This window comes from Musca vetustissima, unplaced genomic scaffold (assembly GCF_032173495.1).
Source record: "Musca vetustissima isolate MV318-11 ecotype Yass unplaced genomic scaffold, APGP_CSIRO_Mvet_v1 utg31085, whole genome shotgun sequence".
NCBI classification, from domain to species: domain Eukaryota; kingdom Metazoa; phylum Arthropoda; class Insecta; order Diptera; family Muscidae; genus Musca; species Musca vetustissima.
Genome location: NW_026874748.1, coordinates 2,017 through 146,195, shown reverse-complemented (window position 1 = coordinate 146,195; position 144,179 = coordinate 2,017). Strand labels below are relative to the sequence as shown.

General features: G+C 34.7%; 7 protein-coding genes and 1 long non-coding RNA gene across 9 annotated transcripts; 2 read left to right on the top strand and 6 right to left on the bottom strand.

Moving 5' to 3' along the window:
• The first annotated feature begins 690 nt into the window (after window positions 1-690).
• LOC133336402 (uncharacterized) lies at window positions 691-8,891 on the top strand. Its single transcript, XM_061544701.1, has 4 exons — window positions 691-810; window positions 916-1,043; window positions 1,117-1,786; window positions 8,388-8,891. The coding sequence occupies exons 1-4, from the start codon at window positions 709-711 to the stop codon at window positions 8,889-8,891; spliced, it is 1,404 nt and encodes a 467-aa protein (XP_061400685.1). The 5' UTR covers window positions 691-708.
• Window positions 8,892-16,275: 7,384 nt separating this feature from the next.
• Window positions 16,276-28,193, bottom strand: LOC133336391 (microtubule-associated protein futsch). Its single transcript, XM_061544690.1, has 4 exons — window positions 28,063-28,193; window positions 18,504-25,506; window positions 18,271-18,429; window positions 16,276-16,624 (listed from the first exon to the last, which is right to left on the bottom strand). The coding sequence occupies exons 1-4, from the start codon at window positions 28,176-28,178 to the stop codon at window positions 16,307-16,309; spliced, it is 7,596 nt and encodes a 2,531-aa protein (XP_061400674.1). The 5' UTR covers window positions 28,179-28,193; the 3' UTR covers window positions 16,276-16,306.
• A 12,052-nt stretch (window positions 28,194-40,245) lies between these two features.
• On the bottom strand, window positions 40,246-44,443 carry LOC133336443 (uncharacterized). Of its 2 annotated transcripts, none has more exons than XM_061544742.1 (2): window positions 40,499-44,443; window positions 40,246-40,385 (listed from the first exon to the last, which is right to left on the bottom strand). In XM_061544742.1, exons 1-2 carry the CDS (start codon window positions 44,406-44,408, stop codon window positions 40,375-40,377), a joined length of 3,921 nt encoding a protein of 1,306 aa, XP_061400726.1. In that variant the 5' UTR covers window positions 44,409-44,443; the 3' UTR covers window positions 40,246-40,374. The 2 variants fall into 2 exon arrangements, with proteins under 2 accessions (XP_061400726.1, XP_061400735.1); XM_061544751.1 differs by lacking the exon at window positions 40,246-40,385 and having other exon boundaries at window positions 40,552-40,627; window positions 40,765-44,443.
• LOC133336380 (uncharacterized) lies at window positions 44,423-47,270 on the bottom strand. Its single transcript, XM_061544679.1, has 2 exons — window positions 44,484-47,270; window positions 44,423-44,434 (listed from the first exon to the last, which is right to left on the bottom strand). Exons 1-2 carry the CDS (start codon window positions 47,268-47,270, stop codon window positions 44,423-44,425), a joined length of 2,799 nt encoding a protein of 932 aa, XP_061400663.1.
• Window positions 47,271-52,715: 5,445 nt separating this feature from the next.
• On the top strand, window positions 52,716-53,760 carry LOC133336434 (ubiquitin carboxyl-terminal hydrolase isozyme L5). The gene is made up of 2 exons (XM_061544731.1): window positions 52,716-52,792; window positions 52,865-53,760. The coding sequence occupies exons 1-2, from the start codon at window positions 52,720-52,722 to the stop codon at window positions 53,758-53,760; spliced, it is 969 nt and encodes a 322-aa protein (XP_061400715.1). The 5' UTR covers window positions 52,716-52,719.
• Window positions 53,761-58,575: 4,815 nt separating this feature from the next.
• LOC133336370 (myb-like protein Q) lies at window positions 58,576-99,441 on the bottom strand (the record flags this gene model as incomplete). Its single annotated transcript, XM_061544668.1, has 8 exons — window positions 98,150-99,441; window positions 69,904-70,073; window positions 66,629-66,702; window positions 65,079-66,220; window positions 59,383-59,892; window positions 59,055-59,224; window positions 58,897-58,979; window positions 58,576-58,652 (listed from the first exon to the last, which is right to left on the bottom strand). Coding segments are annotated over exons 1-8 (3,504 nt in total), but the record flags the coding sequence as incomplete, so codon positions are not given.
• Window positions 87,266-87,802, bottom strand: LOC133336460 (uncharacterized). Its single transcript, XR_009754545.1, has 2 exons — window positions 87,743-87,802; window positions 87,266-87,604 (listed from the first exon to the last, which is right to left on the bottom strand). It is a non-coding gene; the product is annotated as an uncharacterized LOC133336460 (long non-coding RNA).
• Window positions 94,233-94,668, bottom strand: LOC133336467 (uncharacterized; the record flags this gene model as incomplete). The annotated part of the gene is made up of 2 exons (XM_061544769.1): window positions 94,233-94,436; window positions 94,509-94,668. Coding segments are annotated over 2 exons (360 nt in total), but the record flags the coding sequence as incomplete, so codon positions are not given.
• Window positions 99,442-144,179: the final 44,738 nt, after the last annotated feature.

Sequence of the window (144,179 nt, the reverse complement as noted above, 5' to 3'; positions counted from 1 at the left end):
AACTCGCAATTCCCTGCATTTTCATATGTATTACACATATAAGTGGCAATAGATCAATTATAGGAAAGTTGTGGAAGCGATAGAAATATGAATTTGATAGATTTTCATTCATGTTTTTCAAAATTTATTTTGAGGATTCGAAAATATTTTATTTTCAAAATAAATATAATTTATTTGTTTGTTTACATTTTTCTGTCAAACGACATTGACACCAGTATAACTTACAAAAACAAATTTCCATGTGGTTGTTGTATCGTTTGTTGTACAACAACACTTGCTGTTACCTTCTATTATTATACCGTGGATCGTATCGATGAAATGAGTCTGCGATTCATTTTTTTCTGAACGGTTTTAATCGTCTCGTTTCATAAGAAGAAATAAAATCTAGTGAAAGTAAAGAAATCGTCGTGTTTAAACAATGCTATTTTATATTCATTTCATTTATAATTCAGCGGTACTGAGCATACACATCCACATTACGTTGTTGTATAATTACAATGTCTATTATCTTCGTACGCAATCAGCTGTTATCTTGCTACATCACGTTACGTCAATGCCTCCACTAAGCAGCATTTTTCGTTCAGTTTGCAAATTTTAGCTTCTTTGCCTTCGTTAAATATATCGTTTGAAAACATTCTAGACTAAATAGCGAATCGGATTATTGTTTTTATTAAATTGGTGCGGAAAATTTATTTTTCCACATTAAAAATGTGTGGAAAAAATCCACTCAATATATTGGACTTGCCCAACGTGGTGTTAATGGAGATATTTGAATATCTCAGTTACGATGAAGTTTCAAAGAAAAGACTGGTAAGATGAAGTTCGTCAGTGTTTTTGATGTAAACAAACAAACACATAATACTGTGGCGTGCATTCATACAAATGCATCCACGCTTTCATTTGTGTATTCCCTAGGTTTGCCGACGTTTTGACCACATATGCCAGCAAGTATTAAACGGAGGGTTTAATAAAGTCATAAAACAACATTCGATTAACTTTAAACGAATAAAAGCTCTTCTGCCCCGCAGAGAATCGGAGCGACGGTAAGAAGATTCCTGTACAAAATTTTGACAAGGTCATTTCTATGTATATATACGTTATTGTTGCTGCGTTTAGAAATCACTGCCTGGCTCGGCATGCAGATATTCTTACTTCCATAGAGACGCGCATATCGATGCTCTCAATGACCTATTCCAAATATATGGACTTGAATTTGTGCTGCTTTATTCCTGGAAAAGTTCTGGATGAAATATTTCGTATATTGCGTTTGATAGCCAAAAGCAACAAACCGCTTAGGCCCCATGAGGTGCTTCAAGAATTGCGAGATATTTCATCGATGGCCATAGAACATTTCGATGAAAAAATTGTGCATCAATTGAAGAAAACTTTTGCAGACAACAGCAGCAATAGCGGAAGTAGTAATAAAATGTGCTGTCCCGAGATCAGACGTTTGACTCCCAGCAATACCGGTCTGGGTAATATTTCGTTCAGTGGTATGGGAGCTTCATCCCCGCCGTTTGTAACACCTTACATCTATGGTAGTAATGAATATGTTTTGGAACCTCTTCCTCATCGTTTAGGAAGTACATTAAAGCCCGCAGCCAGCAATAGTGGTGCTGGCATTAATGCCGACCAGCAGTCACCATCAACGTCGTCAGCATATTATGGTGGTGGTGGTGAACGCCATCACGCTGTAACACATCCTCCAGGCGATTGTCCAGAGGCTCGATCAGCAATGATGTATTGCAAGAAACTTGAAGCCGATTATAAAAAGGGTGTGGTTAAGGTAATTTTGCCTTTGTACATATATTTCAAGTTGAAAGTAGTTATTTTCGTAGATACAAGTAATGTGGGAATGTGAAGTCTAGTCGTATATGTAGGGTGCAATTTTGACCCTTTATCTAGTAATATCATGTGTATGCACATACATATGTCCGAAGTCGGCTCAAAAATGTTTAATATTTTGGTCTACGTACCACAGATTACCTTGAGGTTAAACAGATTTGTGCATACGTATGCGCACGGAATACATAACTGTATTACAATTATTTTCAAATTGGCATTTCTACAAGCACTCTTTTTTTAAAATAACCTACCAGTGATTTTAAATACGATTTCAATTTTTAAACTATATTACACCGATCATCCATACTTTAAAATTAAAGTGATTGAAACTTATCAGCTGTGGTCACTTAATTCATGTCAACTTAAATGCTACACTGAATGTCAAATGAACACTAGCCTTCAAATGGTCTCAATAATTGTTATTCGCTTTATTATTTTTAGTAAAATAATAAGCAAATATTATCAAATTTCTATATCCAATTTTTTTTCATAGTAAAACATTTTGTTTTTATTTTCGTTAGATATAGTTTCATTGGTTAGCTTGTATTATTTGTGATAATTCATCAATTGATTTAGGGATTTCGATGCAGATACTTCATTTCTTTGAATTTTTATTCATAAAACGTGGCCAGAAATAAACAAATGTTTATATCCGAATAAGAGCGAGGGCGCCGTCTTTTCTGTCTTTATCGACATGCAGTTTTATTATTTCACAAATTTTCAGAACAGCATCTGGTTTGTTGAGTTGCCATATGTGTAAATTAAAAAAGAAATATATTTTATACACGAGGCGAACAAAAATGTATAATTGGTAAACACAAATTTTTACGAACGATGCTATTGGATATGGTAAAGATTTTATGACCTAACTTCGGAATAATATATCAACTGTTAATCATCACATGGATGGTTTCGAAAAAATGATATGACACGAAAAGCATCGTATTGAGCAAATATTGAAATATTTACCTGAAATAATACTTTTAATTCCCTCCACCATGGATAGCATTAATATGGGATATATGAAAAAGTAAATCCCTTGATCGATACACATCACGACAAACTTAAGCGATATGGGTTTTATTTGTACTCTAATCTGTCATAGAAACGAAATGGAGCTCCTGTTGTACGGCGGCGAACATCAAATAAGAAATGTTATGGGGCAAATCTTCAATGGCCTCAATACTAAACCTGAAAAAATAAACTCAGGTTAAGAACTGCACTATAACATGTCTAATATTTCAAATGGAGCTCCTGCAATACGGCGAAGTTAAATACAAGGACACCTATTTTTTGATAAATTAAATTATTTTTTTAGCAAAACTTATTAATAAAGAATAATTGTTTTGAATTTGTGTACGTCTACACAAATTGTTTTGATTTTTTAATTAAATTTAATATGGAATTGCTAAGCAGGTACAGTCCTGGACAATGAGATGTGTTAATTGTGGTAATGAAAATTGCTTGAGTTTGGAAATACCGATAAAGGCTAACGATATAATTGCGATTATAATGACAACTATTTCTTTTAGATTTCAATAAATCCCTTATTTTCTATAAAATACGAATTTTGTAAAGGTTTAATGTATTTGTTATAAACCTGCGATTTTAAATAATCAATTAATTTCAAATACCCAAACAATTGAGAAATTGTTTTGATTGTATTTTTGGTGGAGGTCTAATTAAATATTTCAATAATACACTCCTATGAATGTCTTGTCCATTTTTTTGTTCAACAAAACATTTTTTCTAGAACATTTTAAAAATATCCAATATTGACATACCTATATTCTTATATAAATGTCATTAACAACACAGGTATACAATTCCGAAAATATTTTGTAGTCATTTTTAAACTGAAAGCAAATAGGCAACAATTTCGAATGTAAATTATATAAATTTGTCATTGAGCAAGACAACATCGATGACTCATCGTTAGCAAAACATGATTACATATCTATCAAAATGTATATTCAACATAACCATACTTTCAATACAAGTAACACCTATTCCAAATATATAACATTGTAGGCTAGTGTAATTTTGACAATTTATGAAAACATTTGAATGGAAACTAGTAGTTTAGCTGACAGCGATACGATATCACGCTTTCAGTGCTACGCCAACCTTATAACTGAAATACATAAATATTTCATTTGTAATTTTTTCCTGCTGAAATGAAAAACTTGACATTGAAGAAACGGAGATTTAATAAACTGGTTTACAATTAGTCCTGATTTATATTAGGCGAGTTTACTTGCGGCAATTTTTATCGTTCTCTTTTGAACTTGCTCCATGCGTCTATACAAGGCAATTCGGTTTCCAAAAATTTTTTTTATTTGTTGTTTTTTCACATTTAAATATATATAAAATGTCAACAAATACGAAATACACAAAACGAATTGCCAGAAAATTGTCGGTACGAGCAATTTTTTCCATTTCTATTCCCCTTGCTCCTCTCTCCTTCAAACAAAGACTTGCCGCAAGTAAACTCGCCTAATCTAAATCAAGACTTATATAAGAAAGAAAATAGTTTACTTAACATAATTATTATAAAGATTTATTGCTGCGAACATTTTTCGAATATAAATCCTAACCTAACCTTTTACAATCACATATGCACATGCACATAGAATACTACATTACACAACTAGAAAATATCCTTTCCCCTAAAACTATTGGGATTAACTAAATACGTATGAGTATGGTTTGATTGATATATGCATTGAATATACATAAATATAAATATTTACTACACGTGTATTAAAAAAATACGCAATATTTGTATACGCAAATATTGTATATAAATGTATATTGGAAGAAAATATTCAGGGAATTATATATAGAAAAAATTATGAAAATACTATTTAATGCCACTTTGATCTCATATTCGTAAACTTAAGCTAGAATTTCAATATATTGGTTATAATAAGTGTGTGTTCCCGTAAAAAAACTGGCAAAACTTTTCGAATTTGTAAGGAAAAATCAAATTAAATTTCGATAAATTATTGATTCTAACTGTAACAGCGCAAAAGTCAGAGTTTTGTAAAAGGTAGAGTATAGTCCATTACTACTGCAGTTGAGTCTTATTAGTTAAGGCGTCCAGGTTATTCAACTATGTCGTGTTCGATTACACTCCTTAGCTTGATTGCTATCTTGATGAAAACGACCATATACTTGGCGTATATGATATTAAAAAAAAAAAATGATTTACTAAATCCAGTACAATGTAAATGTACTATTAGACATTCTATTCTAAGATCTGCGAATCATTTTGTTAGAGATGAGAATACAAATTATTGAAATCAAGCTGAGTTTGTATTTTTGAACCTGAAATACAATCATTGGATGGACGAAGGAATATGTACATCATCGGTGTACTTACATTATGCGTGTACGATAACTTTTTACTTAAAATAACTCAATAACATTGCTGATTGAGTTTGCTCTCTCAAATAAATATTAGATTGGGGGACATTTCTCATTTTTCCGATGTTATTGACATTTTCGACGTCTGACCTACCAGTGCGAGATTCTGAACGGAATCTACGAAACTAAAATTGCACACAATTGGCTGTTATAGTATTGGAACCATAAAAACCATTTACAAAGAAAAACTCTAAATTGTACCGAATTTTTTCTTTGTCCACTTCCATTTTTAACATTCTGTAAGGCAAAAAAAAAAAAAAAACAGCAAAATATTTTTTACTGCGAAATGTCACCCTTCCAACGAGCATAAATCGCAATTGTTTGGTCGATACTTAACAAAAAATCTTTCAGTACAGCCATCTGCCGAAAAAATAATGGATTTCTATTTCCCCAACCTAATATATTGCAATATTAAAAAAAAAAACAATATAATAATTCCAGTGGAGTAAACATCATGTATAACAATGCTGTATAAATGCGGTGATAAAATAGATCCTTGGGGAACACCACAACTAACGTTATCTAGCTCAGATAAAATGCGGTTAAATTCTATACAAACTTTCTATTTGAAAATTAACTTTGGAAGAGTTTAATAACGAACGGATCAAATTGCTGTTGAGCCATTTTGTAGAGGACACCTAAATGTGATGCACGATCAAAAGCTTTTTCAACATCAAGTGAGATCGCTACCGTACATTTTCGTTCTCGTAAATTCTTAACAAAATGAAGTTCTGGGACATACGATGTTTCCATCCCGTAATCCATCTTTATGCGCATTAATAGAACACAAAACAAAATGACGTTCTCTTTGTAAACTTTTAACTCGAAAATTTGGGCGAGTAAAAATAATAAACAGATTTTTAAATAATGTCAACTAATTCTGAAATATTTTACTAGGAACTTCCGTTCCCGAACTTTTCGATTTTTTTTGTACTCTGAGAGTGATTGTGACATTATTCTCATATACAAGCTTTACTATTAAAAAAGGTACTGGAACAGAACATATATCAGCAAAATTGCCACCACGAGTACGCAGTACGTACGTAGCGCCGTCTTGTTGAAAATTAACGTTGTACAGATCAATACCATCGAAAACCGAAAAATCGCAATGTGGCTATGACCTCGATAGACCTCTCATGGTAGACCTCGTGGTCTTGATTAAAATCTGTCGTATATCTTATTTTTCACGTAGCCATAAAGGAACAAATCGCACGTTGTTAAATCAGAAGATCTCGGTGAAAACGTTTTGGATAAACTAGCTATGGTTTCGTTGCTTGTGTGACAGGTAGCGCCGTCTTGTAGAAACTTAACGTATAGATCAATACCATCAACAACCGATCATAACAAGTCATTTATTATCAGGTTTTTATTACATTTATATGTTCTGGTTCCATTTAACACGTTGACGGACAGTTGCGTCTATAGCCGTCAAGTTCAAGTTCACTATGTGTTATTCACTTGTTTCTACTGTCCGTCAACGTGTTAAGAATTTAATTTAATGTACGATTTGCAAAGTAACGTATAAATCAAACATCCGATTATAATTAGGCAATGGGTCCCATATTTAAGCTTGATCTATATAAGGTATATATATTACCATGTGCAAAGTTTGAATGAAATTGGATATTTCCTTCGTTCCATATGACATTTATAAAGTTTTAAAATTTTGACCCTTTGGAGGTAGGGAGGTACCAAATAAGTTGACCGATAAGTCCTATCTTCAGGGGCCGTAACGGTTATAACTTATATCAAATCAGGTAAAAAATAACAGTTATTATGTGACCTAAATAAAAAAAATCCACTTTAATTAATTATTTTTTAACGGAAAAAATAAACGTTGATTTTTAACTGTTAAAAATGATTTTTTTTTTCCGTCAAAAATAAAAGTCTTTTTGGGATTTTTATTTTTTCCGTCAAAAATAAAAGTCTTTTTGGGACTTTTATTTTTTCCGTCAAAAATAACAGTCTTTTTGGGACTTTTATTTTTTCCGTCAAAAATTAAAGTCTTTTTGGGACTTTTATTTTTTCCGTCAAAAATAAAAGTCTTTTTGTGATTTTTATTTTTTTCGTCAGAAAATAAAAGTCTTTTTACGTAAATAAACATATAGAGTTTGGTACCAGTTATATAACCTTTGACCTAATAGTCAGGGGAATGATTCTTTAATTTATATTCATGATTTGGTACAATAGACTATTTTTTAAAAATTTATAACAAATATTTTTTACCTTTGATCCTGATTACTTATGTTTACACTTATTGTAATAAGGACAGAGATTTATAAATTGTAATTTTATAACTGATTACAAGTTGTATAAACTTCTTTACATAAAAAGAGTTTTATTTCCTGACGGAAAAAATAAAAATCCCAAAAGGACTTTTATTTTCTGACGGAAAAAATAAAAATCCCAAAAAGACTTTTATTTTTGACGGAAAAAATAAAAGTCCCAAAAATACTGTTATTTTTGACGGAAAAAATAAAAGTCCCAAAAAGACTTCTATTTTTGACGGAAAAAATAAAAATCGCAAAAAGGCTTTTATTTTTGACGGAAAAAATAAAAATCATTTTTAACAGTTAAAAATCAACGTTTATTTTTTCCGTTAAAAAATAATCCTTAACATGGGAACTGAGAGTGTTTTCTCAAGATCACTCAATATCCTCAATGGGCTCCCCAGTACGAATCTATTGGTATATGACACTATTAGTGTCCCATGTCTCTAACATGAAGGTTTTTTTGTTCGCATTTTAAAAAAATAACTGTTATTTTCGGTCCCTTTCTTCCAACAATATACAGTAATGGTTAAAATATGAGGTTGTGCCAAATTTTTTAGTTTGAATTGGATGTTCTGTTCGCATGATATTATAAAATGTTTTTTCAGCACAATGTTGACCATATTGTGGGGGAGGTGCCAGAAGCAGTGTACCGATTTTCCCCCTTCAAAATTAGTATTTATCGGTTGTCATCGTTAATCAGTGACAAAACCGCACCAATTATTTTATAGGTTCATATATTTTTATAGGACACTGTTTTATAGAGCATATTTAGTCTTGTATTTAAAAAAATTAACTTTCTCATTAAAAATAAATAATTATTTCCAACAAATAATTTTATAGATGCACCGTATGCAGCAAATACAAAATTTGCAATATAAACGTTTGCAACAGGCTTTAAGTTCCGTCGCTGAATTGAATGTACAGATTGTTGAATTGAAAAAACGCCTAGAGGATGTTGATGCCAAAAATCGTGAAATATCGGCAAATATAAGGCACATCAATGGTGGTGCCTCGCCAGATGCTGCCAAGACGACAGCATCAGTGTGTAATAACGACGCTGCCATCACAACCGATTCCAATACTGAAAATGCCACAACTAATACAACCACAACCCCATTGACAACTGAAACTGTAACTCCCTCGGCCACAAGTACTCAAGCTCAATTTAGTGAAGAAACTGAAAATAAAGCTGTGAAAAGGCGATGTGACGATGATGGTGGCGGTACTGAAGACCCTGGTCCATCAACAACGAATAAGTTGGCCGAAGACAATGTTGTAAATGAAGAACAAGAACAATGTAATACATCGTGTATAGCTATTAAAAAAGTTAAGTTAGACCAATAATTTTCGTAAAGTATTGTCCGACATACATACATACACTAACATGTACGTTTAAGCATAGATTCATTGTTAAACAACAACTACATCTTTCTAAATCTTTCAATGATATTATGTACAATATATACTATTTGATTTTCAATCTTTTTAAATACATACATATGTACATATATATTTTTTTAAATGCCTTTACTAATTTACAATATTGTTTGTAAAGACATGACAAAAATCATGTTCGAGATCTAGAAGAAATTCTATGAACTTCTTTTCGAAACGTAACAAAATTTGCTAAGAATATTATGATGAAACAAATAAAAATATTTTTTTTAAATCATCCTTGCGTTACGTAAAATATCGTTTGATTACAATAAAATAAAAATTGAATATGCAATATTGAGATTGCTATGTAAAACCTCAAGGTAACTGAATGCTATTCGAAAAGTAAACCCCACAATCATGGAAAGGATTTATTATATACGGAGGCCTTCGGAATTACACATAGGTTTTATTTTACTTATCTAGGCTTGGTAACGGTAATAAGTTGTGCAAAGTTTGATTCAAATCAAGCATTCCTTTCGCCTAATATTGATAAATATGAAAATTTTGACAATATTTTTGGGGAGGCACCAGAAGGAGTCCTTAAGATAAAAGATTATTTAAAGTTTGGTTCAAATCGGACATTACTTTTGCTTAATATAGGATTTATAAATATTGAAAATTTTGACCCATTGTGGGGGAGGGCACGAGAAGGAGTGGACCAATGGGCCCGATCTTCAGACTACATCTACATTTGGCAAAAGTATTAGGTTGTACAAAATTTGGTTGAAATCGCTAGGGAGATATTTCGCATGTAAAAAATTTTCGCTTTCACATTCTCGCCTTATTCAGAATGAATAGGGAGACGCAAAAAATGCGAGATGCGGATTCGAGTTTTCCAAAATGGTGGTTGAAAAAAGATTCGTTTTGCCATATTGTAATTTAAGTAGTATTGTGTGTTGCCCTATTGTAATTTAATTGTGTAATATTTTTTAATATTTTATTTATTGATTTTTGTATACAAAATTTTTACTTTTTTGTTATTTAAACTTTATAACAATAAAAATGTGAAATATCAAAAATCTGCTGTATAAATGCTTTGTAATTAAAAGAAAATAAATTAAAGTTTGAAAATATGACAACCTACAATATGGCATGTGAAACAGCTGTTCAAAGTTTTGATGTAATTTGGTGCAACAACTACAATAGATTACAAATAAAAGAACAATTTTTATGATGGCAAAAACACAACGAATAATAGGAAGAAATCTGCGATTGAATTAATTCACAGTTTATTTTTTACCACATAATTGTGTGCCTTTTTATTTAATTTCGATATTTTATCTCCCCAAATTCTTAAATTGGCCAATTGTGGTATGATTTGCTCCTACTCCTTTATTTCTTCCTTCAAATCATGCAAACGATAATTAAAAACAATATTTTTTTGTAGCTTTACTTTTGTTCTTTCATAATTTTTATTTAAGTTTTCACTGTTAAGCGGCTCGTAAGGCAAATTTGGTTTTTCCATAATTTTTACATTTTTGTTTTCTTGAGAGACAGATCTTCACCCAAAATGTCTGTATTTCGCATCCAAAATGCATCAAACTCGACTTATTCTTTATTACCTTTATACATTCCTTGGCAATATTTGGTTCAGCATGCATCGTTATCAATAGAATTTCCAATGGCATTTTATTTGTTGTTTTCCAGTTAAAAATTTTCTTACTATCATTTATAATATTCTAAATCGTCATAGATAAGTATTGTGTAAATATTTTTCATAAAAATATTAAAACGTATGTTTTTTAGTCATCTCCCTTTGAATTTATTTCGCACAGAACATAATCCAGAATACCTAATTTTTCCCCAAAGCGGATTTTTTAGAACTTCAATCAGAATAAGGCGAAAGCGAGAATGCGAAAACAATCACAGGAAAATGTTGTTCAGAATAAGTCGAAGGGGAAGGCCGAGTAAATTCATGTCAATTTGAAATCCAGAATAAGGCTGATTATAAAATTATTTTTTTTTTTTGAGGGGGAGGTGCCCGAAGTATTGGACCAATGGTTCCCATCTTTGGACATAATAAAGATAATAGGTTATTATCCGCTTTCGGGGAGCAGAGTTGAATGCTAACGGACGCGTCCACAGGTCGCGGATAGTGGAAGCCCAATACTATTCATTGGGTAGCTGTGAATAACAAATAAACAGTCGCGGACAATCAGCTGCTATTTCATTGTCAGAATCCGCTCGTTCTACTGCGAGGTAGTCGGCAACTGATGGCTAGACCTCGGATTTTTGCATATTTTTTATGCTTTATCCGATTGGACTCAAATTTTGTATTTAGGCGTTTCATGCTTTAATTGATCGATATTTGGGGTCATGTCAAAAATATGCAAAAAATATGCAAAAAATATGCAAAATATATGCAAAAAATATGCAAAATATATGCAAAAAATATGCAAAATATGCAAAAAATATGCAAAATATGCAAAAAATATGCAAAATATGCAAAAAATATGCAAAATATGCAAAAAATATGCAAAAAATATGCAAAATATGCAAAAAATATGCAAAATATGCAAAATATGCAAAAAATATGCACGGTATGCTAGGTCGATATGCGATAAATATATGCAAAAAATATACAAAATATGCATTGTCGATATGCAAAATATGCAAAAATATGCAAAATATGCAAAATATGCAAAAATATGCAAAAATATGCAAAATATACAAAAATATGCAAAATATATGCAAAATATGCAAAAATATGCAAAATATGCAAAAATATGCAAAATATGCAAAATATGCAAAATATGCAAACATATGCAAAATATGCAAAATATGCAAAATATGCAAAAATATGCAAAATATGCAAAAATATGCAAACATATGCAAAATATGCAAAAATATGCAAGCATATGCAAAATATGCAAAAATATGCAAAATATGCAAAAATATGCAAAATATGCAAAAATATATGCAAACATATGCAAAATATATGCAAAATATGCAAACATATGCAAAATATGCAAAGATATGCAAACATATGCAAAAATATGCAAAATATGCAAAAATATGCAAAATATATGCAAAATTATGCAAAATATGCAAAATATATGCAAAATATGCAAACATATGCAAAATATGCAAAAATATGCAAACATATGCAAAATATGCAAAATATGCAGAAATATGCAAAATATATGCAAAATATGCAAACATATGCAAAATATGCAAAAATATGCAAAATATATGCACGGTATGCTAGGTCGCAATATTAAAGATAGAACTTTGAAATTTTGCACATATATTATTATTACTCCTAGGATGTTTGGTATTGGAAATGGGATATATCGGTCCACGTTTTAGTATATCGCCATATAACGGTTATATATGTTTGCATGTTTTATACATATATTTAGCAAATTTTTCATAATGCCCCAAAAATCTAACAGTTGAACCATGAAACGCATACATACACAATTAGATTTCTATAGGTTAAAAATAAAGAAAGCACACTAATTCGAAAACTACCCTGATTTTTTTTTTTTTTTTTTGATTAAAATGATTGCATATGTGAAATATGTTGCTCATATTTGCACATATTTTGCATATTTTTGCCTATATTTTTCATATTTTTGCATATTTTGCATATGTTTGCATATGTTTGCATATTTTTGCATATTTTGCATATTTTTGCATATTTTGCATATGTTTGCATATTTTTGCATATTTTGCATATGTTTGCATATTTTGCATATTTTTTGCATATTTTGCATATTTTGCATATTTTTGCATATTTTGCATATGTTTGCATATTTTGCATATATTTTGCATATTTTTGCATATTTTGCATATGTTTGAATATTTTTGCATATTTTGCATATGTTTGCATATTTTGCATATATTTTGCATATTTTGCATATTTTTGCATATTTTGCATATGTTTGCATATTTTGCATATATTTTGCATATATTTTGCATATGTTTGCATATTTTGCATATATTTTGCATATATTTTGCATATTTTTGCATATTTTGCATATTTTTGCATATTTTGCATATGTTTGCATATTTTTGCATATTTTGCATATGTTTGCATATTTTGCATATTTTTGCATATTTTGCATATGTTTGCATATTTTGCATATATTTTGCATATGTTTGCATATTTTGCATATATTTTGCATATTTTGCATATATTTTGCATATTTTTGCATATTTTGCATATTTTGCATATATTTTGCATATTTTGCATATATTTTGCATATTTTTGCATATTTTGCATATTTTTGCATATATTGCATATGTTTGCATATTTTTGCATATTTTTGCATATTTGTTTGCATATTTTTGCATATTTTGCATATTTTTGCATATTTTGCATATGTTTGCATATTTTGCATATGTTTGCATATTTTGCATATGTTTGCATATTTTGCATATTTTTGCATATTTTGCATATTTTTGCATATTTTGCATATTTTTGCATATGTTTGCATATGTTTGCATATTTTGCATATATTTTGCATATTTTTGCAAATTTTGCATATTGCAAATTTTGCATATATTTTGCATATTTTTGCAAATTTTGCATATTTTTGCATATTTTGCATATTTTTGCATATTTTGCATATGTTTGCATATGTTTGCATATTTTTTGCATATTTTGCATATTTTTGCATATATTTTGCATATTTTATGCATATATTTTGCATATTTATTGCATATCGACCTAGCATATTTTGCATATTTTTTGCATATTTTGCATATATTTTGCATATTTTTTGCATATGTTGCATATATTTTGCATATTTTGCATATTTTTTGCATATTTTGCATATTTTTTGCATATTTTGCATATTTTTTGCATATCTCGTGCATATGCAAAATATGCAAAAAATTAAAAAATATGAACCCTTCAAATAATTCTAAATCCTTTGAAACGAATTTGTGTCCAATCAGAATTTCGATATCTTCATTATTAAAAAATATGCAAATATGCAAAATCCGAGGTCTACTGATGGCTGAGCAGAATCTCAAAATATATATCGCAAAAAAGTCTTCGCTGCTGACACGCAATAAGAGGGAGATCACAATCGTTGTGGGGATAATAAAAGGTCACTGCAAGATTAGATCTTTCACTTCGAAGTGGAACTCCAGAGAGGTTTACTGTCGTCTATGAGAGGACGAAGAAGAACTAGAAACAATTGAATATATCCTCTGTAAATGTCCATCGCTGATTTGCAGAATACACAAACAGTTTAGAATATATGAAATTGATAATCTAGTCTAGACCCAAACCAGATCCTAGGTTTTGTTAAAAATTTGACATGGCTAAAAAAACCTTTTCTAGCTCTTCTTCTCTCGCTCCTTCTTTCTCTCCACTCCCTTTTTCTTTTCTTTGCAGGTAAAAAAAGATGATCACAATGGACATAGTCTCCGAGTGGACGGTCGTTACTAACAACCGTACATCCCTAAACTAATCTAATAGTTTGTGCAAAGTTTGGTTTAAATAAGATATTCCATTCGCCTGATATTGGATTTATAAATAAATGTAAATTTTACCATTTGTGGGGGAGGTTCCAGAAGGAATGGACCAATGGATCCCATCTTTGGACTTGATCTAGTCTTAGTAAAGATGATAGGTTGTGCAATGTTTGATTCAAAAAGGATAGCCCGCTCGCATGATATAAAATGCATTTTTAGCACAATTTTGACCATTTTGTGTGGGAGGAAGGAGAAGGAGTGGACCGATTTTCCCCATCTTCGAACTTAAACTAAGTTTGAAAGAAATATGATGTGCAAATTTGGACGAAATTGGTTGCTCACTTCGAGAGTTATCGTGAGCAGCAGCCGGATATTTGTAATTCTACTCCAAGATACAGGACATTAAGTGGGTACAATATTGTAAAATATTAAAAAAAACGTTGATTTATATATATATATATATATATGGTACACCCAGAAAAAGTAATGAATAAGTTGAGACGTAGTCATGCCGATTTAATTTATAAACAAAACGCAATATCATATTATACAACCTCTCAATTTTTCTCAAATTAAAGAGTCTAGTGCCGGAGTCTATTACTATTAATTCTATTATCCAGTGAATTCATGACACAAGAAACACTGCCTCAAAAGGGCACCGTATTAAACAAGAATGTACTCGATCGAGAGTTTTACTCAAACCCATTCGTTTACCTTTGACAAAATGATGCCCCCTGAATGTCAGTAGTTTAGTACAGATATTTCCATTCCTAATACATGAATATAACAATATTAAATATATTTTTTTCTTTTTTGATTTTTATTATTGTTGCACATTTGTTAATATCTACAAATCTATAATAATACATCGATATATATAGATAAAAAAAGACAGAGAGAACATAACTTCAGGATGAACTAAAAAAAACAACCTAAAACATTCATTATTTTGTATTAGAAATAAAATAGAATTGGTAAAACACAAGGAGATTTTTCAATGAAAATAAAATCTTTGAATCGTAGAAAATTAAAAAAAATATTAAGGAATTCAGGCCCACAGGAAAATACTTTTTGTTATAATTGGTAGGAATGAATGTTAAAGCAAAAAAGGAAATTACTAAAGTACCATTTTTAGATTTCGGAAAAAACGAAACTTAATTATGATTATGACATACTTGTAAGGATAAATACAAATCTGTAGTGTTTTTTATCATCTAACAAATCAATATAGTTGATTATTTTCTTATTTTTTTCGTTTTTCATTTGTCTTAATGCAATGTAAATTTTTTTAAACATTGAATATAGAAAATGTAAACGCTGCATTAATCGTATGTTTAAAAAAGAAGCTTAACTACTACGTTACTATTATTTATTTCTTTTTACTTTTTTTCAGAAATTAAAATGTTAATCGATTTATAGCAAAAATAAAAAAAATACATTTATATTTCATCGTATAAAAAGAAAATATTAAGAAATTAAAATGCCTACTTTTCAATATTTTATTACACTCCATTAATTGTTTTGCATGAAATTATTGCATTTGTAATGTATTATTTCATACCATTGCAAAATTATACATTATTTCTTCGATTAGGTTTGTGTATCTGTACGTGTAAATGTAAAGGTATATGCATGTATTTTGTGTTCCACTGTATTCATAGCAATACAAAAGGTAGGGGGTTGTTTTTCTATATACAATATCAATATGCATTCGTACTTATTTCCATGTGATCGTATGTAGTTGGTACTTATGTACATATTCTGAGGAAATCTATGTGATTAACTTTATTTCGAAATAGAAATAAATCATATAAAGCTGATTACTTGTAACATTTTCTAGTGATGGGATGTTTCCTTTTCTTTTTATTGGAGTATCGTTGTTTGTTACAAGACTATTTTTGCTTTTTCCCAATTGCACGCTTCTGCTGTATTCGTTCTTTAAGATTTTTGATAAGTGCCTCAATATCATCGATGTTGTAGGCGTATATGAGTTTACATTGTTTGGCTTGTATGTTGCCATTGTTGAGATTTTTCAGTGCATGCTGCAGACAATAAATATTGCCTTCATCGGTTCGAACCATTGAAATGTAGAGATTTGCACGGCAAAAATCACATTCACTTTCAATGGATTTATAGGGGGGCTGTTGCTGTTTTTTACCTTTGCCACTTTTTTCGTTGGTGACTTTTTCGGTTGACGTTACACCAGTTGCCTTTAAAGAAAATAGAAAGGAATACAGATTTCATTAAGATTTATTATTATGTATATTAATTAAAAATTAAATGTTGAATATAAACAAAATAAATAAAAAGGGGTCAGCACATGTTGCTGACAGATAAAGTGCCATCCCTCAGCCTATGACAAGTTGGCTTTTTTATTGGCTGAGACGGAATTGGAGTTTTCCTTATCCCATAAAAAATTCACCCTTGTTCCTAATCAAGCACTGTTCAGACTCCTGCAGACTCCTTAGTCTAGGCTTGGTAAAAATAATAGGTTGTGCAAAGTTTGGTTCAAAAAGGACATTCCATTCCATTGATATTGGTATTATAAATATTTAAAATTTTGACCCTCTGTGGTGGTGGTACCAGAAAGAATGGACCAATGGGTCTCATCTTAAACATCGAACTTAAACGAATTTTGGAAGAAATATTAAGATGTGCAAAGTTTGAATGAAATCTGTTGGTGCTTTCGAGAGTTATCGTGCCCAGCAGTAAATCGACTCCAATTTTTTTGAAACGGATTTGGTCCAAAGAAACATGGGGTCTAAAAAAACAATATTTCAATGAGGCCATTTTCACCGTATCAAAGTGTATATACCCTCATTAACAATAAGTATGAGGTTTCATTTATTTCATCCAATGTAATATAAAAAAGCCAGCATGGCCAATAAGTTATATACTTATATAACAAAAAAATCAAAACAAAGAATAAACTAAATAAATTAAATTAAAAAATGCAAACAACTAATATAACAGATTAAAAAAAAAGAAAAGAACCCCAATCCACTGCACTTTACTTAACTTTCGCTAAGAAAAGTAGAGGGGAAAGGAAGCATAAGGAATCATACATAAAAATAAACTATATATCCCTCTCGAGCCCAAGAGCAATACTAGAACCACACACATTAAATTTCATATGTACCAGCGCCAGGGACGTACGCAGGGGGGGGTGCCCGGGGGGCCCGGAATGATGTTTTTTCACAGTAAATTTATGTTTGCAACAGCGATTTTTTTCATTTTGTACTACCGGGCCCCCACTTCTTCAAATACGAGACAAATGCACAAACAATACGCAAAAGGGGAAGAGGTAAACTTACGAAGGCTCAAAGTTTACCTCTTTCTGATCTTTCACAAATTACAGACGAAAACCTCCAAACAATAGTGTACCTGAGACATCCACAACGACATAGCCACCTTCACCCTAACAATTATTAGCAGTAACAGAATCCATTATGTCATTAATGAACATATTAAAAAGTAATGGGCCCAGCACAGAACCCTGCGGGACTCCAAACCGGATTAGATCTGTGATCTGGCCAAATCGTAGGTTCCGTCGATCAACTTCGTTGGTTAGGAAAAGGTCTTTCAGATAACTGTCGACCAGCAACCATTCATCGTCACTACAGTCCCTTACCCTCAGTTTTCGTGGATGGTGGGGTTTCAGGGGTTTCTCCGCGCTCAGTTTACCCTTGGGGCGTACTGAGGGCTCAGACGTCCCTTTATCGAGTCTATGTCCCGTCCGATAAACATAAAATATTACGATGGTAAATTACGTTCGTTCTATACCATATTTAAAATTAAGTGGACAGTTATTCCCTATCTTCGAATCACAAACAATTGATTTTTTGTTGTGCCTTACCTTTAGTTGCTCCCGTGCTGCTGCTTCTTTCTCGTAGACTTCTTGCAGCATAGGTAACATCTGTTGCATAGTATCAGGCGAAACACGCTGATCATAGCCCAAGGCGAAAAGTAGTTGCTCTAATGAAAACATAGCGGGTTCACAACTGTCGTGGATATCCTGTTTATAATAATAACAATAAAAAATGAAACTATTAAGAAAAATACACAAGGGATATATTGCTGATTGCTTACCCTAAAATCATCTTTAGCCAAATCTAACCAGGATGTGGTTGCAAAGTAAACACTTTCTGAGACCACATATCCTGTCGCTAGACTTGATGTATAAGCGCGTGGAAAAACGACTATAAATTCACCAGGTTTTTGTTCGATACGACACAAAGATACACCACGATCGGTGAGCATGTGCGGAGGTACCATAACAGTATCACAGGGTAGCCAAATTGTTTTGTTTTGACAGTGCGTGGGAATGAGTGATGTTAGAGCTGCTCTAAAATTGGCACTTTGATCATCGGGTATACCGTACCACAGTTTAGATGCCCCAGTGTGAAGGTATTCAATCCACGACAAACCGTGTGGATCGCGATACCAACAGCAGGCGGAAAACAGCATACCAACGTGTAAGGTTGGTACTGTTACACCCATTACAGGACCCAATGATCTCAACACTGAACCCGGATTATTGGTTAATACTTTCAGATTCCAGGGATGACGAGCATAATTTGATCCTTTTCCTTTGGGTCCCGGACTGGGAAAACCAAAGCCCCAACCGGAGGAATCAATGGAGCCGGAATGTACACATACGTGGCTGTCTCTCACAGCCACATGTCGCCAAAACTCCGCCTCCACTTCGTTCACTGTGGGTTCGGTATTCTTAAACCACAAGGCCATTGTGTTGCGGGCAATACGATAAAATTGACTTAAAGGCATACTTCTTCCCTTGACAATACACTCCATTGAGACACCGTCGACTTCTTCCTCGGACTCTTCTTCATCGTTCTCGGATGACACATCATCATCTTCATTCGAAACACTTTCTGTATTCACAAATCGATCGGCATTTCGCCGGGCACGAGCTTCACGTTTTGCCCAATCAGCTTCGACTTCATCGAAAAGCTTCTGACGTTCGGCCGGCGACAGAGTGTCGTACGGCAGCAGGTATTTACAATATATGTCGTCCAATTTCGTTACACGATCTTGAGCTAGTTTCGGTATACACATTTCCTCAGCAACGCGAGCCCACTTCTTCTTTTCAATTACTTCTTTCAAGCCGCCGAGTTCTTGTACGGTGTGATAAAGGCGTGGCAAATCCACTTCCATACCACCAATCCAGGGTGGATGATTCATGACAATGCTCTGGGTAGCCAAGTACTTTTTAATTGCACTCAATTCCTTTGCGCTGGGACCCCAACGATGCAACAACTTATGAACGTATTGATTGTAGGCGGTGAATCGCATTTCATCGGCGATTCGGCATTCAGGCTTGAATGATGCTGGCGGTATAATTTTGCAAATTCCAAAGCGTGCAGCAATGGGTGTAATTCGTTCAATAAATTCGATGGGGTCGGCAAATTCCTTTTCAGTTGGTCGGAAAATGGGTGCTTCTACCATTTGTGTGGGGTCATCGTGGCGTGGGAATGCTGTATTATTCGACATTTTTATAGGTGCATCGTCTTTAAACTTCTTACTTGTCGAATGCGCTCCACCCGAACCAATAGCTGCATTAGAGGCAGCGGCATTTCGTGATTTCACAGAACCGGAGAATAACGAAGAATTCGAATTGACACGTTGCAAGCTGGCACCAGCACCACCGCCTGCGGTAGAAGTTGATGGTCCTGCTTGGCTAGCCAGAGAATCTCCTTTAAAGCGGGGTTGTACAGTACCAATAGGTACACTTTTTAGACTGTTTGGTGTGGATGTGGCTGTCGCAGTTGCTGCCGCTGCAGCCGTCGACGTCCCTGCTGTTTGATTGCCCTTTTTATCGCCCGACATCAAATTTTTAACAATGTCCGAAACATTCATGGTTTCTGGTATGGGTTTTGTATTTGACCTCATTTGGGCTTTAGTCACTAAGGTAGCATGCATTATTACTTTCTGGTTCGGACCGTCCGGTCCTTCACGGCCCAGTTTAACTGCCACGCCCTGAATTCCACCCTCGCCATCACCTCCACTTGCTATACCTTGTAATGGGATGTAGAATGTATGACCATCGCCGGAATCAGAATCGTTGTCATTCACAATTTTTTTCGCAGCTTCGGCTGCTTTCTTTGCGCCTTTGCCTCCTTTCGCGCCAGCAGTCTTACCCGACGTCTTACCATCCGCATCCAAACTAACCTTAACGAGTTTATTTTTCTCCGATGGACTTAAAGTTAATGAAACTGAACTGGTTTGGGAGTTACCACCCGCTAATTCTTTGTTGGCAATTTCGGCCACCGCTGCTGCATTTCTTTTCGGTTTTGTGGAAAGACTACGCTGTGCTATTGCGGATGTGGTGTCGATATTAGATTCACGACGATTTTGGCGTCTATATGTAGATGGTTTTTCTGTTTTAACTGGGGCTGGCGCCGCTTCATCGTCGTCATCCTTATCGAAGGAGTATATGGACTTTTCATTTTCCGCAGAAAAAGCGGCATTGCAATTTCCGGCCCGTTTATGAGTGGAAGTTGTAGGAGTTTTTGAATCACTGCTAATGGAATGCTGCTGTTTTGGTGTTTGTTTTTGTTGGTAGACTGGAGTTCGTTTGGGCGTACGGTTGCTAGCTGAATTGGCAGATGGTGTAGTTGCCGCTTCCACTGTAGTCCCCATATCAACGTTTGTATTGGTGGTAGTTGCATCTTTGGGTTTTGGGCACAAGGGTTTATCATCCGAATCCTCGGATACATGTTTTCTACGACCTGGCTTGCTGGATGCTGTTGTCGACTGTATCGGTGACGAAGTAACTCTTTTTTGGGATGCTGTTTTTTGACCGGTTTGCTGTTTTTGAGCAACGACAGGGGAGGTCTCTGTTGTGGTTTCATCGTTTACCGCTGTCGCAATTGCTAATTTTCCCTTCTCGGTCGCTTTATTCTGTTTCGCTTCATTTGTTATTGATTTTGTCGAGGCAGCTGTCTTTTCTTCTTTGCCCATAGCTTTTTCGTTTTCTGTTTTTTTATCCGTCTTATCTGACTGTGTATTTTTGTCATCGACACTACAAGGCGCTGGTGATGATTTATTTACAGCGATTTTATCACATTGCTGGTTAAGTGGTGGTGAGTTTTTGTCAATTTCGTCGTCTTGGAGAGGACTGGTTGGCTCTATTAATTTAAGTTCATCTTTGCGGTTATTGGCGGCATTGCTACTTGAAGCAACAACAGGCGTTGCCTTCAGTGATGGACCCTTAGCTGACCAAGCGCTTTCGCTTTTTCCCAAATCTCTGGTAGCCTTCGACGAAGAACTAAATGATGTGCTCTCTTTGTCATCACGCGTGGGGGGTGGTGTCGTACTAAAATTATTGGGTCTTAGGTCGGAATCGAAGTCGTCATCAAGATCATCTTGAATCTCGTCGGGGTTGGAAGAGCATTCAATTAGCCACTTGTGTATTTGCTCGTGCGTCATATTAACTTTGGCCTTTCTTCGTTCCTTGCCGGACAATTGATCTCCGATATAGCTTTCAGTAGGCACCACTGGCCCCAGCACAGGCTTATGAATAGATCCACATTTGCCCAAAGTACATTTCGTATTGTCGGGACCAGAACTTTGAGCCAAGCTTACACTGGCAATTCCAAAAATTTTACCGGATTCTTCTTTGCTAGGCATTAGATTGGCTGCAAGTATACTGCTGATTTCGTCTTTCATGGGATCATTGCTTGTGCCTCCACCACCTCCTGCTGCCGCCGTTGAAGTTGTTGCACCGATATTATTACTTAAATAGTTTGAATTGCTAGACAGCAAGGTTTTGGGACTCATGGAAATGTTGGGTGCCGAGAGTGATGAATTTTTTAGCAATCCACTACTCGATGCTGACATGTCGTACTTTACTGGAGAAGGCGAAGGAAAACTATTATTATTTCCTGTCGGTGGATGACCTCCAGGCCTTGACAGGGTATTTCGATCGAATTTGGGCGTTAAAAAATTAGGATTGATTTTAGGTGAAGGGTATGCCTCTATTGGTGGAGGATATGTGGTGGGTGGGGTTTGATATTTCAAGGGCGTTTGAGGAGGCATTGGCATTGACGATGTGGTTATATGTGGCCCTGCCACTGACGAATTAGGTCCGACTAATGGTGATGTCTTCACTGGAGACTGTATGGGAAATTGCGGCCGAACGTGTTGTGGCGGTGGTGTCGACTGTTGTTGCTGCTGCTGTTGTTGTGATGTATGGGCTGTGGAATGGTAATGGGCCGGCGATTGTGGTACATACATTGGAGATTTCCCAAAACTTGAATTCAAACCACAATTAAGACCACTGTTGGCAGTAGGGGAAGCCGAGGGTATACCATATGTCGCCGGTATATTCAAAATTTTCGATGTAGGTACAGGAGATTTCTTTTCAACAGCTTTAAAGGGTGATTGTGATGTGCTGATGTGAGTTAATGGAGCTGGTGATTGGATGGCAAAGGTATTGTTGGAAACGGGCCCGTGTGGAGGTGATGTTGGTACTGTACCTGAATTTATTGTAGTTCCAACTGATACGGAGATATTTGCTGCGCTTGAAACAATGGGAATCACCCCACTCATGTTTCCGACGGGAGGTGTTTCTGGTGTGGCGATATTGCTACAGTTAGTTGTAATAGGCTTTGCATTAGTTAACGACAGAACTGTTAGAGTTGTGGGTGGTGTGCCTGTGCTAGTTGGGGCTATAGCATTTGGTATAACATTAGATGGTACATTGCTAGGTGGCATTACCAAAGCGTCGGGGGCATTACTAGCAGATTTTTGAGAATTCTCTAAACCTTCTTTTTCATTTGGTTTTACATGAGCTTTGATGGCCAACGGTTCGTCATCGGAGTCGCTGAAACTTCTCTCCAATTTTCGTTTGGTTTCATTGAGTTCTTCATTTAGCAAAAAGTCCTCATCGTCCTCGGTATCAGCCTTTGAATTGGGCTCGGTTTTATTGTCTTTGACTACATCGCATAGGTTCTCGGTCGACTGCGTCATTTTGGCAATAACACCTTTCTTAACGAGCATACCTTCGATTTCCCGTTTCGCAAGAGGTTGTGGACCTCCCGCAGATTTTGCATTTTTCGGTGGCCGGCCTCTTCGCCCTGTTGTTGTTGGCTTATCTGTAGATCCAACCGAAGTGGCCGTTTGATGAGGCGACTCGTCATCATGCTTAACATCTTTAGGTGTAGGTGAAGTATTTAGTTTTTCAGCAGAAGTGCGTTTTATTTCATTTTCAATTTTTTCCATTTCCTTCACATTTGGACGATCAAAGCTACTTAACGAAACGTCGTCCTCCTCATCTTCTGCCAATTGCAAGCGATGGCCTATTATGCCCATATAAATGGTGGCTGCTTCCTTAGTTTTACGTGACGGTCTTTGGCTGCGAGTTGGACTATCGTCGACAGAAACGGTCTCTGATACAGTGTTTTTTTCTGTGTTATCAACGGCTTTAGCTTTTTTGCGTCCAACGCGTGCACTCGGCGCTTTCTTTGGTGAAGGTGGTGCCAATTCCTTTTCATTCTCCTTTTTTTCTTGGTTATTCAATTTCCCTTCATCTTCTTCAAGCTCCACTTCTTTTGCTGACTTTAGGTTTGCGTTCATGTTGGCATTAGAATTTGAACGTTTTCCTTTACCCTTAGTCGGTATCTTATCCACGGACGATTTCTCCTCACTGACAGGCATTTCAGTAGGAACAGCATTTTCTTGTATCTTCGCAACATCGATATTCGTAGATTTATCAACGTCATCTTTATCCTCTGTCACGGAGTTCTGATTTTTCATTGAGGTCTTTTTAACAGACCGTTGATTTGTTTTCTTCTGGCTTGCCTTTGCACTAGCTGCCTTTTTCAGCTTAATGGTTTTAGCTAAAGGCTGTTCATCGTCGGACGAGAAATCAAACACATTTATTTGAGGTTTATTTTTTTCCGGATCTGTTGATTCTAACAAATCACCATCATTGTTTGTCTTCCCTTCGTCGAATGTGTTTCCAATAACTTCTGGCCGTTGATTGTCATTTGGCGTATTCTTTGTTTCGAGATCATTGTCATCTTCAGCTTTATTGTCTTCATCTCGTGGCGGAACTTTAACAGGTTCAAAAAAGGCTCTTTGTCGAGTCATGCGACCGGATGGTTCGGGTGATGGTATAAAAATTGGCGATTCCTTCTGTCTTGGACGCTTAACTGGGACTTTTTCTTTGGCTTCTGTTTTTATCGTATCTTTATCTTCGTTCTCTTTTTTCTTTAGGGGTGCTGAGGACCGACCCTTGCGAGATTTTGACGTTGTTTCACTTTCTTTTGAAGGAGATTCGGACTTTCGCTCACTTTGAGAGGGAGTTTTAAGGTATCTTCTATCTTTCCCATCAGAGTGTATGTTTTTACTATTGTCGTCGATATTAGAAACGTATTCTTCATCCTCATCATCTGATTGGTGATCAATCATTAATTTTGAGCCCTTTGTTGATCTGTTTGATCTACGTTTTCCAGCGTCTGTAGTATTATTGCACTTGTCGTCGATGTTACGGTTGCTACGTCGATTACCATCTGCTACAACTTCGGCTCGTTTTCGTACTGGGAATGAAGGAAGCTCTTCCTCGTCTTCATCATCATCTTCAGCAACATCAATGTCTGTTTTATTTTTATCGCGTAATTTGGAACTGTCATCATCTTGAATTCTCTTAATGGATTCTTCCTTGCTGTTAGGATTATTTGAACTTGCCGAAGGTCCTACTTCGATTTCATCCTTTTTGTTTTCTTCGGTTTTTGTTTTGCCACTCTTTTGGGGTCTCCCCTTTTTCCCTTTCTTTTTATTTGTAGCTTTGACAGGCTTCTTTGTTGGTCTTTCTGGTTCTTTCGATTTACCTTGGTTCAGGAAATCCAAATGAGGCGGCAATGCTGAAGATCCTCGAAAACATAGAAATGTTAAGAAATCCTCAGTTTTTGGTCGCTTATTTGGCAATATTTCGGTTGGTGGTTCACGACTCTCCGACGATGTACTTGGTCCAGTATTAGAGGATGATGATGCAGCAATAATTGCACTATACGATGATTGGGGAGCACTCTGTCCTTGGGCAAATTTTCGTTGAGCTTGAACTTTTGTCCTGTTTAAAAGAGAAAAAATATGCATATTTGATTAAGAGCTGGTTAATTTACAAATTCATTTTTGTTTTGTGCGTTAAAATATCGTTCAGCTATTTATTCGTATTTGTAATATTTACAATTTGTTAAATCGGTATTTACATACATAGGTGGGGGTGTACATGGTAATGAATTCAGCAGAGGTGATAAATTAAATATAACCCATATATAGTTTTGCATTTGTGTTAACATTACCGCTTTTGTTTTTTCGAGTATGAAAAAAATGTAGTGAAGCCAATACAATTGAAATGAATTACTTAAGATTTTACTTTTAACATTAAAAAAAGAAATGGGTATTGTAAATTTTTAATAATATTTAATTAATTATTTGGACATATTTTGAAATTGGCAATTTTGTTCTAATTGTTTATGTTGCAATTGTAAGACCAATTCATTAATAATTTCAATTATTTTTGTTGTGAATCATGGTAAGGTTTTCTACACAAACATGGCACTAGGGATAAGTAAATCTCTTTAGATCGTTTTTTTAATTTTCTTGATTTTTTAATTAATGTTTAATTTTAGAACTTAAATATTTTGTTATTAATTTATAATTTTTGAGTATTATACTTGTTCATCATGATGTTATAATATATAAAAGAAGGCACAACAATATACCACATTCTTATATTATTTCCCATTAAAATGGCTGTAATTTAAAAATTATATGCCGAGTATATAACGTACAGTACTTTTATTATTTTTTAGTTACTGTGTTGAATGTTTGTTAAATATTCTAATTTTTCTAGGTATATATATATATATATACCTAAAGGTACATAGCCCTATATGGACCCATTTTGGAAGCAGCATCCACATAGGCTCCCCCAATTACGAGGGCAGTTTGGAAACTTCTTAGGTGAAAGTGCTCCTTCATATGCAACAGTAAAAAATTGGGTTGCTGAATTTAAACGAGATCGTACAAGCATTGAACGTGAACCACGTAGTGGACGCTCAAAAACAGCAACAACATCAGAAATTGTAGCGAAAGTGCATGATATGGTTTGAAATGATCGACGAATAAAAGTGCGTGAAAATACTAATATCATGGACATATCAAATTATCGAGTCGATTTAATTTTCCATGAAGAACAACAGATGAAAAAGCTTTCTGCTAGATGGGTGCCACATTTATTAACAGTCGATCAAAAAGGCTTAAGAATGAACATGTCTCAAGCTTGTTTGGAACTTTTAAAGCGAAATAAAATGGATTTTAAGCATCGGTTTTTTGAGACTTCAAAGGTATTTTCTTGATTGACTATCTGCAAAAGGGTAAAGAAATAAATTCAGAGTACTCTTGAAAGCTTTTGGATTACAACACATATTTTTTTCATCAAGACAAAATCAACGAATTAAAGTACAAGTTGCTTGACCACACATCTTATTCTCCTTATTTAGCTCCCAGTGACGTTTACTTGTTCCTTGCTGGTAAGCGTTTTACTCAAATGAAGATGCAATTACAGTTGCAAACCACTATTTTGAAGACCTCGAGGAAAGCTATTTTAATATAATTGATAGAAAAGCATTGGACTAAGTGTATTGAAGTTTCAGAAGATTATATTGAAAAATAAAAATATTTTTGAAAAACTACCTATTCTCTTTCATGGATAGGCTGGCTAAGAAGTTTCCGAACCGCCCCGTATTGTTATGCGGCAATTTGGTAAAATGTTGGCTGCAATTAAGGTATCTTCTAGGAAATAATTCTCCGTGTAGGTCCACCTATTTTTGAATACCCTATAGATCCTGTCCGTTTTTCTTTACAGTGCAGTTGCAAGTGGGAGTGAGAACATCAATGCAAAAAGACCTACCTTTGGTAAAATATTTATACCACCGTTTTTGAATATTAATATAGGGTAAGTGCCCCCAATGTCGGCATGTACCAAAAGCCAGTCTGCATCTGTTCAAATATCTAAAAACTCCTATAAACAATTTTAAAAATACCATGTATAATTTTCAATTATTTCAATTCAATTATTCAGCTAACATTTTATCATATGTTATATACATATGTATATTAAGTGCAACATACATATGTATATAATTTGTGGTTTAAGTTAATTAAATATTAACTGATATCTAGTTCCACACGTAACATAATGCGTTGCAATTTTCATTTATTAACATTTAAACAAATAATGCAACTTTCGAAATTAAAAGATTTTGTTTGTTTTACAAATGTACAGTTTACCGTTTGAATGTATGTAATGATTTTTGTACTTAATATTTTGAAAATACTTTTTTACATATGATCCCATTAGGTTCCCCAAAAAAAACATACATGGACTTGTTCAACACGCCACCCTCCTTAATTTTGTTGTGTTCTGTTGCATGGCACAATCACCTCTTCTCAAACAATTAAAATATACACACAACGTTTAATGAGAAAAAAAGAGCAAAAAATTATCGAGGAAAATAAATAGAATAAATTACAATAAAAATAAAAAAGAAAACAAAAAAGATAAAATAAAGCGCGCACACCCATACACACGTATACGAATATATAGACAAAATATTCATACCTTTTGGGCATTTCTGGTGATGACTCTATAGCAGTAGACGACTGTTGTTGTTGTGGTGTTGGTGGCGGCGGCGATGACTCCTTACGCTTACGCTTGGAGTCTTTTGAGACCACCATGTTGATGGCAAATATGTTGAACTTTACTTTCTATTCCGATATCGCGTACACACAAATTGTCAAAATAATGTTCTGTTTAGTTAACCATAAAGTTGTTAGCTTTTCCATAAGAAAACTGCAGCAAAATATATATTTGCTTTCTGTTTGTGCCGTTGGCTCTAAGAACACGTCAAAAGAAATCGAGAAGCGAGAAGAAAAAACAATTACACACAAAACCACCACTTCCCAATGAAATTTTTCTTCATTTGCAAAAAACGATTGTTCCCACAGCGAACGTAATTTCTTCTCGTCATATTTCCCGCGTTTCGTGTTTATATTTTTGTTATTTCAAATTGCAAACGAATATACACTGCCTATTTTCGGTTATTGGGCATTTTCACAGAATTTTTATTGTATATTTTTAATGGAAAATGTATGCAATTTTGGAATTGAGAAAATTTTCTCAACGCGACCAGAGAACCGAGCTACAATAGAATGTTTGACGGCGGCAAGGCGAAATAGATGCGCAATGGCGTCGGAGGCCCTAGATTGGTTTTGTAACGTCGTTAGTTGTTTACTCTAGGTTTACAAAAGACACAAAACAGTTGATATCATGGCATATTGACAAGGTGTCACAGGTGAATAAATTAAAAGTACATTTACATATACGATTTTAAATCGACTCGATTAACGAAATCCAGAAATACACACTACTTGTTTACACATACCATTAATCATGATCTAAGTACCGATCAGCTAATGTTTGTTAGTATACACACAAAATTATAGATTGGCTGCAAAAATATTTGTTTGCAATTTGAACACGAAACGAAGAATTAAAATTAAAAAAATCACTTAAAACACACTAAAATACAACAAATAATTTCATTTTCCTTTGATTTTTAAATTCTGTATTTGGCAACGGTTAAATTTAAAAACAAACAACAGTTGACAATTTTTGTACATTGTGCGATAGTTGTATTTTTTCGTACAAAAACCGCATTGCATCTCAGTTGTATCATGATTTAAAATAAACCCTGTCGCTCCATGATTTAATTTTGTACGGTAAATCATGGTAAATTTAGCCAGATTAAAAAGATAATCCCTGACATGTCCTTCAATCATGATCAAATGTTATATGTAAATCCGTTTTAAGTATTATTTGTTGGAGGACGCGCACATTTTTGACATCTTTGGATATTTTCTCATTTGTTGTGAAGTTTTGTGAAGTGCGGATCAGCGGACAATGTCAAGCGAATGTGTGTATTGTATTGATGTGTGAAAGCTAATAGGTTTTCCCGGAAAAAAATAAAATTAAATAGCTGGTGTTTGTTAGTATACATACAAAACACAAAAATTCTATAAATAATTTTTATTTATGTTGAGTGTTTTTTCGACCTTTTTTGTTGATATTCCAATAATGAGATTCTTAGACCTCAAGCTCAAAGAATCTCATTACTGGAATAAATAATTTTTATTTACCTTTGATTTTTCATTTTTGTATTTGGCAACCGTTAAATGTAAAAAAACAAACAACATGTGAAAACAATTGCAAATTTTGGAACATTGTAGTTGTATTTTTCATACGAAAACCGCATAGCACCACAGTAGTATGATGATTTCGATCATGATCTAAAATAAACACTGCCACACGATGATTTAAATGTATATGATAAATTGTCTGATTAAGAAAATAAACTTTGATTCAGCAGTAAATCATAATTACATATTATATGTAAATCCGCTTTTAATGGGTAAGCAGAATAGATTCCATGAGTCATCCGCGCGTTATGAAAATATTGATTCCAAATTTGCACAGTAATTATTTTGGTACAGAAACAGGCCAATAATCCAAAGTGTTTTAGATTTTCCTCATGGTATAATAATAGAAGGTAACAGCAAGTGTTGTTGTACAAAAAACGATACAACAACCACATGGAAATTTGTTGTTGTAAGTTCTACTAGTGTCAACTCATTTGACAGAAAAATGTAAACAAACAAACAAATTATCATCAAATTATTTTTATTTTGAAAATGAAATATTTTCGAATCCTCAAAATAAAAATTGAAAAACTGTTACGTTCTAGACCTAATGCGGCGTTATGGCGGGGTTCGCACTAGCTCAGTTGGGAACACTTTTCGATCAGGGGAGTTCTCAACCCTTGCCACCATCAACCCTAGGGAACGAACAACTAGAAATTTTTGGATCATACAAAACACAAAAACATAAACAAACACAACATACACCTATGACGAAGGAGCTTGGTTTAGTGCTCCTCCACTATGCCCGCCCATCCTTGACCCTTTAGTCCATTTAACGAATTTTTATATTTAAAAGGGCCCCAAATTCCACACACACTTACCTCACGAAAACTTACACCTAATTCCCTCTCTCACAAAGAAAACTTAACACAACATAATTTCTAATAACATAAAATCAAACATAAAAATCATTTATTGACATTTTTTTGGACCTTAATCTAACATAAAACATGAAAAAAAATTATGTCAATTCATGAACTCCTAACTCCTTTTCTCTCAGTGTGAATCAATTCGTAGATTACCAACACTTAGCGTTGGGCATGTTACTCTGCCAAATTTAGGCTACCTTAGACAACTACACCTACCTAAGAGAGCTCTATTAGTGGTGACGTCTGCGGTTAAATTGCGTCCGCAAAATTACTAAATTCTTGCTCCACGTAGAAATGTGGTAATCTAGCTCACCAGTAATTAAAAGGGGTTAAAAATCCTCACAAAATATAAATCATTTAAATTCTTAATTCTAAACTAACTACTAACATTCACAACTTAATACTAACATATATTCTTTTCTTTTTTTTAATTATATTTTTTTATCTTTTTTATAGTTTTTTGTGTCTTATTTTTTTGTAAAATTTATATTAACGTTTTTTCATCTTTTTTTATCATTTCAGGTTTTCTCATTTGCATAGGGAAACGGGCACTTTCATTATTCCAGCATTATCTTCAATCGGTACGTATTATATTAATATTCTTTTACCTGGTTTCCAACGATTAAATATATTCTTTACTGGTTTCTTTATTTTAGGTGTTTATTACCAGCGACAGAGCAAATCACCAAGGATCACCAGGATTTTCTGTTCCCTCTCCATACGGAATTTAATGGGGATTTTTGGCAATGTATAAAGGCTGTTTTATGGCCGTTTTCGAGGCTTTTTCCAGCTGTCTTCAAAACGTCTTCAAAAATATCTTCCGAATATTCTTCAAAATCTGTCTGACCTCCTCCTCGTAGATATTTGGGAGGGGTCAGTTTCTTCGTGGTTTGGAGTTTTCTTGATGGCGTTAAACTTTAATAAGACAAAAAAAACAGGACATTGTAGCGACAAAAAAAAACAAACACATTGAGCAACATTCTTACATTTTTGCATACGCACAACATATGTTTGTACACGCAACACCACAATAAACGTTGAAGAAAAAAATATATATTTTTTTATTTCCAATTAGTTTTTTTTTTTTGGATTTTGATTTCCTTTTTTTTTCTTTTTTGGGCAAAAATCCAATTGGATTTTAAATGGACACAAATAACTATGGCGAATTTTCTCTCATTCGCTCCTTTTATATGCCCGAAACCCAAGCATGATTTTCCCTCCTTTTCATTTTTCGCACAATTTTCCGACATTTATTTATGTCTGTTTTATCCTACATCCAAACCTATTACTCTCACGCAGTGTTGCATTTCATGTACGTTACATGACCGCATCCACTAACTACAATTCATGATTCATTTCATTATTACATCTTAGCAACACTGTTTATATGCAGCCAACTTCATAGCCTACCGCATCCGGCTTATTTCTCCTAGACCGGCAGCCACGAAACACATCGATAACAAAATTGCTGCCGGTTTTTTATTAAATAAAAAAAGTAATAAAGTCACATGCAACAAAACTTCGCCATAGCCATTGATTTCAATGGATATGGTGATGTGCATGACTTTGATAATAAAAAAACTACCTGGAGGATTGTCATGAAAATGGATGGCTGACCGATCAGCCCTCAAGTTCCTGGTGGCCACGAGGTTCAATGGGAGTGTTAAGTGGAGGCATTGCAACGCAATACAGGTAAGCATACATATCATAATTACCCAAAAAACAATGAATATTAAATTTTCATTTTTTTGTTTCAGGTAAAACGCAAAATGTGTGAATGGAAAATTTTCATTATGGGGTATGTGTGTTTGCGAGTACGCAAAAACTAGCGGTGACCATGTATATATGTACGTGTGTGTGTATTTGCACGCCAAAATTTTAGCGTCGGTCGCATACATATGTATGACTTGGTGTGTGCTAACACACACATACCTGTCATTCACACCCTTCATATTTCAATGAGCTGCGTATGGTGTGTATTCATTCTTGCAGTCAGCACATTGTACATTGTCCATATTCCAATAAGAAGCTTGGGACAATACATAGCAGGTTTGTGTGGTGATATCCAAATACAAAACAGAAAAAAGAGGTAACAGATTTATTTTTTCTTATTGGATACCTGATTATTAACATTTTTGTTTTCTTTTTACAGAAATTGTGGCTGGTGAAATTGGTGTTGATTATTGTATGTAATTGCTACAGCCATATAACCACATAAATTTTATTAATGGTGGCTGTTGGAAAATACTATTTTATGTTGCCCATGAGATTATAAACATTCCTGGCACCTTTGAAACTAAGAGCATTAGGTGAGTGGTTTCTCATTGCTGATTGTTTTCAGCTGTGGAAGATGGTGTTTTTTTGTGGGTTAACCACTGAATATGTGAATTTTAATATGGAAGAAGTGATTTTAATTTGTGATTATGTGGCTGACCCGCAGCATAATTTTACTGATAAATTCAGTGGAAAAAGACATCGTTTAAATGGAACATAAATGGCTATTTGTGTGTACATATATATAAGAATTGTTTATTGGATTGTTCCATTTAATGCATATTTTCGAAAGGACACCATACCCAATCAAAGGCATATTCATTGCAAAACACTGGACGAGTGATTTAGAATTTTATATTTTAGAATGAATATCAATTAATAATAATGTTTGTTGGATAGTATGTGTGTGACCTCTTCAAATTGACTGCATTGATATTTATATATATAGAGAGAACATTTTCTTTACTTCATATTTCATTATTATTCAAAGGACTGCTAATATAACCTTTTTTTCCATTTATAATAGTTTCAGGTTCATCTTACATTGATGTTGTTATTATTTACTAATGTTATTGTTTTCTATTCCTATAGGTACTCAATTTTTCTTAAAAAGGACAACAGACCCCAGGAAAGCAGGCAATCTATACCCGCGACAACGATGGACATTTTACAAAATACACCAACATCATTTGCATGCTGAATTATTTACGACAAAAAACATAATTTGCCTATGGATGAAATGTTCGTTTGGAGTGCAACTCCTATTCAGGTAAGTTGATCGTTGTACATTTTCTTTGGTGCGGACGGACAAATAATTTTCTAGTGCGGACGGACAATATAATTTTCTTGTGCGGACGGACAATATAATATGTTTTGAAATTATTTATAATGGTGAAATTGTGGTTTGAGGATAGGTATAAAAAATAATATAAAATCGTAAAAGTTTGGTTAGATTGCTAAAAATTTGTGTGTGCGCCATCATCATATACCTGGAGCGTAATTTCGTCGTTAAATATCTAACAGGTCTTCTCATGCGATTTACAATTTGTTTCTCCAGACAATCTGGTACATAAGTCGGCGCAAGGATATGAGTGAACAATATGTTGGTTGTGTATTAAATATTGTTTTACTAGCTTGCTCTAAAGCTATATGCAACAAAAATAGATAAATTGTTGGTGGATATTTTTGAACTGTGGTATTAATGGAAGCTTTTTTTAAAAGTATGTGTAGTATGTGGTATATGAAACTATTCCAACTATGATTTGGCTTAATTTCAGCATATAAATAAAAAAGGAACAAATTTTAAAGCGGAAAATTTTTATAAGAAAATTTAATTCATTTATATGGATTATTTGATGTGGGTTTTTTTGAAGAACATTGTGTTATCACATTTTATAGTTAATGATTGTAGTATCAACAAACAAATGCTCTGTTTTCTTGGGCTGTATAGCCAGCTCAGGTAGAAGAATATGGATGATGGTATATAAATTTTTATGGAAGACATTTTTGTGTGTATCATACTCTTGGTTGCTAATTTATAATGTTGGTTTGGAGATGTAATTTTATTATGTTTCCTTGGTATTTTTCAAACAGATTTTTTTGGTTTTGTTGCATTCTAGGAACATATGAGATGGTGGCAATAATAATTGAATTTGTGTGGTCTAAGCCCAACGTGGGGAACCCCCACGCCCTGTAGTCTCATTCAGCCGGGCTATTGAGAAAATTTCCATGCTTCAGTCATAACATTACAACTAAGTGAATAACATTATTTGGGACAAAAGTCCATTGTAACATAGATTAATAAATTGGGACATTCACGAACTAATTTAATTAACCTATATTGCACTAAGGATTTTTGGTATCACAGATGTTGTTATTGCACTTTGTTATATATGTTTATGTCTATTGCACGATCTTCTCAATATATTGCCTCTGAATATTATACTACTTAGATATAAATGAAAAAAAATTAGAAAATAATCTTTTGATATAATTACAACAAATACAACATTGATTAAAAAAATGGACTACATTACAGACATTTTATTAATAATTATTGCACTTATGTTGTTATATCCCAGATTTATTTTTAATTCTTTTATTATGCTTTTATATCCTTCGTGTGAAAATTGCCAAGGGGTTTTCCCTGAAGAGTCTCCAGTTCATACATATTGTTGCCGATAGGTCGTACAATTCTACACTTCAAGAATTTTTTGCAAAACTTTGCATTAATATTGTTCTTGAAATTGGACAAAATGTGGTTCCTACGGTATACTTCCTGACCAGGCTTAAAATTGACATTTCTTGACCTTTGATTATATCTTTTAGAACTGGACTCATATGATTGATGCAACTTGTTTCTGATCTGTTCCCTCAATAATTCTAATCTATCGTTTTTATTTAATTGCACTATTTGATGGTCTGTAAGTGATCTCAGTTTTTTCGCTAATTTATAATCGGTTCCGTTAGTGAACATGTTGTATCCAAATAATGCGAAGAACGGATTGACCCCTGTGGCAGAATGTACCGATGTTCGGAGAGCCTTCTCAATTTCGCCCAGGTACAAATCCCAGTCGCGGTGATCATTCTCGACGTAAGTCCTTATCGCCGCCAGCACAGACTGGTTCACTCTCTCTGCTGCATTCGATTGTGGAGAGTAATATGCGGTTGTCATGTGATTTATTTTATAACTTTTGACCATTTCTTCAAACATATTAGATGCAAATTGCTTGCCATTGTCACTGTGTATTATTTCTGGAACTCCGAATATTTGGAACACTTGCTTTTCCAAAAATTGTACCACGTTTTTCGCTGTAGCTTCTCTCATCGCTTTTAAGAATATAAATTTCGTGAAATGGTCCATCACTATGAAGATATAAGCATTTCCTCCCTTTGACCTAGGGTATTTCCCAAGAAAATCTATATAGATTTTCTGGAACGGTCGTTCCGTCACCACTTCGTTTCCCATGGTAGGTCGCATTGTTTGGTTGGTGGACTTCGTTTCTTTGCAAATTTGGCACTTATTTATATATTGTTTGACTTGAGAAGTCATTTTAGGCCAATAATAATAAGTTTTCAGCCGATTTAGGGTTTTGTGGATACCATCATGCACAGATTGTGTAAAATTATGTGCTTTTTCGATTATTGCGTGAGTAATATCCTCTGGTATCCATAATTTCCACTCAAATTCCATTGTGGTTTCATCAAAATGGTTCAGTCGGATGTAGACTTTACCATTGTCCACCTTCAAATCGGGAAGTCGTTCTTGGTTAGTTTGGATTGTGTTTATTAACTCCATATACTCGTCGCTTTCAAATGCTGTGGTTTCAAAGTCAAGCAGATTATCCTCTGAAATCTCTTCTATAGTTATATTTGAGTCAATTGGGAGTCGAGACAGGGTATCGGCTACAATGTTCTCCGAGCCTTTACGGTGTTCAATTGAGAAGTCAAAAGCTTGTAGCTGCAGCGACCATCTGGCGAGTCTCCCACTCAAATCTTTTAGAGACATCAGCCACTTGAGACTTGCATGGTCTGTTATTATTGAAAATTTCATGAGCTCCACGTATGGTCGGAATCTTTTAACAGCTAATACCGCAGCTAAGCACTCTTTTTCTGTGACCGAGTAGTTCCTCTGACTGTCGTTCAGTTTTTGAGAATAAAATGCTACTGGGTATTCACCTCCATCATCATCCTTTTGGAAAAGTACTGCTCCAATCCCATATTCAGAGGCATCGCACTGAATGAAGAACTCTCTTCTAAAATCGGGATGGCGCAAAACAGGTGCGGAGGTTAGTGCCTTTTTCAATTTTGTGAACGATTCTGCTGCTTTCGGAGTTATGTTGAACTTCTGTCCTTTTTTGAGTGTGTCAGTAAGGGGAGAGGATAAGGTCGCGAAGTCTTGGATGAAACGTCGGTACCAACCGGCGGTTCCCAAGAAGCTCCTTACTTCACGTGGACTCTTTGGTACAGGAATTTTCAGAATTGCGCTCACCTTTTCTGGATCAGTTTTTAAACATCCGTTTCCAATTATAAATCCAAGATATCGCAATTCACGGAAACAAAATAAGGATTTTTTTAGGCCAATAGTTAAGTTGGCTTTTTGTAAGCACTCCGCTACTTCGTTTAAGAGATTTAGATGCGTCTCAAATTCATCAGAAATAATAAGTAGGTCGTCTAGATAGATGAACACATTAGATTTTAATCGGCCGGGGATTACACGATCCATTAGACGACACAGTCTCTGTGCAGCGTTGCATAGACCGAATGGCATTACCCTGAATTGGTATAGCGGTCGACCTGGTACAGTGAAGGCTGTGTATGGTTTGGCTTCATCTTCTAATTCAATTTGCCAAAATGCATACTTCAGGTCGACGCTGCTAATATAATGCGTTTGGTCTATGCGGCTCAAGATACCATCTATATTCTGCAACGGATAAGCATCCTTGATGGTCAATGCGTTTAATTTCCTTGCATCTAAGCAGAATCGGTTTTTGCCAGGTTTTCTTACGACTGTGGTCCTGTTGCTCCACGGCGAGTCGCTCTCTTCTATAACATTTAATTTTAGCATATTATCAATTTCCTTGTAAACAATGTCTTGTACTGCCGGCGAAAGAGGATAATGTCGATCCTTGACTGGGTTTGCTCCTTCGACTAATTTTATGGAATGCTTCTCCAAATGGGTACATCCTAATCCATTCTTTTCAAACGATGGAAATTTGTTGACGATTTCGTTTAATCTTTCCTGCTGGTCTTCAGTTAACACATGCATGTTACTGTTTTCATTAGTTGTTGAGCCATGAATTTGCTTCTGGATATCTAAGCTTATTTCCTCTACAGGGAAGAGTTCGGGTGCAATTCCGAAGATTTTCCAAAAGTCGATCCCTAGATATAACTCTTGCTCCAAATCAGGACACAAGAAAAATTTCATTTTGCCTATTTTATTCTGGTACTCTACATCTACTTCGATTACTCCTAATATACGGTGTCTTTGACCAGATGCGGTAGTTACATTAGAGATATAGTTTTTTATTTGGATTCCCAAATCTTCAACCGTTTCTCTACATGATTTTCCCAATAGGCTGACTGTAGCACCAGAGTCTAGTAAGCCTTTAATCTCCTTACCTTCTATTTTAATATTGGCATAAGGTCTTAAATCGGTACTATGCTGGGATCTTACGACCGCCTCAGACAGTGATTTTTTTAATATTTTGTTTTGTTTTTGCTTCTGCCTTAACTTCAAAATTCTATTTGTATTATTGAATGATTTTGCTGATTTGTTGTTGGCATGTGAATTTTGGTCTTGACTTTTATCTGTTTCGGGTTGTTCGGAGAAAATTCTAGCCCTAACTTTGTCATAATTTTGTTCCCTTTCTTTCAGTGGCAAATAATGACGTAGTTTGTTATATTCTCTCTCCTGGTTTAGTTGACATTCTGAGTTAGTTGAGGGTTCGGGTCTGCGGGCTGTTCGACAGAACGGTGGTTTCCCGCTGCAACCAGGTTCTTCTTCGGGTTTCCCGACCTACAATTTGTACATTTTGGGGTTATGGTGTTCGGTTTGCCACATTTGAAACAGAATAGGTTTCTCTGAGAAGAAAGGCAATCTCTGAACCCATGCCCAGGAGTTAGACAGTTCCAACATATTAATTGTGCCTTAATTGCAGAAACGTCTACCACTTCTTCGGGATCTGGCATCACCTCATAAGTTTCTACATCGCTTATTTCTTGCATAGCATTAACGCGTACTGGTCTATTATTTATAGGAGTAGGTGTAGGAGTGAATTCACGTCGGAAAAACGTCTTTTCTACTTCTAAACATTGTATCCTCAACTGCTCTAGAGAAGATACTTGCATTGAATAAACTATTCCTGCTAAATTTTTTCTCAAATTCTTTTTTGCGAGGGAAATCATCTCGTATTCGGATACTGGTCTTTCCAATTTCGACCTCATCGAGTTCAAGTCATGAAAAAATGAGTCAATTGACTCTCCAGGCATTTGTTTGCGTTCTAGTAAATCACGCATTTCTTCAAAGCATGTTCTTTTTACTTTGAAACGTTCGCATAAGGCGTGTTTCAGCGATTCCCAACTGGATATATTGTGGTTCATCTGTTCTAACCAAAACCATTCGTTTGCTGGCCCTGAAACTATCATATGGAATTCGTTAAGGATATCTTTCCAATCCAAATTATATAGTTTTTGAAAGTGCTCTAGTCTATATATAAAATCTTCTACAGACAATGTATTGGGTCTACCAGAGAAGTTTAGGCCAAACCTTTCTATTTTTATACCTTGGCAACTATGGGTGCTCACGAAAGATGGCGTAATGGTGTGGCTTCTACCTAACCTCGGTTCATTTTCCCTACTTGGAGTTGGAGATGGACGCATTGGATTTTGGGTAGGCTGTGTTGTTGGAGGTTGCGATTCATGGTGTGTATTTAGTGACAATCTGGCCACAGTATCGTTCAACTTATCAAGGACAGTGTAGACTTTTTCCATTTCTTTGGTCACACTTTGCTGAACCATAGATTGTAGGTTAGCCTGCGCGTGGTTTAAACTATCCTGGACCAAACTTCTTACCAGTTGGTCAACTTCGATTGGATGAGTAGGTTGTGGATTATGATGTTGTATATTAGATTTTGGAATATTAGGATTTGGGACATTTGGATGCAAAACGCCAGAGGCAGCGCTAGTGCTAGGTTTAGGGTTGTTTATAGAACCCGATAAATCCCTTATTGCTGGTGTTTACGCGCGTATTAATAAAAGATGTTGCCGGCTTGGATGTTGGTTGAGTACTGATTTTATTTAAAAAATATTGTCCTTAAGAGCTACATATGTTATTCGAGCTTAGCCTAATGCAACCTAATAATAATTCTTATCTCTTCCTTCTTAATCCAGTGACCTTCTCTACCTACTGTGTGCATAGATAAGTGCGTGCGTGGGTCACAACCTTTATTATCATAAAACTTATCGTATGCACCAGTGTACATGATCAATGAAGATTACACATATGGATTTAATGGCTGGGAAACTCACATATGGATTTAATGGCTGGGAAAACCACATATGGATTTAATGACTTCTTGGAAATTGATAACATTGAAAATTCTATCTTAAAATTCATAGCAAATAAGCAATAACATTTATGACAGATCTACATTACAATTTATTATCTAAGACACTTAATTATTTTATTACTTCTTCTAAGCTAGACAAGATAAAAGAAAGATTCATGTTCATATTTTTATGAACATTCTCCCGGCCGGCAGATACTTTATTAAACATTCGGCCTTCCTTGGAACTGAATTGCTGCTATCCGTCTCCTTATTATAATTTTCCTTATAAACTGAGTTAGCAACATTATAACTACTATGGTAACTAAAATAAATGACATGTGACCAGACCAATTATGAAATTCTAAACCTCTTAAATTTAGTTTCTGCTTCTTCAAATCGTCCACGAGCGTCTTTAGCTGGCTGATCTCATTGTGATGTTTCACCAATACGTTTCCAAGGGGTTTTATGGCTTCTTTGTCGGCTTCACTGACGTCCTTTAAAAGAATAGAGTGAAATTGAGTTGACATTTCATTTCTTACCTGATGGACCGCCACTAGAGTCACTTTGTCAATTCTAGCCGTGCAATCTGTATCAAGGGCTAGAATACCTTGTTGTGGAAGTTCTATGATGGATTGCTGCTTTTCGGAACACTTAATATGAGCCGTTGCATTCTTAAACGTCTTAAAAAGCCAATTTCCCTTTTGCCTCAGCTGTATCCAATAGGGACTGTTTTCAACTTCATCGTACGTGCAGTTTATCTCGATGCGCGGCCTCAGGGGTGACAGTTCGCAATTGTTGGTCGACGCATCTCGCCAGGGAAAATTTTCTTCGCATACAATTTCATCTCCCAATGTGTTTTTACATTCGTTCAACATGACTTGTGTCAGATAGTGGAACGAATCCAATTCAAAATTGTACACGATGTATGGCGACCTTATCCTTGCTATCAATACCGCACCGTCATGTTCAAATGGAATCGGGATTACTCTATAGAACTGCGACGACTGTCTGTTGAAAAGAGGTATCTTCAAGTCGATCACCAATTGTGTGCCGATGTACATTCCACGTCCCCTCATCAAATGTAAAACCTCCTTAAGTTCTGTACCAGAAGATTTTCCGGGTAAAACATATTTCGTGGGTAGCTCATTTCGAATTTTAAATATTTCCGACTGCAATTTCTCCGGACTGATGAGCACAGGGTGTATATGACCATTATTAATGTCCAGTAACAGGTTAATGACTTCCTTTAGCACATCGTCACATTCGTCTATGTATTCATGGATTTCTTTAGTTATAATAAAGAAACGAATAGATTCTCTATAAACGAAGTAAGTTTCGTTCATGGTGGCGGTTATGTTATCAATTTTGCACTTTATCTCCACAAAGTGCGAATTGACTTCCTCCGTTGTTCTTTTTAGCAGATTGACCGTGGAATCAACTATCGATGTCTGCTTTTTTGACAATTCTTTTAAGTCGTACTGGTTGGCTAACAGATTTCTCATATTATTTTCCATCGCCACACGATCATCGTCGTCCATCACACCAAATGCCCAATGTTGAAAAGACCCTATGAACTTCAATGGGGCTCCTCTTCTTTGCCGTTTATCATCCCTCATGAAAAGCCGATTATTCGCCTTGATTTTGTTTACTTTATATTCCATATTGTTTATTACCGACCAGCACTGGTCTTCAAATGTTTGGAGCCTTGGACATATTTCTTTAGAGGCGTTGAGCAATGTGGATGCAAGATCCAGTGTTTCTAAGTACGTTTTCATTTCAAAATATACAACCATGTTCCATGAAGACGAGGCCATGTGGATTTGAGAGATTGGATCAAGATATATTGCCGTCGAACTATTTAATTCTTTTACTGATGAGGCCTTAGTCGTCATAATCAGACAAAGATTTATCATCATAGTCCATATCATAAAGGAATTTGCTGTTAATCTTGGTAACTTCTTTGTTGAGTTCACTTCGACCTCCTTTTTCAGCGTATCTTCTACCTTCTCCTCTTCAGGTCTCTCATCTTCGTGCTCTAATGGACATAATTTATGTACTGGTCTTTTTATTTCTCCATTTTGTGTTTTCAACGTAACTACTCTCACTATTCCATCTTTGCCCGGTTGTACCTCAGTCACTCTCGCCAATGGCCAACGAGCTGGGTGAGTCTCTTCATTTCTGATCAGCACGATCTGTCCCACTTCCAGATTGCGATCTTCTTTTCTCCATTTTGGGCGATTTTGCAAAGTAGTCAAATATTCTTCTTTCCACTTTCTCCAAAAGTGGTTTTTTATTCGTAGCAGCAGTTTCCACCTGCTCACACATGCTAAACTTCCTTCATCGATCTTCGCCGGAGCTTCTAATAACGGGCGTCCAACTATGAAATGCCCTGGCGTTAAGGTGTCGATATAGTCTGTGCCGCTTCCAAGATCATGCAACGGCCTTGAGTTTAAAACTGCTTCAATTTGAGCTAGAACCGTGCTTATCTCTTCATACGTTAATTTTATCTCGCCAATGATTCTTTTAAGATGGTATTTCATTGACTTAACTGCAGCTTCCCAAATTCCTCCGAAGTGAGGAGCTGCCGGGGGGATAAAATGCCATTTTATTTGTTCATTCTCCAGAATTGGCGCTAACGTATTGTTGCTTTTTATCGCCTCTATATAATCTTTATCTAGCTGCCTTGATGCCCCGACAAAGTTCGTTCCGTTGTCGGAATATAAATCGGTTGATTTTCCTCTCCTTGCGATGAATCTTCTCAGCGCTGCTAAAAATGCTTCTGCCGTAAGCTCGCTAACTGCCTCTAAATGCACCGCTTTCGTCACCATGCACACAAATACTGCTACGTAACCCTTCATAGACTTGGTTCCTCTCGTTTTCGAACATCGTATTTGAAACGGACCCGCGTAGTCTATTCCGCAATGTTGAAAGGGTTGACTTATATTCACTCTACTCCTTGGTAGATTTCCCATTAACTGATTTCGTACTTCTCCCCTATAGCGCGTACATCGTGGACAGCACCTGACGCAGAGTTTTATTCTATTTTTGGCTCCGATTATCCAATATTTGCGCCTTAAAACATTTTCCATCAGCCGATTTCCTCCATGCAATGTTTCCATATGAGCTCTCCTTATAATATTCGCAGCTAATCGTGATTTTTGAATCAGTATTGGATGCTTTTCGTTATAGGTTAGCTCTGACCAACCCAGTCTTCCTCCTACTCGCATAACCCCATATTCGTCGAGCTGCGGATGCAATGATGCTATATTGCTTCGATGATTTATTGCTCCTGAAGTTTTTAGCTGACTAATTTCCGCCGGCCATTCAATTTCTTGGTGCATTTTGATTAAAGCAATTTCGGCCTCTTCTATTTCTTCCGCAGTTAAGTGCTCACCTTTTACCTTATTTCCTCTCAGTTTTTTAATAAATCGTAGAATATAAGCCATGACTCGTAACTGCTTTTTAAATGATGACAACTTCATAAGTTGCTCATAGACGCTTTTTTCTACTGCCGCAATTTTTGTCGTTGCTGCCACTACTGACGGATTTAACTTGGGCCATTCATTTTCATTTTTTATCAGCCATTCCGGCCCTTTCCACCATAATTGACAGTTGGCCAAAATCTCAGGAGCAACGCCTCTGGAGCCTAAGTCAGCTGGATTTTCTTTTGATCTAACGTAAGCCCATTTCGCTTTAGGGATTCGTTCCATAATTTCCACTACTCTGTTTCTAATAAATTTATCTTTATTTTTTGGGTTGTTTATCCATGCCAACGTAATCATGGAATCACTCCAAGCATAAATTGCCGCCGCTGATGATAATACTTTTTTTATTTTTTGTAGCAGTTTCGCCAAGAGGTGGGCAGCACTTAGTTCCAATTTTGGGAGGGTCTTGGTATTTTTAATAGGATTAACTTTGCTCTTCGCAGCCACGATTGCAATTTGAGAATCCACTTTTAGATAAACTACTGCCGCATATGCCTTTTCGGACGCATCAGCAAACCCGTGTAGCTCTACTCCACTGACTGGTGCTATTTGAAACCATCTTGGTATCTTCACGTTCTTAATTACGTGGAGACTATACGCAAATTTCTTCCAGTCATCACTCAATTTTCCATTCAACGGTATATCCCAATCTAATTGCTGGATCCATAACTGCTGAATAAATAGTTTTGCTGTTATGGTTACTGGTGTCAGCCAACCCAGTGGATCAAATATTTTCGCTAGACTTGATAACGCCATTCGTTTGGTCACCTTGTCTTCCTGTTTTACTTCCATACTGAATGTAAAGCAATCCATCAGTGGACTCCATTGCAATCCTAGCGTTTTCAAGCAGTTATCTTCTTGAATTTGCAATACTTCATTTTCTTCAGCCCGATTTACAGCTCTCAATATATCCGAAGAATTTGCTATCCATTTTCTTAAATGGAACCCATACATTTCCAGTTGTTGAGCTATATTCTCTTGTACTTCCATACATTCTAGTTTTGAATTCGCTCCTGTAAGTAAATCGTCCATGTAGAAATCTTCTTTTATTCTTTTGGCTATATCTTGATTCTCACATCGATTTGCAATTTCTATCAGCGTCCTTACTGCCAAAAACGGTGCTGATGCGGTGCCATATGTCACTGTGGTGAGTTTGAATTGTTGCACTGGCTCGCTCTTGTTATTTCTCCACAGGACATATTGGTATTCTTGATCTTCTTTGTCTATGTTTATTTGTCTAAACATTTTTTCTACATCGGCTGATATGACAAATCTCCAAGTTCTCCATTTGGTAATAATATCAAATATGTCCTTTTGCAACTTTGGACCTGTATGCATAATGTCATTCAGCGACTTTCCATTTGATGTTTTCGACGATGCATCAAACACCACTCTTACTTTTGTGGTTAAGCTGGTTTCACGTATCACTGCTTGATGCGGCATATAATATTTTCCTTGTTTTCTCTTTTCTACTTTCACCATGTGTTTAGTTGTAATTAGATTATCTATTGTTTTTATGTATTCTGCTTTCAATTTCGGACATCCTTCTAATCTTTTCTCTAGACTTAAAAATCTCGCCATTGCTCTTTTATATGATTCTCCCAAACGTCTGTCTTCAGCAAATGGCAATCGCACTACAAATCTTCCAGCTTGATCGACTCGTGTTGTTTCCTCATATAGTTTTAGACAGTAATCATCTTCTGCTATCGTTTCTTCATCTTCAATCTCTTCTATTTCCCAAAACCGTTCTATTGTCGTCGTCGCAGCTGATCTCACGTTATTTCCTCCGAATTTCATCTGAATTATTCCGGAAAGAATCCATCCTAGTTTTGTATTTTGTGCCACTATCTTCTCTTCATGGCGAACACCTTCTTCCAATATTTGTTGGAAAAGGTCCGCTCCAATTACCAGATCGATTCTTTCAGAATTATAAAAATTTGGATCTGCTAGAGTTATGTTTTTCCATTTCTCCAAGTCGTAATGGAAATTGTTGTCAGGATGAGCTGATGCTAATTTCGGCAAGACTAGTGCTTCCGTTATAATTTTATTGTTGCTGAAAAATCTCGGCCTTATCTTCAGCAATACTTTAGATTTCGCAACGCCCACCATGGTATCTCCTAGACCTCGTAATCTCACCTCAGTCCTTGATCTTGGTAATTGTAGCAACTGCGCCGCATCTTCGGATACAGAAGTTATCTGTGATCCTTGATCTATCAAGGCTCTTAAAGTGATATATTCTCCATACCAAGATTTGACTCGAACTTGAGCTGTAGCAAGAAGAACATTTGTTGTTGCATGTGTGGTCATGGATTTTGTGTTGCTTGTTTTTTCCAAGTGGACTAATGTGTTATGCTGTAATCCACACTTCTGGCATTTGGAATCACTCAGGCATCTTTTGTCTTTTGAGTGCTTAATACATCTGAGGCACATTTGGGCCGCTTTCACCCAACTAAATCTATCGTTTGCCGGTTGTGCCGCAAATTTTCTACAAGCCACAACTTCATGTCCAATCAGCTTACAAAACCTGCATTGCCTCTTTTCCAACCCTCCGGATTTATCTTGATTTTTATACGTTGCTGAAACAGCATATTTTTTGCTCGTTGATGCTTCCAAGGCCTGGTATTGCTGTTCTAAGAAGTCCATTACATCTTCAAGTTTTTGGATCTCCTTTGATTTTTTGACGTTCTGCTCATATTGAATGAGTCCATCTTTATCCAATTTCCTTATTATTATTCTGGCTATTATAGGGTCCGCATGTTCCAACGGTATACCCATTGCTCTCAACGCATGTATGCTTTCGTTAACGCTATCTACCAAATTTCGTATGCTTGCTGCAGATAGGCTGTTTATATTCGGGTGATCCAAAATTTTATCAATCAATTTCGTGAATAAAATTCGTTTGTTGTCATAGCGTTTTTCTAATAGTTCCCACGCTGCTTTGTAGTTTGCGTCTGTCACTTGCAAATGTTGCACCAAACGAAACGCCTCTCCTCTCAGATTAGTTTTGAGGTAGTATAACTTTTGTACCTCGGATAGTTGAGCGTTCCTATCAACCAATTTCTTAAATAAATCGTGGAAGGAACTCCATTCCTCCATATTTCCATTGAAACATGGAATCTGTATTCTTTTTAACTCCACTGCCTGAGATTCTTCTTTTAGGCCACCTATCTTTAAAATAATATTATTTATTTTCGTATTCATTTTCCTTTCAATATCTTCCAATTCATCATCCACTTCTTCCATTCCATGTTCTGTTGTTAATTCTAAATGCAGTCGTTTTATGTCGTCGAATTGCTTTTCCCATGAAACCTTCATATTTTCCAGAGCATATTTACTTACTCCTGAAATATCTTCTTCTATGGAGCCTGAAAGCTTCAGGATCTTTCTTCTGAATTGGGAAAGCACTGCATTTTTCTTATCACTGCTAGCATAAGTGGTTACAATGGTTAGTTTTCCATCTCCTTCTTCGCCTTCTTTATTCTTTCCATATGGATGTTGAAACTGCAGCATCTGCCTCATTTGCTCTTGTATAGATTTCTGCATTTGTTCCTGTTGTATCTTCATTTGCTCTTGTTGTTTTTGCCATTGTTCCTGCTGCAATTTGAACTGGCTTAGCATACTCTCCTGTAACGCTCGAAATTGTTGCTCCATTGCCTCATTGTTATTCTCGATGTTCTTTACTGCCCCAAGATTTTCGAGCGCTTCTACTTTCCGACGGCCCTGTTCCACTATTCCCATCTCTGGCTTTTCGGGTTCATCTTTAATTTTTTGTATTAGCTCCTTGCATTCTTTGTAATAGCTCTCAATTCTGCCCCATATGTTCTCTTTAAAATATGGCTCATCTTTTTGTACATATAATTCTAATTTCGCTTGATTTGTCCTGGCTTCCTGCATTTTGTTCTCCAGCGACTTTGAATTTGCTTCTAAAGCAACCTTCCTAGTCGTTCCCGATTTCAGCTTCTCTGAAATCTCTAATATTTCCTTGAGGATTTGATTTTGGGTTTTATATAAGGTATATCTTTCTGCTGACATTTTTATTTGCTTCTTTGGATTAATAATTGGTTTACTTTAATATTTGCCTTTAGGCCTCTCGGTTTTCTTAAATTTATTTCGTCTTAAAGTCTTGTTGACTAATTTCTCTTTCTACAGTTTATTATTCTTTAATAGTTTTACCTTTCCAATTTTCCGCTATATTCTGTATATATTCTAATTTCTTAGCCTCTTTGGCTTTTTAATTTTATGAATTTTTTTTTCACTATAATATTTTTTTTCTATTGGATAATATCCTTGTTTCTTAATTCGTCACTATTTTCTGTTTTTTTTTTTTTGTATAATATTCTTTTCACTGTAACTTTCACAATTATTTTTTCAAATAGAATTCTTTCTTAAATTATATATATATATATTTTTTTTGGTAATATTCTTTTCAATGTGGCTTTCACAATTATTTTTTCAAATAGAATTCTTTCTTAAATTAGATTTTTTTTTTTTTTTTTTTTTTATGTGCACACTTTTCCGGTCACTGATTCTTTTTTTCTCTTTCGAAGGACCACTGTTTACGCGCGTATTAATAAAAGATGTTGCCGGCTTGGATGTTGGTTGAGTACTGATTTTATTTAAAAAATATTGTCCTTAAGAGCTACATATGTTATTCGAGCTTAGCCTAATGCAACCTAATAATAATTCTTATCTCTTCCTTCTTAATCCAGTGACCTTCTCTACCTACTGTGTGCATAGATAAGTGCGTGCGTGGGTCACAACCTTTATTATCATAAAACTTATCGTATGCACCAGTGTACATGATCAATGAAGATTACACATATGGATTTAATGGCTGGGAAACTCACATATGGATTTAATGGCTGGGAAAACCACATATGGATTTAATGACTTCTTGGAAATTGATAACATTGAAAATTCTATCTTAAAATTCATAGCAAATAAGCAATAACATTTATGACAGATCTACATTACAATTTATTATCTAAGACACTTAATTATTTTATTACTTCTTCTAAGCTAGACAAGATAAAAGAAAGATTCATGTTCATATTTTTATGAACAGCTGGGTCGGCGCTATTTTTGACATTAGACATTTTTGTAGCTTTTTCTTTTTTCTTAGTTTTGGGCTTTGGAGAAGAAATAGACGTTCTACTAAGATCGAACACAAGCGATCTATTTCTCTTTCTTCGACTTTTACCGGCGTTACTTGTGCTCATTAGATAGCAATATTAAAATTTGTGATATTTTTATATATATTTTTTTTTTTGATAGTAAAAACAATAAAAAAACATAAAGAGATAAACACTTAATCTACGTAATCGTTAAAGAATAATTAAATTTAAATTATAAAGGTTAAACAAAATTTAAAATATATAGGTTACACAAAAAATAAAAAAAAATATAAGGGTAAAAACAATTAGACAACACAAAAGAGATAAACAAATATTTTTAAACAAAACGAGAGGTCCTAGGAGTATTTTCAGCTAACGTGAGATTGTGTGTGGGGTATTGTTTATTTGTAAACAAAAAACATTTTCATCATAAAGTGGCCTTATTAGGTCGTCATGATGTATTGATTAAATATATTGGACATTTACAAACATTTAAATGGACATAATTTCCGTTTTGGGTAGCAGTATGGCAGTTTTCTAACGCATCGAAGAAAAGAGATCTCATTTACGGACTAGATCGTCAATACAGTCTATGGCTCTCATAGTCATAGCAGATATTGCAATTTCGTCCACTGCTAACCTAAATCCTATTGCTGCTACTTTAAAAACAAACAGAAACACATAAAACACAGGTCATAAGACAATACAATCTTTGTTACACTTAACGAACAAAAAGCTATTGCACTTGACCCTAATGATGGAATGAAATATCCTAATTTTTAATTCTCTAAACTAAATATTGCACATTTATCACAGTTTATTCTAAATCTAAAAAGTGGATGCAATATCCGTTAGCTAATTAAAAATGCGATCTTTCATTTTAATCTATTGCCCCCTATAGGCTATTGCACAGTGCTTAGGTTTTATTGCACATATTTGAGTTGTCATCCTAGGCGCCATATTGAGGTACGGTGCTTCGGATGCTGATTTTTTTTGAATTATTTTGGGCGCCATATTGTTACGTTCTAGACCTAATGCGGCGTTATGGCGGGGTTCGCACTAGCTCAGTTGGGAACACTTTTCGATCAGGGGAGTTCTCAACCCTTGCCACCATCAACCCTAGGGAACGAACAACTAGAAATTTTTGGATCATACAAAACACAAAAACATAAACAAACACAACATACACCTATGACGAAGGAGCTTGGTTTAGTGCTCCTCCACTATGCCCGCCCATCCTTGACCCTTTAGTCCATTTAACGAATTTTTATATTTAAAAGGGCCCCAAATTCCACACACACTTACCTCACGAAAACTTACACCTAATTCCCTCTCTCACAAAGAAAACTTAACACAACATAATTTCTAATAACATAAAATCAAACATAAAAATCATTTATTGACATTTTTTTGGACCTTAATCTAACATAAAACATGAAAAAAAATTATGTCAATTCATGAACTCCTAACTCCTTTTCTCTCAGTGTGAATCAATTCGTAGATTACCAACACTTAGCGTTGGGCATGTTACTCTGCCAAATTTAGGCTACCTTAGACAACTACACCTACCTAAGAGAGCTCTATTAGTGGTGACGTCTGCGGTTAAATTGCGTCCGCAAAATTACTAAATTCTTGCTCCACGTAGAAATGTGGTAATCTAGCTCACCAGTAATTAAAAGGGGTTAAAAATCCTCACAAAATATAAATCATTTAAATTCTTAATTCTAAACTAACTACTAACATTCACAACTTAATACTAACATATATTCTTTTCTTTTTTTTAATTATATTTTTTTATCTTTTTTATAGTTTTTTGTGTCTTATTTTTTTGTAAAATTTATATTAACGTTTTTTCATCTTTTTTTATCATTTCAGGTTTTCTCATTTGCATAGGGAAACGGGCACTTTCATTATTCCAGCATTATCTTCAATCGGTACGTATTATATTAATATTCTTTTACCTGGTTTCCAACGATTAAATATATTCTTTACTGGTTTCTTTATTTTAGGTGTTTATTACCAGCGACAGAGCAAATCACCAAGGATCACCAGAATTTATATTTCCATCGCTTCCACATCATTCCTATAGTTGAGCCATTGCCATATATATGTGTAACACATATGAAAATGCAGGGAATAACGAGTTGTTCCTTGAAGAAAGATTTGCTTCCTCAAACTTTCCCAGCAGGCAAATTGAGTAAGTTGAATACGGGAGCACATTTAATAAAGAACAATTACAAATTGTATGCGTTAGCAATTTTCCTGTTGGGTGATTTTTAAAAACATAATTTGTCAAATTCATATTGACACTAGTATTACGTTGGAATCAAATCAGCTAGGACTTGCTGTTACCTTTTATAATTGTACCATGGATTTTCCTTTGCAAAAATTTAAAAGGTTTTATAACTATTTGAGTACAAGACCATACCAATGCACAATTAAAGGGCTAAGCAGAAAGGACGCGTGGTTTTATGTTAAGCATTGTAATGAAACGTGCGTTAGCTAATCGTTCACAAACAAGGGGTTAGTTTCACATAGCTAATTAATTTTCTATTTTATTTGAGTTTTTGACTGATTTTTTAATATTGCCCGAATAATTGCAGGCATTTTTTTGTACACCAACATACAAAGGTCATAAGTCTGCTTTTCCACAGGCAAATTTTTATTTGGCAAACACTGTATTTGTTGGCGAGAGGGGTGCGAGGAAGAAAAACAAAACTTTGCCTGTTCAGAATTTGCGGTACACGCAAATTCTGCTTTGCTCTGTTCGTTGAATACAATTTTGTTGATATTTCCTTTTTAACCTATTCGTTTTACTGACACATAGCCGGCTTTTGTTTACAAACCTGTTGTGCAAGTTTTAATTTTTAATTTTTGCAATAATTTGTGCTTTAATTTAAGATTAATTTAGATAAATTCCGTCAATTTAAGAATTTGAATTGTAACGTAAATTTCTACTACGCAGTTTATTCGAATAACTTCACAACAACAACTACTGTATAGATTTTTCTAAATTGTTTACTCAATGTAAGTTGTGTGTTGCAATTTTTAATTTTTAAAGTGCAAAGTAAAGTTATATAAATAATCGTAATATATAAAAAATAAAATATTAAAAAATTCTTTAAAAAGCAAACGCTTTTGACGTTTTTCTCTTTCTTTTGTAGTTTGATTCGCAAATTTGGCAAAGAAAAATTTACTAATGGAAAAGCAAGCAAAAATTTCAAAGGAGAAAACAAAAAATTTTCTAAATAAAAATCTGCCTGTGGAAAAGCGGACTTTTTTGACGCGAGTCAATGCGCGTTATGGAGTTCAGCCAAAAGATGTTTCACATTAGTTCCGTTCCAGAATCTAAAATAATATACTAATTTTACACAATTTTTCAACTTTTTACTCCTTCAACCACAAAACTGATAAAACATTGAATCAAATTTAAGAGAGCACAAAAAAAGAAAAATTGCGTTCTCATTGTAAACTTTTTACTCGAGAAATTTGGCCGAGTAAAATTTGTAAACAGGAATGCCTACTTCTGATTGGTTGGTTTGTTGATATTGAAGTATTGCCATAAAATGTTGGCATATTTACTAGATTTGCGTTTCGAACTTTTCAAATTATTTTGTACTCTGAGAGCGATTTTGAAATGTCTCCTTTTACTATCTTTACTATTAAAAAAGTACTGGAACAGACCAATTGTTTAACATTTGAAGTGTTAACGCATGACAGAGTTGCCAAACAAAATTACTTTGGTTTTCGAGCAGATTTTCACCGAGAATATTATATTAAAATCAACATCTCCTTTAGCTACTCGATTTGCAAATCGAATCGATTTAAAAATAGTTGATCTGTTCCCGTACTGCAGGAATCTACTAATTTTTATTACGATAACGAATTTTCCTTTGTGATATCGAAGAAATTAGTAAAATCTAGTTGATTCTTGCTTTACGGGAACAGACCAAGTGTCTGAACTCATGAAAAGCAGCGAAACAAACGAATGAAAATCTACCTTGTACAAAATTGAAGTGAACTAGGTGAACTAAAGCAGCGAAACAAACGAATTCAGTGTGAATTGTTCCGATCATTCATTTCACGAAGTCATTACTTTGAACTAGTTCGTTCCGGAACGACACAACTCTAGTGCAATTGTGATTTTGCAAATTTTTGAAAGGGAAGGTGATTTGTATTCGCTTTATTGTTCAAACTATTCTGAGTATCACATACGCTGTGTAGAAACAATGGAAGGCGCTGGCAATTGGTGTTTAATCGAAAGTGATCCTGGTGTATTTACCGAACTCATTAAGGAATTTGGTAAGATGCAGTGCATTGTTGCCGGTTTGGCGTCCTTCCGTTGATAGTTAATTATGTTTCTTGTGTTCGTAGGGGTGGAGGGCGCTCAAGTTGAGGAAATTTGGTCTTTAGATGCCGAATCATTTAAAAGCTTGGAACCCATCCATGGTCTTATATTTCTCTTCAAGTGGGTGCAGGACGATGAACCGGCAGGAAGCATCGTCAAGGACGATCGCTTGCAAAACATTTTCTTTGCCAAGCAAGTTATTAACAACGCTTGTGCTACACAAGCTATCCTTAGTGTCCTACTTAACTGTAAACATGATGATATCAAGCTTGGAGAGACGTTAACCAACTTCAAAGAATTTTGCCAGTTTTTTGATCCATATAATAAGGGATTGACTTTGAGCAATGCCTCGCAAATTAGAACCGTACATAACAGCTTCGCCCGCCAAACCCTCTTCGAATTGGATTCAAAGAATCAAAACAAAGATGAGGATGTCTATCATTTTATTGGTTATGTGCCTATCGAAGGACGTCTTTATGAATTGGACGGTTTAAAGGAGGGGCCCATTGATTTAGGTGCCATTGCTGATGGACAAAACTGGATTGATGTTGTTCGGCCAATTATTGAAAAGAGAATGAATAAATATAGCGAAGGAGAAATTCACTTCAATCTCATGGCTATAGTATCTGATCGGCAAAAAATCTATCAACAACAAATTGATAAATTATTGAGCGGTGGAAGTGGCGAAGCCATGGAGACTGATGACCGTGAGACTGAAATTGCAAAACTACGTTCGTTGATCGACAATGAGGTGGAGAAACGCAAACGTTATCGTATAGAGAATATTAGGCGGAAACACAATTATCTACCATTTATAGTAGAGCTATTGAAAATGTTGGGCGAACGTGGTCAATTAATGCCAATCTATGAGAAAGCAAAACAAAGAGCACTGGAACGCGAAGCTGCTAAAACTAAATCCTAAATCTCATACCATGGCTCATAAATTTAACTCATGCCACTAAGCTCTCCTCGTATTTCGTTATCCTTGTTAAATAGGGATCACTATTTTTTCTGTTGTTTATTTAATTTTTTTACATTGTGTATTAATGGAGATTTCAATGCATTTATGAAAGCCAAAATGTTACATTTGGGAAATAACAGTTGGATGTACACACATGAATATGCGTTAAAAAAAATAAACTGCCTTCTTACAATTATTTCAAAGAAAAGTTGTTATTATTACGCTGCTAGCTTCATGCTAAAACTTTTTTCAAAAATAAATATTTAATAATAAAATATTTATGATTTAAAGATTTTGAAGAAAAAATCTCTGGCGCTATCAGAATAAAGTAGGGCTTATCTGAAAAATGGTTTTATTGAATCATATTTATTTAAAAAATTTAACAAATGAGAGTGTATTGAAAGAGATATTTAAAGCAAATTACTCAGTAAGAAGTAATGTCCCTATCGGATTTATGGAAAGGAACATAAAGGACCAAATTTTAGATTCGAGGTTGTGATTTCTGGTTATATACGAAATCCTTGTGATAATTGATTAACTCAAAATAAAAGCTATGTGTTTTATTTTATTTGGTAATGGTATTTATAAATATAGATTTTACTAGTAATCACATCTCGACTATAAATACATCCTCCTGCTCGTCTATAAAGTCTCCCTTCCGTTCGTATATACAGAATTTCAAATACTTTGTTATAATATATTTAAATAAAACACGTTTTTTAAGTGTTTAATACATTTTATTTGTTGTTGCTCGGTATTTTTCTGAGTTTGTGGCTTGTTAAATAAATATGTATATTTACTTAAATATATATTATGTGTATATATGTATGCATGGCAAGGAAATAATTTTATTTTATTTATATATAATATGCATAGTGTGTGTAGTGGTAGTAGTAGTTATTGTTATATGACATACTATTTTAATTAATTTAATTTGTTGTTCATTTATTTGTTATATATGTATGTATATACTGGTATTTAATTTATATATATCTAGTATGCTGTGTACCTTATATTCATATTTCCTATTTTCCATAAGAGGACCACACATCCTGAATAAACTGTTAGTTATTTTTTGGAAGTTTTCTCGTTCCTTGATTGTTGTTATTCTCTGTAATTTTGACAAGTCAATTCAGTATTTTTATTTGGTATAATTTATGTATGTATAGGGTTTTCAATTTATTTTATTTCAATAATATATTTTATTTCAAATATATATTATAATTGTATATCTAAAAAGATAAAGTTATTTAATATTGTTTATATTTATATATTTTTTAGAGTATTGTGTGTGTATATAGGAATATTATGTTAATCATTTGGTTGTATAGGTTTTCTATAACAATTATGTATTTTTTTATATTTTTACTTATATTTTAATATACTATTTTGATGTTTTATAATTCTATTATTAATTAGAAATAGTTTTTCATAATTGGAACTAGAAGATTTGTTTCATTACATCATAATACAGTGATTCCGAATGGTTAAAGCGCGTTTAGGCTGTACCTTATAAAACATTTCGATTATTGATATCCTAAAATACACCCTAAAGGCGCGTTTAGACTTAGAAATGCACTCGATTTCATTGTCAATCTCAAAGCGTATATTTGACTTATACGCAATAGAATTGACATATGATGTCGACTGGATATCGTAAATCTAGGCATAAGGCGCGCTTATAGTACTTTAGATCTACGAAATCCACTCGATTCCGATATTGTATAGGTCAAATCTAATCCACTAGATTTGTGAATAGGATAAGCGTGACGTATACGCTATGGAATTGAAATTTGAAATCGAGAGGATTTAGTAGTCTAAACTCGCTCTTAGACTATGCCTTCTAAATCGATTAGGTACAAAATCCTAGCTGTTCAGAATAGTGTTACAATTATATTAAGTTGATTTGTCACTATTTTCATGATCTTTGTGAAAAATTTTCATTCAATATTTTCATAATTTTGATAGGAATTGCTCTCAAGGGTTGTCATTCCCCTCAGCTCTCTCTTATTAACAACATTAATCAAACAATGTTCGTTTTTTAACATCAACCCCAAATAATTAAAAAAGCTATCGCTTATGGACAAATCTATCAGCCTTATTCTGGATATTCGCTAGGGGGAGATATCGCTTGTGAAAATTGTTTCACTTTCACAATCTCGCCTTATTCTGAATGAATATGGAGAAGCCAAAAATGCTAGATGCAGATCCGAATTTTCGAAAACGGTGGTTGAAAAAAGATTTGTTTTGCCATACTGTAATTTAAGTTGTAATGTGTGTTGCCCCATTGTAATTTAATTTTGTAATATTTTCATTATTTTATTTATTGATTTTTTAAAACAAATTTTACTTTTCATTATTATTTAAACTTCATAACAATATAAATGTGAAATATTAAGAATCCGCTTTAAAACTGCTATGTAATTAATTGAAAATACATTAAATTTTGAAAAATTTGGCAACATACATATGGCATGTGAAACAGTTGTTTCATGTTTTGATGCAATTTGGTGCAACAACTATAACAGATCACAAATAAAAGAACATTTTTTATGGTGATGACAAAAAGCGCATTGAACAATGTCAAAGACACAACGAATAATGGGAAGTAATATGCGATTGGATTCAATTAATTCGCAGTTTACTATTTCACTACATAATTATGTGCCTTTTTATTTAATTTCGATATTTTAACTCCCGAAATTTTTAAGTGGCCAATTCTTTTATGATATACCCCTACTTCTTCATTTTGTCCTTCCAATACGGCACACGATAAATTTAAAAAAAATTATTTTTTTCGTTGCTTTATTATTTTTTCATAAATATTATTTGAGTTTTTCACTTTCAATGTCTTTGTTTTGCCTCCAAATTGCATCAAACTCGGTTTAAATATTCCTTATTGCCTTTATACATTCCGTGGCAATATTTGGTAGAACATGCATCGTTATCAATAGGATTTCCAATGACATTTTATTTGCTGTTTTTGAGTTAAAATATGCATACAAACATTTATAATATTCAAAATCGTCATAGAACAAGTAAGGTGTAGATATTTTCCATAAAAATATTTAAAACTAAATATTTTTGTAGTCAGCTCCTTTAAAATTTATTTGTGAACAATTTCGCACAAAATGTCATCACATTCTCCCACTATTTGTAATCCAGAATAACTAATTTTTCCCCAATGCGTTTTTTTCGCTTTCGAACTTAATTCAGATTAAAGGGGAAAGTGAAAATGCGAAAAAAAATTCGTTCAGAATAACCTTGAGGTGTGAGGGAGGAGCGAACAAATTCACGGTGAATTGATGTCAAGAATAAGGCGAAAAAACATATTTTCCACCAAATAAAGATAAACTCATATTATAATTATGAACATACTGACCGGCTGCGGAAAGTGTATCATATAATTCTAATATCAGTATAGACAGTCAGGATTTAGTACCTCTATTTAGAAATCGAGTCAATTTTATTAATGTATCCACTAAAACACACGAAGATCGCTTTCACAAATAACAAAATTTGTTCTTACTTTTGAACACTAATATCTCGGTCAATTTTGTTCGATCGTTTCGAAACTGAAATCGTTATTGATTTGGCATTCGTACAAAGGAAGTAATAACATAAACGAAAATTAAATGATGATTCATTTAATTTGGTGTAAGCGTAAAAACGTTGAAACATTAATTTTGGAAAAATAGTATGCAAACGTTGCATATTTGCAGCTTTTAGCCTGATTAACAACGAACACGTTTACGTAAATCGTAATTTATTTGATATATAGACAAAGGAAGTGACAACTTAAATGATGGTTTATCATAGTGTAAATGCGCCTTTTCGCTCATTAATGTGCTATATTTACGCTTTCATGTCTTTTTCGTCTGTTTTTCGTCTGTTTTTCCGCAAAAACAAAAACATCAATTCTAACGGTACATAGGATAACCGCAAAATCGCAAAGAAAGAGAGAATTTTTAAATGTCGAATATATTCACAAAAACACTGAAAGGGTTAAACTACTAAATCCACCCGATTTGAAATGTCAATTCCATAGTATTTACGTTCACAACTTCAGTGGATTATATTTGACGTATACGATATAGAATTGACATTTGAGATCGATTGGATTTAGCATAAAAATGGCACATTAACGGGTCAAAAGGCGCATTTACACTGAACGTGTTTTATGGTGAACCATCATTTAAGTTGTGTATACGTCTAATAAATTATAATTTAATATGATATAGAATATTAACGACAAATAGCAGTCAAAAATTAAATTTGGCACAACATAAAAAAATATCGGATTCATTATTCTCTAAATATTTAAGATTTTCGAAATCTTTTATTTTTTTTTTGATTTGTGTTATTTTCTGTTTATAATTTTCTCTCAATAATTTTGATTTTTTGTTTTGTTTAAATTTAGCACTTTGTTTGATTAGTTTGGAGTTGTTTTTTTTTTTCTTTTTTTTGTTTCTAATATTTAGTAATTTTCGAAGTCCATTTCTAAAAAAGTTAAATTTCATTTCCTTCGACTCTCTAAATAAGTTTTTTTTTTGCTTCATCGTTTTCAAGACACAACAGTTACTGGTCCAGTTCCGGAAAGTTTGCTTCAAACTGGGGGAAGGAGGAATTCATTTAAATAACAATAAGATATTCAATAATTAAATATTTAAAATAATTATTTAATAAAAATGAACACCAACGTTAAATTTTATACGGTTCCTGTTGATAGACAGACGTTAGTGGCGGCGCTGGCATATTTGTCGATGTTGTTGCTGGTGGTGGTGGTTTAACTATGGTTGTTGCCGTGGCTGGTAATGTGGGTGTATTAGCATCTGGATTACATTCTTTATGAACTGTAAAGGAAAGAAAGGTAAATGTGATGTTAGAAAATGTGAAGGCAGGCATTGACTACAAGAGAATTTTGGTTGTAGGGCCTTGGTATTTTTTAATTTAGAGGAATTGTTTGTTTTTTACATTTCGGGCATTACATTTTCAAAATTACGCATCTATATTATTAAATCCGCTTTGGGTCCAACTCAAGCACCTCAGTGTTTTGTAAGATATGTATACAAAAGTATCGTAACATAGTTTACATACCTGCTGCTGCTGTCATTCTATTATATAAGTTTCGTTTTTTCTTTTTTAATATCGCATCTAAATTGTAGCCTTCTATGGCCATTCTGAAATTGAATCAAAACATAAAATATAAATTTATAGCAAAAACAGGAATATAAATTATGGGTGTTTAAACTCACTTTTCTATTCTGCTTAAACCTAATAGGTCCTTGAATACCAAATAGATTTTGTTTAGTGTCAAATTGGGTAGTCCCTGTCCCAAATACCGTATGAATTTAAGTTGTTCGGATTTTGGTAAACCGCTCTCCGATAAATCCAAAAAGGGTCTATGATCGGCCACCTTATATTCCTAAACGAATAAAAAGTCCAAAAAAAGGAGAACAAGAAGAAGAAAAAATATTCCATTAAATCAAATCCTCTAGAGAGAGTTTACATCATTTCAATATAACATGTAATATGTTCATTCATTCTTTAGTTGAAAGATGTGGACTTGTGTAATTTGCTCACATTGCAAAATCTGTTGAAATTTTCGATGAGAATATACTTTTCATAATACGTTACAGTCTGATTTGTTTGAATACCGAACTGTTTTAGTAATTCCTGTTTTTTGGGAGGTAACCTGGACAATTGTGTACAAATGCCATCTTCGATGCGATGAGTTTCATGCACATCGAAATTGTCGAAAATCATCAGATTTTCCAAGGGTCTGTTAGGTGCTGCCTGTGGTCCATTGGTTGTAGTTGGTGGCAACATTGTTTGGCTATTGCTGGTATTATAGTCCATAAGTGTTGATATTGTTGTGGCATGTTGTTGCTGTAATTCAGTTGGTATTAAAGGTGGTGGCTGAAGAACACTCATAGCATTATTACTGAGTCCATTTTTATTGTTATTAACATGCATTGATAATGTTGTTACTGATCCATTTGCTGGCATTGCTGTCGATGATGTTGTTCCTGCCGACACTAATGTTGTTGTGGATGTGGGAGCCACTAGAAAATCCATACTATCATTTGATTGCTGATTTAGAATATTTTTCAAATCTAAAACGACAGAGAATAATAAAAGTAAAATTTTAGCGGGGTTTTTTTTGAGGGCATGTTGTCTGCAAGTTTAAACAGATATGGACAAATCGGAAAAGCAATATTAGTTGTTTTCGGTTACTTGTCTAGTAACATTTACTCAGTAACTTCTTTTCAGAGAGTAATCCAAACATTCACTATCCATTCAAAATACTTACAATTTATGCAATTTATTTTTTAAGGGGACCCCCTATTCAAAAACTTTAATTTTACATTCTTATTTAATTCGAACCTCTAATAATTCAATAATGTCCCTTCAAAACTTTGCCAACTCTAGAACATATACAGCCTTATTCTGTACAACAATCCACCGTGAATTTGTTCGCTCTTCCCAGAACTCGCAGTGAATTTTTTTTTCGCATTTTCACTTTCCCCTAATTCTGAATAAAGTTCGAAAGCGAAAAAAATCCGCTTTGAGAAAAAAATAGTTAGTCTGGATTACAGGAAGTGGGAGAATGTGATGAAAATTGTTCGCTAATAAATTTAAAGGGAGCTGACTACAAAAACATTCACTATTAAATATTTTTATGGAAAATATCTACACAGTACTTATTCTACGACGATTTTGAATATTATCAACGGTTGTATGCATATTTTTAACTCAGAAAAAGAGAAAGAAATAAAATGCCATTGGAAATTCTATTGCTAACGATGCATGCTCAACCAAATTTTGCCACGGAATGTGTAAAGGCAATGAGGAATATTTTAGTCGAGTTTGATTGAAATTGGAGGTGACACTGACAGTGAAAATCACAAATAAAAATTATGAAAGAACAATTATAAAGCAAAAAAAAAAATAAATAATCGTGTGCATGATTCGAAGGTCGAAATAAAGTAAGAGGAGAATATTAAAAAATAATTGGCCTCTTTAAGAATTTGGGGAGATAAAATATCGAAATTAAATAAAACGGCACACAATTATGTAGTAAAATAATAAACAAAATTAAATTACAATGGGGCAACACACATTACAAGTTAAATTACAATATGGCAACACGAATCTTTTTTCAATCACCATTTTCGAAAATTCGAGTTTCGCATTTTTTCTTCCACCCTATTCATTCAGAATTAGGCGAGAATGTGAAAGCGCAAATTTTTTCACAAGCGAGATCTTTCCCTAGCGAATATCCAGAATAAGACTGAATATATATATAATATGTTCGTAATGCTGTCATATAGATAAATGTGAGTACCTCATTTCTCATAACATAACACAATATAATTGTAATAAATTAAAAGCCAATTTGTATATTTTTGCTTACCGCCAATTCAAAACCAAGGAAAAAAAAATAAAGACATTTTGTTTGAAAACTTTTCTTGTTCAGAAGTAATATTTGTTTTTGTTGTAGTTATTATTTTGAAAATAAGATTTTTTATTAATATTATATAGTAGGTATATATATATATATATATATATAACAATTTCTATACATATATATAATAATTATCATTTGTAATAATACACAATAATAAATATATATATAAAAAAATAATAATAAAATATGATAGTCATAGCATTGTTGGTGTTTATTGTTATTTATATAGATTTAGTCGCCTGCTGCAGAAAGCAATAGTTTTGTTTTTGTCTAATTAATTAGTTTTTATATATAAATTAAGAAATAAATAGATATAATTTGTAATAATTAATATTAGGCATTGTTTAAACATATTGTAATCTCTAGTTTGTGGTGTTTCATGTGGATTTATGGGTATGTATGTATGTTGTAAGTATTTAATAAAAAAGAATAATCTCACTTTATAAGGAATAACATTGCAATATATATTTAATAATTTTATTTTTCGGAGTGTGTTGATGTTAGTATTTTATTCCGTAATGTAAACGGCTTTTATGTGTTAAGTGTAATTTGAATACATATCTATACATGTCAATATGCAAACGAACAAAATAACAAAGAAATTGAGTCACTTGAAATTAATTTAAATTATAATGTTCTAATAATATTAAAAAATAGTAATCAATAAATTTATAATAAAATTATGGTTTATTTTTTAACATTATTTGTAAAAAAAAACAAACACTACTTAGTAACACATACATGAATAGAAAATAAACGCATTAAAACATACAAGGTTCTCCTAAATAAAAAAAATGCAAAAATGTTCAGTGCTTAGAAGCGAGTGTGGTTGTTGTGTATATAGGTTGAGTATTCTTATAGCTTAAGTTATTATATAGATAATTATGTGGTTTTTGGTCGTAGCAAATTAGTAAAGAAAGGTTAATTATAGTTTATGGTAGATTGCAAACAATTGGACAATACAAGAATTTGAATGTTTTATGTAATTTCTCTTATTCAGAAACTAAGGTCACTGTATTCGAAAACAATGTGTCGCACAATATCAAATAGATCCCAATCTTGAATAACAAATCCGTTAACAATTTTACCGTTTTCCCACTATTGTTATAATATAAATCCTAATGAATAATAAATTTGTATTTTACACAAAAAAAGGATATGCATATTTCCCAAAACAAACATTTTATACAAAATTGCATTCCTAGGGAAAATAATAGCTCAGGGATATTTATAATTAGGCTCTGATAGTCGTTTGCTATACCGTTCACTATATTTGTTGAAATATGATCTGTTGTAATCACGATAAAACTCGGAATTTTAATAATAAATCACCCTCGGCAGATTTTTTAAGGAACATAGTGATAAATACCCTGGTAATATATAGAAAATGTTTGGATCTCCAAAGCTATTTTTCACGATGAATCTTGTACTACCCTTACATCTTCATCGGCAAATTATAGATGTGAATGGCTGCAGAAATTATAGTTAGATTCTGTAGGAACAAAAGTCTTCCCCCCGAACTGGATGATACAGGCGTTGATTACTGTAAAAACGAGGCAGGGAAATTAGAGACGATATACTTTGATGGAATACCATTATTCGTAGTACGGTGTATCTATAATTTACTATATATATATTATAAACAATTTTACGTTCCTAAGAAAAGAATCCAAAGTGTAAACCAGTCGTACTGGGTCGACTATATGATACCCTTCAACTATTCTACATATGTATCCTAACAGACGTCGTATTTTCCATGGAACATTGAAATGAAATTGAACGGACTTAAATATGTGATCTTTATCTATATGTAAACCGACTAACATCAATCCCTACACATGCCATTCTGAAACCTATGCAAAATTTTGTTAATCGATTTAAAGCAAACTTGATTCGATATGCTGCACTATTTAATATTGAATCTCAATCAGACACCCATTAATTATTTGGTGTGCAATTAACATCAATAGATCGAAATTATATATAGAAGCTATGCTATATCTAAATCTGAACCATTTTCAAGAAAACTTGTCAGAGAATAATTTAAATTAATTTCAGTACATTGTGTCAATCGGCCTAGCTATGGGTCTTTAGTGCACTTTTTAATTAAATTGGGACGAAAATATATAAGGAGGTTATGGCATATAAGGAAGTTAAAGTACATTGTACAAAATTGTGTGCCAATCGGCCAAACATTGGGTCTTTAGTGCACAATTTACATTAAAACTGACGAAAATATATATGGGAGCTATATTTAAATCTCAACCGACTTTCACGGAACTTAGCACACATCATTCTAGACTCAATTGTGTACATTATGCAAAATTTTGTGTAAATCGAAATATATATATAAGGACTTTGGTACAACATTTATATAAAATCGGACGAAAATATGGGAGCTATATCTAAACTTGAACCGATTTTTTCCTTTTTTAAATAGGGTTCGTCCTTGGGCCAAATAAATGAGCTGTAAGACCTGCACATCGTTTACAATTTACCTGCACATCGTTTACAATTTAACATCAACAGCGGGACGGACATGCATCAATTGACTCAGAAAGTGATTCTATGTAATAATAATATCCTGTACCGCAGTGTGGTGAAGGCTTAAAAAAACTAATAAGATATGAGAATTTGAACTAGGCAATCAATTGGTTAGAATTTGGTGTTAGTTCAGTAAACACAAATCATGCTCGTATTATTTCTGGACTGATCGGGCTTTGCACACTTAAAATGCAATATATGGGGGGACAAACATTTGTCAAATACAGTTTATATCTATTATTATATATTTTCCATGATTCAGCCTAGTAGAAGTTTCTGCCTTGGACTCGATGACCTCGAAAAGTATTGCATAGTTATAAATCATATTGATAGAATATAATTATTACTATGCAACATTTTAAGTCTTGAAATTATATTGTACATATTATAATTGAAATGATAAATTTTCTTGTTGGGATTTTATGCAACTTAACAAGATCAATAATCAGTAGGTTTGTTTCAAATAATGCGACCCTAAGGAAAAATAAATAAATAATCATTTTCTTTGCTAATTATTTAATTTCTTTGTAAACAAATTTAAAACGTTTTATTATTGTCCAAAATATTTCAGCTAGGAAGAAGAATGTGAAAATAATTTACTTTGTTTTTGCTAAATTATATTTCGTCGTTCGCTTTTGAACGAAACCAGTCAATATTTATTGAATCTCATAAAATTGTAGGATACTTGGTCTTAGCATATTTTTTTCAATAATCTACGAATATAAACTGGGAAAGGATAGCTTTCTAAGTCTGAATAAAATTAAAATGCAATTAGAAAGAATATAAAACTGTTAACATATAACACACAATTAAATCTTAGTCTAAACATGATAATATGATAATATTACGGTCAAGGGGTTTGGTTTTCATTTTCTTGTTTAAAAAAATAATAATACTAAATAATAGCCTTAATACAATACTAAAAGGTGTCTCTCTTTATAGCATAGAATTTGCCTCAATGAGCAACTGAATTTAAAAATAAAAATAAAACAATCAACAATAAATTAGAACGTGAAATTGCTCTCCACAAAGACACAAACACAACAGACAAAAATAACAACAATTGAAAATGAAAAATATATAAAAATTTTGTAAAACAAAACTAATGTAGTGTATATTTTGGAATTTTGAATATGAAATCAAAATATATCATGCGCTGGTGGTAAATGTTGTTATTGTTGTTGTCGTGTTGGAGAGTGTGGGGGTTGTGGGGATCATTATTGGGATTTGTAAATATGTTTGCCTAATGGGGAGGATTTTGAACAGCAATGTGTTGCAGGGGATGATGTGGCTGGGTTGTTGGATGTTGTTGTTGTAGATGAATCTGCTGCTTTTGCATTTGTTGTTGCTGTGGATGCTGCTGCTGTTGTTGATAAACAAAACCGCCGCCTACGACAACAGTCCCACCGCCGTTGGCGGCATGGACGACAACGTTATGTTGCAGTTGCTGTTGATGACTGGTCATTTGTGAGGGATGATGTATCAAATGATTCGGCGGCTGCTGTTGCATATGATGCGGATGATGTTGTTGTTGTTGCTGCTGCTGTTGAAGGTGAAGCTGGTTTTGGTGATGCAGTACTGCTTGCGGATGATGCTGCTGTTGTTGCTGCACATGAAGATGTGGATGCTGTAGATGATGATTAGCCGCAGTTGTGGGTGGCAAAGGTGATCCAATAACCGCCGAAGGTCCAACATTGGCCGAGCTAACCACCACAATAGGACTCATCGGCATGCCCGGACGTTGAACATGATGTGGGTGAATGTGGGAAATTTGTTGTTGCTGTTGTGGCGGATGTTGGGAAAGGGTTTGATGTTGTTGTGAATTTGGGGTGCTGGGAGTCTGGGGCCGGGACAAACTGGAAATGTGATGTTGATGATTAATTAAGTGATGTTGTTGCTGCTGTTGTTGTGGCAGAGCGGTTAAGGGGGTTGTGGGTGCAGCAGGCTGCTGTTGATTATTATGCACATGGGAAGTCCTTGGTGTTGATGGTCCATTCATAGCCGCTTGTTTAGTTGGTGTTTGCATTACCTCAGCTCCGTTTACATGATTATGACCATTTGAATTGCCTTGGGTAATTTCATTGTTGTCACCGTTCGTTGCAGCAGCAGCGGCAGTTGTTTCACCGCCATTGCTTGCAATTGTTGACTGAGAAGTTAACGCAGTTTCTGTCACAGCGTTATTGTCACTGGAGGCGGATATAGCTGTGTTGTTATTTGTGTTTGAAGGAACATTGGTGCTTGTGGTGCTATTACTATTATTTGTTGTGGTGGTATTGGGGGGATTGGCCGCGGCTGTTTCTACAGCAGAATTGGACATCGAGGATGTGTTGGTTGTGGTGGTGGAGATGGCTGTGTTACTGTTACTATTGTTGTTGCTAGTGCTAGGGACAGTTCGATTATCAGTACCTAAAACATAATTTATGCCAATTTGATTAGAACAGAAATTGTTGTTTTTTTTTTAAGAAATGAAAAAATAATGAAAATAATAAATTAAAAATAAATATATAGCCAATTGCAGAATTTGTTAAAAAAGTAATTAAAACTTTATAGCAAAATAATAGTAATAATAAATTCTTTCAAGTGTATTACTATTGTTGCATACCTATCATTAAATGTTTCGTTTTACTGTTATCCTGAATATTTATTTATCACTTTTATTTGTCACAAATCAAATCAAGGCAATTGGTCTAAAACTATTAAAATATTTAATAATACTTTACACCATTATCATTAATTAATATATTTATTCCCTAACCGTTTATTAATAATTTGTTTCGATATAATAGATATATAACTGTTTTTGTTTTTACTTACCCGCTGCGGTGTTTGCTAGGAAGCTCTTAGTTTTCTCTAGAATATAAGGCAAATTATAGCCATCCTTTGTGTAACTGAAAAAATAAAATAAGAATATTTCATTAATAAAATATTATTATTTACAGGTATATATATGTTTTCAATTGGGATGAAATTTGGCACTGTATATTAAATTGGTCCAAGGACGAACCCTTGATGAGGATCGGCTTAGAGTTAGATAAATATCTAGCTAATTTTTTGGTCGCCACCTGGATTTCTCCTGATCAAGCAACGAGAAATCAAATAGATTATATTGTGATAGACAAAAGGCATTCATCCAGTGTTTTAGACATTCGATCGATCCGAGGGGCGAATATCGATTCGGACCATTACCTTGTGTCAGGCAAAGAGATGGTCCGCACCCGTCTGAATGAAGCAGCAAAGGTGCGATCTAATGTAACATGGAATGTTTGAATGCATGCCCAATAATTGGAACATCAGCATCCTGTGTCCCATTCACAAGAAAGGAGATAAGACAACTATAGAGGAATTAGCCTTCTTTCCATTGCATATAAAGTGCTATTCAGTGTGCTGCGTGGACGACTGAAGCCAATGACATTATTGGACCATACCTATGTGGCTTCAGACCTGCAAATCCATTATTGGCCAGATTTCCACTTTACACCAAATGCTGGAAAGGACCCACGAAAAACACATCGACACATTTCACCTATTCGTCGACTATAAACCTGCATTCGACAGCCTTATCCGTTCAGAGGTGTTCAAAAGTCATGTCTGCGTTCGGCCTTCCTCCAAAATTAATACGACTATGCAGAATAACTTTGAAACAGCAGTAAAAGTCGGAAAGGACCTCTCGGAGCGAGGGTTCAGACAAGGTGACAGTTTGTCCTGTCATCTGTTTAACATCCTGCTGGAAAAGATCATAAGAGATTCAAAGGTGAACAGAAATCGTGCTCTGTATACCAAACAGCATATGTTACTCGGCTACGCCGACGACATCGACATAATGTGTCGAACATTGCGAACGGTAACTGTCTCCCACGGTGGAACTGGCAGTAAATGGCGAGAAGACCAAGCTCATGGTATCAAGACGTCAAGACGTCCAGTAGACTCAGATAAACTTTGGAACTTGAAAACTACAGCTTCGAGGTAGTGAACGATTTTATATACCTCGGAACCGCCATAAACAGAGCTAATAACATCAGCTTTGAAATTCGGAGGAGAATAGTGTTGGCCAATAGATGCTAAGGCCAAAACCAAGGCCACTTCTCGCCAGACCAAACTCACATCCTACAAGTTTCTGATATTACCCGTGCTGTTGTATGGATCTGAAGCATGGGTAATTGCCCAAGCAGATGAGGCATCACTGGATCGATCTGCGTCGGCGATGACGTTTCGTCGTCGAATCAGTGACTACATTGTGAGAATGGAGGAATATACCCCAGCTCAAAAGGCATATAAAAACGAACCAGCTGAGGGTTCCGGCAGAAGGGGAAGGCCACGAATTAGATGGAAAGATCATATGGAAAACAACATGGCCGAACATGGTCTTTGAAATTTGATGAGATGCACACAAGACCGATGCGCCAGGAAATATTTTTGTTATGCTCGGCTTATGGAACAAATGTTCTGTCACAAGGCAGCTTAATAAGTAAGTAAAAGACACTAAACATGTGGGAGAGTGTCGTACAAGCGAATGTAACCATTATGTGCCCCTATATGCCGATCATTAGCATTTTTACAGTTTCCGAAAAAATATCTAACCAAATTTTAATTCGATTGAACTAAATTAAAATGGGTGTATGATTTTTGGGACCTACAGTATATGGATCTTGAGCGACAATTTTTCTAAGACTGTCTGGGGCAGGCGTCTACTGTGAAAGGTTAGGCCTTGAGTTAACCTACAAGCTGGATTGCAACTGTAGTGTTTTCCAAGGTGAAATCTTCGCGATTTGGAAGGCAGCGGAATTGATATAAAGTCTGGATGCAGAGGTCGTTGAACCGGTGACTATCTTTATGGATAGCCAAGCGGCTCTTAAAGCCATCAAATTTTGTTACATCAAATCCGAAGCCGTCCTCAAGTGTAGAGCAGCTCTGGAAGAACTTAACCATAGCTATCGGTTGTGTTGGGTACCAGGACATTGTGACATCTTGGGTAATGAAAGAGCGGACTAACTAGCTAGACGAGGATCTCAATCCACCGATCTAGTAACTGATGACTCAATCAAACCACCCATATGTTTTTTCTATAGGAATTTTGAGACATTCTTTGACGAAATAGCCTGTGAACTTTGGCACAACGAACCTAGGTGCAACGTGTCAAGATCAATTTGGCCGACTCTGTCTACCAAAAGAACGCACTCACTGTTGAACCTGAGCAAAGCTGAAATTAGAGTGATGACGGGAATCATCACTGGTCACTGCAACATCAAGGCTTTTACTAGTAAATGGGATCATGATGCCATTGATTACTGTAGACTCTGTGTTGACGAGGAGGAGACGGAGACAATTGAGCATCTCCTGTGTCATTGCCCAGCCCTGGCTTACAGGCGGCACAGACTAATGGGTGCTCATTTTCTACACATCTTCTGTCTGACTCATAGGGCCATCGACCTTCATTCTTCTTTTATTCATTAATGTAAGATTCTCAACTCTTCTTTAATTTACTAATCCCCTATAGATCTGTCTTTGGTCTCTTCTCTTCACCGTATCTCTTCTTGTGGATGATCACAACGGACCTAACCGGTCTCAGAGTGTTGCAGTCACACATATGACTGCACATCCCCAAACCTAACCTAACCTTCTAAGACTGTCTGTATGGAGCTTTATGTGAATTAGATCTTAATTAATACATGGAATAGAAATAATTATGATTAAACAAAACTGTGCATTTCGGTTTCATAGTACGAAAATTTCTCAATACGGCCCATAGCCCAATCCTGAAAAATTTGACTTTTCCAACATTTAACCTATCCCAAAAATATTGCAATTTAGCATTGTGAGTTTTAAGTGGGTGGAAAACTTCTTGGCACAAGTTGGTCTAAGGAACTTCTAAATTATTTAAATTTCCTATGGAAAGTTACATTGGTAAAACGTTGTTATTGCTGCTCTAAGCATACGACTGTTAACAACCTCTAGTTAACTATTTTCTTGCATACAAATTCAAATATGTTTGCGTTCGTGGCCACAATTTACATTGTATCTCTAATTAGCAAAGAATAGATAAAAAAGAACATAAACATATGACAAACAATTAATATTGAAATGATACTTACTTTTCGGTACGTTTTGTGCAAAATAAATTTTTAAAATTACTATAAATGCAAAATAATGTAAACGTCGGTAAACCTTGTCCAAGATAACGGGCAAATTTGATTTGATCAGGTTTATTTAGGCCACTTTGATTGAGTGATAGAAACGGTCGATGATCTTGTATATCATATTCCTGGAATGAGAAAGAAAACAAAAAAATATTCAAATTAGAAATCGTACATAAACTTGCAATAAATAAATTGTTTGGTGGTATTGTTGTTGACTACTTAAATTATTTTTTTATCTAATATAAATCTGAATGGGCGGAGAGGGGAAAATGTGAAACAAACAAATTAATCATTTAATACAAACTAGATTACAAAATAGTTGTTTTTTCTTCTTCTTATTATTTTCTGTACTCCATCCAAATGACATATGGCCAAGTCTGAAAAACAACAAATGGTTTAGACGACATCATGTACGTGTTTTACAGCCGTTGCCACCAGCCATACAACCCAGAAACCAGATATTAATTCAAATGAAAGAAACTAAAACCAGTTTCAATTATACATTAATGTGGAGAAATTTTAAAGATTTTATGGTTCATAGATATAATTGTGTATGCATGCATGTACGTGCTACGGAATATGAATATTATTTTTATTGAGAACTCTTGTAGAATAGAGCCTACACATTAATACTATGAATTTAGAGATAGTAATTTCAACACTTGAAGCGAATTTATTTTAGGAAAATTGTTTCAGGACCTCTTTTTCACGAAGGGTGTAACCTATTTAAATAAACTTTGTGTATATGGATAATTAAGAATAATTTCAAGAGTTTAATATAGGAGGAATTGAAAGTAAGTTTGGTTTTGGAAAATCAAAAATTGTCTCAGAAATCTGAATATTCAATGGAAAATGTTTCTATTTTTAGTGGATGAACCACAAATGAACTGGAAAATCCCCAAATGACAAAGGATAGCAACATTGTTAGAAAGTAAAAAACGAATATGAAAACCTCTTGTGAGGGATTGTCACATAAAAAGGATACAAGGACCTGTTAGCAGTTATATTATATACAGGTGAGAGGAGAAGAAGACATAGTTGCGAAGTTATCAAATGGAAAAAGAAAATTCTTTAAAACACCCTGCAATCAGACATTTAAGATTTAGCAGAGATTATGCTATGACATCTTTATGGTATTGAAAAAAAAACAGAATACATGACTTCTTTATACAAATTACTTAAATACTTTTCATCCTCTTCCCTTTTTTGCTTTAAAAACACATAACCTATATAGAGGATAAAATGTCGTCATCATTAGGATACGCTTATTCATTTCCTTGAATACAACGAAAGGGAATGACATAATGCGGAAATGGCATACGTTGAAGCACATAGTTTATGCGGTTGTCAAATTCTTTCAAATAAATAGACAAATTGGTCGAATTGTTAGTAGGACACATTCATCAATACAAAGAGTGGTAAAAATTTCCAATCGACCGGGGCTTTTGTTCCTCGTCTACGTTCTGCGCAAAGCTTTGCAAAGTGTGTAAAAAAATCTAACTCTTTCAGCATCGCAAATTGGTGAACGCGTAAAAGATCAGTTTCACAAGAATTGTTTGTAGAACACATTCTTCAATACAAAGAGAGGTAAAAAATTTCTAATCGACCGGGGCTTTGTTCCTCGTCTACGTTCTGGCCGGCCGCCAATACTCACAAGTGGTGATACCAATCATGCACGCATATGTGCATAAATCTTTTACGCAGACTTCTTCTACTGAGTGTATATGCAATATTTTAAAGCTCTAAAATTAGGTTTATTAGATTGGCAGAATCGGAGACTGGCCTAATAATGAAAATGCGAATATTTATCATCAAAAATGGTTTTACAGTTTTTTAAAGAATTCTCCAGCTCTTTTTCCCAACATCTTCTGGCGACGAAATTTATTTATTTTTTGATGTGCGGGAATAAAAAGAAGTCTGTGGCTGTCATGTCAGGATTGTACGGTGTATAACCCGTCAGAAGTAGCTACGTAAATTACATGCATTTCCAACGTATAATACATACGTCAAAAAAGTCGGAAATTCACCCAAAACCATTAGGTTTTTGACAAAATAGCTACTTCCATTAATCAATTTGGAAATTACAAATGCTTTACTAAAATCCATATTAAGGAAACCGTCCCCAATCTCGTTTTTAATTTTTCAAGATTTTCAATGGGCTGGTAAATCAATATCAGTGCTTGTTAAGGTTTGTAACTTTGCACATATATATTTGAAGATTTAAAAGAGAAGAAAAATAATTTACAAAAATTATGTAATTGTTTTGTTGTTGTTTTTTGTAATTAAAGAGAAGTCCTTATTTTTGATGGCGGGCATGATAACTCCTCACTGGAACATCGGAATCCGAAAATTCCAACGGTGTTAGAAAGAGTACATGTCTGGCTCTCGTATGAACTAGGATTATTGACTTCGCTCTAAAAGATCTTCATCGATTGGCTTTATTTTAGTTCATACGATAGCTATACACTCACAGAGCAACGTGTAAAAATTTGGAATCGATTGGGTTTTTAGTTTTTGAGTTATCGTGCTCGTCATTCGCAAAAGAGAATGACGAGCAAGACAAGGGGAGGGGGTCCAGCAGCAAAATCCTGCCTTGTACTAAGTAATAATGTATGTCACACAAGAGACCAATAAGAGACCTTGCATAATAATAAATATATCTGACTGGATATATCGATGAATACATAATATCGATCGTTATAGAGAAAATTCCCTTATATAACAACAAATTATTTTTGATGGAAAATGTGGCTAGACAAATATAAAATTGGTGTTTTAGCGAAGATCCACTGTATTTATGTATACACACATACATACACATTTATATGTGGTTATGTGACAGATTGTATACGAATATAAGCGTGTATTTTATACAAATAATTTTAATGAATTCGGTTCGGTCTATATGCCACCACCACCCAGAAATTCCATAAGCTTAGAGGAACATAAAGTCATGTGTGTGTGTGTGTGTGTGTGCATATGTCTCAATTTTGTCAATGGTTCATTCAGCCCCAGTAAGCATGTCTACACACCAGCACACATAACCATATACAATATATGTTCGGACTTTTATTGGTTAGTTTGTGTTTAGGAGGTGGCATTAACCGTTATGGGTGGCAACCAGTGGTGGCAGGGATTTTAGGTATATATCGGATATATACATACATACCACCTTAGTTATATCAAATATTTTACATTAAACCTAATTATATATTGCACATAATTTAAAATCGAAAAGATGGGTGGTGGAGAGATATTGATTTCTCATTGACAAATGAATGAAGATACATTAACCGGCATCATAAGATAAACGGAATTGCAACATTTCGATATATTCACGGAAGACCCCATAAACTACGAGTCCATTTAGCGATGAGATCGCAATATTTAAGATACAATATTGCTAGTACTACTACTGGGATGTTTGGCATTGAAAATGGAATATATCAGACCATACCGTTTTGGTATATCGCCCATATAACGATAGCCATAAATATTCGACATTTTAAGCCCATTTATCAACAGAATTGGCTGCAATTTATTACTTTTGATTCTCATTAGATATCAAAATTTCCTACCAAAATTTTTGAATATGAGTAGTTGTTTGTGGTATCATTGGGTAGCAAATCTACCTACCCAACATTTTGAATATTGGGCCTTTTTAGTATATCCCTCCTCCAAATGTCGATATTTTGCAAAATTTGGACAGTTTTTTTTTTCAATAAAATTTAGTATTTTAGATTTAAATTTTATTGAAAAATTCCATATCGAAAAATTATTAATATACTCTAAACTTTCGGGGTAGTCCCTATATAATGGAACTCCTCTCCATTATTCGGTATTTTGGGGGATTTTGGGCCACATTCTTCATTCGAATTATGTCTAATTTGATATAATGTGTTCGCATTGGTGGCAATGTATTCCCAGCAAAAAAAAAATACATTAAAAGTCCCGATCGATTGTAGGTACTTTTAAAATGTTTTGTTTTTATTTTTTCAATGACCTGCAATTTTTAAATATATTTCTTCAACTATATGCGTGGATTTTTTAAATATTTTTTTTCGAGGTCCTACAATAGACGTTGCTTTTTTAAACAATTTTTTTCAAGGACTCACCAAAGGCATGGATTTTTAAATATTTTTTTCAAGGTCCTACTACAGACGTGGATTTTTTAAACAATTTTTTTTTTTCAATGACCTACAATAGGCATGGATTTTTTTTAAATAATTTTTGCAAGGACTTACAATGGCTGTGAATCTTTTAAATAATTTTTTCAATGACCTAAAATAGACGTGGATTTTTTAAATAATTTTTTCAAGGACCTACAATAATTTTTTTCAAGGACTTACAATGGCTTTGGATTTTTAAAATAATTTTTTCAAGGGTCAACAAAAGGAGAGAATTTTTCAATTTTTTTCAATGACTACAATGGCTTTGAATTAAATAAAATATTTGAAATAACTTTTTCAAGAACCTACAATAGACGTGGATTTTTTTAGTAATTTTTTTTTTTTCAAGGACCTACAATATGCGCAGTTTTTTGGAAACAGTTTTTTTCACCGACCTACAAGAGTCCTTGGATTTTTAAAATGACGGACCTATAGGAATACCAAATTTTTTAAATGTCTTATTTGATTGACCTACTACATGGGAACAATGGACGGGGTGTAGTTCATATCGTTCCTTTATCGGAATAGGTCCAATGAACTAGTTCGTCTAGGAACTACCAAACTCTACAAATGGAACAAACTTAAAAAAATAATTGTCTAGCATGCATATTCACTAGTCTATAGATTTCCCTCTCTTCTGTTGAGATCCGTCAATCATCTGAAATAAATGCTAACAACAAATCGACTCATTATCCTTTGATTGTGTTCAAGTGGGTGGTTGGGGGTTTAATTGTGTATACATCCTGTGTGATAGAGCTTAGCATTGGCTTTTGCATTGACATTATTTCCGTGAACATTCAATGAACGTATTTAGGAGGGGAGGAGAGATGGTATTACTGATTTCAAGTATCCATGATTAAGATATATAGAAGCGGACAAGCATATACATTGTTGTAGCATTTTAAATTAGTCAGTTTGTTGACGTGACGTAACGTAAACGTAAGCTATTCGTTATAGCATTTTAAAGCTCAATTCCATAACGAAAGCAAAACGACGAACTGCAATTTAAATTAAAAGCGAAATTGTATGAAAGTCCGTAAATGTTACAAGAAATGTTACTGAAACTCCAATATTTGGGCCATTGCGTTAATGAGACGGAAAATTTGGACTAGAACTGTACGAATGTACTAAATAGTATTAAAAATTCGCACATTTGATACTGAGTGAACGAATCTATAGATATAAAATAGAAAAAAAATTGTTTGTATGTCACCGATAGACGCAACAACCGATAGACGCAAATACCTCCAAATTTCTGTACATTTAATATGCGTATATCTTTAGAACGGTTATAGATACCGTCTTCAAAATTTGTCTGAAAAACGTAGGTGTAAATACACATCATCCATACAAAAATGAGCGTGGTACGATTGGGAAAAAATGCACTCTCCGTTTCATTTAAATAATTTACATACAGAGAAAATATTTTTTTTTGTTTGATTAGTCAAAAACTGCTCAACCGATTTTACTGAGAATTTTTTTATAGCGCCTCATGCTACCCGATAGAAAAACCATAGGCTAGATAAAATCCTAGAATTTCGTGTGAATGTGGAGTTATAGCATCAAAAGTAATCACAAATGTGAAATGACATAGGTATTCTATTTTTATATCCTAAGGAGAATTACAGATTACCGCTTTAAAATTTGCAGAGTAAATTGGTTACAAATACGCATCATCCCTATAAAAATTGTGGTGATACAATGGACGAAATTTACTCACAACTGAATTTAATATATCTATACTTGGAAAAAAGAAACACTTTTGGTTGTAGACACAAAAATCGTTGAATAGACTTTGCAGACATTTTCGCAGTCAGTCATGCCATCCCACGGAAGTAAGTAATGCAAATTAAAAATTCCAAAATTCCGCGATGACGAAGAGTTATAGCATCAACCGTAACCATACCTCTGAACTATTATTAATTTTCTATGCACATATCTGACTGAACAACTTGAATAAATATGCTCATAAAAGTATGTATGATACTCAGATAAGTACACATCCAATCATAAATGACCAGGAAGTAAAATTTGGTCAAAATCAGAAATTTTCGACTCATCATTTTTTGTCCTATTATGTTATCAGGCCAACAGTTCAGTAATTCCGCTAAAGTCTATTGCTTTTCATCTCTCCATGTTCATACACATTGGAATAAAATTTGTGTAAAATGAAAAATTATGGACATAATATTTTTAACATTTTGTCATTTTGCAAAAAAAAAAAACATTTCAGTTTTTTACCTTTTTTTAATTTTACCACCATTGGAGAAAACGAATATGAACTCAATAAAAGTATGTATCAGCAATAATTGGGAGATATCCAGAAGCGAAATGCGGATGATGGATTAAAAGTTATAATAATCTGAAATCTGTGGTGCGTTATCATCATATCTGACATGAAATCAAAATATGTCCATTACTTGAGAAATTAGGTTTAGTTGATCAGACGTATATTACTACAACTATTATTTCGGCGATGTATAGAGGAAACTACTAACTCAATAGCCACAAATTCTATCTTCGGACTTGAAATTGGTTTCCTAAAAAAAGAGGATTATCAGGCTTGGCAAGTTAAGTTAGCATCGTTTTTATTAAGAATAAAGGAGAACGGCATCCAAATTTAAGTTTGACTATAAATTGACAATTTATTCGGCAAAAATTCCTGAATAACGTTTTACATAGAGAACGCCATTTTCTTTTGTGTATGAAAAATGCTAACACTAGTAGACTGTTGGAAAGAAAAATACGAACAAAGAGTTATGGTATTAAGAAATTATTATTAGGTTTGAAGTTCGTATATAAGGTGGGGCGTATATAAGGTTTAACTCCAAAACGTAAAAAATGGAATGGAGTGTTTGCAAAATATTATTACGAGTGGGCCAATGTTTATATATTTTCGGAAGGACGATTTTCTACCCAATTAGAACGTAAAATATGCAAATATAGTCAAATCGGTTGAACAAAATACAGGATATTTATTCGTTTCCGAAACAGTGTAATGTTACCATTGCTTAGGAGATGCTATAATGATTATGCCCTAGTAATATCAGCTCAATCGATTCAATGGAAACTGCTGCAGGAGGTACATCTATGCACCTGAGTGAAGATATACAGTATGTCACGAATGACTTTACACATAGATAATTATTAAACATTTTCAAATGTAGAACCTCGAAACAACTCAAATTTTAGTATATTTGATATTTATTCGTTATTTATCGTAACTTTATGCTGCACTTAATACAATTTGATATAGTGAGGATGTGGCTTCTTTAGAAATGTGGCAAAGTTTTGGATACTCCAGCCCAAAATCCCGGCTGCAATATTGGATGAGTGGCACCACATTCCGAACAACTATGACTTGCAAAAATTGATCCATTCGATGAAAAACGTCTACTATGTGTGGTAGACGCCAAGGGCGGTCAAACAAAATATTAAAATTATGAACATTAATTGAAAATGTAAACATTTACAATTTTTTGTTATATACTTTTTTATATTTTAAAACTGAAATTGCTATTTCTTTAGCAATTTATCTCTGTACATAAAATAATTTAAAATATAAGTTTAAAAAAGAAATATTTTTGTTTATTATTAATAATATTGGAAAAGTTTTTATTTATTCAATGTGTAAACTCATTCTTGACGTACTGTAAATTCAATTTTTTTATGTTTATGCTGGTGTATTTTATGATCGTTTTTGTTTTCACTTCTGTTGTAAAAAAGTACGTAACGTAACGTATAGTAAACGTAACCGAGTCCGCGTGCAATGGCTATGTTTGTTTGTAATGGTTATACTATGTGCGATGTCTGTGACCGCAATTCATATCCGTCTAACGGTTATAATGTTGTCACTTTGTTCTCTCTGTTCAAGGGTTAAGTTTAGAACAGGGCTGTCCACACTAATACATGGAAATGTTTGTTATTGTATTTGTTTCAAATACACAATTTCAAATTTATATTTCTCTCTTATTAAACTGTGAGAAAAATTGTAGAAACTTGTATTTCAAATTTTAAGACAGAAAAACATTTTGTATTCAATGCAAATATGCTTGTTAATGATATATTTTCCTATATAGCGATAGATTTGCTTCTGTTTCACCAATCCCCATTGTATTGGTCACATATTTCGACTTTTTCTGAACTAATTTTTGGCAAAAATGTCCTAATTTTTTCGTTCAGTGTATGAAAACAAAAAGGAATGAATGACAATTTTGAAAATATTTTTTATTTTCAAATTTTTCTATTTTTATCATTGTGTGTGTGAGAGTTTTGACACACACCGACAGCCCATGGGACCTATTTTGGGCACTGCTGGTTTAGAACAGGGCTGTCCACACTAATACATGCAAATGTTTCTTATTGTATTTGTTTCAAATACACAATTTTCAAATTTATGTCTCTCTCTTGTTAAACTGTGAGAAAAATTGTAAAAACTTGTATTTCAAATTTTAAGACAGAAGAACATTTTGTATTCAATGCAAATATGCTTCTTAATGATATATTTTCCTATATAAATATAGATTTGCTTCTTTTTCGCCAATCCCCATTGTATTGGTCACATATTTCGACTTTTTCTGAACTAATTTTTGCCAAAAATGTCCTAATTTTTTCGTTCAGTGTATGAAAACAAAAAGGAATGAATGACAAATTTGAAAATATTTTTTATTTTCAAATGTTTTTATTTTTATCATTGTGTGTGAGAGAGTTTTGACACACACCGACAGCCCATGGGACCTATTTTGGGCACACCTGGTTTAGAATATGTTTTTGTTGTTGTGGTTGCTGTTTTTGTTAGTTACTTCTATTGTTGATTGTTTACAAAAATGTTTGAATGTAAGTGAGAAAATATGTATGTGTGTTTGATTTGTTTTATTTGAATAGTTAAATCCATTGTACAGGATATTGCGTTTTTTTGGGATGACTGTGCTAAATTTTATGGTGGCCAATATCCGATTAACGGAGTTATAGTACATTTGCATTGTACCGTATTTCGCTAAACCCAGTGGGTTTAAATTGTCATTTCCATTGTATATATGTCAAATAAATCCTCATAAAGAAGGTTAACCCGGTTAAACGTTATAATGTAAATGCCGGATATTTAGGATGTGATACAATTTTTTTCGTCACTTTTGATAACCAATCGGACCCTTGGTCGTCGTTATAAACGATTTCGAGTAAAGTTGTATATTTTGTTCCTATTGTTTAAATTTTCTGATTAATATTGATTGAATTTAGATAATAATAGTGCCGCATTATACAAATCCGATTTTCTGTATCTGAACACTTACTTCTATTAAGCCCTGGAGAAATCTTTACGCCAGCAGCACCACCAGGGTTGCATGCAAATGATAAATTATCACCATAATTGGAATTTATGTACAAAATGTGTGTGTGTGTGTGTTTTTTTTATTTTTCTATTTTTAAATGTATAAGGGTAGAGAGCAAGAAAAAATGTATAAAATGGAAATGAAAACATTAATCATTATTAATTATGTACGAGTATATGTGTGAGTATGTGTTATGTTATTGCCACAGGGATACATATTTCTGCATGCATGTATGTACCATACATGTGTGTGTGTGTGCATAAATTTATGATGCTGTTTGGAAAAAGGGGTGGCAAATGCAAAAAAGACAAATATGTAAATGTAAAATTTTTAAAGGTTCGGAAAAATATATATATAGATTATAAAATAAAATATATATATATAGTATCTCATTAAAATTTCAAGTGCAAATCTCAACAACTCTAGAAGATATAGGCGATTTATTGTGTCAGGCTCAAGCGACGGCAAGAGTGGCGTCATTACAAATGACGCGCGCGATAACTTAAACAACTTTTAATCCAATCGTTTCCAAATTTTAACACGTTATTCTAGATCTACATAGCGAGCGTATGAACTGAAATAAATCCAATCGCTGAAGATGTTCCCAATTGTAAGTATAAGTTTTTTGGTCGAAAATATATGATTTTCCAAAAAATAATTTTCTTTGGTCCTCCATTTTGCTAATTTTCGATCCTAGTTCATACCAGAAAACCATGCTGAATTGATTTTTTCCACATCAAAACTTTTAAGTTTTCTGTAAAAATACTTCATGAAATCGAATTTCCTTATAGAAAACCTTGCTGAATTGAATTTTTCTATATCAAAACCTTGCTGAATTGTGGTTTTCGATATCAAAACCTTGATGAATTGTGGTTTTTTATACCAAAACCTTGCTGAATTGAGTTTTTATATATCGAAATCTTGCTGAATTGAGTTTTTTCGTATCGAAATCTTGCGGAATTTAGTTTTTCTGTAAAAATACTTCATGAAATCGAATTTCCTTATAGAAAAAATTTGCTGAATTAAACATTTCTATATCAAAACCTTGGTGAATTGTGGTTTTTTATATCGAAGTCTTGCTGAATTGAGTTTTTTCATATCGAAATCTTGCGGAATTTAGTTTTTCTGTAAAAATACTTCATGAAATCGAATTTCCTTATAGAAAACATTTGCTGAATTGAACATTTCTATTTCAAAACCTTGCTGAATTGTGGTTTTCGGTACCGAACCCTTGGTAAATTGTTGTTTTTTATACCAAAATCTTGCTGAATTGAGTTTTTCTATATCAAAACCTTGCTGAAATGAGTTTTTCTATATCAAAACCTTGCGGAATTTAGTTTTTCAGCAAAAATAATTCATGAAATCGAATTTCTTTATAGAATTTATGTAAATTTATCTTTTCTTAAACTGAATTTTGTTTTAATATACGAAACTTCCTCATAAATATCTGAATTGAAAGTGTTTGAAGAATTTTGTTTCTGATTTCTAGATAGAAAAACCTTTGCTGAATTGTGTTTTTCTACAATAAACCCAAGCTGAATTGTGCTGTTTTATAAAGAAACGTCGTGCTTAACATTGCTTAATTGCAATGTTATGAAAGGAAACCTTGCTAAATAGCTGAATGAAGTTTATATAAAACAAGTCGGTTGAATTTAGTTTTCTTGTAGAAAAGAGCAGATTATTTATGTTTGTCCATTAAAAAATTTTAACTGAATTACATTTTTCTTAGCTGAATTGAGTTTTTATTTACAGAAAATCGTAAATTTATATTGTTTGCAGAATTTGTCTGCTGAATTGATTTTTGCGCCAGTAAGTCTATGCTGAATTGTATTTTTTTACAGAAAAAAAACATCTTGAATTGTGGTTTACTATACAAAAATGCAGCTGAATGGTGTTTTATTTACAAAAAAAATTAGCTGAATTTAGTTTTTCATGTAGAAAGAAGTAACTGGTTAGAGTTTTTTAATTAAAAAATTTAACTGAATTGAGATTTTCCCTTTATACAGTTAGCTGAATTGAGTGGATCACAGAATAATGTAGCTGAATTGAGGTTATATATATGAGCATTAACATCATGCATAATAGGATCGCCATATCCTCGAACTTTGTCCTATGGCACTTTCCTTCTGCAGTTTTCATATACTCACCAAGGTTTTACACCGCCAATAGGAATTTTCCACCTCCATACCCTGACCACGATTTTGTCTCACAGAGTAATTCGTCAAAAAAAATGTTAAGCAATTGTCAAACTGTGCGGAATCCAAAGAGAATAAACCTTACTCACATCCAAGTGTTCAAACAGTAACCAATGTAAAATGGATTTTCCAACTGCCTAAAGGGGATTTAAGCCTGGCTTTGTATGAAATATCAACTTATAAAGGAATATCGGAGTCAAACTTTAATTTGGACGACTTTATTCTTTATTCTTTTACAAGAAAAGTAGCCAACTTAACATGCCAATCCTGAAGTCCTCGTATGTGTTCCCCCTTAATATTATTAAAAAATATTTTGTTCCCCTATTTTTATTTTCATATAAACTTCGCAATAATTTATTTGCATTTTAGTAGATTTTTTATAGGGGTAACGTCGTGTGTGCGTTGTAGCTGTAAAAATACGGAATTTATATACGGGTGTTATCGCATTTTGTATTTGGCAATCCTAATTCGTATTTCCATCCCCATTGGGTGAGAAAAAAAAAAAAACACAAACATACAAAGAAATAAAGAGCAATTCTTGGGCGAAAAAAGAGATTTCTGAAGTGAAGAGTAAAAAAAGAAGAGATAATCAAAAATACAAAAATACTAACAAGAGAGAGAGAGAGAGAGAGAGAGAACACGCCAAAAGGATATGAAATATGACTTGTCTTTTATGGCAATTTCTAAACAGTAGTAGGCCAACAAAAACACATCTACGAAATAGTAAAAAAACAGGATGTTATCCTGGATGTTGTTGTTTTTGTCTTCACTTCTTTGTTTTTATAGATTTTTTTTCTTGGTGCCGACCTATCTTCATCTATCTATTTGTGTGTGTATTTCTCGGTATTTAAGACCCAACACGTGTTCATCAAAACTCATACCAATGCAGGATGTGATTTCTTGTTTCCTTTTTTGTTTTTCTTTTTATTTTGTTCTTGCATTTCGTTTTGTTACTTAATTTTGGGTTACTGACTGACGTCTTTTTTTGCCACAGTGTAGAGAAACAGACAGCAGTAGCTGCAGTAAACAATACAAACAAAGGAAAAGAAGGACATACACAAACGAACACATATGCACAACAGTCATACGTATTTAAAAATAACACACACACACTTGAGAAACGAGAAATGTAATTTGAGATTCTTTAAGGTTTGGTTGTTAAAAAAAAAAAAAAAAAAAAAACACCATAGATATCAACTATAAATATATTTTTCCATGAAGTCTTCCGAGGAATTCAAAAAACCAACAAGAACTACCACATATCAATTGCTAGAAAGAAACAGGGAGTTCCCCAAGGAGGGGTGATATCACCGGAACTGTTTAACCTCTCCCTTTCTGATATTCCACAACCACCGGACGGCATAGAGATCGTAATGTATGCGAATGATTGCACGATCATGGCGTCGGGTCCCATTATTGATGATATATGTGAGAGGCTAAACGTCTACATAGCCGATATTGTTAACTTCTTCCATCTGAGGAATATGAAAATATCCGCCACCAAATCAACAGTCACACTGTTCACCACATGGACGGCTGAAATGAAGCTCCCACTGAACATAATGGTCGATGGAGAATTGATTCCGACCACCAACTACTCCAAGATATTGGGAGTAACGTTCGACAGCCTTTTCAAGTCGTCCGTGCATGCCACTGCTTTATGCGATAAGCTGAGAAGTAGGAACAAGGTCCTCAAGTCGCTAGCCGGCAGCACTTGGGGCGCTGACAAAGAAACCTTGTTGACCTCTTATAAAGTGGTAAGCTATGCGGCACCAGTGTGGTTCGCGAATGTCAGTGATACGCAGTGGAAGAATATTCAAACCTGCCAGAACGCTGCCCTGAGAACTGCAACAGGGTGTCACCTCATGACTCCAGTGGACCATCTCCATGAGGAGACGAAGATCCTACCCGTCCATCGTCACAACTATATGTTGTCGATGCAGTACCTGCTTGGGTGTTATCGTCAGGAAGATCCCTGCCATAGCCTTATGGACAGGACTCCCCCACCTAGGCACGTCAGGAAAGATCTTCATGATCTAGAGAGAGAGGTCCAAAGGTACAAGCGTGAACCCCTAGATCAAGAAGCCTATAAAGCAGGTCTGAATGGTATTCACACGGATGCAGTCGCTCAGGCAGTAGAGCAATATCGAGTGAATACCATAATTGGAGACCACCCCCATCCATCGCAGCTGAGGAGAAGCAGCTGCCAAGGCAAACACGAGTAGTCTTAGCTCAACTAAGATCAGGATGGTGCAACCGCCTCAATTCATATTGGGCAAGAATTGTCGGCTCGATATCTAACACAGCATTCCTGAATTTGGAGGTAGAAGAAGCAGAACCAGACGATACATGACAAAACGACATGTATTCTGTTGCTACAACAACAACAACCACACATCAATTCAAAACAGTGTCATTTTGATCGGTCAAAAAGTTAGGTCTTAAGACCTAATGATGTGAAAAGTTTAGATCTAATCGTATACTAGAATCGTACGAAAAGTACTGAAATGTACTAAATATGGTACCCTTTTCATTAGGCAAATGTGAAGAGCTAGAATTCTGAATTTTGGAATGTGGGTTCATTTGATGGAATGTTAGAAAGTAGTATCACATGGTTTTTGGAAATTCGACCAATAAATGTACGAAAAGTACAAAAACGTTACTAAATTTAGTTCTAATTGTGTATATATATACATATATATATATTGCTAGAATCTTGAAATTGTATATGAAATAGAGGTTGGGAACTGACGGAAATTGTTTAAGAAATTCGTACGTGTGTATGAAAAGTACTAAATGGTACTAAATTTGTTACTATTTGCATTTAATTTTGGTACTATAGAGATGGAATCCTGGAAATAGGAACTATTGGAGAGATGAAATCCTGGAAATAGGAACTATTGGAGTACAGGATTAAGATAGCTTTAAAAAATCGTACTTATGTGTATGAAAAGTACTAAATTGTACTATATTTGGTACAAGATTTATGTGAACAGACAGACAAAGCTAGAGTCTTAAAATAAAATGACGGTTGGATTGTGGGATTGAGGTAGCTTAGGAAATTCGTACGTATGGGTACGAAAATTGCTAAATTTTACTAAATTTAGTACAATTTGGAAACCTGAAATTTGGAATTAAGATTACTGTTATGGATTGAGCTATGGAGACAGCATTGGAAATTCGTATTTATGTGTACGAAAAGTACTAAACGGCACTAGATCTGGTACAATTTGGATTTGGGTGAACGAAGAGAGTTGGAAACCTAAAAATGTTGTATAAGAGTCAATTCTTGTCGTTCTCTTTTGAACTTGCTTCTTGCGTCTATACAAGGCAATTCGGTTTCCAAAATATGTTTCTATTTGTTGTTTTTTCACATTTAAATACATATACATATATAAAACGTCAACAAATACGAAATACACAAAACGAATTGCCAGAAAATTGTCGGTACGAGCATTTTTTTTCATTTTTATTCCCCTTGCCCCTCTCTCTTACAAACAAAGACTTGTCGCAAGTAAACTCGCCTAATCTAAATCAGGACATACTCAAATTTTCTCCCTTGCTCTTGATTGAGTTGCCATATTTTAGGTAAAATCAGCAGTGCTACCAAAATTTCAAGGGAAATTTATATTAAAACATATGGCAGTGCTGTTAAAAAAAACACACATATTTTCAAAGATTGTGAACGTTTTTTTTTTAACGAATTAATAATAAAATGGAAGAAAAAAATGATCGAGGAAATAAAAAATAGACATAATATCCACTTTTTTATTATTCATTAGGTTTAAGATATGTTGAATAAAATGTCTGTCAGAAAATGAAAATCAACAATTGACATTTTGTGCTGCTAGCTCTCTCGTTTTCACGTCCGCCAAAAAGAAGTATGCCGCTGACTCTCTGGTTGTGTTTAGACACTAATGGTTGCTGTTGGAGTGTAGAATTGAGATATGGAAGTTTAGTACTTCTTATGTACTAAAAGGTATTGTATTTGGTACAACTTGATTATGTGTGAAAGGATTGAGTTGGACTCCCAGAAGTTTAGAATTAATATTACTGTTGGATATTAGAAAATTCGTACTTATGGAAAGTACTAAATGGTACCTAATATTTGTTTTTGAGTGAACGGATAGGGCTGGAATCCTGAAAATTGGGATTAAAACTAGTGTTGAAATGTAGAATTGAGACATGAAGGTAGTTTTGAAATTTCGTGATTATGTGTACTTAATGGTACTAAACTTGGTACAATTTAGTTTTGGTTGAACGGATAGAAATGGAAACATGATATTTCAATTATGATTACTGCTAGAAATATGATTCAGATAGTTAAGGAAATTCGTATTTATGGGCACGAAATGTACTAAATATGGTATAATTTGGATTTATGGGAAGGGTGGAGCTGGGAGTCTGAATGTTTTGCAAGGTTGAGGATCTTTTGAAAATTCGTACTTATAGGGAGGGTGCTAAATAATGCAAAATTTGTTGTAATTTGCATTTGGCTGATAGTATTTACCCAAATATTGTGTATAAACTCGTTAAATGACGAACCATTTGACGAAGGCTGCCAAAACTTGGCTCAAATATTTTTAATGTCAATGGGGTCTCTGGGTCCATGTTTTGATATAGCCCCCATATAACCGTTCCTCCCGATTTAAGGTAATTTTTGTATATTAGCCATATTTTACAATGAAAATTGACTGTAATTTGACACAGAGAGTTCTCTATGGGTACCAAATATCCATGCAAAAATTTATTGACGTAGGTCCACGTTTTCAGGTAGCCCCTATATAAAGGTACCCCCTATTGAGTATATACCCAAATTTTGAGTATAAATTCATTAACTTGCGAACCATAATAGTATCGTTTTGACATTAAAACCATGTGAGCCAAATTTTGGCAGCCGGCGTCAAGTGGTTTGTCAGTTAAGGCAGGGTGAGATAAAAAATCGCCATAATTCTTACATTTTTTTAATTTTATTGAATGAAAGCAAAAAATGTCGGAAGTAGCATCAAATTTTAGAATAAGTTTAGATTTGTTAGATTTAGTTACCTTTGGCACGAATTATGGCCTTCAAACGGCCAACGAAACCGTCACATGCTGCCGAATTTTACTCTGCGATATTCTGGCCTATCCCCGGCGAAGCGCTTGCTTGATGTGATCGACACTTTGGAATTTTTTAATGCCAACCTTGCTTTTCAAAATACTCCAGACACAATAGTCCAACGGATTGATATCCGGAGTTTTTGGTGGCCATTGTGCCCTGGAAATGAAGCGAGGAACCTCATTTTGTAAACATTTTTGGGTAGCGCGTGCTGAGTGCGATAGTGCTGAGTCCTGTTGGAATGTCCAAGGACTGCGGCCAAAATGTTTGCGTTTCCTCCAGAATATTTTCGCAATAATATTCGGCATCTATTCTGATGCCACGGTCGATTAATACGAGCGGAGAGCGAACATCGGCTGTTATGGCGGCCCGCACCATCACCATGGCTGGCGCATGTGTTCTGGTGGCCAACCGAAGGTGCAAATTTTCAGCTGATCTCTTTGGCAAGTAAACTGCTGGGCAATGAATGTTTTCTCGTCGGAGAAAACCAAATTCGGCAGTTCACCATTTTCGGCCAAGCGAAGAAACTCTTTTGAGTCCATTTTCTTTCGGTTGCGGTGTGAGTTCTTGCATTTTTTGGAATTTCAATGGTTTTACCCCGAGCTCATTTTTCAATATTTGCCGAATGGAATATTGCGATATGTTCAGCTCACGAGCCATTTTTCGGCCACGGCCACGCGCGTTTCGATCAAGTCGCTTCTTTACTTTTCAAACCAATTTTGCTGATGTTGCTGTTTTCTTCCGTCCACTTCCTTGACGTCGGGCTACTCTACCAGTATCACGGTAACGAGCGATGGTACGAGACACAAAAGATTTATTCACATTTAAATGCTGGAGTGCTCTAAGGATAACCACTTGTGGTGGCTTACCAGCCAAATATAAAGAAATCACACTATGCCGCTTGAATTCCATCACGAATAACTTTTTTTCTAAAAAATTCTTTTGTACGCTTTTAAACAATATAAAAAGCTGTCACTAGAATAATTTTAACAGCTGTCGGACGAGTGCCTTAGAAATGACAGCAGTCTGAAGTTGGTTGCAGTTTTTCCATCTCACCCTTTACACCCTCATTAGCCATACGGTTGAGGGTATACAACTCCTTGTACATTAGAACTTTTTACCGGGTTAACCTACTTTATGAGGATTTATTTGACGTATATGCAAAGGAATTGACAATTGAAACGCACTGGGTTAACGAAATCCGGTTAAATGTAAACGTACTGTACAAATCGAACAATTTAGTGACGGAGGTTAACAGAACGAGTGGACGGAACGGCTCAATATCAAAAACAAAACACCGATATATAATGTTTGGATCAAATAGATTACCATCTTTGTGGGTTATTGTGTCCACAATGGAGAGGGACTAGAAATGAAATTTTAGCCTCCGAAACCCCGGAATGTTTGGTAACGTTATAGAGAGACTTTATCAAACCGAATTCTATCACAAAAAATATTCCTTCTATGAATATTTTGTGGTATTGCAAAAAGAAGAAATAAAGTAATACAAATGTCATCTGCTATTATTTTGCACAGTACTATATATATGTACTAGTATATATATATATATATATATATAACACTTTTTATATTCCAAAAAAATCTAAATTTATAGTTTTAGTTGCGAGTACTAAAAAAACTGGTAAACTTTTTATTACCTTTTCCGACTTCTGGGTGGTGGATGGGGCGGCAATATGGTTTGCAAACAAAGAAAATCTTCAGCATTGAGGAAACGCAAAAGTAGGAAAACTATTTGGACGAAAACGTAAATAGAAACGAAATGGTACGAATAAAAGACGTGTCTGTGTGTTACCAACCACTATTTTCAACACAAAACTCGGGGAGATGGGAAGAAGGTTACCACCTTCCTTCTAGCTGACTGCCTATATATATTATACCTAAGAAATGAGGAAGGAAGGCTGGTTGGTAGGTTGCTTTGCCGTCACAATTTATTGCTAAAAATTTTAGCTTTTGCATCATTATCCTTGTGCTTATTTACTTTTGCATCCATTTACATTGAATGTGTTTATGTGTTGGTAAGTGCTGTGACTTTTGTTTGTGGTGGTATTGGTGATGGTTGTTGCTAAAATGGATACAAATATTTTACACAAATTCTAGTCATGACTTTTCATTTTAAATTTCTCCTTTTGAATAAAATTTGCAAATATGAGAAATTATGTGTAGTTGACAATTTCCCATCCTTCACATATACACATGTAGTTATTACACTCATACTCATACTATGATAACAAATATTCATAATTTTAGTATGGCTGCTGTTGTTGTCATCGTCGTCGTCAGTCACCACAATTCGATTTGCTAAATTAATTCTGGAACAAGCAACCTTAATTATCTAAATTCTTCATACATAGAATATATAATGTGTATTTCTTCTATGTATGTATATACGTACACTCACATACATATATACACTCAATGTTAGTGTTGTGGGGACGCAAAATATCATTTAGCAGTTGCGGCGGTGTCGATTATAACGCCGCAACGAAAAACCCCACCGCCGTTAGCTTCGCTTATTTGTGTGCAGTCAACGAACAAGCCTTTCGCAAATATAGCATATTTCAAATAATTTTCCGTTTGTGGTGGCATGCGAAGCCAGTATTCAAGTGTATATATGAATACATATGTATAAAGGGGTTTTACTAATTGCTGGGTGGGTTAACAATTCCCCAATGTAGCCGTTTGGCATACACCTTAGATGCCACTCTCCTAAAATTAACTCAAATTTAAAATTCAAAACCACCCTCCCCCATCCTGCCCCCACCATTAAATGATTTAATTTTTTAGCTTTGATAAAGTTCGTCGACGCATTCTGTCTATGCCTGGTACCCATGTAACTCCCACCCTCCCCATATCGCTCTCACCTTCCGCCACATAATTTCTCAAATTATCACAGGAATCAACCACCTAAATGCGAACACATGTATATACATACAAGTACATGTGTATATGTGTGTGTGTCTATTTAGTTATATTCCAAGTTTGGTCATAACTTTTGGGCATTATACATATATGTAGGTACATAGGCACACGTTTCAAATGCCACACACCGCACTACACATATAGAGTCGTTGTTGCAATTCGCACAATTTCGGAATTGTTGTGAACTGTTGTCAAAGGATTCGCACGTTCGATATGAGCCAATCTATATTAATAAAACGATTCAATCTTGAAATTTGGGGCAGAGTTACTCTTAGCCCGAAAATATCAGATAAGGCTGGGTTTTTGGAAATTCGTACTAGGACGGCACGAATGTACTAAATATGGTAGCGTTTGTATTTGACGAATCTTGATATTTGGGGTCAGAATCATTGTTAGTCCGAAGGTAACAGAAAAACTGGGTTTTTGGAAATTCGTACAGATTCGTATCATGTAAACGGATAGAGCAAAAAAATTTAAATTGAGATTTAGATCAAAATTGAAATGTAGGGTCTAGAACGGCACGAAAGTAATAAATATGGTACCGTTTACATTTTGCGCACCGGTCAAATTAGAGCTCTTACATGATGGATTGTAGAAGTTTTTTTTTTTAATTCAAACTATGAGTATCCGAAAAGTACTAAAATGTACTACATTTGGTACAGAATTTTGGTTAAACCGTTAGAGCTGAAATTTGGAGTTAGGACCGCTGATGGGGATTGTGGTATGTCGGTTGTTTTGTACTACATTTGAATTTGGATGAACAAGAATCCTAAAAATGCTATGTAGGATAACATTAACTGTGAGTAGTAAAAGTCGGAAAGTACCTCTCGGAGCGCTTCAATACCGAACTAGGATTCAGACATGGTGACAGTTTGTTGTTGTTGTAGCAGCCCTATTGCTTTTACACAACGGGCTGAGGTGACAGACGTTGGTCGAGTAAGACTCGGGTCGTTTCGGATCGTAGACCCCTCTGTCGTGGAAACGAGGTGACAATTTGTCGTGTGACCTGCTGGAAAAGGTCATACGTAATGCAAATCCGACGACATCGACATAATGGGTCGAACATTGCGAGCAGCAATAGGCACTTTTGAACAAATTGAGAGCCAAAGTGGGACTTACAGTAAATAGCGAGAAGACCAAGCCGATGGTATCAACGATCTGGATCTGAAGCATGGGTACTTGCGCAAGTAGATGTGGACGGCTCTTACAGTGTTTGAGAAAATAAATTCTTCGAAAGATCTATGGGTCCATTTGCGTCGATGTTGAATATCTTCGTCGAATGAACCATGAGCTATACCATCTATTCTCGGACATCGATGTTGGCTAGGTCATGTTGTGAAAATGGATGAGGATGACCCAGCTCAAAAGGCATATAGAAAAGAGAGAAGTGATTGTTCACGCAGAAGGGGAAGGCCACGAATTCCAAGGAAAGATCAAGTGGAAGACAACACCTGATCTGCGAACTAGACCAGCCATGTCAAGTACGTAACCCTGAATTATTAATGATTTTTTTAGAGATTTGGGTTTACAAATTTTAGAGTTGCCGCAAAAAATTCATCACACCATAACTCAAAAACGTGACGTATGTGGAATTTGTCCATTTGGGATATTAACCCTTGAAAATTTCATGATATTTACCGAATGAATTTCTTTTCCGATTTTGAAGAAGCAATCTTCCCCTATGGCCCATGAGAGGGGATAACGGAGTGCAAAGGATTAATCCTTAATAAGGAATTTTTCACATCCCCTCCAAGGACCATGTTCTCCATTTTGTCGCATAATTTCATTGGAAAAATAAACCCGAAAGTTACTTAATTGTATAAATTTGCTAAATATTGATTATTATTAATTAAAAGATATTTGCATGGAAATATCTCATCAGTTTTAATTTTGAAATGTACCCCTATGTGAGTGGACTTGTGAAGTGTACGTACGGTACGGGTGGGGTGGTGTTGGTGGTGGTACAGTACACTCTCTGTACACTTTGATTATAAATTTTAAAATTATGTACATATGTGTTGAATAATATAATAAATGTGTGTGTGAGAGTATCTATGTTCCTATAGCATTAGATTATAAATATATAACCAGAGGAACACCAACAACAACAGCACATGCACATGAATAAATGTAAATTGAAATGCATAATATTTGGTTGGTTGGTTGGACGTTTGGTCATACATAAAATAGAGGGGAGGGGCAGGGACAATTGGGCGACAAACAGAGCATAATAATATAATATATGCAAAATATACAAATGTACAGGATACATGTTTTGATGTATGTATGGCTAGGTGTGCGTCTGTATGTGTTGATTATGCGTAGATAGAAAGAATAATATATACGAGTATGTATGTAAATTATATTTATTTTGTAGCACACACACACATACAAACAAATATCAAATTTATTTTCATTCTTTTTGTTTGTCTAGTGTTGATAATTTGTACTGTGGACCTGTTTACCATCTATACTCATACAGGCACACCTACATATCCTTGAAATTTGCAATCCTTTAGAATAGACAAAACCTCATAAAATGTACAAATGTTTTAGACGGCCTCCATCATAACTCGTTTCAATTCGAAAAATTATCTCCATGTTCGAATTTCATGTGAGCTAAATTCGTTCGTTAGGTTTTATGCGTATGTGTGTGTGTGTCCGCATATATGTGTTTGTATTTAGTTTAAAGTACAGTACTGAAAATGTCCTTTTGGGGGGGGGCAACACATATCACACATCTAATGAATGTGCCTCTCTATTTTTGGTTTAGTATTCCTTTGCCGTTTACTGTCAGGATGATTTGGGGCGGGGGGAACAGACATAGTAAAATCAACCGTCTCCGTATTGGTGTGTGTAAATAAGCCAGTGTGTGTTTATCCATCATTTAGAGATTTAATTAAGAATTTAGATTTTGTATTTGTTCATAGAGAAATAGAGAAACCATAAAATAATGGATCTATATTCGAAGGATTTTTTTTTTTTTTCTTCTGTACAACAATGAACATGGGCACTCCAAACACAACGGAATGGAAATATAAAGACATTGAATACTTCATTTACATCATTAAAAATAAAAAAAAATCCATGTTGTTTTGTGTTCTTCTTCTCTGATAGATATTGTGTGGAGATATTGTGTGTCCGAAAAAAAAATAACCATGAGCCATAAATGAATTTCTCCAGAGAATGAAACTATGTCATGAGGGTTTTTGTAGCCCCCATCATAAGCCGAATTGTTTATTAAATTTGTTATACCGTTTGCCACACATCGAAATATTCTCTGGGTACCCCAAATGACGGCACCTCATTTAAAGATAGGTCCCAATAATTATAAGTAAATCGACTATGGACTAATCGATTAATACTAATACAAAAATGTTTAATGAATATTTTCATATTTCATTTATAGTTAATTTTTTCCATATTGTACATGTATCTCGCTTTGAATACTTGTAAACAGGGTGCGGAGAGTGCTTAAAATACACTCTTTCTCACGAATGCTCACGGGCGAATGTTTTCAATTTATCGCGAATGATAAAGTAAAAATGAATGAACAAACATATGCAATCTCTCGCGAATGTTCGTATTGTACGAAAAATTCACGAACGATAAAACTTCGCTGCAAGCGTCGCCGATTCATTCATTCGCGAGCATTTGTTGCTGAAGAATAATCTTTTGAAAAACTCAAGAAAAAAAATGTTCGCGAATGCATGCGAGCACTGTTAAAAACAACCACAAACAAAAATGTCATAAAAAAAGTAAACACAACACACAACAAATGTATGTGTGAAATAACAAAGTGTGTGGAATAACAAAACACATGTGACATGTCCAACAACTATTGAGTTCACGAACATTCGGTGTTATTGTTGTTACTGTTTTGAACATTTACGAGAATTCGGGAATGTTTGTGTTCATTCGTGAGAGAATTTCAGAAAGAATTTCAACCACCAAACGAAACGAACGATCCTTGTTGTGTGCTCTCACCCGTTTGTTATGTGTGTGCGAACATTCTTAGGCGAATTATCGTTTGGTAAAGAGTTTTGCGAGGTTTTACACTTATCGTGATCGGGATTGGTGTTGAGAGTTTCTCTCTCTATCATTGGTAAATTGTCAATTGAGTTGGAAAACATTATCCCAGAAAACTACAAAAAGGTACCTAAAATTCTACTTCAAATGATAATAAATCTTAATTATTTACAATTTAAGCGTGAATGTATTCACGAATAATAAAAAAAATATACTTTTTGTGTTGGTACGTTTATGTCAATTCGTACCTATTGTGAACAAAAAGTACGCTTGTTACAAAATTAAAAATAGCGCAACTCTAATTATTCTCTCAAGTGAAAACTACTCTTAAAACCAATCCCAATCCCGATAAGTTTAAAACCCCGCTTTATCGCCATAAAATCATTCTTTTTTTTAAGTTAATTTAAAAAATAATTCAATTTTGTTTAACAAAAACTCTGTTCCTCTGTGTAACTTAAAAAAAATATATAAAAATGAATTCAAAATATTATTACAAAATCTATAAATCTAAAATTATGGACTTCATACTAGAAAAATCCCTCATCAATATCATCAGCAATCCATTTACTATCGAACATGGCACCCCATTTGGCTGCCTCGCCACCTCGGACCTTGACATTATAGCAAACATTTTCGGTCTTCAAGACACTCTGGCACATAGTGTAGATCTTTCGATACACCCAAAATATATTCATTGGGATCGACAAAGAACATGGTCGAAGCATTGCTGCTGGTAGCGATTTCCTCCTCATCCTTAACTTCTTTTTCTTCAGAGGCAGGATATGTCATTTTCTTTTACAGGCATTCCAATCGTTCATTTCTCCACCCTCATCTCCTCCTGCACCCTCACCATCATTCTCTTCCACATACTTAATATATTCTATAAAGGTATATGCCTCAATGAATTCCTGCACCTCTGGAGAATAGGCTCCACGAAATTGATACGGTTCATGGCCATGTATTCATGCATTTTAATTCATTCGCGAGCGAATTTTTGCGCACCCTGCTTGTAAATATCTTATAACCATTAAGCAAGCCACAATTTTCTCCATAAAATGTAAACATTTCAATAATATCACAACTATTTTCCTACTTCGATCTACTTTACCACAATTTTTGCTCATTTTTCCTCTCTCCCTATCTATTTTTTAACAAAAACAAATGTATTCCTCCCAAGAAAAAAAGCACCAGCACAACCATAATTTATTGTTCGGATGTGTTTTGTATTGGTCTCTGTCTCTCCCCTTACTTGGTATTTGTTATTTGCAACAGTATTTAAGTTTCTGTCGCCGACTTTCCACTCACTCAATTGTGGCTAGTTTTACATTCCATTGTTCCTTTCAAACACTGGTAGCAACCTCTGCAATGGTGTTACAAAAATTCGCATATACATTTTCCAAATTATTTCGATATAAATGCTAAATTCAATATATCAAATACGAGCAACAAGCGCAAAGCATGATTTATGGTGGTTCTAATGACGCAGAATTTGAATATTAAGGAAAATAAAGAGAAACGAGACAAGACATAACGAAGAAGAAAACCAGTGAGCGGAGCAGTATAGTCGGACGGGGCCGACCATACGATACCATAGACAACTACCACGGAACTCTAACCTTCTGCGGATTTTTAATGCGAGCCTGAGCAATATTTCGTGATATTTGCACGCTCTTGCCGATAAGGTCAACAGCAGCTCTTCCTTACACTGGCCTATAGATCGACTCGAAAAAAAAACACCAAAAAATATGTTTTCGGTCCACTTCATCACAATATTATTATCTGATCATTACCGAAAATTGTAGGTGTTATCCTTGACCATAACTGGAACCTCATGGAACAGTTTAAAGCGATCAGCGCTATATTACCGCCCTCTAGTGTAGTATCTGAATACATAAGCAACTGTAAACATTTAAGTGTAACTCCGACATCTGAGTACAAACGACCATATAATTGGTATCAATTTAAAGGTCAACCACTGCCCTTGGATATACTAACAACTTTTCGGGTCTGTGTCCTTCAGGGGTAAATCTATATGCTATAGAATACAAATTTTGTAATTTTTCACACAAAAGTCAGGGTTCATTTGACCCGCTAAATATTGACCGATCCTTATTAAAACATGCATGCTTATTCTTTGGCCCGATCCCCTTCTATATGTAAAAATTCGCGATGTTTGTGTCATAATTGAGGCCTCTGGAGCGACCAGAAAACCCGATAAAAATTGAGTTTTCGGTCCATTTCATCCCCTAGATATTAACCCATCTTTACCAAAAACAATAGGGGTCTTCATTGGCCAGAACCCATCCTACATGCAAAATTTCGTGAAGATTGGTCCATAACTGTGTCCTGTATCGTGTTTACAAATTATAATGGACAGACGGACGGACGGACACACATGTCTAGATCGACTCAGCTAGTCGAGATATGACGATCGGTATACTTAAAGGTGGGTCTAGGACCAATATTTCGCGGCGTTACAAACTCTTGGGGCTGCACAAAGCTATAATACCCTGACAACATAGTTGTGTAGGGTATAAAAATCAAAATAAAACACTAAAAAGTTGTTAATTTTCACTCTCTGACAAGAAACCAGTATTTAATGTTTTATGAATTGCATTCATAAAACGCAGAAATTGTCTCAAATTGTCCACAAATTATTCCAAAACATTTTTATCTTTCGAAAATCGATTTTGAACAGGTTTGCCAGAATCGAAAGGTCGAATAGTCGACTTTTTGTGCTCGGCTACGTATCCCAAGTCCACAAACAACCATACTTCCCAACTGTCGGTATTCTGGACACACACAATCAAACAGGCTGTAATGTAGTATTTTGGTATTTGGTATCATTGGGTATAAAATCTCTTTACCCAAAACTATGTAACGCTACTCCCATTATTCGGCAATTTTTAGTACGTTTTTCAATCGACTTGCCCCAATTTAATATTTTGGCTTATCATTGGGTAGCAAATCTTTCCATCAAAAATTATCAATATTGGTTGTCTCTACCAAAATGTATCAATATTGACTCAAGATTCGGGGTAGCACCCATTTAACATTACCTCTCAAAATTTCGACAGTTTGGGAAATTAGAAAACGTTTTTCAATCGAATTGCCTAAAATTTGAAAATTTGTTTTTTTAATTGGGTGTCAAATCTTGCTACAAAAAAATATACATATATATATACAATAGAATGACCCTCACATAAAATTTCCGATCGATTTTAGATATTTTGTGTATACACCTCATTGTGTGTAGTATTAAAAGTTTGTTCCGACGAATTCAACGACGTTTTTACATCTTAAAAACTCTGCATTATGACTAATGAGGCTGTATACACTTCGACAAAAATGTATCTCATCTAAATATCGAGTTTTGACCCCATGTTTCGTTGGACGAAATCCTTTTGAGACACTTTGGCTTTTGTTTCCAAATATCCTTCAGCCAGTTCGTCTGGATGTCTGGTAGATGCTCCCGGTAATTGTTGTAGGGATTAAATGGAGTAACCAATGTTCAAGTACCTCCTCTACAAATGATCCACATTTATATACCCCAATTTTGGGATAATTCTCGCATCGCTACGTAAGCTAATATTGCTGATCAACATTGAAAATGTGCAAATGGAAAGTCGACTATTATATGCGGACCCAGATTGCAACTTTCTCACGAGGTTTCCGAACCCACCAAATCAAATAAGCGAGTATATTTTGTAAAGCTTTCTACAAAAAAGCTTGGAGAATCAAATGTCCGTAACTAGTTCAAAGGAATTATTCCGGAAATGGAACGATCGATACTAGGTCCGACTATTTCGTACATCTAGTTCCTTATTTCTTTTGCGGGGCGAACTAAACGAGATCGAACCGTAATATTGAACTATAGTTCAATTCTTTTGACTAAATTCTGCATTCATCTAGTTCATTGTTCATCAGTTGATTCGGCCACCGTTCGTAATTCACTACCTAGCTCGTTGATCGGTCATAGGCTATGATAACTGGTTCGTTTTCATGCTTTTGTCCTTCTCTTACAAAAAAATGCGAACCTTTTTAATAATGTTGGAATTTTTGAGAACTATGAATCGATAAAGAACAGTATGTTTTATATATTCTTCTTTGTCAAAATTAAAAACAGAACTATGTGAACGAAACTAGATCGTATGCCCATTTCAGAGAATCGTGGAATTGAACTAGTTCATCGCTCGTAAAATAAACTTATCAAACATATTGTGAGAACTAATAAACGTTCTTTATTATAGTTAACATCCCTGTGGGCTGCAGGACTGCATTATAAATTAATATCCTGCTAATATATACATACCAAATGGCAATATGACATTGACCACAATGCATATTGTTGTATTGCAACAGATAGCTAACAACAAATGTCCAGGAAATGGTCAAGTGATTCAATAAAAAAAAGAAAGATAGAACAAACAATCCACTTACCTGACAGAATTTAATAAAGTTCTCCACAATTATCGATTTATCGTTGAGTGTCATCTGACCGGTAAAACGTACACCCAACTGTTTGAGATTCTCTTTTTTCTTGGCTGGCAACTTGTTCATGTGCTGGAATATACCCTCCTCCACCTTGTGCGACGGATGTGCTTCAAAGTTCTCCACAATGGTGAATGTGGCCAAGGGCTTGGGTGCAGCCGGCGATGCTGCTGCCGCATCTGGATTGGCCGACGATGATGAATTTGTGGAGGAGCCAGCGGCACCACCACCAACACCCAACATAGAAAAGTCACTGTGACCCTGATTGTTGCCACCACCCTCCGAAGAGGTATTCGAATTGGAAGCATTCAAATGCGAATTGGGATACGTCAGCGAGGACAATTCCATGGAGGACTCATTGGAGCTATGGGCCGAATTCATGTGATGCATATCGTACATCATGTGCTTGGAATCATGATCGTAAACATCCACGGCCATGGGAGTGGGTGGATGATGGTTGCTGTTCGAATTGCCGTTGCTATTCGAATTGCTGGAGGCGGGAGTTTTGCGTGAGGAACGTGACACTTTGTGGGGTGTGTTATCCAAATCGATGAGACTGGAATTATTGGCATTTAGGGAAGGTTCTGGTTTGGTGCCAATGGCTGTGGGACCAGGACCTGGACCACTGGAAGCACTGCCATTATGTGGATGATGTTGTTGCTGGGAGGCTGAACGTTGGTGTGGGTCATGGGGATTTGAGGAATCACTGTAATCATTCGAGTGACGCAAGTATTTCATAAATTCAAAGGAACCATCAAAATGTGCTTGTTGCTGCTGCTGATGACCAGCGGCATTTGGTGGTCCACCATGATGTGATGAATTAGCTGCTGGATGTTGTGGTGCCCATCTTTGTTGATGTTGTTGCAAATGCATTAGAGGATGTGTAGGTGGAGTATTGGCGACACCGCCATGCACTTGACCTTGGTGAACCTGTTGCTGATAATTGCCACCTCCGGCAGCATAATGTTGCCCACCGGCAGCTTGCGGCTGAGTATTTTCCAAATTAGAATTGTTATCATCGTTCGCCGCATCTGTGCCATTTGTGTGATAATGTTGTTGCGGCTGCTGTTGTTGTTGGTATTGTTGCGGCGAACTATTGTTGTAGACTTGAAAATCCTCGAAAGAGGAAAATCTCAATTCGCCATTACTTAAATATTTCGAAAATTCCGATGGATCATTGAGGGAATTTAAGAAGAACGAACTAAAATTACTGGAGATGCAGGACATTTTGATGGACAAAAAAAAGACGAAAACAACACAGAAACGAAAAATAAAAATAACAATGAAACACAATGTGAAGACTTGTTGTTGCTGTTGCTGTTTGATGATGATGATGACCCACACAACAAATTGTTGACTTTACGGGTGGTGGTCGTGATGGTGTTAGCCGGATTGTTTGCGTTTTTTCTGTTTTGTTTTTGTAAACACCCAAGGTCGCTTTAGTTTTGCCGCCTTGCCTTAGTCTCTATGTCTCTCTTGTGTGTGTGGTGTTTTTTTTTTTTTTTGCTTGTGGCCCACAAATGTTTGGGAAACACCGATGACGACGACGCTGTAACCGCGTGTAGCTTTGTTTTGATGTTTTTTTCTCCCCCTGTTTGTTTTAACTTCCTGTTCTTTGCACAATACCAGAGCACAAGCTAACAGCAAATGACTGATGATGATATCCAACTACAGAAGTAGCTACTGCTTGATGGTTTGTCTGGTGTCTGCTTGTTTGGGTGTCAGAGTATTTTTTTCTGTTTGTATGTGGGTTAGTAACACAGCTTTTGTTGGCTGATTTTCTCTCTTGTTTTGCTTTTCAGACTGAATGTTCATACGTTGTGATGATATGGCAGGATACAAACATAACAGAGTAGTGGTAATTTTCTTGTTCTTCCTTTTCTAAACATTAGTTAGGACGACGACAGACACGAGAACACAAATCCACAAGAATGTTGACACTTTCACAAATCAATACTGATTTTAAGACACGAAAAAAATGAACACTCTTCACACTCTACTGAACACACACAGGAAGACTACTTTCTCTCCTTAGTCTCTTTTTCCCCTCTCGGTGATAGAAAACAATGACTACGTCACAATGGTAAGACAGACAAGACATGAACACACACAAACTCTTAGCAAATCGGAAGACCATGAAGAACAATGCCGTACACAAATTGTTGGTGTGGTTGTTGCATATGGTAAAAAAATGTAGTTGTTGTTATTGCAGCCGAAGGAGTCAACACTGTGACGACTGCGACGAAACGAGGCAGTCAGCCAGCCAGACGTTTAAAACAGGCAAGCATACGCACAAATCCACTATGTGTGTGTTTTTTTATTTACTTCTTGTATTTTTTTGTTCTCTGTTCTCACTTGGCTCTCCTCTGTGTGTTGTGTTAATGTGGGGGGTCTGTTACTCTTCTCTGCTGCCGACAATGCCTTTGCTGCTGCTGCTGCTACCACCACTGTAACAATGTAATGTGTTGCGATTTGTGGTTGTAAAGTTATTTATTTTTGTTGTTGTTGGTGTTTGTCTCCGTGTAGGCAGTAGCCCTTGTCGTTGCTGTAAAACACAACAATGACGAACGAGGATGAGGGTGCCGACGACGACGATGATGATGATGTCAACAATAATAATGGTTAGTGATGGTGTTAAAAACACTCTCGCTTTTTTCCGTTTGGTTTTGTTGGGGCAATCTCTGCTTGGTTGGGGTTCGTTGGTTCTTGTTAAACAACAACGATTCAACAGCTGTTAGGTAAGTAGCAGTTGTTGTTGTTCTTCTTGATGTTTACAGTTGTCAGAGTGATTTGCGGTGATGAGTTTGTAACAGACACACACACACACTCGTATACACTGAACTACTCAACGATGAGGATGATGATGGCGTTGACGGCCAAGAGTTCAAATGACGGCGTTGGCAATGTGATGTTGTTGGGGGGTTTATGTGTTAATAATACTGTTATGAATACAATGTTGTTTACACTTTGTCAAATTTGTTGGGTTTTTGCTGGCTGAGAGTAAGGGGAATATTGGTGTGATAACTCTCTTCTTCTCTTACTGTTATTGTTGTGAGTAGAATTTTTTTGTGGTTACTTCTTAGGTGTTACGACGATATTGACACCTTTGTCTTAGTTAAGTGGTTGCTTATTTTTAGAGTTGATTTTTTTTTTTTTTTTTTTTTTGTTTTATATGTATTAAAATAAATATTTATGTATATATATTATTTTTATAAATTATGTTTTAAAGCTTTTAGTGGTTTTATTTTTCTTTTAGGAATATGTATATAAACTTGTTTTTGTTTTTTAATCTAAATGATTTCGATTATGGCACATAAATTGTTGTTGCTGTTGTTGATGATTTACTTAATTTCCTTGTTGTTTGTTCTTTTTGTTAATGCTTTTTTTCTTATAATAAATATTTTTTATTTCGTTTTTCTTAATGCATATGAAAATACTTTATTTGCAGCTGCTGCTTTCTTTTTTAAGGAATATCTACAAAAAAAATTTATACACAATTTTATTATTAGTTTATTTTTTTACACGTTTTCCATTTCTCTGTGAAAATAATTTTCTTTTCTTTTGTTGTAATTTATTTTATTATTTGCTTGTTGTGTAGTTTTATGAACTTTTTCTCTTCTTTCTTTGTCTTTCGCTGGGCGTTGCAATTGTGTTGATTTCGATATTCCTTTTTTACGTTAATTCTGAAAAGAAATATAAAAAAAGAAAAGCAAATATAAATAACAAATATCCAGTTGATGATTTAGTGTTATTATTTTTTCGTTGTTGTTGTTATTTTAATTAAATCATTGTCATCACCACCACCATCAATGGGATTGTTAAAAAGGTCAAATTAATAAGCATATACGGCGTAAAATAAAAATTTGATCAGTAAGCAAAAAAATTGCAAAAAAAAAAAAATGCGCCAAGTTCCGTCCAGCAGATCTGTTATATGCTCACAAAATGTCCTAAAAAGTTCGGAACGGGTGAAAAACTGGGTTGAGAACTTCAATATACCGAAAGTTAAAAGATCTCTTTGCTCGAGGTAATAGTTTTCAAAAATTTAGCAACATTTGCCCAACGAAAGAGAACGAACGATAAATAAAGGAACTAGATGGACTAAAAAAACTTGATTTAGTTTCGAATCAGAATAATTGCTGTCAACTGGTTTGTTTCGGAACAACATAACTCGGGAACATTTCTGCGAGTATTTCTTTAGAGTAGAAAAAAACAAACGTTGGGCGCCATATCGGAAATATACGGACTGGGTGCGAATGTATGCCTAATTCATGTTTTTTCATCGGTTGTATTAACATTTGAAACAGAATTGTTGATTTCCTATTAGGTATAAGTAAATCCACTCTCGACTAATCGACTTTTGATCTTTGAGGAAAATTGCAAATTCGACTTTTCAAGATCGACATGATTTATTATCACAAAATCCAAATTACGCATTCCAGAACAGGGTGCAAAGAATTTACACTCTTTTTTACGAATGCTCACGGCGAGAATTCGAATGTTTTCAATTTATCGCGAATGATAAAGTTACAATGAATGAACAATCATTTGCATTCTCTCGCGAATGTTAGCATTGTACGAAAAATTCACGAACGATAAAATTTCGCTGCAAGCGTCGTCGATTCGTTCTTTAACAAGTATTTGTTGCTGAAGAACATTACTTTGAAAAACTCAAAAAACAAATGTTCGCAAATGCTCGCGAGCACTGTTAAAAACAACAACAAACAAAAAATATCATAAAAAAGTAAACGCACACAAACAACGAAGGAATATGTGTGTGGAATAACAAAACACATGTCCAACAAATATTGAGTTCATGAACGTTTGTTGTTGTTGTGAGCATTCGCGAGAATTCGGGAATGTTTGTATTCATTCGTGAGAGAATGTCGCAAAGAATTTCAACCACCAAACGAAACGAACGATCGTTGTTGTGTGCTCTCACCCGTTTGTTATGTGTGTGCGAACATTTTTTGGCGAATGCACGTTTGGTAAAGAATTTATCGCCATAAATTCATTCGTAAAATGAACACAAAACGAAAAGAATGTGTTGTAATTCATTCGCGAGCGAATTTTTGCAGATCCTGTTCCAGAACAATAGTTCATATAAAAAATCAAATTTTTAGTCACTAGTCGATAAAAGTCGAAAAACGAAATAATTGTCCTGTCCCATTTTAAATGTTTTGATGTAGTCTATGTTTTGACATAACCTCAATATAAATATCCCGCAAGTATTTGAAAACAACAAAAAAACATAAATGTATTTCTTTAGAACAGAAAGATACATTGAGCGCCATATCTGAAATATACGGACTGGATGTGAATATAAATTTCCCGCAAGTATTTAAAGTTCTTATGGAATCATCCTGCACGAAAGATTCGACTACGGTCGACATGGGGATTACTTGCTTTCAAAGGCCAAAAATATGGACTTTGTCTATCCAAGTTGTTAATATACAAGCAAGTGATTAAACCCATCACCACCTACACCTTTGCTGAATGGGGGCGAGTAACATATTGGTATCATGCGTGGGAATTAGACCAACACTGGATAGCAATGGAATTTATAGACGTCCGACCAATAGGAACATCTACATTGGAATCGACTTCAACCGAATCGATGTCTGCATGATGAATTATGCCCTCAATTATTTGGAGTACAAGGAGAAACGCCACTCCATACTTAGAATTTTCCTTATCCTCCCCCACAACTTTGCTGAAGCTGCGAGACGGAGGAATCCTATACGATGATGATGACTGATGTATTATCATCGGAGGTACCACCGTTTTGACGCCGATATTAGGTCTGTATATAGCACAGCTCAATAAAATAGAAATTGTAAGTTTAGATTTAATGTAGTTTTAAGTTAATTTAAGTTTGGTCTGTTTTTTTTTTTAATTTTTTAAGGCATATTAATTTTTAAGAATATCTGTATAAGTACTATAGTTTCTTTAAAGGTTCGACTAGCATACCAAATGCGGCGCTAGATATAAAATAGTTTCGTAGTCTCCTTCATTGTAAGCCATAGATTAATATTTTAATTTTATACTGTAGCCATTAAATATACTGTACAACTGAAATAATTTTCTAAAAAAAGACCAATTTTGAAATGAAATTGAAGTTTTGGAATTCCGCAGTTTTTGTAGAGTTTCGACATAGTTTCCATATAATTATCCCGTTCCATATCGCCGTCTCATTTTTTTTGATTGTCCCATGTGCATTCTTGAAAAAGCAAAATATATAATTCAGAAAACAAGAATAAAAGTATTTTCTTTATTTCAAATGATAGTCTAGATATGCCCCTTTACCAACACGGAAAATCGTCAAATCCCTTTAAGACAATTATGAAAATTGGTACAAAAATAATACCCAAGAATGTCTACTATTCGTTGCCATAATAAAATGAAAGATGAGAAAGATAAAAAGGAGAAAAAACATTTACAAATTCCATTGCACATTTATTCGTTGTTTCATTTTTTTTCTTTTTTGGGAATATTTTATTACATTTTTATGGCTAACAAAAAGAAATACATATTTTTTTATTATTATTTACTATTTTTTTTATCATCACATTGCATTTTGGTGTACATAAAGAAATCAACGATAAATGAATTGAAAATACATATAAAGATGAAGAAAAATGCATATAAATTATTTTTCTCGTTTATTTGTGGCATTGCTTCGATGGCCTGGTGCAGGCTGGCTGGTTGTTTTGGCTACTAAAATATTAGTACTAAGTGTTGCCAGATTTACAAGAAAATATAAATATGGGAAATGTAAAAAATATTCCGAAATAAAAATAATACGGTTGTTGAAAATCCTGGATATTTTTCTCAAGAAACAAAAATCTCTCCGAGTAGCATTACCACATGCACCTAATTGAAAAAAGGCGAGCTGAATTATCCAAATTGTCAAGTTTGAAACGCCTAAATGTTAATATTATGCTTAATCACCCGGAATTAGTAAAAATCCGCCATGAAATTAACTAGACGCTATCTCAGAAATCACAATCGTTAAATAACATTTTTAACGATATGGCAACATCATAATTAGAAATAGTTTTTTTTAATATTGCCCTGTTTATAGCCTACTGCATCTTGCCGACTGAGGCAACAACTATTCAATTTAAATTATATCTTAAATTTGGCGATCCTATAATTATTATTGCTGAATCTGATCTTTTGTATGTATATATGTGATTTCTTTTTGTTTGGTCTTATTATTTATAAATAGTTAGTAGCTATATTAGATATTGTGCGTCGTGAATTTAATAAGGAATGCAAACGCATCGGATGTTTATGTGTCTGTATATTTATGCCATAATTAATAATATTTTAATTGACGTTTTTTATGTACAATATGTAGAGCACATACAGTTTATAAAGTAAATGTTTGTAAAACGAAATAATTTGCTTTTGCAAAAGAGGAAATTGCATATCGGGCGCCTTCCGAGTTGAAATCACATGTCCGTTCCTTTTACATTCTGGTGGAGCAATAACGAGTTCCTTTATAGTTTTTCCTGACTGAATTTGCTGAATAAGATCTTCCCTTGTAACTAAAAGTCCGCCAGTTAAGTGCCAAATAAATTTGCAGGCGATACGATTTTAAAGGAACGGTACTGCATCGAATTGAATTGCTTATCAAAAACTATCGATGGAAGGAGGGGGCAAAACTCAGATTTGCAATAAGTTTAAAGTCGCCACGCATATAACCGATTCTCCGAAGATATACAGACAATCACTCACATTTAAAGTCGGGCACACACATAAACATACTTTTATCACAAAAATACTTTTATTTGAAAACAACATAAAAAAATATTTCAAGATCTCTTATAATTTGTACATAAAGGTTAAATTAAGATAAGAGCACTTTTCACTTCCACAATAAAAGTCGGGACTACATTAAAAACAAAAAAAAACTACTAGATGAAACTACAAATTAGTATTTTGTTGCACCATCCTTTAGATTTTCAACAGCGTGTAGTCACCTAGGCATTGATTCGACGAGTTTTTTTTGCAAACATCAGGGGTAATTTTGTTCCACTCTTCCTGCAAAGCTTCGTTTGAAGTACCAAGCCTATCCTGCATTCTGCGTCCTAATTCGTCCCATAAATGTTCAATGACATTTAGATCGGGACTATGTGCAGGAGATTTTATTACTTCCGAGCAATTATAAAGCAACCAATTTTTTACATCCAGTGCAGAATGCTTTGGGTCGTTATTTTGATAGAATTGAAAGTTATCTTTAATACCCAGATTTTGAACACTCTCATTCAGATTGGTCTTCAAACAAACATGCTTGTTCATTATTCCATCAATAAAACATAAGTTTCCGACTCCTAAAGCAGTCATACACCCCAAAACCATAACCGTTTTAAGCTTTTTTTCTTCTTGCTCGTTGTTTGGTTTGCGCCATACATTGACCCTCCCATCTAAATAAAATTTACTTTCATCAGTAAAAAGTACATAAAAAACTATTTTAGAACTATGAATTTCTTATTTTTGTCTACAGTCCTCCAAAAATCAAAATTCTTAGACATATATTGATGGGCAAAAGGAAGGATCAATTTGGAAAGTTTCTGATAGCAAATAGTGGCGGTGAAGAAGATACCGCAGAACCAATAAGTGATGACGGTATAGAGTGTACACTGCCTAACCAAGATGAGGTCAGAATAACAATCGGCTGACGAACAATAAAGTTGCAGGAGCCGATGGGTTACCAGCCGAACTATTCAAGACTGGTGGCCAGATGCTGGTCAGGAGCATGCACCAGCTGATTAGCACAATTTGGCTAGATGAATGCATACCCAATGATTGGAACCTCAGCATCCTGTGTCATATGCACAAAAAAGGAGATAAGACGATATGTGCCAACTATAGAGGAATTAGCCTTGTTCCCATCGCATATAAAGTGCTATCCAGTGTACTGTCTGAACGACTGAAGCCAATGGTTAATGACATTATTGGATTCACTATTGATCAGATTTTCACTCTGCGTCAAATCCTAGAAAAGACCCACGAAAAACATATCGACACATACCACCTATTCGTCGACTATAAAAGCCGCATTCGACAGCCCTATCCGTTCAGAGGTGTTTAAAGCCATGTCTGCATTCGAAATTCCTGTAAAATTAATACGGCTATGCAGGAAAACTTTAAGTAGCACAAGGCCGGAAAAGACCTATCAGAGCCCTTCAATACCGAACGAGGATTCAGTTTATCGTGTGATCTTTTTAACATCCTGCTGGAAAAGGTCATGCGAGACGCAAAGGTGAACAGAAATGACACTCTGTACACCAAACTACACATATTACTCGCCTACGCCGATATAATTGGTAGAACATTGCGAGCGGTAACAGCCACCTTTGAACAAATTGAGAAGGAGTCTGCCAAAGTCGGTCTGGCAGTAAACGGCAAGAAGACCAAGCTGATGGTATCAACGCGCAAGACATCCAGTAGACTCGGACCAACTGTGGGGAACTTGAGAACTACAGCTTCGTGGTAGTTAAAGATTTTATATACCTTGGTACCGCCATAAATAAAACGAATGACATCAGCCAACAGATGCTACTATGGTCTAAGTTAGCAGTTTGGAAACAAGGTCACCTCCCGCCAGACCAAACTCACACCGTGCGGTTATATGGATCTGAAGCATGGGTTCTTTCGCAAGCAGATGAGGCAGCTCTTGGGGTGTTTGAGAGAAAAATTCTCCGAAAGATCTATGAGCCGATCTGCGTCGACGGTGAACATCGGCGTCGAATGAACCACGAGCTTTACAATTTATACCCGGACATCGACATAGTCAGTCGTGTTGAGCTACAGCGACTACGGTGGCTAGCCCATGTTGTGTCAATGAATGAGTATGCCCCAGCTCAAAAGGCATATAAAAGCGAGCCTACTGATGGTACTCGCAGAAGGGGAAAGCCACGAATTAGACGGAAAGACCAAGTAGAAGACATCTTGGAACGTGGTCTTTCAAATTGGAGGCGATGCGCACAAGACCGACGCGCTTGGAAATCTTTTTTAAGTTCAGCTTATGTAATAACCGTTCTACAGCAAGCCAGCTAAATAAGTAATTAAGAAATTATCTTTCGTGCAACTGAAAACATTTCCGATAATTCGATCACACTTTTTCCCAACTGGCGGTTGTAAGGTATCAACTGAAAATGTTTTATAATTATCCACATGTAAACTCATTTTTGACATACTGTATAGTAATTCGTCATGGGGCTGACGAAACGAAATTTTGCGAAAAAAAATGTTTTTCACCATTGTGAATGTTTCGCGGATTTTTTGCATTGATCTATTATTTGAAGTGCAAAGTTTTGTAAAAAATTAGTTGACAAACTGTAATTAGGACTTTTCGAGAAATTTTCTTCTTTGTTAAAGTAATATTAATTTTTATCCAGGCCATACACTTTTATACGTATTTTTTTATTGAACTAACAATTGTGGTAATTATGAATTTATAATCAAAGAAAAAGTGTAGATGCATTTCGAAATTTTAATTTTATTATCACACCGTATTGTAAAATATGTTATTAATTATATTTTGTGTTCACTTTTTTCTGGTCGTCTCGCTCATTGTCATTTGAAGGCAAAAAAACGAGAATTACGACAACAATTGTAAATGCCGAAATAATGTACCGTTTAAATCCCATTGTCTGTATGACTGCCTTGTATGGTTGGATGGATGAATACCCAGTATTGTTGTTTTTGGTTTTTTATTTTATTTCTTTTTTTTATTTTTCATAATTGTCATATCTTTGCTTTGGTCTTATTTTATTTTATGTTTTTTTTTTCTGTTTTATTACTTCTTAGCCAAAGAGAAATTTCTTCTTCATTTGAAATTCAAACGAGCAGCAAAAAAAAAGAATAGAAATTTTGTTGTTGTTGTATTTATAAGAAGTTCAATTACCATAAAGAAATCATAAGTAGTTTAGTTGCCTTGGAGTTGTTGTTGTAATTTTTAGACAATTTTCTTACTTCTTTCTATGTACATTTCTACATTTATAATAATTTTAATTTCTATATATTTTTCCAACAAAATTTAAACAAGATACACTCTATTCCACACACACACACACAATGCAGCAAACACACAAGGTTCTCGCCATTACACCACAAACAATTTGTGAACACACAGTCAATTACAAATAAAAAGTAAAAAATTCACAAAACAACGAAAAATATTTTGCATTGTAGCAAAAAAAAACAGCAAGGAGAGCACACACACACACACTCTCATACATACATCAAATATTTAGTGTTGCTACTACTACTGCTGTTGGCTATTTAACGCTTGTTTTTTTGTTATCTTTTCTCCTTTTTTGTTAGTTTGTCGTAAAACACACCGTTTTTTTTTTTGCTTTGCTTTCCACACTACTAAGCCGCAACTAACCGCACACTAATAACTCGTCGTCCGTTGTATTTCATTTCAAACTGAAGTGCAGAAATTTGTGCTGTGTGTGGTGTGCGATCTAAAGGAGGAAACGACAAAACGAACCCCATCATCAGCCTCGTTGTTGTTGTTGTTGCTGCCGTCGTCGTCATGCCAGGCCAGGCAGTCAGATAGCAAACACTCACACACACACACACGTTTAAGAGTACAACAAATATCTTGACGCCAGCGGCGCAGTCGACTTTTCAGAGGATTCGTTTGGCTTTTCGTGTGTGTGTGTACGTTTGTGCCGTGATTATGTTCTCTTCTTTATTATTGTGGCAGCAAACGCAACATTATTATATTGAATACAATACATTTTACTTGAGTTTGTGTGTGTGTGCCTCTGTGAAAAATATGCTTCTTCTTTTTATCATCTACTTCCAGACTTACTGTATTTGCCTCATATGGCAAAACTGAAAACCAAATAGAAAATAAAGTGCCACACTAAATCCAAAAGAGAGTGATGAGTGCAACCAAACAAATGAGTAGTAAAGAGAGAATCAATTATTTTCATTAATATTAAACAGGGTTGCCAATCAAAAACAAAATAGTGTAGATTACAAAAAATATATAAAAAAACGATTTAAATTAAATGAAAAAATTTAGAATGGAAATGATTAAAAAAATATTTATAAAGAAAAAATACTATAACGATTATACTATTTCCGCCTGTATGTTAAAGAGGGTATAAGTTGGCAAAAATATCAGTGTTTTGACGTAGCCCTCATATAATATTTTCAAATGTAGCAGCTCGAAATAATACTAACTACATTATATTTGATATTTATTTTTTATTTACCAGGTAAAAGGTTTTGATCGACAGTTCGAATTGTCGGAAAGGTTTTCAGTCATACGAAAGACAATTAACAATGTATTAAATCGAGCAGAAAGCGAGGAGTTTAATACGCAGCTAGTAAATGTATATGTTAAGAGCCAGAGATGGTCCGTCAGAAATAGTGACGTAAATGACATACATTTCCGACGTATAATACATACGTCAGAAACGTCGGAAACCCACCAAAAACCATTAGGTTTTTTGACAAAATAGCTATTTCCATTAATCCAATTGGAAATTACGTATGCTTTACTCAAATCCATATCAAATTTCAAAATTTTCTTCTCCAAAAAGTTTAGAATTTTTTATCAGCTCTAGTATATATGTAAAATATGTAAAAATAATATATATTCTTGAAAATAACAGTACTATATTTTATACAGGTATATGACGTTTTCGACGTTTACACCCTTTTTGACAATTGAAAACCTAAAAATTCGGCACAACGGCCATCCCTGTTAAGAGCTGCTTTTGAACACATCAAAATAAAAATATAAGAAATTTAAATTTTTGGTCAAGTTATACGATTTCCAAAAAAATATATATATATCTCTCGTAGTTTGTGTTTACAGTCCAAATTTTTTTAAATCGCTTCGTATTCGAAATGTACAAATTGTAACTTCCAAATTGTTGTTGAGTCTTGTAAAAAAAAATAATCTAAATATTTTTCGTCGGTATTGAATTTGATTTTCTTGATATTGGACTCTTTTTTTCAGAAAGAATGTACTGTATCTCCCGAATGCAAGGATGACAGAAAACATTTCTATAGTCACGGAAAAAATAAAATTTTGTTCTATCCGATGAAAATTTTTCTATTTCTTTTGCATTTTATGTTTGTATTACAAAAAAATTATCAATGAACCATTAATGTTTAATACTAACAAAATTAAAAAAAAATTGTTATTTATTCAATGTGTAAACTCATTCCTGACATACTCTATTTCAAGGGCCCTGATTAGAAGTGACACTTCTATACAATATATCATTAAAAACTTTCAATCAACTGGTTCTATTTTGTGCAAGCCACCTAATGGCCGTCCATCTTAGCTTGTTTAATGGGGGAAGCGATCTATATTAGCTTCTCTAAAAGAAAATTCCAAAATTACGGCATCCAAAATTAGTGAAAACTTAAGGGAAACACGCCAAGAACCAAGTTAAAAAATAAGGAAGATCTTCACCGATTGGCTTTATCCTAGTTCATACGATAGCTATACACTTATAGAGAAACGTGTAAAAATTTGGAATCGATTGGGTTATTAGTTTTTGAGTTATCGTGCCCGCCATTCGCAAAAGAGAAAATCGCGTTTAAAGTTTGAGAAGCCCTTTAGCAGTCACTTGATGCTGACACAATAAATCGGCTATATCTTCAAGAGTTCTTGACATTTACACTTGAAATTTTGTAGGGACATTCTTGAATTAGTGTAGATTCGAATTAAATCGAAAAAAATAGACCCATTCATACAGATGCAGTCTCTTGATCGGCTAGAGGTCAACAAATATTACTAATATTCAGTACATCCCTTCTAATTACTTGTCCAGATTCCCTTCATCGTGGGTTGTGTTGTGATGTTCGGCTTTCAATTTTGGTCTATAGATCGACTCATTACAGAAAATTATAGGTGTTGTCCTTGACCATGGAACTTTTCAAAGCGATCAGCACTATATTTCCGCCCTTTAGTGTGGTAATACGTTACTAAATAATATCTGAATACGTAAGCACCTGTAAGTATTTAAGTGTAACTCCCACATCCGAGTACATACGACAATATAATTGGTATCAATTTTAAGTTCAAGCACTCCTCTTGGATATACTATCCAATTCTCGGGTCTATGTTTTTCAGTGGTAAATATATACGGTATAGAATACAAATTTTGTCATTTTTCATACACCCGCTCAATATTGACTGATCTTTATATAAAACAGGCATGCTTGTTCTTTGGCCCCACCCCCTTCTCCATGTAAAATTTCACGATGTTCGGACCATAACTGCGACCTCTGAAGCGACCAGAAAAACCGAAAAAATTAAGTATTTGGTACATTTCATCCCCAAAATATTAACCGATCTGGATCAAAAGCAAAAACATGCAAAATTTCGTGAAGATTGGTCCATAACTGTGACTTGCATCGTGTTTACAAATTATAATGGACAGACGGACGGACACACATGTCTAGATCGACTCAGCTTATCGAGATATAACGATCGGTATACTAAAAGGTGGGTCTAGGACCAATATTTCGTTACAACTCTTGGAGTTGCACAAAGCTATAATACTCTGACAACATAGTAGTTGTGTAGGGTACAAAAATCCAGTATATTTTATATCCATTGAAATATGATTAATTTTAGTTTGGGTTCGAAGCTGTTTGGGGACATTATAGAGTATCCAAAGCCTCGCTATGTCAGCAGTGTGCTTGGAGTCATTACTTACTGGAATATTAAATTCTTTTAAGAATGTTGGAACCGATTTAAAAGGACATTTTTTAATCGCTCTTACAAGTAACGCATCGTTTCTTTTGTCAGTTTTTCGAGGCCGATAACCTCCACAGACTTAGTTTTTTAAAACGTGATAAAATTCGAGAAACTGATGATATGCACATTGTATTTAATTGACAGTTCTTTTTGAGAAATTCCTTGATTGAAATCTTCAACAATACGTCTTCGTAACTCTTTACCGAACTTATTTGATGTCATCTTTATTGAAATTATGAATATTTAATACAACGAGTAATTTAAATAAAATATTTGTGCAACTAAAGGCAAGTGCAAGTTTTTACCAATTTATTACGAATTGGAACAAAACAGAACGAAAAATAACGGTTTATTAACATTGATGTAAGAAACTGTAAGAGTTGCAATTGTTTTGTCGCATTATAATAATAGGTCGATTCACGTACCTATACTGAAAAAGTAGCGCTTATCTGCATATGGATGAATGTTTTGTCCCATACTGTATAAGCAATTAAATTGACATTTGAGATCGAGTGAATTTCGTAAATCGAAACGTACCTTAAAGGATTTACTACCTCGATTAACAAGAGTCGATATAGAATGCATAGTCTAAACGGGCCTTAATTCTCATATTAGGCATTTTTAACTCCCCGAATTTGTAATGGCAACACTAACAGAATGTGCCAAAAAAGAATTTACACAACAGCAAATATACATGTCTATATGTATGAATGTCTGTATTTTTTGCAAATGTTTGTTGGTTTTGTTTGTTTGACGACTAGTGGTGGTCGTTGTCGTCGTCGACGGCTGTTTGGTTGTCTGGATACATGTCGGCAAGTAGGCTTGGCTCCCCTTTCCCCCACTCCATGCAGACGAATGGTGTTGGTGTTTATGATTTCTGCGCTCATTTATTAGCACACATATAAACGGCCAGACAGATTTCATACCACGAAGACAACCGACAAGCAGACGAGACAACCGAACAGACATGGCACAGCCAACCAACCAAACATTTATGATGTTGCTGTTGTTTAGTGGCAACTAAAAGTCAAACAACAACACAACAAATATCTTAGACGATGTATGACAACAAGAATTAAAAAACACACAATTGGCAGGCAGACAGACTAACCAGCCGTCCGTCCGACCGACCGAGTGACAAGGCAATGCGTTCGCAAAACGAAAAGGTAAAACAAAAATACAAGGAGAAAGAACGAAGAACAAAAAAAAAATGCAAATAAAAAAGAAACAACAAAAATCAAGTAGTCAGTCATACCGTATAACATTAATGTCTGTCTACACGGCAAGGCATGCAAACCAGCCAAACACACGCACGAACGCACACATCAAACCGGGAAAAACGTGCTGTGGCGGTTTTTAACGGGCACATACAATGTTTTGGGGAAATGAGGAAAACACGACAATTTCCCCCCGCCAATACAACAACAAAAAACGAACGTAGAAAAAACATGAATAATTTTCTTTTTAGCCTTTTTTGTTTTGATGTCTAGCTTTACATGAGGAGGACACACACACACAAACAGAGCAATGGCAACATTTCGAAAAACCCGTTCACCGCTATATTTCCTTTATTGTGGAGAAAACAGAATAACAACAACAAGAACAAGCATTGTGTTTAGTTGAGAGACCCCAACAAAGAGAGGCAGAGAGAGAATTTGCAAGAGTCAAACAGTCAAACAGAAGAGAGAAGAGTTTCGTATTTATGAATGCTTGAAAGAGTTGTGATAAATAGTATGAACACTTTTACCTTGTAATTTACAAGTTTGTACGATGTGCATTCGGGACAGACGTTCTATTTCTTCTCGTGGATGACTCAATTTACTAGAGATTTGCATCTCTGTTTGTATATCCTCCACAATATTGTGGAACGTATTTTAAATTTGTCAATCCGTTTGCAACACATCGATATATTGAACGGATACCCTATAATTTATATACAGCGAGTCACAGCCAAAAATATGCACTTGATTATTTCATTATAAAAATGCCATTTTTATTTTTTATTTTTTTTACTCTTCGCAGAAAAAGTCTGCATTTAACCTTACGCTTCACTCTATAATGATCGAAACCCAATTTTCTACAGAGAAATTTTACACAAACTTATATCATACGCTTGATTGTAGGTCTTCAAAGAAATCGATGGCGTATAAATAGTTGTATATCTGGCAACACTGTTAAAATCGATTAGTTAATGTGAGGGATACAAAATGTGGTAAAATTGTACTAATTTTAGCACTATTTGGAAGTCAAAAACACAATAGCACCCCAATGACTTATTTAACACTATTTCTAAATTGTATCAAATTATTTTCACTTCAAAGTATTATTTAAGCATACAATATGAAATGAATCGCTATCCACAGCTGTCGTTACGAATGGATGACTATGCCATAGTTTAAACTTACCGATCGGATTGATAAATTCAGTAAAGATATTAATTATAAAGAAAGCTCCTTGGGTTTCAATGAGGCTTGCCCCACGACGAGCGCCAGCGAAGAAGAAGCTCGTTAGCGGAGCTGGTATCCGAAATAACAATATTTACAATAATTCTTTCATTCCTTGTTTAGGAAGTACTTCCAGCTTATGATCTGAGTCCATCAACCTGGGCAAGCGTGGGTAATAATCTTAAGCCTTTAGTGTTCGCTAAACGAATTAGAGCCGGGGGGTCCAGACTCGGAGTGTAGCGATTTTATTGAAATTTGGGTTTGCTTAAGTAATACATTTGAGAAGCGAGATTCAAAATCTAGTATTGGTAGTATAAACATGTAGTAATATCAGATATGTAGATTTTGGTACTTTTTACAGACTATTTACATAAGTAACCGTTAATTTCAAATAAGAGTTGCATTTTAGTACTCAAATGATCAATAACACGTATGTGTTTATACTATAGTAATTAAAATTTAATAAAAATAGAGTTGATCCGCTTCAATTATTATTTCTGCAACAGTTCTATGAGTTATATTTCAATGTTTCCGAATATTTCGGTACAGATATTCATGTTATTTTTAAATACTCAACAACTCGATGGCGTTCACGTCAAGAAGATATTGAAATGATTTAGGGAATCACTTCAATATTATTTTATACTCATTGATTTCGGAGCAGTTTCCCAAAAGTTAAGGCTCAATCCTTTTTACAAACTTTTTTTGTTCTTACAATATGTACTAAAAATTACAAATAATGTCAATTTAGAAATGCAGTCTGAGGATGCCAGAATGCATGAAGGAATTATCAAATGTGGAAAGGGTATTTTCATATGAAAATATAATTAAAATCAAAGAAAGGAACAGACTAAATGTTTGGGTTGCTTCAAATCGTATATAAACGAAGGATTTGTTGAAAGATAAGAATATGCTGCAAAAGGTTTTACTTAATTGATAATTTTTACACATTTTATTGAAAGCCAGTACAATTTGTATAGTTTCGTTTCGCATCCCTGGTTTATGAACAAATACTAGAAAAAATCTGCGTACAAAAAGTAAAATTGGGATTATCCGCATTGTAGTGGATTATTGAACAAACGCATTTTCTTCATTCGATGTTACAGAAGTAACTATTTTAAGAGGGACTTGAGTTTTTAAAAGCTTTCTATAACAACAAAATAAACGAAGGGAAATGAAAAAAGACCCGCCGAATGAGAAATTATTGTCAAGCTCTTCCATGAAAAATAAACATACCGTGAAATTGGTCGAATTGTTGGTGGAACACATTCTCCAACACAAAGAGTGGTAAAAAATTGCCAATCGAACGGGACTTTTGTTACACATTTTGGTTGGCCGCCAATACTTCCTAGTCGTGAAACGCGCAAAATGTGCAACAAAGTCCAACTCTTTCAGCATCGCAAATAGCTGAACGCGTAAAAAAAACATTTTTACAAGACCATCTGCCCTGACCCATTTCTAAAAATCCAGAAAAAGCTAAATCCAGAAAAGCGCCAAGTAGCACTTAAATAAGTCTCGAGAGTTTTGGGAAAAAGTTATTTTCTCAGATGAGAACAAGTTTTGTGTTTTTGGAATCAAAGGGCGCAATATTGCATGGCGAAAAGGGGTACGGCGCTTGATAAGAACAACTTGGTACCGACTGTGAAACATGGTGGCGGCAGTGCAATGATATGGGAAGGTATGGCTAGTTATGGCGTGGGACAATTAAAGTTCATCGAGTCTACTATATATTTTAAAGGCAAATTTGAAGTGGAGCGTCGAGATATTGGGTCTGGAGAACGGCTATTACTTCCAGTAGCAAAATGACCCCAAGCACACTGCTGATATAGTTAAGCTTTGGATGCTCTATAAGGTCCCTAAACAGCTTCGAACGCCACCACAGTCCCCTGATATGAACTCAATAGAACACCTATGGCATGCCCTGGAACAACGGATCCGACTTCGCAAAATTATTTCAAAAGGCAATGGTCAAGATGAATGGAACCAAATATCATCGACAGAAACTTTCAAGCTGGTAAAGTGCTATCCAACTGGCTATTAACTGTAATGTTGGAGGGCGGTTCCGAAAATTCTTAACCTATCAATGAAAGAGAATAGTTAGTTTTTCAAAAATATTTTTATTTTTCAATATAACCTCCTGACACTTCAATACACTTAGTCGAACGCTTTCCTAGCAATTCTATCACTTGATTAAAATAGTTTTCCTCAAGGTCTTCTGGAGCTAAATTAGGAGAATAAGGTGGAGGGGTCAAGCAACTCGTACTTTATTTCGTTGATTTTAGCCACTCTTAAAACATTATTGTGTGCTGGTGCGTTGCCCTGATGAAAAATTATTGTTTTGCGTTGTAAGCCAGAACGTTTTTCTCGAATTTGTACATTTAATTGATCCAAAACGTCGCAATGGTACTCTGAATTTGTTGTTGTACCCTTTTGCAGATAGTCAATCAATAAAATACCTTTGAAGTCCCAAAAAACCATAATCTTGCCAGCCGATTGAATTGTTTTTGTCTTCTTTGGGGCACTTCTTCCAGCTTCTTTCCATTGTTTGGATTGTTCTTTTGTCTCTGGGTATAACTTTTCTGTTTATATAACTTTTTCTGTTTATACCGCGCTTTCTGTGCTAGGCTAAGAAGTTTCCGAACTGCTCTAGTAGGTCGGACATTGCAAACGGTAACAGCCACCTCTGATCGAATTGAGAATGAGTCTGCCAAAATGGGTCGAGATGCCCAACACGCAAGACGTTCAGTAGACCCGGACCATTGTGGAACTACAGCTTCGAGGTAGTGAACGATTTTATATGCCTCGGTACCGCCATTAACCCTTTCAGTGTTTTTGTCGAATATATTCGACATTTAAAAGTACTCTCTTTCTTTGCGATTTTTCGGTTATCCTATGTACCGTTACTATTGAGGTTCTTGTTTTTGCTGAAAGACAGATGAAACATGCCGAGGGTTAAAATGACAATTGCTATTTTTTCTAAGCTATGTCCCTCTATATGATTTTAAATACAAACTTTCAGATTTTTATTCCCACAATTTTTTTTCTGACACTGAAAGGGTTAACAAAACTAATGACATCAGTTTTGAAATTCGGAGAAGAATAGTGTTGCCCAACAGATACTACTATGATCTAAGTAAACAGTTTAGAAACAAGGTCACCTGCCGCCAGACCGAACATAAACTTTATAAGAGGCTAATACTACCAAACAGATGTGGAGTGTTTTAGAGAAAAATTGAGGATGCTCCAGCTCAAAAGGCATATCAAAGCGAGCCAACTGATGGCTCACGCAGAAGGGGAAGGCCTTCTGGTTTGTGGGTCGCCATATCAATCGCTCTCCGCTCGTATTAATCGAGCGTGGCATCAGAATAAATGCCGAATATTATGGCGAAAATATTCTGGAGGGTGTATTAAAGCCTTGGGCACGCAAACATTTTGGTCGCAGACCTTGGACATTGCGACAGGACTCAGTGCCATCGCACTCACCAAGCGACACCGAAGAATGGTTACAAAATGAGCCTCGCTTCATTTCCAGCGCACAATGGCCAGCAATCCGTTGGACTGTTGCGTCTGGAGTATTTTGGAAAGCAAGAAGGTTGGCACTAAAATATATCAAAGTGTCGGTCACCTCAAGCAAGCGTATCGCCGGGTATAGGCCAAAATAGCGCAGAGCAATATTAGGGTAACGTGAGACGGTTTCATTGGCCGATTGAAGGCCAAAGATTACCAATTCGAACAAGTCTAAACGTATTCTGAAATTTAATGATATTTCCGACATTTTTTTGCTTGCATTTAATAAAAAAAATCTAAAAATTATGGTTTGATTTTGTTGCAGTTTTTTTATCTCACCCTGTGTGTGCCAGTTGTTGTTTTCGCCTCTAAATAATTTCATAAGTTGTGACAATAAAATAAATTATTTACCCTCAAGGTGACGATGAACAGTCGTTGTCTTTCCTTCAAATGTCCTTGTTCCACTTTTAAATGTTAAGAGATGAATGGCAACCCTAAACGAACGTACGAAGAACAACGACGACAATATGCATAAATTACATGTGGAAAAGGATAAATTTCATTTCCTTTGTACAAACGAATGCCAATACAGCTACAGGAAATAACTCAACACATACACAGACAGGAGAATTACTAACACTCACACACACACTTCTACATTCTATGATTTTAAATTAGTTTCCTTGAGTAGGAATTCAAGCTGGTGATGGTACGTGTATTGGGTACAATAATGAAGATATTGTTCTTACTGCTGTTGTTGTTGTTGTCAATATTAAAATACATATTTTTTGTGTGGCAACGTAAGAGAAAAAACAGCAACTGAAATCAAAAATTATCGAATCCCCACCAAACATTTAAATTATGTATTCAAACAATGAAAAATGAAAAATTATTTTTCAAAGAAATGAAAAAAAAAGCAAACAGCACCAAGTACTGTGAACAATTGAAATTGAGGCCCACCGCAAAGTAACAGCTCTGTGTGTTTTTGCTTGGTTTTGTTTTGTTGCTGTTGTTGTTGTTGCTACATGTCAATGAATGAATGAATTATCAAATGTAAGACCACACGACCAAGCAAAAAAAGACAGAGACGACCCCACACACAGAGTTTAGTGGTTTGATACGGCCCCCAACAAACATGAACGGGAGAGAGAATATGAGAATGAGAGAACAGTGGCTGGCTGCACTGTGCTGTGAGAAATAAACCTGAAGGTGAGAATAATAAGCAAAATCAACTAAATAACAATTACTATACAAACTACATATATCCCCACCCATGATTTTAATTTTTTTTTGTGGATTTATTTGATGGGTTAATCTAATAAACTAATAATAACAAAAAATATATATTATATTTTTGTTGTTATTATAAATTATTAAATTATATTCATGGATTGCCACATGTGTGCAGTGAGTAATGTAGAGGATTTCTTTGTGTAAATATTTAAAAAAAAACGATAAACATAAATTATAGAAATTTGGGCCACAAAATAAATAATAAAAAAACAACCCTGCTACAGCGACTTGTATTCACATCGACCAACCAATTGAATGCATGTAATCTTTCAATTAATTTTAATTATAAACTTAATTAGGAAACAACCAAATATTTTTATGTATTTGTATATACCTATATATACAGTGAGAGTCAAAAGGAAATGTACACGAATGTTTATTATGTTCCATGTTTTATATAAACCCTATCAATTAATATTTGATACAACAAATTATGTTTTTTGAAAATGGTATTTACCCCTCCCTTATTTTCTAAAAGAAAAATTCACAAAATCTCACAAATAGCAAAAACAAAAAATAGTCCATATGTGAGGCGTCAAAAGAAAGTGTACAATGCAAAATTAATATATAAATATATTAATATATATTAATACTTTGTTTGATTACCATTTGCTTGAATTACAGCCTGTAATGTTCTCGACATCGAATCGACCAAATTTTCGAATACTCCGCGTGAAATTTTTTGCCATTCCCCCATTTTAACCGATTTGAGCGATTCCTTGCTACGAATTTCTTTCTTTCTTATTTCGCGATCAAGATGTTCACACAAATGTTCGATTGGGTTGAGATCCGGAGGTTGGGTGATCCAATTGCTTTGGAGGGTGATAAAGCAACCGTTCCTTAACTTTTTGAAGTATGTATTGTCTTGTTGAAAGACCCAACCTCAATCCAAGCGCAACTTTTCAACACTAGGCTTCAAATTTTCTTTTAAAATGTTAAGGTATTCCATTTTATTCATGGTGGTTTCTATGAAAAATAAGTTACCAACTCCACCAGCTGTCATGCACCCCCAGACCATCACTGAACCTCCACAGTGTTTAGAGTGGATACTAAATTCTGTTCGGCAAATTTGCTGTTTTTGGTCCTCCAAATTTGAGCAGGATTCCTTTTGCCAAAAATTTTAAACTTCGTCGCTAAATCTTTTATTATTCCAGAAAGATATATTTTATTCTTTATATTTATTAGCAAAATCGAGTCGATGTTTTTGGTTGGTTTTGGATATATTAATGTTTTTCATGAATCCCGATTGCGTGTAGTGCTCTAAGTATTGTGCTGGCACTAACAGCAGTTCCAGATGATTCTGAAATTTCTTTGTAAAGTTTAACGGCATTTTCTACTGGGGGTTTCTTTACATTTCGTAAAATCGATCGTATTTGAATCTCATTCAGTTTTTTTGGCCTGTCATATTTAGGATGATTTTCGAATTTGTGGAACTTTTTATACTTATCAATTACTTTTTTCACACTTTCTTTTGACTCTCACTGTATGCGTATATATTTTAAATATAAATACATATGAACAATATTGTTTCTCTTTTTAATGTTTTCATTAAATATGTACATTTGTAGATATTCAGCCAAATACATACTAGGAACGTTTTGAATTATAGTTTTCAATGAAATTTATTATTTTACAGTAAGTACAAATGGATTGGAAGGATAGGAGGAGAAACGAATTTTTAGAAAAAAAAAATGAAGAAAGAACAAGAAAAACGTAAACGTGAACAAATCGAGATATACAGGAGTCAGAATGAAGTTCGGAAATTTTACCAACGAGGAACACATCAAACCGAAGGCTTTGGTGCAGGCACACCTTCCTGTAGAGATGAAGATGGAAACCTGGTGACAGATACAGACAGCGTGTTGAGGATCTGGAAGGAGCATTTTGGAGCATTATTCTTGTATCAAATAGTGGCGGTGAAGAAGATAGCCCAAAAGCAATAAGAGGATGACGCTATAAATCAATAAGCTCTCTTGGTAAGTCATTTGTTCTTTTTTGGTAAGTCATTTCATATGGCGGTTTCTCATTTACTCTCCGAGCAGGACACTCCTAGTGTAGATTGTATACCACCTAGCCAAAATGAGGTCAGAGAAGCAATTGATCAACTGAACAACAATAAAGCTGCAGATACCGATGTATTACGAACTGAACTATTCAAGGCTGGTGATCAGATGCTGATCAGTAGCATGCACCTGCTGATTAGTACAATTTGGCTAAAGGAATGCCTGACCAACGATTGGAACCTAAGTGTCCTGTGTCCCGTACACAAAAAGGAGACGGTACGATATGTGCTAACTATAGAGAAATAAGTCTCCTTCACATTTAATAGATATTTAAAAGAGAAGAAAAATAATTTACAAAACAATTTTGTTATTGTTTGTTGTTGTTTTTTGTAATTTAAGAAAAGTCCTTATTTTTGATGGCGGGAATGATAACTCCTAACTGGAAATCCGGAATCCGAAAATTCTAACGGTGTAAAAAAGAGTACATGACGGGCTCTCGTATTAACTAGGATTATTGACTTCGCTCTAAAATTAAATAAAATGGCGGACTTTTGAAAAAATATTTTTGGAAAATCGCCGATTTTTGACCACAAAACAAGTTAAAAGATAAGGAAGATCTTCACCGATTGACTTTATCCTAGTTCATACTAGCGCTATACACTCACAGAGAAACGTGAAAAAAAAATCGATTGGGTTATTAGTTTTTGAGTTATCGTGCCCGCCATTCGCAAAACGCCTTTGTAGTTTGAGAAGCTCTTCTTCCGTCACTTGATGCAGACACAATAAATCGGCTATATCCTCAAGAGTTCTTGAGATTATCACTTGAAATTTTCTAGGTACATTCTTGAATTAATGTAGATTCGAATTAAATCAAAAAAAAAAATTTGACACCGAGAATGGGGGGTCTCCTTAAAGTACTATGCAGCGTGCTGTGAGAACGATTGAAGCCAATTGTCAGTGACATTATTGGACGATACCAAAGCGACTTCAGACCTGGCAAATCCACCAATGACCAGATTTTCACCAAACCCTGGACTAAAAAGCCGCATTCGACAGTCCTATCCGTTCAGAGGTATTTAAAGCCATATCTGCGTTCGGCATTCCTACAAAATTAATTATCCTGCATAGTATAAAATTGAGATGGAGTCTGCCAAAGTGGGATTGGCCGTGAATGACGAGAAGACCAAGCTGATGATATCAAGGCGCAAGACGTCCAGTAGACTCAGTCCAACTGTGAAACTTGAGAACTACAGGTTCGAGGTAGTGAACGATTTTACTTACCTCGGTACCGTTATAAACAAAACCAATATCATCAGCTTTGAAATCCGGAGCAGAATAGTGTTGGCCAATAGAAGCTACTATGGTCTAAGTAAGCAATTCAAGAGCAAGTCCATTTCTAGCCAGACCAAACTAACACTACAAGATGCTGATACTACCCGTGCTGTTGTATGGATCAAAAGCATGGGTACTTGAGAAGCAAATGGGCAGCTTTTGGATTGTTTGAGAGAAAAATTCTCCAAAAGATCTATGGACCGTTGTGCGTCGACGATGAATATAAACGCTGAATGAACCACGAGCTGTACCATCTATTCTCGACTACGTTGGCTGCTCAAAAGGCATATAAAAGCTAACCAGATGATGGTACACGCAGCAGGGGAAGACCACGAATCCAGTGGAATGATCAAGTGGAAGACAACATCTCGGAACATGGTCTCTCAAATTGGATGAACTGCGCACAAGATCGCCGCGCCTGGAAATCTTTTTTTAAGCTCGGCTTAAGGAATAAACGATTTGTCACAAACGAGGTTTATTTATAAGGTTAACAGGGAAGCGAATTCGAAGTCTTCATGGATTGATCGATCCTTTTATTTATTAAATAATATTTTCAACACACACACTAGAAATTTAACTTTACTAATTTGGTTTTAAATTACCGTCTTTCAGATAGCGTCAACGACACAGTTAAAACTGTCCAACAAAACAGTGAGACAATTATGACCGCATTTGGCGAAATACAGGTAGTCACAACCAATTTAGTTCGACAAGAAACTTCAATCAGTGCCGCTACAAATTACTTTCCAATATCGTCTGAAAACATGCTGCAAACATAGAGAAAAAAATCACTTTTGACAACCGAGATATTTACGTAAGTAAAAAAATGTGCTTATTATTTGTATAGTAATATATCGAAATTGTATTGTATTTTTATAAAATAGTAATTTAATCATTCACATATAGGTCTCTGCAATGAGCAAGCTCGCCGCAGCTTGTCGGAAAATATATAGAGAATATACTGGATTCTAAAGTCATAATGAATTTTAATGTAGACGGTACGCATGGAAAACTTTCTTTATAAAATAAAATAATATTTAACTATGCGAAACTGGTATTGATGAATTGATATACAACTAGGAAGGATATGAGTAGTATAAAACTACTATGAAGCATACTAGAGTGTGCACTAGTTCACATATAACTAGTCCAAACACTGTAGTTTACAGTACTACATAGCAACTAATATGTAATTAACTAGTATAGGATCTAGTACTTTAATTATATACAAATGAACTAGTTAGGCGTATATGACAACCCTATGCAAAACTCGACAGTTCGTTATATGGAAAAATTACAGATATGGTAGTAGTTTGAAGCAAAAAGCAACTAGTAGGGGAGACTGGGGCACCTTCGGCACTTTTTGTTTAGAGCTATATATCTCAGCATATGTTCGAACAAATTTATAAAAGAGTTTGTTTGAAATACATCAACGTATAAAACATTCAATTATAGTAACTTCAGTATATCGGTCGACCAAACTTTAGGTCTTTAGTGCACAATTTACATTAAATCGGACGAAAATATATATGAGAGCAAAAACTAAATCTGAACCGATTTTCAAGAAACTTAGCACACATCATTCAGTACCCTATGCCAAATTTATATGTAAATCTGACCCGATTTTCTCGAAACTTGGCACACATTATTCTAGCCTCAATTTAGTACCCTATGCTAAATTTCGTGAAAATCGAAAAATATATAAGGACATTGGTGAACCATTTACCTTAAATCGGACGAAACTATATACGGGAGCTATATCTAAATCTGAACCGTTTTTCTTCAATTTCCATAGGGTTCGTCCTTGGGCCAAATAAGTGAACTGCGCCAAATTTCATACAAATAGGATCATAACTGCGACCTGTACTTTGTTCACAAAAATACATGGACGGTCGGACATGCGTAAATAGACTCAGAAAGTGATTCTATACATATTCTCAAAAGGAACATGGGTCTATCTACAAAAAACCGTACATCTAAAAAAGTTTATTAGCTAGAGATTTCAAACTTTGCGACGGTTATTTATTTTGATATTCGATACCGATGTATCGAAGCTAGTGATGCACGGTGAGAGCTTCATATCGAAAACGTGATTGCCGAATGTGACCCGATGTCGAAGGTGCCCCAGGTCTCCCCTATATATCTTACTACATACTAGTTATTGTGGCTGCAGGGGACTGTCAAATGTATTGTTTGAAGAATAAATAAAAACAGAATATTTTATTCGAACGAAAATATATGTGCACATTACTATCATTACGTTTTCCTGAAAGATATTTTGTGTTTTTATCCTGTTTTAGTTGGTATTTCGCGATTAAAATGTTGACAGCAAGAGAAGACTTGGACATGAATTCGCCTGCCTGTTAACCTTATGAATTAACCTTGCTAAAAACATTAGTTGATAATTTGACTATTAAATTCCAAATATTCGAGACACTGCTCTTCAAATTACCACTGAACATTAATATAACTGGTGAAGCGAAATCTGTATGGCAGCGTTTGAAAAAAACCTTCACAATTCCGTTAAATTGATAAGATGTGCATACTTTTCAAACACACTGTAAGTTCCACATTTCAACCTCCTCCTCTTACGTCGCAACACCACAATAATTTACTACTGTTGTGCATTTGCCTAATAAGAAAGTCATTTGAAGTGCAGTGCTGTATTTACAAAACGGAGCTGCACACAAAACAATTTTTGGGGAAAAGTGGTCAATTGTATTTGCCATTGTGTTGCCTCTATTTATTTGCTTACCCCTCCTCCTCACCTGTCTAAGAGAAATGTTGTAATCCAAAATAAAGATATAAGTGTTCTCTTATGTGTGTGTGAGAGAGAGAGAGAGAGAAATGTTAAGAGACTAACATTTGAGGGCAGTGTTGCCGTTGGATATTTGCGACCCTATTGATGCCCTGTGACTCTGTGAGTAATTTTTAAAGCTTTATGTGACTTTTCGGTTTTATACTTTATATTTTCATTTATGTACAAATTCAAATTAATTTCAATTCGTTTACGTCGTTTTTTGAGTTCTATAGATGTTGGACATATTCTTGGATCAATTTTGGGACAACTCTAGTTTACTAAAAAAGGATCAGATTTTTTTGAACTTTTTTCCAGAGTTAGGTATTTTTACCATAATTATGGGGATATCTTTTTTTCTTGGGGGACGTACCCGGTTATTTTACCCGGAAGTTCGGGTACGGATACCCGGTTATATCCGGTTTTACGGTAAATATAAAATGGGTATCATTTTAAACGTTATAGAAATACCTTTCCATTGAGTGGTGATATGGGTTTTGGACCCCGATTTTATTCAAAATTAAAAAAATATAGACCACAATTTGCCCTTTCCCAAATGGTGCGACATGTGGCTGTATCTGTTGTGGATCAAAAGATATGGGCATTTGAACGCACTCAATAGAAAGGTATTTTATAATAGAAAGGTATTAAATAACCGGGTACGTCCCCCAAGAAAAAAAGTTATCCCCATAATTAGGGTGAAAATACCTACCTCTGGAAAAAAAATAGAGCTTAACCCAAATTTTGGGCATTTTTTGTTTCCGCCTCATGTACATTTTTTCTATATTTGTTTACCCTTTTTACCCCGGTTTTGAGGAATATTATAGACTCAAGTGTTTGCTGCAAGACCACCGATACATTCCGAATTACTGTTATTCTGGTCGCTGTAGAGATCACCAAATTATGACCCTAACAAAATTTTACACGGGAAAAGGGGTCTGCCCAGGAAAAATCATGGATGTTTCGATGAATATAATTTTTCCCACTATCAAATATCGCGCCAAACGCCACATAATATTTAATGTTCCATGTGAAAGCTATAGAATTCTGTAGTGATCGGATAAAATGAACCAACATATTCATTTATGTCGCACCAGTCATCCAGACGGTCATTTGTAAATGGACTCCAAATTGTCGAATCGGATTTGGTTCAAAGACACATCGGGTGAAAACGAATATTTTAATGAGGGATACTTTGCTACAGCTAAGTATAAATTGTTAAAACAGCTATTTAAAAATAAACAGGTGAAAAAGCATTAAGTTCGGCCTGGCCGAACTTTGGATACCTTCCATCACAGGTATACTGACAGGTATTTGAAATGAAAAAGTGGAACGATATTTATAATTTTTATTAGAGATATTTGGTACCCAATAAGAACCCAAGGTACCAAATTACAGCGAATTTGGTTGAAGGGCCGAAAAACAATAGGGGTCAACTTTGGATACCCTCCACCACAGGTATACTGACAGGTATTTGAAATGAAAAAGTGGACCGATATTTATAATTTTTAATAGAGATATTTGGTACCCAATAAGAACCCAATGTACCAAATTTCAGCGAATTCGGTTGAAAAACGCGCTCAAGAACCCCAAAATACCGAAAATTGAGGGTACTGTTATATGGGAGCTATACCTAAACGTGGACCAATACCATCTTCGAACTTGACCTGCCTGCAAACAAAAGACAAACCTGTGCAAAATTTCAGCACCCTATCTCAATTCCTTCAAAAGATAGCGTGATTACAACAGACGGACGGACATGGCTAGATCATCTTAGAATTTTACCCTGATCAGGAATATATATACACTTTATAGGGTCGGAAATGAATATTTCGATGAGTTCCAAACGGAATGACAAAATTAATATACCCTTCTTACTATGGTGGAGGGTATAAAAATCAATTAGTTATTATTTTTCCAAACACCCTTATAGGTGTGGATTTTTTTAATTATTTTTTTTCGATACCCTCATAAGACGTGGATTTTAAAATACATTTTTTGCATATCATTAGAAGGCGTGGTGTACTTTTCAGTATTTGAACAAAATGTAAAACCAAAAAGAACCTCACTTTTAATATTGGACGTCATAATTGTTGAACTCTTGAATTTTTGGGCATAAATTGTTGATTTTGGGCACTTTTTAGATGAAATTTTGGCCGGATTTTTTTTTTTCAAACGTCAACACTGCTCATTAGCTCAATTCCTTTAGTTTTTTCTTTTCTTATACAACAACAATTTGCCACCAATAAGAGACACACTCGGTGGCACAACAGCAACACCGGGGAAAATAAAAACGGCACAACACTCGCACGCACACACACACACAACAATTCATCGCCATCACATTATGTTCGGCGACGATAGAAAGCAGCCCGAGTAAATTAAGAAGAAAAGCGGAACACACAAATTTAATGTGTAAAAAAATATGTAATTATAATATTTTATATAGAAATATAAATATGTGTGAGTATGTAATTCAGGGTGTATCTATGTACGTATGTACATTCATTATATGCATGCAGTTCATCTTGGTTCATTTATAGTTGTTGGGGGGCATTTGGATTGTGCATGGAGAAAAATCAATTGTAAATTAATTCCATAGAAAGCAAGCAGAAAGGAAATAGTAAATTTAAAACATACAATTTTTCTTTTTGGTTAATTTTTCTGGGCGTTTTTATTCACACTCCACAACACCATGTAGTTAGTTGTCATCATCAAGAGGAAATGTATGTAGTGGTTGGATTTCTTGTTTTCTTTTGGTTTGCTGTTTAATATGCGGGTCACGTATTTTTTCTTTCTTTTTTATTTGTTGTTTAATTAAATTATTTTCAATTTATTGTATTTGTTGAAGGGGGTTTCTCTTTTTCTTCGTTTGGTCTTTATTTAGTTTGTCATATTTTCAAAACGATTTTAACGGCAATGTAAAACAAAAAAACATAACACGACACGACGAAACCAGCGACCAACACCGCCTGTTTAACGTCTCGATTTGCACTGGTTTCAATTATTTTTATTATTAGGCAGAGCCAAACAGAACAGGAACAGAGCACAGAGCGGCAGCAGTAGCAGCAACAAACATCAAAAGCAAAAACAAACCAAAAAAAGAAGCAACAGAGAAGAGCAAAAGCAACCAAAGCATAAAAAGAAATTATTGTGTGTGTTTTGACACTTGTGAGTTACTGTTGTTGCAAATGTTGTGTGGCCGACGCTGTTGCCGTCGTCATCGTCGTCGTCTGATATAAAGTGGAAGAAGCAGTGCCATTTGCTGGTGTTGGTGTGGTCGGCTGTGTCGTCCATGTGAATTGTTAATTTTTCCTTTTTGGATATCATTTTAAATTGTTTCTCTCTCTATCATTCATAGGTGCCCATCAGTATACTTTAAAGTAGCTGCCTACTCACACGCATTGTTATGCTCTTTCAGTATCTTTCATGATAGTATCATTGTACCATTTCTTGTTTTTCTTTTTGTGTCTCACATTTCCAAGTATTTGTCTATCGAACTGCAACAGTAGTCGTCGCATTTTCTTTTGGCTATTCATAACATTGTCGTACACTCACAGATTACATATTGCTTCTTCTTGGTGTTTTTTTTAGTTGTTCCGAATAAAAAGTCAAAACAAAAACTGCAAAGATAAAAATCATGCAAAAGAAGAAATAGCGATACACATTAACTGACGCAAACGTCATTACTGGCAGCTCAGCTGTGCCTGTGTGTTTACCGCTGTTCTTGTTGCTGAGCGCGGCTATAAATTGTTTTTTTTTTCTCTCTCTATATATGTATGTGGCCCCGACTCGAGGATGTGTTGTTGTTGTTACTCTTGTTGGACTGAGCTTCACAATTAACGGTAGCTATTTTGTTGTGAGCAGCAGATTAAAGGAAAGGTGTGCCAAATAATAATTTATTACAATTATTCCACGGCAAACGGAACTGAGTACACACAAAGAGCAAAAGAGATTGAGAGAGAGAGAGAGAGTTCCCAATTGCTACCGGCACAATCAGGGATGGGAAATTCAACACAAACGTGCTTTTTAGGGTCGTACCTACCCAGTGGGAAAAGTGAGAACGTATTACATTGAGAATCGATTTAGTAATGTATTAAAATCATTACATTATATAATGTATCCGAAAGAATCGAAAAAATAATATATTTGAACAAAAAATTGTTATAATTTCAATTGACAAAAATCTAGACTAATTACCTACTCGTTTCCCAACGGATATAAAAGGATAATGGAATGTTTCACTTTTTTTTTTTGTTTTTTATACCCTTCACCACACTATGGTACAGTGTATTATGTCTTTGTGCATATGTTTGTAACAGCCGAAAGGAAACGAGATAGACACATGGTTCCTTTTGAGAATATGCATAGAATCACTTTCTGAGTCGATTTATGCATGTCCGTCGGTCCGTCCATGTATTTTTGTGAACAAAGTACAGGTAGCATTTATGATCCGATTTGGATGAAATTTGACATAGGTCATTTATTTGGTCCAAGGACGAACCCTATTGAAATTGGGAAAAATCGGTTCAGATTTAGATATAGCTCCCATATATAGTTTCGTCCGATTTAATGTAAATGGTGCACCAAAGTACCTATATATCTTTCGACTTACACGAAATTTGGTACAGCGTAATGAATTAGGTCTAGAATGATGTGTGTTAAGTTTCCTGAAATCGGTTCAGATTTAGATATAGCTTCTATATCTGACCAAATAAAAAATTCAGTATTGGTTGCAGAATGATATGTTTAAGGATTTATCTGTTGAATATACCCAAAGTGGTGAAGGGTATCATATAGTCGGCCCGTCCGACTTTACTACTTTCCTTACTGGTTTTTATTTTTGAATTCCCTTCATCTGCCGACTCCCTCATGTGGGAGTGTAAATTTGTCAGTTTTGTCTGCGTCGTGCACGATTAATGACGTAATTTTGTTAAAGTCGGCGAAAAATTATTAGCATTATTATTAGGAAATAAAAAAATTGCAAATAAAGTGAACAAAAAAAAACAATAAAAATTTTCGTATGAACTAGGATTATTGACTTCGCACAACAAATAACAAAATGTCGGAACTTTGATTTTTTTTTTTTTTGGAAAATCGCCTATTTTTGACCACAAACTAAGTTAAAAAATAAAGAAGATATTCACAGAGAATTGTCTCAAAATTTGAAATCGATTGAGTTATTAGTTTTTGAGTTATCTTGCCCGCCATTCGCAAAAACGCTGTTTGGAGAAAAACGCGTTTTAAGTTTGATGCTAACACAATAAATCGGCTATATCTTCAAAAATTGTTGAGATTTTCACTTGAAAATTTATATCAACATTCTTGAATTAGAATAGATTCGAATTAAATCAAAAGCAAATATCAAATACTTTCCACAGATTAATTTATATTACCTACAGCTCATTGTACAAAATTATGTGACCATCGGACTTTTGGGTCTTTAGTGCACAATTTACATAAAATCGGAAGAAATAATATATAGGAGCTATATATAAATCTGAACCGATTTTCACGAAACTTACTACACATCATTCTAGAATTTCTTCAGTACGCTGTGCCAAATTTCGTGCAAATCGAACTACATATAGGGACTTTGATACACCATTTACATTAAATCGGAGGGAAATATATATGGTAGCTACATCTAAATCTGAACCGATTTTCACAAAACTTAACACACATCCTTCTAGACTTTATTCAGTACGCAATGCCAAATTTCGTGCAAATTAAAATATATATTTAGGAACTTTAGTACACCAATTACCGGAAATCGGACGCAAATATACATGGGAGCTTTATCTAAATCTGAACCGAACACACACCATTCTAGACATTATTAAGTACGCTATGCCAAATTTCGTGCAAATAAAAAAATATATAGGAACTTTAGTACACGAATTAATTTAAATCGAAGGAAAATATATATGGGAGCTATAACTAAATCTTAACCGATTTTCACGAAACTTAGTACTTTATGCCAAATTTCGTGCAAATCGCTAGATATATCGCGGCTTTGGTACACCATTTACCTTAAATCGAACGAAAATATATATATGGGAGCTATATCTAAATCTGATGAATTTCAACAAGTTTATATGCACTTAGTTTTGGATTATCGGCCACTTGTTGGCGTGATATCGATGAGGGGGAGAAAAACCAATAAAGAAAGAAAAAATAAAACAATTTGGTATTAGAATATATTTTACAACTTTGTTTGGCAAGTTAGTGAGTTTCGAATGAAAGTCTCAATTTAGATTGGGCGAGTTTACTTGCGGCAAGTCTTTGTTTGCAGGAGAGAGGGGCAAGGGGAATAGAATTTGAAAAAAATTGCCCGTACCGACAATTTTCTGGCAATTCGTTTTGTGTTTTTTGTTTGTAGTGTCAGTAATTTGAAATTCCAATCCAGAACATTGTCACAAAATGTAAAAAAAAAATATTTTTTGAAACCGAATTGCCTTGTATAGACGCATGAAGCAAGTTCAAAAGAGAACGATAATAATTGCCGCAAGTAAAATCGCCTAATCTAAATCAGGACAAACAAAACTTTACCTTAAAGGGCTAAGCAGAATGCTCGCGTTGAGCCATCCGTCGCGTTATATGTTATCGAAAATACAACAACCACAAGGAAACGATAACACAAACGCATATCGTTTCATTGGGCTGGCTGAACGCGTTGAGTCATCCGTTGCGTTATGTGTTATCGAAAATACAACAACCACAAGGAAACGATAACACAAACGCTTGAAGTTGTTGTGCGCTGCGCTTCGAAGTTAAATATATTTTAACTTTTTGCGTGCGTTAATGCGATAACAAAAAACGCTCAACGCGAACATTCTGTTTAAGGGCTAAGCAGAATGCTCGCGTTATGTGTTATCGAAAATACAACAACCACAAACGCCCGAAGTTGATGTGCGCTCGCTGCGGAGTTAAATATATTTTAACTTTTTGCGTGCGTTAACGCGATAACAAAAAACGCCCAACAGAATGTTCGCCCTTTAAGGCGTGCGTGCAAGAATGCAAGCTTAACCGACGTGATTTAGAAAGCAAGTTTAACCAACGATAGCGAGATTGCAAGTGAGCGGTGAGCAAATGTAGCGTAAACAAGGTCGAGATCACATCGACACTGGAAAGTCCTCTCTGCTTCCGAACTGAGCGAATGTGACTTTTGGAGAGAGCGTAGGAAAGAGCGGATACTCTCTCCTACAATCCGAACCAGGCGAATGTGAATCCTAGAAGAAGTGCAGAGAAGATTCCCACATTGACTTAAATTTAATAATTGGTATGCTACTGAAGGGGTGAACAACATATCGAACATATACCATGGTACAATTATAAAAGGTAACAGCAAATCCCAGCTGATTTGATTCCAACGTAATACTAGTGCCAATATGAATTTGACAAATTATGTTTTTAAAAATCACCCAACAGGAAAATTGGGAACGCATACAATTTGTAATTGTTCTTTATTAAATGTGCTCCCGTATTCAATTTACTCAATCTGCCTGCTGGGAAAGTTTGAGGAAGCAAATCTTTCTTCATGAAATAACTCGCTATTCCCAGCATTTTCATATGTGTTACCCATATATGTATATGGCAATGGCTCAATTATAGGAAAGATGTGGAAGCGATAGAAATATAAATTTGATAGATTTTCATTCATGTTTTTTAATTTTTATTTTGAAGATTCGAAAATATTTCATTTTCAAAATAAAAATAATTTGATGATAATTTGTTTGTTTGTTTACGTTTTTCTGTCAAATGAGTTGACACTAGTAGAACTTACAACAACAAATTTCCATGTGGTTGTTGTATCGTTTTTTGTACAACAACACTTGCAGTTACTTTCTATTATTATACCATGCCTCAAAATAAAAATTGAAAAACATGAATGAAAATCTATCAAATTTATATTTCTATCGCTTCCACATCTTTCCTATAATTGAGCCATTGCCATATATATGTGTAACACATATGAAACTGCTGGAAATAGCGAGTTATTCCTTGAATAAAGATTTGCTTCCTCAAACTTTCCCAGCAGGCAGATGGAGTAAATTGAATACCGGAGCACATTTAATAAAGAACAATTTCAAATTGTATGCGTTCCCAATTTTCCTGTTGGGTGATTTTTAAAAACATAATTTGTCAAATTCATATTGACACTAGTATTACGTTGGAATCAAATCAGCTGGGATTTGCTGTTACCTTTTATAATTGTACCATGACCTAAAGTGTAAAATTCTGATGCAATATTTAACCTGATATTCCATGAGAATATTCACTTTTAACCGTAATAAAGTTGTAAATAATACCGGTGGATAATTTTCCTTGTAAGGTATTTTTTTTTATTTTTTAGTGTTGATTCTTTTTTGAACTTTTTTGTTGATATTCAGATAATAAGATTAGTTGAATTATTTTTGTATTGATTTTATATAAATATTGGCTATTTTATTTCATAATTTTTATTTTAGGATATTCATGTTCGCACATAAAAAATAATAAACTTTTATTTATTAATTAACACCCACTTATGTCATTTTTATAATGAAAAAAAAAACAAGTGGTTACTTTTAACTGTGACTCACTCTAAGTCAGATATCCGTAAAATTTGTTCGGTGTAAATGGTACCTTAGTAAACAGCTGATCAAACCACAATCTTAGCATACGTCACGTTAAGCACTAATTGTGGACCAAAGTCTTTGCTCGCTCATTCGCCGAGAGAAGCCGATGCGCTAACACGTTTAACTGCGTTTAATTTTCTTGAGTGATACGCTTTTGACAGTGGCATTTTTACCGTTACTTCAATTTGGAAAAAACCACTTCTAAATATTAGTTTTTCTGTTAAATTAGTTTAACAAAACAACTTTTTTTCTTGATTTTAAACAACAAAGTGTATTTTGTGCTAGGGGTTTGATATCCCCAAAATGGATGAGCCAGTGGAGCTCCCACCGGCGCAGCCTCCTGATAAAAGGCCAAATAAACCACCTCTAAGGACGTCTAGCAAACGAATTCCTACGGAAAGATCTGACCGGTCAAGGTCTCGATCAAGATCAACATCAAAGGAAAAGAATAGTGATCATATCTTTGCAACACCACCAGCCAAACCTGACCAGCAACATAGCTCTCTGCTTTCATCTACAGTAAAGCTCAACGAAGCCCCCACCGAAGTAACCACCGGAGATGCCATTTTTGCCCCTCGAGTTCCAGCAACCAGTGAGTACTATTATGACAATAATCACCCAGGACCATACATGGTGTACATTGACCAATTATCGGCCGGTGTACAAAGACAACCCATCAGTATTTTTGCATTAGCAAGATACGTGAACTCATTAAATAATGGTGATATTCTAGCTGTAACCAAAATAGGCTATGGTCGTGGAAAAATAACTTTTAAGAATGCCAAAGCAGCCAATGAATTTGTCAAAGACCAGCGCCATGTTGATGCTGGCTATCAACCGCGCATTTTTTCCCATTTTGTATCAAGAATGGGTATAATCTCACCAGTTGATAAGGATATTTCAATTGAAGAGCTGTATAAAAATATTTACTCAGAAATTCCTATTAAAAAAATTTTTAGAGTTTTGCGCAAGGAAAAAGATGAATTTGTACCCACTATGCGAGTAAAAATTCTATTTGAAGGACTAACTGTACCTACGTTTATTAAAATTTATGGTTATGCTGATCTTCGTGTGCGTAACTACATTCCATTCGCACAATGCTATAGTTGTTACAGATTCAACCATGTTAATAAACATTGCAAGCAGAAACAACCGAATTGTAAAAAATGCTACCATGTTCATGAAGATACCGCACCATGCCAGACTCCAATACGTTGCCCTAATTGTAATGGAGACCATGTCCCCACTGATAGGGCATGCAAGGCAAGAACTAAAGCTTTCAACATAAAGAGGGTCACCACCTTAGAAAATTTATCGGTGTCAGAAGCCAAAATAAAATATCCCACAATCTTTTCAAATCGTTATTATTTGCTGGATGATGACACCACCACGAATTTCCCCTCACTACCAATTAAGCCCACGAATAATAAATTGCAGAATTTAAATCAAGCGAGAAATATCCAAGAATCTGCAAGGTGTGTACACGCAAATCAATCTTACTCGAGTGTAACGAAAAATTTTAAAAATCGTGAACGTGAAGCTGAGAACGCTAGGAAGCTGGAAGAACAACGTCGTCTGGCATTAGAGGAAGATGCCGTATACCAGGCCCCTAATGGTAGTGCGCTGCTTCTAGCTGAAAAAAATAAAGTTACTGAACTAGAAAAATTACTAGAAGAAACTTCAAAAACAGTCACTGGTTTTTTATCCGAATCCAACAATCTGTCTGCAGATCATTTCAACTTCTTAAACAATGTACGTATTAACATTGAAAAAAAATTACTCCAAATGGATTACGATAAGATTTTTGATAGTACCTTGGACGCGACAAGGATCAACACATAATTTCAATTTCTTTTATTTTTTACTATGAAAATATTACAATTAAATATACAAAGTTTAAATAATATTCACAATAAAAATTTACTGGAGCTGTTTCTAAATCGCCATAATATTGACATAGCTATCCTTACCGAAACATGGATTAAAGATAACTCTTCTTGCAGCATTCTAAATTATAATTTCGCTTCCAAAAATAGAGCAGATGGTTACGGCGGAGTAGGAGTATACATTAAAAAACATATCAAGTTTTCTCTTCTGAACCTTACTACTGATGCTGAGATTCTGGGACTTACTACAATCAATCTACAACAGAATTATACTTTCATTGTCGCCTATTTTTCTCCTAGTACACCTTCAACATTCTTTGAATCATCTGTCAACAACCTACTTGCTGAAGTATCAAACTTGGCGCTTCCAACTATCATTGGTGGTGACTTTAACGCCAAGTCTACCTTATGGGGCAACCTCTCATCAGATGCTGCTGGAAGGCAACTTGAGGATAGCATGGAGATTCATAATTTTTCTTGTATTAACAATGGAGATCCAACTTTTCGACTTAATGATTATAACTCAGCAATTGATGTCACATTTTGTAAAAATTTTCTCCAAAATCCATCGTGGAAGGTTCTTAATACTAAATTGACCAACAGCAACCACCTTCCAATAATTATTGAACTACATCCGTCTGCCATCAAATTTAAGAAATCGTATCGTATACGTCACAAAAAAGTCTTGGAAGAACTCTCACAATTAAGGATTGGCAATTCAATCGAAAGTTTTAACTCTGATGTTGCATCAATAATTAAGAATAATACAATTCAAATTCAGCCGGAAAATAATTATGCTCCCAAGAAATGGTGGTCTGATGAAATTGAACGGCTTTTTAGGTTACGAAATGCAGCTCGTAGCAAATATTACAGAACACGTCTCCTCACGGATCTCACACTGTTCTATGAGGCAGAAGATAAACTTAAAAAAGCTACTGAGAAACAGAAAAAAGATAATTTCAGCAGTTTTATTGAACAGGTATCTACAGCGCCATCTTCTCGTCAATTTTGGAAACTTACAAAAAATTTAAAAAATTATAAACTGGAAAAAAACATCAATCAATCATGGACCGAAGAAAATCAGGAAAAATACTTAAATATAATTGCCAGCCATACAAATAGTAACAATAACTCTGATAATGAACCTGAACCTTTTTTCTCCAACACGAGTAACAGCAACACCCCAATAAGATCGCCTTCAATTTCTGTACTTGATAGCAGATCAAACACCATTCGCAGCAGCGACCACACACAACATGTACCTAATCTTTCTAACACCAACTCTGACAATAACTCGCCGTCATCATCAGTCTATCTCAGCAATTCTTTAATTACAACATCACCAATCACTACGAATTTCAATAGTAGCTACACAATCATCACCAGCTCAGACAACATCCAATCAACCCCCATTTTTACTTATAGTGACTTCTTGAGATTCCTCAATTCACGAAACCCGGACTCGGCAGCAGGACCAGATAAAATTTCATATCGCCTGATAAACACTCTCTCTGAAGAAAGTAAAAGGAACTTGTTTTATGTTATCGCAGAGATTTTTTCCAAAGGTTCAATTCCCGATTGTTGGAGATATATTAAAATAGCACCAATTCCAAAGAAAGGCAAGGATCCAACTAAATTAGAGAATTATAGACCTATATCTTTGCTATGTGTTCCTCTGAAAATTTTAGAATCTGGAATCAAGACTCATATTCAGAATCATATAGACAGTATCAACTTTTTACCCAGCAGAACCTATGCATACAGGCCTGGCCATTCAACATCAATGTGCATCAACGATCTAATAAATTACGTTCAACTTTTGAAGTCTTCTGGTCATCATGTTCTTGGCTGCTGTCTTGATGTTGAAAAAGCATACGATTGCACAAATGTTAAAGTTTTGGCATGCAAATTGCTTGAGATTGATATCAATGAACATATTGTCGAATGGATTTTTAATTTTCTGAAAAGAAGATTTCTTTGCCTTGGAAGGAAGAAAATTACAATTGTGAATGGTCTGGCTCAGGGTAGTAGTCTTAGCCCTATTCTCTTTAATATATACACTGCAAATCTACACGGAATAAACTCGGAGAACTGCAAACTTTTCCAATTCGCAGATGATTTTTTCATTGTGTGTCATAATAAGGATTTTGAAACAGCTCGAGCAACTCTACAATCAAAAGTTGAGGAATTTCATCAGAAGTGTGCAACTATTCATCTACATTTTAATCCTGAAAAAACCAACGTCATTCATTTTAATAGAAAACCTCGCGATTTCACATTAAATTGTAATGGTACGCATGTAAACCAGGTTCGAAGAATCAAATACTTGGGTTTGTTCGTTGATGCGAACAATTCGGCCAAGCATCACTTCGAAAAAACCCTAGTCGATGTTAACCGTAAATGTCAATTTTTAAGAACGCTCAGTGGATGTAATTATGGCATCGATCCAGTCAAAGCACTGACTTTATACAAAAGTGTGGTAAGATCCAAAATTGAATATGGTTCAGCAGCTCTATCTAATTCAGGAAAAACTTGTTTGAATAAAGTGAAAAAATGCTATAACATTCACTTAAGAAAATCGTTGGGCCTTATTAGGTCAACACCTATACCAATTATTTATCATTTGGCTGCTGAGCTTCCTCCTAGATGGCGGTTTGAACTTTCTGCAGCAAAAGAACTTGTTAAATCTTTCGCATTGGAATTACCTATTAAAAGAATGCTCTTGTCAACCAAGCAGCCTCTATCCACCAGCCTTTACAAAGTTTTTGAAAAATACAAGGATATTTTTACTAATATTCAACCATCGCCCAAGATACTTGACATCAAGAATAACATCACAGTGCGCACGGATTTTTTTTGTGGAGCTGTCAACAAAAAAGCGTCTGCCAATCAAGAAATCATATCATCTTTATTCAACAAAAAACTTTCTGAAGTTGAAAAAAATAATTTTGACGTACTCTTCACTGACGGTTCGGTAATGGACAATTGGACTGGCGCTGCATTCATTCACAAAGGATCTGGAACCGTATTTGCGTTTTATGATGAAAAACCGCTTTCCTCTATGTCCGCGGAACTAATGGCAATTATTAAGGCACTCGAGTTTGCTATAAATAACAACTTTCTTCAAGTGGCTATATTTTCGGATAGTTTAAGTGCTTTACAATCAATATCATCTGGCAATCATCGGAATTATTTAGTACACAGAGTCTGGTCACTGGCTGCGGACTTCGGTGGGCTTGTTGAGCTTCATTATATTCCTGGGCACTCCAACATCAGGCTTAACGAAATGGTCGATCAAGCAGCTAAAAGGGCAAAGGAGATCGGTTCCCGCTGGAGTTTGGCCTGGCCCATAGCTGATGCGATTGCAATGATCAATTCTAATCTTTGGAAAGAATGGGACCGAGAATATCAACATGAAGCAGCCAACAGCAATTCGCTTTACTACAAAATGTTTCCACATGTATTAAGAAAAACTTGGTTTCACATCTTTACTGGCTCACCTACTAAATGCAAACAACTGAACAGAGTTTTAAGCGGCCACTGTTTTTGTCCTGACACATTGGCAAAAATGAATATCAGATCATCTTCACTGTGTGAATTCTGTAACATTGATGAAAATCCATCTCACATCTTATTTGTTTGTTCAAAATACAAAAATGAAAGAGATCAATTCAACGAACTTTCCAATATTACCACAGTTGACGAATTTATCCGTATTCACGGCCTTAACAAGCTATCCATCCTTGGTGAATTTCTTGATTCCATCAACTATCAGCTGTAAAACAAACTAGCATTTGTGTGGCGTTTTGTGGCCAAATAATTCTTCTATCTACAGCAACAAGATAGAAGTAACGAATAAACCGTATTGGCACTTTTTGATCACTTTTTATACCACATGTAATGGAAATTTGAGACTTTTTAAATACAAAAACTTCATTTTCTTCGAGCTTTGAAAATTATTTTCGTTTTGTCAACAAAAACTGCGGCGCTATAAAATAGGGTACACTAAGTAAGAAATTGTCACCAATATCATCTGTTACAAATGCGAGCGGTTAACGGCGACTTATAGTACGTTTACATTTAACCAGATTTCGTTAACCCAGTGGGTTTCAATTGTCATTTCCTTTGCATATATGTCAAATAAATCCTCATAAAGTGGGTTAACCCTGTAAAAAAGTTCTAATGTACAAGGAGTTTTAAATTTAAAAATTAATACAAATAGAATTTGTATTAATTTTTAAATTAAATTAATTGATTAAAATTAAATAAATAAGGAAAATTCGTTATCGTAGTAAACAATAGTAGATTCTTGCAGTGCGGGAACAGACCAAAGGAATTCAGGAGGAAACACATTAGAGGAATATGTCTTTGGAGGAAGATTTATTTGACATATATTCAAAGGAAATGACAATTGAAACCCACTGGGTTAACGAAATCTGGTTAAATGTAAACGTACTATTATATTATTTTTTTAGCTATATTTTAACCAAAAGGACTGGGCCGATCTTTCCCCATTTTTAAACTTAAACTAAGTTTGGAAGAAATATTACGATGTGCGAAATTTAAGTGAATTCGGTTACTCCTTTCGAGAGTTATCGTGTGCTACAGCCGGCTAGACAAGCGAACGGACATTCCTAATTTAATAAAATCCACCCTCTCCCACATTTTGTATTTCTGTCGACGATAAATTGCAATTAAGGATCATCAATCTTACAAATTCATCTATTTGAATTATATATGTTCATCACTTACCGAACATTTCCAGTTTTCGCGGGAATAATCACATAATTGCAGATAGTCCAAACAAATTTTAGTGTTTTTTACATTTGTTGAATATTTTTTCACAATGCATTCCGTTTGCATTACTGATATGTCGTTAATCTATTACAATTTCATTTGCAAACTTTCATTTTCAAAACCAAGCTAATGAAAAAGTTATAAAATATCCCAGAATCACTATTTTCTGTCAGTAATAAATTATTTTAACTGTTTATTAACACTTTTTGTTCACTTTTTATATAAAATTTAATGGAATTCTGAGCCTTTTTAAATACAAAAATTTCATTTTCTCCGAGTTATGAAAATGATTATCATTTTGTCAACAAAAACTGCGGCACAACAAAATAGGGCACACTAAGCAAGAAATTGTCACCAATGTCATCTATTACAAATGCGTGCAGTTAACGGCATAACGACATAAATTTAAAAATTAATACAAATTCTTTAAATTTGAATTTTCAATAAAGAATTCCGTAAAGGAGGTAACACAGGAATGTCATGTTAAGTTGGCAACTGGTGTTATATTGATGGAACTGGACGGAAAAGGTATCAAAGTCGTAGCGTATACGGACGACGTGGTGATATTGATTTCCGGGAAATTTTCGTCAACAATCTGGGAGCTTATGGAAAGCTGTCACGCTGGGCCAAGGCGAACGGCCTTGGTGTAAACCCAAAAAAGACGGAACTGGTAATTTTCACTAGGAAGCGTAAGCTCGGCGTCTTTGCTCCACCAACACTGGATGGAGTGCAGCTTCATCTATCACACGAAGCAAAGTACCTTGGCACAATTCTGGACTGTCAATTCCGATGGAACAGGAACGCTGAGGAACGGACGAAGAGAGTGCTGATTGCGCTCCATGCATGCAAGAATTGAGAAAAGTTGGGGGGCTAAAACTATCGACTATACACTGGTTGTATATCTCCGTTTTAAGGCTCGTCCTTTGCTATGGTTCTCTTGTTTGAATTAACTGCCTGCGCCACAAGTCGACATCCAGCAAACTAGATATGGTAGAAAGAGCCGCCTCGATTCTAATAACAGGAGCCACGAGGAGCACGCCACAAGCAGTTCCGAATTTAAGGCCTCTGGACCTCAGCCATACGTGTCAGGCCGCGCGTAGTGCCTTAAGGCTGCATGAACAAAATTTTTGTTAAAGTTGTACCTCGTTATTCCTAGTAGAGGCGACTGGAATCGGAGTAACCCTCCTCTGGACGGTCTGGCTTTCTGTAAAGACGGATCCAAGATGGAAGAAGGTACTGGGAATGGCGTAGTGTTTTCCAAGCTGAAATCTTCGCGATTTGGAAGGCAGCGGAATTGATAAAAAGTCTGAATGCAGAGATCGTTGAACCGGTGACTATCTTTGTAGATATTCAGGCGGCTCATAAATCAAATCTGAGGTCGTCCTCGAGTGTAGAACAGTTTTGGAAGAACCTTCTTACCACAATCGGCTGTGTTGGACACCGTGACATCATGGGTAATGAAAGAGCAGACGAATTAGCTAAACGAGGATCTCAATCTACAGATCTAGCAATTGAGGGCTCAATCAAACCACCCATATGCCATCTTTATCGGAACATTGAGGCGCTGCCCAGTCCTGGCCTACAGACCAGCGGGTGCTCACTTTCCACCGAGTCTTAGTTTCTTCTCAATAACGGAACTTGCTCTAATCTACAGCATCATTCCTTGTAAGTATTTCGATGAGGAATATTTTTGCCGTATGATTAGCCTTCGAGATGAAGGTATAATAAATAAAAAAAATAACTTGATTTGTGTTTTGTAAGTAGGGTACCTCGAAATGGATCACGTGGTAATAGGTTTTTGCTTGTTCCGAAACAAAGAATTTATTTAGAAAAATCCACGCTTCTCCTACAGCAACATAAAAATTCCAGGTGTGCTTCATTTTATATCCTAGGCTCCACCTCAGACTTTTCAAATAACAGCAATTTGGAGATACCGTTACATTTGGACTATACCTAAAACCGATGGACCAATTTATCAAATTTTCGATCTTGCACTTCATGCAGACATAAGACAACTTGTTTGTAAATTTCGTCAACGATTTCACATTGTTGTCTGCAAAGTGTCTTCAAGGAATTGCCATTGTCTTACACGATTCGTTATTGTGAATGGTAAGAAACAGAAATATTCTAAATATTTATTCTGAGAGTGGAAAACGCAAACAAAATAGTGTATTTATATAGTTCTTTACTGTATATTGAGCGATTGAAGTCGTAGAGTTTGGAATTCGTGTATGTGGCTTCTAAAATATAATTACTCCCAGCACCGTTAAAGAGTTAATAGAACAGAAATTATCTTTGCCTAATCTGTATGTAAAATGGCCTAATAGTTGCTTTATAAACGCAAAGGTCAAGTGTTGTTTGTAAATATTTTTCGAAAATGTGTACTAACAAGTAAAAAAGTATCAGTGGGGGTTGCCGACAGATATAGGTTTTATTATTCGCTGTATATATATATATACACCTTTGGACTTGATCTAGGCTTGGTAAAGAGAATAACTTGTACAAAGTTTGGTTACAATTGGATAGTCCGTTCGTATGATATTATAAAATTAA

What these genes read in the sequence shown, in the direction of transcription:
- LOC133336402 (XM_061544701.1), top strand. Translation starts at nt 709, where the DNA reads ATGTGTGGAAAAAATCCACTCAATATATTGGACTTGCCCAACGTGGTG. An exon ending in AAGTTTCAAAGAAAAGACTG is followed by an intron (nt 811 to 915) that starts GTAAGATGAAGT and finishes TGTATTCCCTAG; the next exon opens with GTTTGCCGACGTTTTGACCA. An exon ending in ATAAAAAGGGTGTGGTTAAG is followed by an intron (nt 1,787 to 8,387) that starts GTAATTTTGCCT and finishes ATAATTTTATAG; the next exon opens with ATGCACCGTATGCAGCAAAT.
- LOC133336391 (XM_061544690.1), bottom strand. Translation starts at nt 28,178, where the DNA reads ATGGTGGTCTCAAAAGACTCCAAGCGTAAGCGTAAGGAGTCATCGCCG. An exon ending in TCACCAGAAATGCCCAAAAG is followed by an intron (nt 25,507 to 28,062) that starts GTATGAATATTT and finishes TCTTTTAAACAG; the next exon opens with GACAAAAGTTCAAGCTCAAC. An exon ending in CAGCACGGGAGCAACTAAAG is followed by an intron (nt 16,625 to 18,270) that starts GTAAGGCACAAC and finishes TTTTCTTTAAAG; the next exon opens with GCAACTGGTGTAACGTCAAC.
- LOC133336443 (XM_061544742.1), bottom strand. Translation starts at nt 44,408, where the DNA reads ATGGACGATTTACTTACAGGAGCGAATTCAAAACTAGAATGTATGGAA.
- LOC133336380 (XM_061544679.1), bottom strand. Translation starts at nt 47,270, where the DNA reads ATGCAGGAAGCCAGGACAAATCAAGCGAAATTAGAATTATATGTACAA.
- LOC133336434 (XM_061544731.1), top strand. Translation starts at nt 52,720, where the DNA reads ATGGAAGGCGCTGGCAATTGGTGTTTAATCGAAAGTGATCCTGGTGTA. An exon ending in CGAACTCATTAAGGAATTTG is followed by an intron (nt 52,793 to 52,864) that starts GTAAGATGCAGT and finishes TTGTGTTCGTAG; the next exon opens with GGGTGGAGGGCGCTCAAGTT.